At 40.4% G+C, this 139,775-nt stretch overlaps 1 protein-coding gene across 7 annotated transcripts; it reads right to left on the minus strand.

The window, feature by feature from the left end:
* Positions 1-1,479: 1,479 nt before the first annotated feature.
* ARHGAP12 (Rho GTPase activating protein 12) lies at positions 1,480-112,499 on the minus strand. 7 transcript variants are annotated; one of them, XM_032621852.1, is made up of 19 exons: positions 112,346-112,499; positions 95,494-95,532; positions 93,115-93,866; positions 50,813-51,076; positions 43,486-43,566; positions 36,717-36,842; positions 33,156-33,230; positions 32,812-32,826; positions 25,836-25,897; positions 21,718-21,799; positions 15,857-15,958; positions 13,528-13,626; positions 10,663-10,765; positions 8,783-8,899; positions 6,670-6,768; positions 5,275-5,352; positions 5,041-5,175; positions 4,709-4,811; positions 1,480-3,876 (listed from the first exon to the last, which is right to left on the minus strand). In XM_032621852.1, the coding sequence occupies exons 3-19, from the start codon at positions 93,793-93,795 to the stop codon at positions 3,702-3,704; spliced, it is 2,397 nt and encodes a 798-aa protein (XP_032477743.1). In that variant the 5' UTR covers positions 93,796-93,866; positions 95,494-95,532; positions 112,346-112,499; the 3' UTR covers positions 1,480-3,701. The 7 variants fall into 7 exon arrangements, with proteins under 7 accessions (XP_032477743.1, XP_032477748.1, XP_032477746.1 ...); XM_032621857.1 differs by lacking the exon at positions 50,813-51,076; XM_032621855.1 differs by lacking the exon at positions 36,717-36,842.
* Between the last annotated feature and the right edge of the window lie 27,276 nt (positions 112,500-139,775).

Raw genomic sequence — 139,775 nt, forward strand, 5'->3', positions numbered from 1 at the left:
TTACCAAAGACTGCTCTTCTGAGAACGTGGCGAGAGTAAGTGAAACAGAGGGAGGGGCAGGGTGATGAGAAAAAGTAAGAAACCAAACTCCTTTAAATTCGTATTGTAGTGATTTGTTAAACAGTTACCTTGTCCTGGAAGTGCTCTGTTTATGAGGACCATGGAAGTGCTTTTTTCTTTTTTTTTTTCCTGTGGGAGAAGGGAAGCAATGGGGGAAATGAAAGAGTTCATTTAAGTGCCATATTCACATAAGGCTAATTTGTAAAAGCTCAAAGCAGCTGAATACATTTACAGCCAGCACTGCTCCACAAAACTTCACTTGAGAAGGCTAATTGAGATTCTTCAGGAGAACTCCCGGCCTTCAGTAGTTAGGGAACGTTTCATTAGCATTCTGAGCCTCCCCGCTTTTCTAGAAGGCTACGTCTGACTCTGCCTGGCCTGGGTTCACGGCTTGTGAATTTCCAGCAGAGTCTAATCACTATCAATTGTAAGGCTGCTGATGCGGTTTTGCAGCCCCTTTGCCTTTTTTTTTTCTTCTTTTGCTTTCAAACTAAAGTTGCATTTAACACGACTGTATTAGTTATACAGGAATACCGTTTTAAAAAAAAAACAAAAACAGAAATGATGCCCCACCTCCAGGACTGTAACATACAGGCTGAACTCGCTAATTAAGACACCTCTGTCTCAAACTAGAGGCGTGCTTTCTATAAAAGAGAATCGCTAGAGCTGACGGCTGGAGTTCAGAGACCAGTAAACTCAATAAAATCTTATATTCTACCATTTTCAACTCTATATAGATGCAGTATTTGAACAGTTGACTTTTTAAGATCAGTGAGAGGATGACACCCATTTGACTATTCTTATTTTTCACTAAAATGACATGTTGTAGGTTCCTCTGTATATTTTTTTAAATGCTTAAAGATGCTGGAGAAATCAGTGTCATGGGAAACTGCATGTTTACTTTAAACATTTAATTAGAAGCCTCTCCCATGAACTAGGAAAAATTTCCTCTCACTGCTATCTTAATATCTATTATTACAGGCTTACGAAGAATCATAGGGTAATACTAAAATAGTACAAAGGTCTCCAGGTATCTGCCATGATTATTATTGACGAGTTTTCATTTGTATGTAAGCAATGACACATACACATTTACATACACATATATGTGCATACGTGTATATAACACAACTGCCTAGGCCCAAAGTTTGGCTGAATTATTCCATCTGTACTTTTCACATAAGAAAAACAAAAATCTATACATTTGCCTCTATCTAAAAGGTAACATCGTCTTCCAAGAAATATTTCATAATTTTTCTAGAGTAAAAGGTAAAATTTCTTACTGCTGTAACATTTAAATAAGTATTTTCCTTCTATTGGATTATAACAACATACTTGAATATACTTTTTCCTTTCAATTTCCAACTACTTTTTTTAATGACATTCTGAAGGAACGCCTATTAGTAAATGAAATTCCACTGACAATTTATTTCAGCCTTTAATATATTTTCTACTAAAAATCAAGCTGTCAAGACAGAAAAATATTACTGGTTTTGTTATGACAAGAAAACAAGTGAGAATTTTTAATTCACAAAGGATGAAAACACAAGACATTGATCTCATTATACATACAATATTACAATAAGCTGATTAGCTGTGGACTATTAAAACATTCAAGACTTCACATACACACAGGTGTACTTGGAAACAAGAAACAGAGGACAATTTTAATCTTTGATATGTCATAACTACCAAGAGAAAGAACATCACTGATTTGAGTCTAATTGTTTTCCTGGCATTACAATCACTATATAGGCCAGGCCTAAAGCATACTGTATATTGTTAAGGACATCTTTAGGCAAATATAAACATTCTCATTTGGGAGCTTTTTCTCCCTACCCAAAAAACAATACTTTCCCATTGCTGTCAAGTAGCTTGGTTTGTTATCAATTTAACAAGATCACAACAACAAACAACATTTTCACCACAAAACTCAGGTGAGAGGTTTTTACGCAGGTCATACAAAAAATATTTGTCCCCAAGAAAAGTAATCTGTAAATTATAGATGCAACCCTAAGAAAAAGAATCTCGGTTACAAATCATTCACTTTCAAATATTGATGAAGAAATAAAGAGTGGAGGGATGGGAGGGATGGGAGGGGGTGGGAGGGGATGGAAGGGGGTGGGAGGGGTGGGTGGCAGAGGCACTGGCATGGCAGGGAGCACAAAAGGTGTGAAACGAGGAAAACATTTGCCACAGGAAGTACTGGATTCAGTTGATTTTTTAAAAATGAGGTATTATAAGAGTGTGCCAGTAAATGCAAAAACAAAACAAAATTATAAACCAAAATACACATTTCCAATGGAAAAATCTCTAACCCTCTTATAGTTCTCTTTATTCAGATTAGACATTTCATATACAGCAGTTAATCTAGAAAAATACATTTAAAAAAATCTTCAGCAGACCATGCTCTCTGTAACAAAACCTTCCAAACCCTGTTTTATTATACAAACCAATCTACAATAGTAATGCAAAAAGAAATTCTCAAATTTAGCAATGTCATTTTCGATCTGACTTCCCTCTAATTTACATATGGGTTTCCACTATTCGTACTGCAGTTAGAATTCTGTAATAAATTTTTTCTAATGTATTCTGTACATATTAAATAATCTAAAAGGTTCCTCTTGTAGTGCATTTACCATTCAGCAAGTCTCTTCAGCATTGTTCCAGTACCATTTGCATTACAGTGATTTGCCTGTAAATGTAATTAAAATCTAAAAGTGCACAGTTAACTTCCTCAAATAACGGCCTATTTCTGGAGGAACCCTAATATTCACGGAGAATTACCAATATCGTGATTAGAAACGAGAGGTTAGAATGTACTCTGAGACTATATAACACAATTATATACATAAGCTAAAGGACAGTGAGTCTTTAGCCTGTATTTACATCAAATATCGTTGGTTTCCACAGGATCACACCAAGAACTCAGTATGGCACTAGGTAGATTAGGATTGTTAGCTACAAGTCAGTGTAGCACAGACAGCCCCAAAATACCCTGAACGGGCTTATGCTAAATTAACCTCCAGTACATCACAGTGTTTTAAGTACTATTAGTATGCTGCTGTGCTACTCCGTAAAGACAGCAAGCCTTCATCGAGGGACTGCATCTGGGTTATAATGGGTCCTAGCAATCAGACTGCCACTGCATGCAGAAACCCTGAAAAAAAACAACACAGGTTTCAAAACAGATATACTTCATTTTGTTTAAAATGCCCAGGAGCGTTTTCAAAACAGGTGATCGTAAGTGTTGTTCTATCGAGTGATGAGCCTACTGAATCATGAGAAGAAATTCGACGCCATCCAGTTTGAGGAGAGAAAATGTAGTATTCTTACCAAATTATCCAGTGTATATGACTGGCTAGAATCGCAAGTTTTGATTTTTACTGGAATTCAGAGTATGAAATGCAAACATTCAGGATAAAATTAATTCAAACGTACACACAGTTCTATCAACTTGCAACAGAGCAGCAAATATGAGGGCCTATCACACATCTGGACTCTCCCATTCCCTTCCGGTCCCTCAGAAAAGTGCAAAATCAAAGAGTCACTGCTTGGTCCAAACATAAAATACATCAGGTGTAAGGACTTGGAATCTGATGAAATCCGGCTTCTATTCCACAGGTTCTCTTCAGTAAGAGTCAACGTCCGAAGATGGAATTTACCTCGAGAAGAATTAACTCTACAATCTGATTCTGGTAGACGGTATGAACTGCTATGTTGCCAGTCTCCTTCTCTGGCTTTAACAGAGTAGGACCGAACACAATTGCTATACTCTGATACGTCATTCTGTTTTTTTCTCCGTTTTCTATAACTCTAAGAGGAAAAACAAAAATTTTAGTTAAAAGAGAATATTTTTAAATAGGGGAAATTCTTCAAAAAATATTATAAACAGCTTGCATTTAGAAAAGAGAAATAATGCTCATTTTCCTAAGGTACATATAAACTATTTAACCAAATAGAATTCAGTCTGAATAGCACGTAAAGCTTTCTTTTGCATAAACACAGCTGAAAGGTATACATATTCTCACAAACTTTAAATGTGTGATATTTCAGCTTAGTTTTAAAAATAAGACATAGACTTGAATACCTATTACAATTCAGGTAACAATGATTCCTCCGCTAGGGTGACAGGGAAAATATCATCAGGGCACAGAGATTAAACTTTGAATTTTACTCATTTTATGCTATTTTTAAAAAAAATCTCTCATACTATGATCACTTATTTTAGTAATCTCGTGTTCTTTCTATCAGAAGTTTCAGAGTGACTATGTAGTAACTTAGACCTAATTACCTTGACTTCAAGGTAACTGAATATTCCTCACTTAACCAATCTCATCTTCATCATAATTAACTTTTAGCAACAATTTCTGAACACTTACTAAGTGCTAGGCATTATATAAATGCTTCACATATGAAATCTACTTCAGTGTATTCTTTACTCCAAACCGTTTTACCTACGAGGAACTGGGGCTCAGAGAAGTCATCTTTCTCATGTTACAAACACGCGAGCAGCACAGCGGGGCTCTGAACCTAGGTCTTCGTGGCCCTGGCCCCGGGGGTCCTACACCACATCTCATACCTGTGCACTTCTCCAACCTTCTTTATCCCCCTAATTATTCCTTCTCTTCTGTGGTGAGACTCTTACCTTTTGAGATGTCTAAACAGAGTCTGCATTGTGTCCTGATTTGGCTTTGGCAACTGTTTGATTAGATCCTTCACAGCAGAGACACGCTGTCTTGGTTCTTGTTCTGAAAAAAGACAATGACTGGAGATTTTGCATGAAACTGAAAGCAGTGACATTATTTTGGAACCTGGCATTTGGTAATACACAGTGACACCTGGTGGTTACATTTTAAATTTCTGGAGTAAAACAATCCTTTGAAAAAACCTGTTTAAAATATCAAGCAGTGTTGTAGCAGCTACAGCGGGTTTTCAACATCTAGGGAAAAAACTGAGTGGAATTAATTACATACTTACTAATTGCATTAACAAAATCATTAAAATGATTAAACGTAAAGAGAGGTTCTGGTAATTCTCGAAAAAACATTTTCAGTGCTCCAGTGATGACATGAATATCTTCCCATTTACTATCCTTCAAGTCCAATTTCTCATCTGGAAAACAGTAGGAACGGGAAAGTTTCTGAAATTATTTTAAACCAATTCTAACAGTCACGAGTTATTCATTCTGTATATAACAATATATGATCTTACCATGATTGACTGTAAACCTCAGCTTCTGGATCACTGCAAGGTTGCCACTAACTCTATAAATCCCATCAACGTCCAACCCTAAGGGACGAATAACAATAATTTTACGTTTAAAGTTCTTGTTGGCTTCTTCTAAAGATGCTTTCATGTTTTAGAATTCTTATTTATTAACATTAGCCTAAAATAAAATTACTCTTTTCCTCTAAATGGCTTTTTATAGATGCTTGGCAGTGAGAGAGGGGTGGAGATTCGCTCTGAATTGTCTGGTAAACAGCAACAAGTCTACTTTATCATGTTGACTGTGGATCACCATCTCAAGGAAATCATCTCAAACTTGAAATACTAGCAATTTAAGATAAACTTCGGCAAACACCTGAAGATAATTCAAAAAGTAAAGGAAGCCAGTAGATGAAATCAGCCCACCCGTTTCTTGGGACGTCATTTGAGAGTGTAAATGTACATATTAAGGTGCTCTCTGAATCAAAGTGCTTGTCATATTAAGTGCTTGTAATAAATAAACTTAATACAAGCCAGCAACTAAAATAATGGTTCTATAACAACTGATAATTTGATAGTTATTAATTTCTTTTATATATGACACAGAATCGTTTGAAATTCACACAATGAAGCCCCAAAATCCATATATTCATTAAATGATAATGATGCACACTTAACATTATCTAGTGTGCTACTCATTTAACTTCTAGTAAAGCCAAGTAGCATGGCATCTCTATTGTCAGGCTGAGGGTCAGAGACCTGTGACTAGCAGAAATTACATTTTATGCAAATATTTTAATTATACAAGATATTTTTGATGATATACTGATAGAAGTCAATGGGACTGCAGTCAAGATACTGTTATTTTAAAAGCTAGTATAAATATTATAAACATGTTAAAATTAACCAAAACAGAAATTAGTTTAAGTCTTCAGAAGTACAGGAAATGACATAAAGAGGATTTGTCTATTTGCACACTTTAGAGTTGATTTAGCAGTTTGGGAATGTCATCTCATTTTTATTATAAACAGAAGAGACTTCCCCTTAGTAAGTAAACACTATCTCCGCCTGTCTCTTACACTGCTGAATCATTTCTTAATAAACACAGTTTCACAATCAGCACGTCCATTTTAAGCAAATGCCAACAACTCCCGATGGCTTCAAGGAATGCCATACGCACAATCAACCCTAAGTACTGAACATGCAATAGATGACTGCAAAGGCCTTAATTTGAAACAATGCAAAAAAAAATGGTTTTTTGCAGAAAAGATGCTTTTCTTGACAACTTATGACTATAAAGAACTTTTGGTTGCAACACTCAAAATCATAAAAATCCTAGAGATTTTGATGGCAAAACAATGGGTGGTGTGCTTGACTGTAAAAAAAAATTCATTTTCTTACCACATTGCTCAACATGTTCAATGCACAATTTCACGAATTTTGGCACGGTGCCATTCTCTCTCTGACACAGATTAGCAAGATTGGCTCCAAATACCTGATCTGAAAGAGATTTCAAGAAATGAGTCACCTTGCTAAACTTTAGTTCACAAAATGGCTAAATGATTCACAGTGCAACAGAAGATACCCCTGCATGCAGACGCCTTCAACACAACGCACGCCTGTCTGATCTGCATTCGCCTATCTCTTACGACTCCAGGCTCCGAGAACACCCTCCTTCATTGCTGCCTGGCTCCCTTCTTACCTTCCCCTCCTGTGCGGAGATTAACCTTGCCCCAAATGGAGCTCCTTCTCACCAGTCCTGGTCTCAGCTAAAATGCCACCTCCTTTTAAGAACCCTCTGACCACCCTAAGGCAGCCCAATTCCAGTCACTCTCTGTTTTATCACTATGTCAGATTCTTCACGTAAGTCACCATTATACTAAATTACCTTGTCTGTCTCTCATCTTTATAGAAGTTTCATGCGGGCAGGGACCCTCTCATTCTTGAATGCCAATAGGTATTCCCAGCACTGAGGCTCAAGTCCACCACTTAGCAAATACTCAAATATTTTTTAAACTATTAAAACATGCCCATCTGGGCTTCCCTGGTGGCGCAGTGGTTGGGAGTCCGCCTGCCGATGCAGGGGACACGGGTTCGTGCCCCGGTCCGAGAGGATCCCACATGCCGCAGAGCGGTTGGGCCCGTGAGCCATGGCCGCTGAGCCTGCGCGTCCGGAGCCTGTGCTCCGCAACGTGAGAGGCCACAGCAGTGAGAGGCCCGCATAACGCAAAAACAAACAAACAAACAAAAAAACACATGCCCATCAGATTGGGATTGACATATATACACTAATATGTATAAAATGGATAACTAATAAAAACCTGCTGTATCAAAAAATAAAATTCAAAAAAACAAACAAAAAAAACACACGCCCATCGTGTGCCAACATTGAATTTCACAAAATATATCAAAGTCCGTTCTAGTAATCTTTCAACCCAACAGTTTTGAAATTCCACATTAGTGCTAAATATTCAGGAAAACAAATAAAATGCAGTATTTGAAGTGGCTGAACACCGCCAGAAAGTGGCAAGTTTGTATTTCTCACTGAAAAGGTCTGACGGAGAATGAGCAGCGGTTTCCATCCATTTATTTGTGAGGCTTTCTCGAAGGTTCTAAGCTCTACATGCTAAACTCACGTGCATTATCTGGGGCGCCTGCTTACCCTTAACTCTTTAAGGCTGCTAAGCTGAATCACTTCGTTAGCTGAGCTCTTCCTAGAAGTTTTAAATACTTTTTAATGAAACTCATTTGTGTATTTTAATCTAGATGCTTTGCATAACAGATGTTTCTGCAATGGTCTTTGTTAGAAACTTCATAACCAAAGACAGCTCTAATATATATGGTATAAATTATGTTACCTTTTCCTATAGTTTTATTATGAACAGATGTCTCTGTTTTGAGTCATGTGTTAGAAAATTTTATCTTTGGAATTAAACATGCTTGTAAAAACTAAAGGTATGTATATACAAGTATATGTGATTTTAAAGAATACTTTCCTATTGAGAAAAAATTCTGTTAGTACATTATGGTTCTTATACATGAAAATAAAATGTAAAAATTAGTTAGGAAAAAACACTTTATCCTAATTTTTAAATTACCTTAAATGAGAACTGAAGGCAAACAATCAAGAATAAAATTGTACATTATTTTTTCTTTTTACAGCTAGTGATTACTTGAAATTTCTTCTGATCTGTGCATCTGAAAACTAAAAATCTGTCATTCTGAAAATCTGCCACGCCATCCCATCACATCCATGTAGCTCCTCTGGTACAGGGTTTCTAAAAAGCTAATTTGGTATTTATGTCTGTTTGATGCTTTAGTTAAAATAAACTCTTCATGTGCATTAAAAAATCAATTTTAATTACTCAAATGTATTTTAATCACTGAACCTGATAACTTTATGAATAAAGAACGAGACATTTTTACTGTTTGGAAAATTTTCAGCTTTTAATGTAAAATGTCTTATTTCCGATTTGGGCCAAAGTTCATTATTATAAACATCACTTCTACCTACCTTTAATATAACCTTTTTCACGAACAGCTTGCAAAGTGGGGCGTCGTGTAAGAAATTTCTTTAAGTTTTTCTTGGTTTTTTTCTGTTCTGAAGAATCTATGCTAGATACTTTCGTGGCTTAAGACAGATAGATATTAAGCATTTTATAAAATAAAGGCTTTTTTGATGAAAATTTTTCCACCTAGTACTCAAAACATATTAATCTCATATATAAAAAATCACAGTATATAAATTCAGTTTCTCTAACTTTAATACGGTTTAAGAGTAACACATGAAGAATCAAAAACTAACACAATTTCAAAGTGACAAACCAAATGAAACATTTCATTTTTATCGCTAAACACTGACCGCAAACTGTGCCTTCTTTAGTATACGTGCCAAGACATTTGTAAGTCATTCTAATTTATATTCATTATTTCACAAATGATACAGTCTCGGACTCTCCATCAGGTTTAGATGGTAAAATGACCAGCAAAAAATAAAGTAACCAACCCATAAAACATAAACAAAATCCCTACCCTTCCCCATACTCACTGAACTAGGAGTCAGGGGATATATATGTATAAATATCCATCACAATTATTTGTACTTCAAGCTAAGACTCATCATAATTATCTCTACTCCGAGCTAAGGATGGGACCACCTGGATTTCACATTGCCTGCAGACCTGATTTATCTTTGGGTTACAATAATAAAAATTCAGAAAGTAAATTTCTTGAAAATAACCATATCTGAAGAAAGTTGAGAGCACAAACAATATATTAGTAAAGAATTAAAACAATAAAAGTTTCGTGGTTTACACTATTATACAGTGACAGTGTCAGTAATAGGCCTAAACTTCATAAGAATGTGGGAGAAAAAAAGGAGAACTGATTTTCTAATCATTCAGTTAATGTGAAGACCAAAAATTTCTCAGTTAAATGTGGATTTGTTAAAATAGATTTAAGCAGGTTCAAGTCACGGGTAATGGCCTATTTAAAGCACATAATTCACAAGAGGCCTGTGTTAGAAAATGCAATCCTTGGGACTTCCCTGGCGGTCCCGTGGTTAGGACTCCCGTGCTTCCACTGCAGGGGGCACGGGTTCCATCTAAGATGCCTCATGCAGCATGGAGTGGCCAAAAAAAAGGAAAGAAAAGAAAATGAAATCCTTACAACTGCTGGCATTTCTCTGGTCCTGTACACATAATATGTGGTCTGGAGATTAAATGCACAGACATATCCCAGTCTAGAGGCGGCTGCCTGGCATCCAATAGGGAACTATGGTACATATCCCGTGACTTCTGACTTCTTAATGTCTAAGGGTCTATCTAGAATCTTAATCAGTAATTATATATTTTCCAATCAATAAAGTTCAGCTTCCTAGAGGCCTCAACACAAGCGCATTCTGTCGTGCGCATTTTTTTCTCTTGAAAGGGTATCATAATATCTTAAAATTAATATGATTCCATCGGGGTGCATACGATTAGGCTGAAAAGTGATGATGAGTTGGGCTTCCCTGGTGGCGCAGTGGTTGAGAGTCCACCTGCCGATGCAGGGGACGCGGGTTCGTGCCCCGGTCCGGGAAGATCCCACATGCCGCGGAGCGGCTGGGCCCGTGAGCCGTGGCCACTGAGCCTGCGCGTCCGGAGCCTGTGCCCCGCAACGGGAGAGGCCACAACAGTGAGAGGCCCGAGTACCGCAAAAAAAAAAAAAAAAAAAAAAAAAAAGATTATGAGTTAACGAGGAGAGAGAACACTGAACCACTGAGACTGCAACTCCTGAATCTTAGAAGTCTTGCAACACTGGACAGTCCACTCAGCTTTCATATATTTACTCTAAACCTTTGCTAAGAGAATAAGCTCATTCAAACCACTAGCAACACCGGGAAAGAAAACTTACAACGTGATTTCTTCAGATCCTTATGGTCCTTTTCTTTATCGTGCTTTTCTATTCCTGGTGAATCCGGTATGTCCTCCTCAATCGCTTCATCAGGTTCTACTGTCTGTTGGTTAGAGATTTTCCAAACACATATTACTTTTGCTATTACTTTAGATGTAATTCTCAGAATGATCAGTAGTCGACTCTTCCAAATGATTTTAGGGAACCAATTAGTATATACGATATATGACTTAGATATTTGATAAATCTTTAAAAATACTCTTCCCCCTACCCCCACTGATGGCATTAACTGAATTTCGATAAAGAAAAAAGTACTGATAATTCACAAGGATAATGCGCTGGTACTGATGGTGATGTTATCTTGCCTCATTTTGATCCAGTGACAAGTAATACCAGTTAAACGGTTGGGCTATATATAATCTGTGGTGACAGAACAGGATGATGGTACACTGTTGATGATAGGACAGATGAAGCTAACTAGCAATGGTACCTTAACTGCTTCACACCAACAATCTTTTAAAATTGCACTTTGTGTCAACAGTTAATTGACATCACTCATTACTCACACACCTGCGGATATCAGGAATTGAAAGAAACCCTAGAACTCATTTACAGCCTAACTATGGTCACTTTTACAAGTTAAAAAGCAGACTGAATTCTCAAAGCTAAAAGCACTGCTCTGCCTTTTACTCTGAGGTCCGCTCTCCACCCAGAGTTTATTTTTGTACACAGTGTAAGGAAAGGCTCCAATTCTTCTCAGACATCCAGCTGACCCAGCACATGCTCTACCTGGCACAGAGTGTCCAAAGGCACGTGGGTCTGTCTCCAGGCTCTTTATTCTGTTCCACAGGTCTGTATATCGATCCCATTATGGATACACAGCTTTATAAGGTCCTGACATACGCTACAGCAAGTCGTCTTCAAAGGTGTCTTGCATATTCTTAGCCCTTTGCATTTCTATATGAATTTTAGAATAAGTTTGTCAAGTTCCACCAGAAAACCTACCGGGATTTTGAATGAGATTCAAAAGTCTCAAACCTACAAATTTATAAGCCATTTGGAAGAATATTATATCTTTCCATAATTGAATTTTTTAATCCATGGACATACTTCTCATTTAAGTTTCTGTCAATGTCTCTTAATAAAAGTTTTGTAATCTTGCCCATCTCTTTGCCCTCAGTATCTTTTGCCACTTTGTAAACAGTACACATTTAAAATTTTGAGAGTCAATTATACGTTCCTCCCTTTTCAGTTGGCTTATTGCCTGAACCCTTAGGACTTAATTTAAAAAGCCACTTTCTCTGCAAGGCCTCCCTTGATCCCTACACTGGATTAGCCCCTACTTAATCAGACTTTTTATATGTTCATTATATTAACTGTTCAGCTGTCTGTCCTCAGTCATCTTCTGTCTTTGATCGTAAGCTCCATGCATTAGGTGCGGCATCCGGCTGCACGCTGCTACTCCCCAGTGCGTAAGGCACTCACGTGTGCGTGAGATGGGCGCAGCCACCCTTGCTCTCAAGGGGTAGCGAGCACGTTACGGTGACTAGGCCTGCAAGCCCGTCCTGGGTAGAGGAGAAGGTACGTTTGAAAAGACTGGGCTCAGGTTGCTGAATTCTAATAGGAGTCACGTAAGGTTTCTGTGCAGGGGAGGATTATAAAAGTGACATCAGGAAGTTTCATACAGTAGTGGCATTAACAATGCATTGGTGGGGGATGAGATGAAGCAAGGAAAACTGTTTAGGAGGTTACTCTTAATATCAACATTTAAAGGCCTGCCCACGGTTTCAGGAATAAATGGAAAGAAAGGGACAAGGTTCAGAAATATCACACAGTATTACAAACTGCAAAGGAAGAATTCACAACTAGATTGGTAAATAATTTGCTAGAAGAGGTAAAAGGTGGAGGCGGAAGAGTTAAAGAATACTCAGATTCCAAATCTGGGCGATTTGAACTGGGTGAATCATAAAATTTTGGAGTTTAAAAGGATACTTGGACACAATCCAGTGCAATCTCTCTATTTTTTTAAGTAGAAAAACTGAGACTCACAGAAGGAGAACACCTTGATACAATCACAAACCTTATTAATAATGAAGCATCACCTATAAAGTCTCTGAAAGACATCTCCATCTCTACTAAAGCCAGTGATTCCCAAACTTTTTTTATCTCCATTTAGTTTAAAACCTGTATTACATACTCCCGTAAGTATTCACTTTCATTTCACTTCTGTCACTGATACATGATCCTTAATCAGGAACCATGTCCCCATATGGTGAGGGGGTGAGAGTACAGTCTAAGAAAGTACAGCTTCTAGTTGTTTATTACTGCTCTTACAAACACAGCTTCAGAATGTAAATGCGAGGTTCTTTTTGGTTGTAATACACATGGGAGGAAATTTTCCAGGAACGTGAGGGTACTCCGAGTAGAAAGGTCACTAGGAAAGAAAAAGTACAACTGACAAGACGGCAGCTTCATGCATCTCACCATTTTGCTCAGGATCTGTTTCCACCAAATAGGCTGATTTCCAAAGCATTCACTCCATGAATAAATACTACATACTAGGCACAGTTAGACCTTCCCTACCTCCTGAGCTATTTTCTTTTTGAACCAATGCCTCATGTGAAAGTTACGTGAAATCTACTGGTGGCAAAACCCTATAAATGACAATGTTAAATCGCTCATCAGCCCCTGGGAATTGCTAAACTAATCACTGTCTTTCCTACCTCTTTCAAAATATGTATTTTTAAAAAGTATTTTTTTAAATATAAATTGGAAACTAGATATATAATAACCAGTTAGAAAGCCAAGAAACAAGAGAAGCAGCTCTAAAGTTAAAAAAAACATTTACCTGAGTCACACACATACCTGATTACTGATAGTGCTGCTAAGAACTTTAAACCACTCATTGATGACAGCATCATTATCAGACTGAATCAGCAGCTCTGTTCCTTGACGGGTTTTCAGCTTTAGAGATAAGAAGGAAAAAAAAAAAAGCATGGTTAGTGCTTTCAATGAAGTAAATAAATACATTTAATTCAAAGTCTGCAAAACCACCAGAAGATTGGATGCCATATATCGTATTAATAGTGGAAAGGTTACAGTACTCCACAGCGATGGAATTATCTTTTATTTTAGTATAAAAGAATACCAGTTGGATAATTTTATAAAACATGACTTTTTCTCACAGTAAATTCTCAATGAACACCTAATAATTTAGGATCCCAAACTCCGTCACACAAACAACATAAAACTTGCTGGAATCTAGAATACTTTATCATTAAAAAATAAGTTCAAGTACCTACGCCGTGCATTTTAAATGAGAATTGAAACATAATTTGTTAAGAAATAAAATCTATAATATTTTAACATAAGTTTGAGAATTTCTCTCTCTGGTTAAAAAAATATATATAGAAAGAGAATATACAAGAGTTAGACTTTCAATATTGACTATTTAATAGGAAATTATACATCACAAGCCTTCTGGACAGAAACATCACTAAATTGTAAAATCATGAACTAACTAAAGTAAGGACACGATATATGATTCTACATGAACGCAATAACCCATTTATGTATGATCTCCTGGGTTCAAAGTTTCTCACACCTGACTGAGGAAGAATTTTGAGGTATTTATAGAAATCATTCCTTCTATTTTCTGTTTGGTAAGTGTCTGATTTTCTTTTTTCCTAGAGGAACATATGGCAATGTTTCCCAAACAACATTCTGAGATATATTCCTCAAACAGCTCCTGGAGTAATGTTTTAAAAGGCATTCCTCAAAAAATAAAGAACTCATTATGTGACGTTAATTTGGGAAGTGCTAGATTGAAAAGAGCTAAACAAGACTCTATCCTTCAAGACTTCTCAGAGTTTTGCTATTCCAGGGTGCACCATGACTTCCTAACAGAGGAATAAAAGATATACTTTTTCCCAAATTTATTTGACCATGGGACCTTCTTCATTCTGGAATGAAACAAGGCTACCTCAGGTAACAGTGACTTCCTTTCCTGCATTTCTTCTAGAAAGTGGGCCAAGATACTCCGTTAGAGGGTCTCACTTTGTAAAAGTAAGGAAAAGCATGCAGTCTCTTTGCTTGAAAATTTTTTTAATAATCTAGCGGGGGAATAATTTACAGATGAGGAAAGCTCCAGGTACATGAGAACAAGTGCTACATTAAAAGCATAAAGCAGCAGCATCTGTGCTGTGGTAATGTTTCTTGTGGGTCTTGGAAGAGAGGGAACATCTGACAAGGAGAGACTAGCAGCCGTTGGTATTAAAGGCAGATCCATCAGGAGTGAAAACCATCAAGACAGGAAAACCCGGGCTCCACTTGGGAAATATCAACTGTTCTAATCTGCCTAGATGACAAGTAGGAAAGCCCTGAGACAGGAGAGATTCTTTGCAAAGACAGTCCGAGCGCCCTCTGCCCTCTGCATACGCAGCCCTGTGCCGTGTTGCTGCCCCTCAACCAGCGGGCGGGCCGTGCTTTAAGCCACAGAACACACTGCTGTTTGGCTCTTACATCTGGTCCCCAAGAAGCCTTGCGGCTCCCACTCTGGCCCCCCCTGGAACCCTGACATGTAAAGAAGCCTGAGGTCACCTCCTTCAGGAGGAGAGACGGTGACCAGGAGCCCAGCCAACAGCTGGCACCAACCCGGAGCGGGGAAGTAGACCGTCCAGCCCCAGTCAGGCCACTGGATGACTGAAGCCGGGTGACTGGTCCCGGGTGGGACCAGAAGAACCATTCAGCTCCGCACAGGCCAAACCAAACAAGCAAAACGGTTCTTTCCTCAGGCTACTAAGTTTGGGGATGGTCTGTTAGGCAGCAATAAGTAACTGATACAGGATCGTGCATTACCGCGGAGGGCTTTTAATGACAAATAGGAAAGTTTTAATTTCTTTTTTAATATTAGATTTGGTAGGCAAAGGGAACCACACCCTTTTATTGTTGCTGGGCAAAGGCACGACTTGTGGAACAAAGGCTTGTAATACATCTTCGGAGATCCAGTGACTTATGCAAATGAAGCCAGATCTTTACACCAGCTTTTTTCCTTAAATTATGAATCAAAGTAACTTAATGACTAACTTTGCCTTAACTAGTCACACTGAAAGACCATTTCCCGAAATAACTCAAAACAGAACACGAAGTTCCTATGGTTAATAATGTGGATTATACTTAGAGAATAATTTATTACCTCAAATACATTCTTTTTGCTGGATTTATCCTTTGAAGCCATCTCAATCGTTGCCCCCTTAAGGTCCACCGTGAACTCTGGTTTGGACTGATTACTCCCAAACTTCGTTTTAGAAAAAAGGAAAAACCTTTATGTTATATTCATGTACATGTGTGTATCCAAAAAGAATACGGCCAATTTTATATTGTTAACAATAAATCAAAAAGGTGGTCACCTCAAATTCCTCTTCTCTTTTCGTATTATAAAATAACAATTCCTACTTTAAGTTGAAATTGAAAAATATAAGACATGATTATATATAGTTCATAGAAAAGGAAACAAAATGGCTCAACCTCCATCATTATGAGAAAAATACAAAATAAAGCCACAGTAAAATCTCTTTTCACCCATTGGTGCAAAAACAACAAAAGTTCGATGAAAAACTGCACTGGTGAGGCCACAGAGTGACAGGCCCTCATGTGCAAGTAGGATATAGATGAGAACTCCTAGAGAAGAAAAGTGCTCATACTATATTTACAAATTTATAAGACACGTATCCCTTGGCTTAACAATTCTATTTTTTGGAATTTATTCTAAACTATCTATGACTAGGTAAAATGATGTGTTCAAATGGCGATATTCTTATATACGTATAAATAATATCTGGCAGAAAAACAAGTTCTTTTCCACCTAATAAATATTCTCTAAACCTGATTTCGTGCTTTCAAGGGTTATTTTCTTATCAACTATTTATGCTGTCAGCAACTGACAAAAACTTGTAAAAACAACATCCTAAGTCCCATATTCTTCTATTCAGCCTTTGTTAGAAATAAAAACTAGAGCCAGGTGCTCTAAAGCCCCAGCAATTCAATGAGGAACCATGAACAGAAGAGGAAAACAGGTGACATGGGTGGTTCGGGAAGCAGCAGCACTCAGCTATTATATTTTGTTAACCAGACAAGGGAAAGGTTAGAAAAGATCAGAAAATTTATGCTAAATATAGACCTACTCTGTATCTTGCCCTCATACCTTAAATTTCTGCTTAGTCTGTTAACTGAGAATAGAAAATAGCATTCCTGTGTTAGTGCAGGGTTTGGGAGTCTTAAAATCTTTAAGGGCTGATGAATTGTAATCTTTAAGGTCATAAAGATTTGTTACAGGAAATTTCATTTGCTAAAATATTTTCAAATTACGTTTGTCATTGGAAATGGATCTTACCCCCCAATCCTGTGGTAACTTACCACTATTCGTAACATTAATGACTACTTCGTAGTTTCACATTTAAAAATTTGTTTGACTTCATCTGTTCCCGTTTACTTCATCTTTTCAGTGTGGACTTAAATAATATACTTGTTATAACTAAACAAAACTTAGGATGTTATATTGAATTTATTAGTGGAATCAAAACAAAATTTAGGGTATTTCATGGAATTTTATTAGTGGCATCATAATAAAATTCACAACAAAAATTTCAACAATTCTACAAAGCCTTTGCCTTCCTTAGTACCATCTGTCATTCAAAAGACATGTAATTAACCATAAAGCTATGATGGGCACAGATAACTTTCTGAGCAAATTTGATATATCTCAAAAGTCACAAAACTTAAATGGACACATTTAACAAAATGATAGAAATCAACTTAATTTAACTTGTCATCATGACATGCTCTGTAGATAGTTAGCTATAAGGTAAGATATAAGTAGCCAACCAAGTAAGTTATAGCAACCAAATACAAATATCAATACAATCACATAACATGGAATGCTATAGAAATGCTTCAATGCGGTTGGCAAAATTTTGGGTTTGTTATCCATTATTTCTCAAAATCTAGTCCTGCTTTTCTCTACTGTAATCATCGCTCCAATGCATTCATGGCAAAGAAAACAGAACTACCGTGGCAAAGGACATGCAACAAGAAAACATACAGTGACAGCGGACACAGGAGCAGATTTTACATATGCGACAGCAGGCCGGCGGCTGACAGAGTTTGTCCAAGAAGAAAGCAGCGAGAGCAGGAGCTCAGAGACTGAGCCCCGCCGGCAGAATGACTTGATGGGAAAAGGGAAGAAAATGACGATGTCACTACAGTGCACAATGGCAAAATGACGCACGTACAAGAGAAAACCATAACGGAACCAGAGAGGACGAAAACAGGACTCCGTAAGCAGGTAACACAGGCCAAGCTGCATCTCCAAAATATTTTTCAAAGGCCCTAGAATTTATCTCAGAGTATCTTCTGACTTCTGAATTTATTCTATAAATTCATGTTTTATTTTTAAGATGAATGCTCTATACAACTTACTTTAAGCTAACTTGTTTTCCCGTATACTCACAATGGAAGCCTTGGGGGAATGGAGAGGACTCCCCGAGCCCCTCCTATGGCCTGCGGGCCTTGTCCTCTGGTCCCTGTCTGCGTCCTCTCTCGGGAGAGGCCCTGCCACCCAGCTTGCCCTCCCCTTCCTCTAGGACAGTGGATCTCAACCAGAGGCGATTCTGCCACTTGGGAACATCTGGCAATGTCTGGAGACGCTTTCAGTTGGGGGTGGGGTGCTGCTGTTACCTGCTGAACCCCCCAATGCATAAGACAGTCCCCACAACAAAATATTATCTGGTCCAAAGAAGCTGCTATTTTTAGAAATTTGAAAGCATCGTATAAATGAATTTGAACAACTACCAATATCTGTGGGGTGACTTTTGAAATACTCAAGGAACATGAGTATTTAAATCTGCAGTGAACACAGTGTATGTCGTGTCGTCTTGTGACTGTACACGTGCTGGGCCCCCTGTTACAGTGTAAGCTCTGAAGACGGGGCTCACGTTACTCACTTCTGAACCCCCAAGCCTAACACCAGGCCCAGAACAGGGCAGGCTTTTATGTCTGCTGAACAAATGAGGTGAAGGAAGTAAGAAAAGAGAAAGTATAATTTAAGTTACTGATACAACAACCCGGGAGATAACTAATATTTTCCGGAAAACAAGTGACGTCTACCTGTCCCGAGGAGAAGGAAAGGCTCGGTGGCTTCTGGATGATACAGCGTTGGTATAAAATTATCTTACAGTGGAGCTGCGCGTGGCATATGCACATTTCATTTACTCAGTTTTTACTACCCATGAAACCAAAAATAAACACAAAGCATGAATGGTTTTCTAAAAACAGAGCTTCAAACAGTATGGATGGTTTTACTCAGCATCCCATCGATGAGTATATGCCCTGGAGTAGACTGTAAGATTTGAACTGCCTATTTCTTCCAGGGGATCTCGGTATAGGTTTTTGCACCAAGTGTGAAACTAATCTGTAAAGAACCATACTTCTCCAGCATGGCCCCGGAACAAACCACCTGAACCCAACTGAAGGAAAAGCAATCTCTTCTAACATCAAAGGAAAAAACTGGCTCTGCGAGAGACTGACTTCTCACAGCATCTTCCTGAGAGACACTCAAGGAAATTTTCACTACAGGTGATTTTTGTCCTTTGGGCTTATGTGTTAGCCTCAGGTTAGGCGGGATTTCACTGCATAAACAGGATAACATTTTACCTACGAAAGATCTAGCTGGTGACCGAGCAGGGAAACAAAGCTAGGATTCTTTCAAACCCTTTTTGAACAATCCTAATTACTGAGTTAATTAAGAAGCATCTTGCATATTTCATCAATTTTTAATATTCATAAGTGTTGTATATGCCAAAATATATTACACATACTTACACACTTTTTATTTGAATAATCTTACTAGCTTTTACTTAGGCCACTTAAATTAGTTTTCGTTCCCTTAATATGTGTTACATGTAGGAAGAAAAAGCAAGGCAGTTTGAGATTTTTTAATTAGCCATAAAATAAAAATTAAGAATTGACTGTATAGCCAAGCATTTTATCATATCTGTTTAGTTTTTAAGACTATAAAACACCGTGTGACTATATTTTATTTAATTATACCAACCTGAAATGATTACCATAATGTACTGTATTATTAACAACATATTAATAAAACTTCATTTAAAGGCAAAAATTCAAAGAGTGAATCTCTAAAGTTAAAACTCCATTAAGAATTCTCCAATTTCAAAATTGGCTAGCTCAGTGAATTTTAAGCTACGCTTCTGCTATTACCACATGATAATGCTATAACACAACTTTAGCTGATAAACAGAAATACCCCACACCCTCGGTCGGCATTAGTTTTAATCATGAGTTCTGAATTATGTAAGGTCCTCAAGAGACCTTCATAAAATGCAACCAGACTGTACTAATGGTTCTGTGCCAGGGTATTCACTTAACATCTTCAAATTTTTTTTAAAAATTTCATTTTCTTTAAATCACATACATATCTGCCTACCTCAATGATGCCTCACTTACCACAATGATCTATGTACTTGCTTTATCTGTATATACCACAACCTTCAATCTTTAGGGGTCAGTAATTATCAAATAAATGACCATTATCCAGCTTTCTTCAGGAACTTTTTTGTTATTTTAATCTCTAATTGCTTCTCCATTCCTTTTCTTTCATTCACTTCACTCAGTTTCAAATGAAAGTTGAGCCACAAGTAGGAAGAAGAGATAAGTGCATCTTCTTCTAGAAATGCATTAATATAAACAAGAAAGTATCATATGCTTCACCTCAGGGGAAAAAGGAGAAATAGCTATCAATTTACTGTAAAACAAGTCAAACAAAAATTTCAGTCTTTTAATCTGGAAAGCATATCACAGGTCAGTTCCACTGTACTGGCTGACCAGAGAGGAAATCAAAGCATCAGTGAAGCAGAAGAGAAGAAACATTCCAGAAAGTTCATATTCATGCTCAATCCAGCAGATTTTGGGGGCTGCCATATAGGAGTGTTTGAGGACTAATGTGCTCTGTGGCACTCCTGGCTCAGAACAATGTTACGTGGCTGCACTATAAATGTGGAGGACTAAAATTTGCTCGAATTTTACAAATGGATTTCTCTTCTATCAAACGTAAAGTCAGTAGGTCCTGTTAATTTTAAATCAACTCCATAAGTGTAAGAAATACTGGTTAAGGCAGGATATAAAGCAGACTAAAAACATTAGATTAATTTCATTTTAAAACCTTTTTGGAAATACCCAGAGCATGGACTCTGGAGCCAAAAAGGTACCCAGATCTGTCACTTAGTAGCTGTAAGACCTTGAGCGAGGCACCGAACTGTTTTATCCTTCATTTTCTCATCTCCAACAGGGGGAGAGGGAATGATAAACAGTACTCTCCCAGAGTTAAGAGGATAATATATATACTATCCTCTACACTTAGAACAGTACCTAATATATTTTCAGCATTCAAAAAATGTTAGCTATTATGATATGTCACAGACTATAATTTTTGGTATTTGTATTACAAATAACCAAGGAGTAACGATAGTAAACACTCAAATATACAAAAAGCTTCAAAGTCCCACAGGTAATGGTGACATTTCTTTTTCTTCTCAAAGCTGGCTGATGTCATATATAGACATGGAAACCTGACTAGTATCCAAGGGTCAGATCACAATTCAAGGTGGGGCTTGTCACATGACTGCTTATTTTCTGACTAAATATCTGAAAGAGCCAAGTCACAGACACAGGAAAGCTTTGGCATCCTGAAAACAGACCAAGAAACAGATCTGTGCTCTAATGCCCAAGTAGTAAGGTCACCTTTCAGTTCAATGCATAAAATATAATTGGTTGGTTTTAACAATATGAGTCAGACTTTTCTAAGTAGCCCTTTTCTTTCTCTTGGGAGTCAAAATGCATCTTTAACTAAGAAAACCTCATTTACTCTTATTTGCAAGCCAGCGGTAGCTGGGAGGACTCTGGAATACTTCGTGAAGTTCAGGTGCAACACCACCCACGTAATTTAAATGTAGAAAGCCTCCGAAGAAAAGAAATACTTGCCCAACTTGTGCTACTTCCTTGAGTTTTGGTAAACAGTAAAGATGAACCCTGCAACACGGCCCAAGAAGACAACCAGTTCTTTCTGTAATGATAAAGACGGCCAATTAAAGCTCCATATCCAGTTTTTCCCACCAAATTTAAAAACTTAAAACCTACTTAGCTGTTATCAATGTTGTCCACAATTTACAGTCATACTGACATTCTAATTGTTTTTGTTGGGGATATAATTCTAATGGAAATTACAATCATTTTATGGTCCCAAAACTAATGAAGTCAATGAGAGACGTAAGTTATCAGAATAACTACACACCTAACTGTGTGCACATGGGGGTAATCCAGCACATTTGTGATCAAGGGCACTAATTTAGAGTCACATGAACTGAACACTGCATTTGGCAAGAATTCTTATTCACAATTAAAAATTCGACAAACATGCTCATCTTACCTAATTCTCTGTAGATACAGATTGTTTTATATCTTAGTTATCTTCCTTCCCTCAATAAGGCTACACCAGGTAAGCGGTAGATCGTATAAATTACATGCTGGTTGATAACTAAGGTTACTATTACTAAAATGAGGCTTTTAAAAAATCTTTCCTAAATTACAAAACCAACACACATACTATATCAAAACTCTGAACGTAGAAATGTATACAGAAAAAGGCCCCATTTCTTCTTCAACCGCCTCTCCAGAGGTAACCAGTGTTTACGTTGTAAGGCAATTTAATTGCTGGCAGGCTAAAACGAACGTCAAACGTATCTTCCACAGGAATTGATTAAGGCTCGCCTTATAGCCAAACATGTGGCCAGTTTTGTGAAAACTTTATAGGCACTCAAAAGGTTTATTCTCCATATTCAGAATGTAGAATTTAATACCTACCAATTAGACCTACTCGATTATTTTACGACTTTTTATGTCCACTTGAACTTGAAAAGTGAAATAAAGTTTACTCCTACCGAATCTCTATTTTTCCTTTTATTTCCTGTTGTTTTGCTTACGGTCATTAACACTACTTACTCAGTGAACGGCTGTTTCTAACGATGAGATCTTCACTGTGGATTGATCCACAGTGCTTTATCATTTTAAAGATGCTTAGTGCCTCCCCCCGAGTTGAACCTGTCTGCTGTTGAGATCCCTATTCCTGCTTTACTTTTTACGCCCTTGATATGCGTCATTTGTTTTAGCTTTTCGGAGTCGTTTCTCAGGTGTCTCTTTTGTATGCAATGTTGACCTGGGCTTTGCTTTGGGCTCCAGTCTGAGCACCTTTTGCCTTCAGCGGATGGATGTAGTGCATTTACACTTACTTACACTCATACGACACATATGTTTGGTACCTGTTCTGTCATCATTTTATAATGTTTTCATTTTATTTTATTATTTTGTTTTGTGTGGACCTCAAGATATTTTGGAAGGATTTGTTTTCATTGGTAAATTTATTTTATATTTCTTTAGATAATATCTAACTTCTCTATGCTGAAAAATGCTAAAATATATTCCCACTTTAAAATATATATATATATGTATTTCCACTTTAAATTAACTTTTTGAGTTCAATTTTCAAAATAAAAAAACCTGTAGAATGTATATCTCAGAACAAATATTGAATATTTGGATGATGAATGAATGACAGTATCCAAATGTTGAGTTGCAGGTAGAATTAGTCACACCTTTTTCATGGAACCAATTTTTTCCTGAACAGACAACTGATGGATACACTGATTATTTAGACTTGACTACTCGGCAGGTAGACATTATCTCAAAAATAAATGAAATGAGCCTTTTATTTCAAGGAAAATAAATGATAGTATATGTTCACAATAACAAAGCTTTCAAACAGAAAGCAGACTTTCGGAAAACTTGGCACATCTGCCACTGTGAGGCTGACAATATTCCAGAACTTACTGACTCTGATGATGATATTACTGATTTATGATTCTTTGGTATTATAAAATAAAATGTGCCAACATTTGAAAATCGGCAAACTTAGTAAACCAGTATTTTCCAAATGACCTACAAGATGCTACAAAACCAAGCATAGGCAAAGATTCATTCACAATGCAACACAGGCCCACGGATTTTAATGTAACTGAGTACTGAAAGTTCAAGGATAGTTTTTCAGAATCTTCATTGCAACTAACACTTTTGGCGTTTTGGTGTAGCAGAAAAATACAATTATCTGAGAAGGCTATTAAAATATTCCTCCCTTTTCCAACTTTATCTATGTAAAGGAGCATTTTCTTTATATACTTCAACCAAAATAATATGTTGCAACAGACTGACTGCAAGCAGAGATGAGAATCCAGGTGTCTTCCATTAAGCCAAATAGTAAAGATTTCTGAAAACATAAAACAATGCCATGCTTCTCATGGAAGTTTTCTGCATGAGAAAATACAGGGGGTTTTCTTCATAAAAGATGTTATTCATGTTAACATGTAACAGGTTATTAGTTTTAAAAGCGTTAATAGAGATTCTTAAAATTTCTCAGTTTTAATTTTTTACAGTAAATAATTCTAGATAAACTACATAGACAAAAGTTCTTTGCGCTAACCAATAATTTTTAAGAGTTTAGAGAGGTCCTCAGAACAAAATGTTTGATAAACACTAAAATACAGGAAATTAAAATACCACTGTGCTCAGCTCTATATAAATAAATTTGAATATAATGAAACGGATGATATTCTTAGGAGAAGTAGTCCAAAAAGCATTCCAAAGTAAGTAGAAAATCTAAAAAACTAATTATCGCAGGAAAAATGACAGCAATGAAAACAGGGAAAGTGGCCAAATACCTACCTGCACTACATATGCCCAAAAGGGAGAAAAGAAAAAAAAGATCCAATTCACATGACTTCTACCAAGGAACAGCTTCAGGAACAGGTAATTGCAGTATTTGTAAAGCTATTTCAAAGCACTTAAAAGAAAAACGTCCAAGTACCAAAATCTGACAAAGTTCAATTAAAGCAAATCTAAAAAACTCAACTACATGTAAATTTTAAACTCTTTCTTAAACAACAGACTGATCTCACTTTGGCTATAAAACCCTAGCATTTCAGCGGTTTTTTAAAACTGGGGAAAATGGAACTTACCTTACAAAGAGTTAATTTCCTTAATTTATTAACCAAAAAAAACCAACAACCCAACAGAAAAAGAGACAAAGGGTATAAACTGATAATTCGAGGACAACAACGAAAAAGAAATATAAATGGCTTGTGGTACTCTACCCCACTAAAAAGAAACGTAAGTAAAAACACCATTTTCTCTCAAATCTCTATTAGCAAAGATCAAAGAGTTTGACAACTTACTGAATGGGCAAAGGCATGGAGAAATCCAAGGCTCCTGAGGTTGGAACTGACTGAGGGCCTTAGGGCACAATTTGGAATTGTATGAAAATGTCCAACTGCATATGGCCTAGCAACTCCACTTTCATAAAATATGTTCTACAGGCATATCTACATACTTGCAAAATGAACCGAGCAAGACTCGGAGGGTAATACTGTTTGTAATAGCAAAAAATGGAAACATCCTAAATGTCTACCAATAGACACACTTGCAAATAAATAACAGTTAAATAAACGATGAGGCAGCCATACAACATACAACTATGCAGCAGTTAGAAACTATGTGTCAGCTGTACATGCAATGAAATGCACCGTCTCCAAGATAAACCGTTAGAAGACTGTGCTAAAAATATTCATCTATGCACATGTAAATGTATCTACTTTCTATCTCTGGAGGAAGACAGTACACCTCACTAGACGTAACTGGTTACCTCTGGGGAGGGAAACTGATGGCTGGTGACCGACTTTTGACTACATGTTTTGTGTATGTTTGTATTTTGCCATGTGCATTTATCACTTATTGAAAAAAAATTTTAATAAAGCTAATGCCTGCTCAGAATCCTCTGCCTTATCACCTCTGAATTTAATCTTACCTTTAGAAATAGGTCAAGACAAAGAAAAATTTTCCTCTACTTCCTGACAATCTTATATCCATCATATTAGAAAACACATTTGAAATTCTTTGAACCTGTTAATCACTTCTACTAGAATATAATTATATTCAGTTTTTACTTATATCAATCAGATGAAACACGTGAGAACATTAATGATCTGTGTACTTACCGAACCTTTTTCCCATTTTCAGTAATTTTTGTTACATTTAATAATCCATATTTCTCTTGACCCTATGATATGGAACAGAGGTATTACTGTTTATAGATCATTCATACAGACAGTGAAGTCCAAATTCTTACATAGGACTGAATCAAAATGATCTGGTACTCTACATATTAGCTTAAAAGAGAAGATCAGTCAGTGTGTAATATGGTTAGTTCTAGACTACATTAAGAATATAATTTCCTAATACTTCTGTAAAGATTTTTTCAGTTATTTTTGTAATTAAACACTTGGTCTGGGCTTCCCTGGTGGCGCAGTGGTTGGGAGTCTGCAAAAACAAACAAACAAAAAAAACACTTGGTCTTCTCAAGGAAGAGCAGCCATAAGGTAAAATCAAATTAAATTTCCACATGAATGCTACAAATCAGCACTGGATTCCTGTTCAAACCAAGTGATACGATGCTATAAACACCACAAAAGAGGAACTGTTTACTTTGCTGTCATTTTACAACAGTGTAGTCTGAAAATTATTTAAGATACTAGCCCACTTTGTCAGAATGTGAAAATAAGTAGGTAGAACAAATGCAGTGACTGTATTTAATAAATTACTTAAAAGTAAGTGGCACTATGCATAGAACTGGCCTTAATGTGGCATAAAGAATTCAATATGTTGCTTCATTAAACATATTATCAGATGGCAAATTGGGCTCTGGACAAACTAGATCTATTAGTCAGCTGATGTAAAAAACAGCAACACAGCTTTATCATCAAACCCTAGGAAGGCAAAAGTCACTGTGCTCAAGTTGAATGTTATCTTAAAATTCTTCCAGGTGGAACTGAAGAAGCACTTTCTCATTGCTCTAGCCTTCTATAGTCAAATGAATTTCATCAAAATGCGTTTGTGCCCACAGCAATCATCCATTGGTGAGCACTGCATGAAAACGACCAAGCAGTCGATTTTACTTCAGTTAAAACACACACACACAGGAAAAAATCGTCTCAATTCAGAATTTATTTCTAACTATTTACCTCAGCTATTTTCTCAAGGTACTTTAATTAGAAAAAAAAATTCTTTCTTGTATGAGAGATAAACATAGCATTATTTTCTCACTAATGTCTAAAAGATAATATCTGAAAGTTCTGCCTGGTCTGATAATAACTCACATCTATAGACAAAGCTGACAAACTATTATGTTATTCACTTTTGTTATACTGGGAACTTGGGAAATATCCATATTACTGTAATTTTTTCACAAAGCATAGGTTGGATCTCCTTAGATATGCAAGTCTGATACATTTCATAAGCGCTCTCTGTTGCCTCTCAATAAAAATATCAATTACACGGTGGTAAGTATGCACAGGATGTTAAGTAAGAACTTTCCCAATTTACCATCAGAAGCAGGGAGGGAAAGAAAACTTTCAACGATCCAGGAACTAAGTAACATTAATCTGAGAGGATGGGCGCTGGGGATGTGAGCACAGGAACTGGAAGGGCGGAGGTGGGAATAAGCCTATTAAAAAACACCGAAGCTGGAACTATGCAGGGTGAAAAAGCAGAGACAGGAAGGAAATGCCAGCATCAAAACAGGAAGAAAAATGGAAGGGACAGCAGCAGTGGCAGACGGCCAAAGCCTATGGGGGAAAGAGAGGCTCTGGATCAGGGATTCTTACCTGAGTCAGGGCTGGACCAACACCGCACATAATCGTGCGTGTACATGCATCACTCAAGGGAAAGGCCCAGAGCTCTCACGAAATTCTCACAGGGACCAAGACCCAAGCACTAATGCTCTAAGCAGTAAGCACTCTAACGTGAACATAAAATAAGAACAAAATGTGCCACGTCCAAAACGTACCAATACAATGACCATTACCACGCGGTGTGCAAAGTGCTCTGAGGAAGGCATAGCTAACTCCACCTGAGAGGGGAGTAGGGAGGAAGAGAAGCTTCCCGGAGACCCTGACCCAGGAGCGGGCAACGGGAGTCGGCCACACAGAAACGACGGGCAGGCGAAGGCACAGAAGCTGGAAGCGCATCATCTCTACGAGGCTTAGGTTCCCTCAGCGTACGGGGTGAAGCAGAGCAGCAGCAAGAGAGAGGGGGCGGCAGAACGAGCGCGGCGGGAGCAGGTGATGCGGTGCCCCCGGAACGGTGTTCTGATAACGCCCATCAATGCAAGAGGTGCTGACGGCCTGGCCCAGGGAGAGGCCTGAGAGGGTGAAGAGGGGCCACACGTGAGAGCAACTCGGAAGGCAGGACCGACAGGGACAGGACGGGAGGTAAGAGGCAAGATCGGGGAGACTCCCAAGCTTGAGCAGCTGGGTAGCTGGGGGCCCTCAGCTGCAACGACAAGCTTTAGAGGAGCCGTCCCTGACCCCTGCAGTAGGAGCTCCTCTGCCCTCCAATGACTGACGACAGCCCCCAGGTTGTTTCCTTCATCGCACCTAATGCAAAGCACAATTACATATTATTTATTCGCCACCTACTGTCAGGCCGTGCGTCAGGACCACATCTGCTGTGCTCACCACGTATGACAGCGCCCAACACAGCAGCTAGCATGGTGCCGGGGCTCAACACATGTTTGTTGAAGTAATTAACCAACAAAGCAGCCATGCTATCACACTACCAAGAAATGTAAGAGAAGGTCAGTGATGGAGAAAATAAAGCTTTAACTCTTAAACACTGAAGTTCTGAATTTGACATAAAAGTGACAAGCAGGCAGATACAGGTTTGGCTATACAGGTGTCGATTTCAGGGGGAATTTAGGCAGATTATTATTCATACTGTTTGGTGTACTCTTCTCTACTTAATACGATTCAAAGTCAACCAATGTTTTTGTGTAGCTTACTAAAATAACTTCATAAAAATACCTTGTTAAGTCCTTTAAAAACTGCCCATACTCACACGTGAATATTTCTTAGTCTAAGTATGTCGATGCTCCAAGGGAAACTTCGTGTTGAAAATAAGCAGGAATGTTTTAATATGAACTGGCAAAATATGGTTAAATTTTAACCAAAAATATTGTAGTAAGATTGTCCTATCCTAATTAAGGCAAGAAAACAATAAAATGTCGGTTCTGTTGAGTCATCTGGGAAAACTTCCACACGTTCATAATCACTTTGCAGGCTCCAGAATTTCTAATTGATTTTACATTCATTTAGTAAGATAAGCATTTCCCAATTTTGGCTAATAATTATTATATATCAAAATCAATACCTCCCATTAAAATCTTTATCTTTGGTTAATCATGTTATAATCATGTAATAAAAAGATTCCTTCTCTACAGAGTAAGTAACCTTGCCCTGTGATATGCTGAAAAAGAACCAGTGTGATAGAACTTCCAGAGCAGGTAAATCCATACAGACCTTCAAACTAGAGGTTGCCATGCAGAGGGGAGAAGAGGTGGGGAAAGGTGCAGTGACTGCTTAATGGTAGGGGTCTCCCTCTGAGGTGATGAAAGTGTCCTGAAACTGGGCAGGAGTGACAGCTACACACATTTTAAATACACTAAAGCCACTGAACTATATACTTTAAAGTGGTTAATGGCTAATTTTATGTTATGTGAATTTCACCTCGATTAAAAAAAATGTTTAAAGAACCAGTGTTATAAAAAATTGTTAAAATCATGTTTTTAAAAAAGGCTTTAGAATAGTAATATTCAATGAAAAAAAATTAGCCAATTTGTCCACTAAACCCTTTTGGTAACAAACGTGTTGAAATACCCTTTTCTCCAAAGTGGGTAAAGCATTTTAATACCATAATTGGAAACACAAGGTCAAAAGTTCAAGTTTCCAAATTATATACTTAAAATTGTATTCAGTATTCAGTAAATGAGAACTTTAAAATGCATATCCTCATAGGCACACTGGGACAAATAGAGATGAGGTTCTTAGATCAGCCTACAAAATCCTATTTAATCCATGTGTGGCAGTCATATTTTAGAGAAATATCAATTTTTTAAAAATGTATACACTACCTATTTCAAAAAAGGACTTGATGGCCTCCCAGGTGGAACAGTGGTTGAGAGTCCGCCTGCCGATGCAGGGGACACGGGTTCGTGCCCCAGTCCGGGAGGATCCCACATGCCACAGAACAGCTGGGCCCATGAGCCATGGCCACTGAGCCTGCGCGTCTGGAGCCTGTGCTCCGCAACGGGAGAGGCCACAACAGTGAGAGGCCCGCCGCAAAAAAAAAAAAAAAACAGGACTTGAAGTGACTATGAAAAATAACAATGCATTTGAAAATTGGAAATAAGACAAGAAAAAATGAACATGTTTAAAATTTATATTAAGGGATGAAATTTTAATCTGGTTTGATTAGAGAAGACTGAATGAAAGCATCATATGCTACGTGAACAAAGCCTGTCAAACAAGACCATGTGTTCTATGACTCCACGCATGTGAAGTGTCCAGAAGAGGCAGACCTAGTGAGATAGAAAGCACATTACTGGTTGCTTAGGGCTTGATGGGATGTGGTGACAGCAACGAGTACTGCTTTTTGAAGTGATGAGATGTTCTAAAATGACTGTCCTGATGGTTGCACTTATCTGAACATACTAGAAACCAATGAACTGTACACTTTAAACGGGTGAACGGCGTAGTATGTTAGTCATATTTCAATACGGTTTTAACAAAAAAAAATAAAAAAAGAGAGATTCAATAGGTAATCTGCAGAGATTTAAAGATGCCATGAGGTAACTAACACTGATTACGATGTCAGTTTCTTTTTCTTACCACTAAGGCTTTACACCAACCAGATTTTAACTCACAAAGAACCAAAAAACAGAAATCTGCTTGTATTAACTGGGTAAGAGTGGGAAAGACAGGCAAAAGACTCCATTCAAACAGGGCAAGAAGAGAAGAGGGAGCAGAGGCTGCAGGAGGAAAGAAGAGACTCTGGGGAGCAGAAGCCCGGGGGGGCCAGACTGGGGCCTGGGGGGAAGGACGCTGCACACTTACAGGGAAACAGAACAGCCTCAGCAGGATTAACAGAGCTGTTCCTGTTTTCCACCCGAAGGTAAATGAAGAACGAAACAGAACCCTGCTGAGGCAGTTCCCTGCCATGGCCACCAGAGGGGACCCTGAGTCTGGGGCAGTCAGGTGACTGGCAAACTCTTGTGAAAGGGGTAACTGCCTGGGGGAATAATTTGCAAACCGTCCTTTTAAGTCCCATGCGAACACTTATAAACTCATGTTTCCAGGATTCCCAAGAAATTCCCTTCTACCAAAATGTAAATAATTTATAAAAGGTCTTCTCAGAAGTTACATATTACCCATATTTAAAATAAGTTAAAAAGCGTTTCTGCCTCTTTTCTAGATGGATGGATAGATTAAGAATACTGCAGTAATAGCACCTTACATTCATACAGGAAATCCTGACAATACCACTAAAATCATGTTCACTTTGATCTTAATTTAATGTTCATGCACCCGGGACTGTGTTAAATAATGCAAAAGATAAAAAGTATTATTAGAAAGCAGCCCCTCTCTATCTCTCTGAGTCCCTTCAAAGTTTAAACCCTTAGCAGAGAGCTGAGGGGCACATGAAGTAACTTTCACACGATTAATGCCATCAGTGACTTGAGCGCTCAAAGAAAAAGAAGAGATGCTATTATGCTGAGGTTAGTGTGGGCAGGCCCTAAGGGGTCATCCCACTGGTCAGCACAAGATTAACTGTAGGTGCAGAGAGGCTGAGGACCACGGTAGGCAGGGAAACCACCTGTGCAATATCAGCAGGACGGGTGGACAACACGTGATAGGAACCAAAAGACCCGATTTGCTCAGGGGATGGAGAAAAGAGCCAGACAAGGAAAACAGCATCTGTGAGAAACCTGTGCCTCTAGAAAATCAGAAGTATCCTAATAAACAAGAGTCTATTATAGTTTCTTAAAATTAAGGAAGTAACAATAAAAGTTTGTCTTCTGGAAAGCTTTAAAAGTTTCATTTCTTCCTTTTGGCAAAACCCCATGGAACAGCGGCTCTATGGCACTGGGGTTACGCGGGCCCTGCTCTAAGGAGTCTTTTCCTTGTCTAGTGGGGAAGACATTAACTGAGGGTTGGAAGTTCCTACAAGAAATAGGAAATGAGAAGAGTTACTCGATTTTACAGAATCAAATAACATATAATTCAATGTTATTAAGAGTATCACAGAGAAACCTGACCAAATCTAGAGGATCTGAAGAAAATTCCGAGCCTGAACCAAGCTCTAAGGAATGACCAGAAGTTGACCAGGCAAAGACGTCGGGGAAGATGGGTTTCAGTGCGTGAAGGGGCTGGAGCTGAAGAGCAGGCTCCTTTGCAGAGAGGAGAGTAGCAGGGCTGCAGGAAAACACGCAAGTGGGGGCAAGGAGGGGAGATGAGGACCCGGGACAGGCGCAGTGTTGCAGAGCTCGTCACAAAGTTGCATCCTCCTTCTAAAAGGAAAGGAGAGCCGCTGGAGGGCAAGAGCAGGAGGGGCAAATCACAGGCTAGACTTGGGGACGGGGGCGCTGCAAACACCAAGATCAAGTAGGATTCCTCCAAAGTTACGACTGAAGAGAAGGGCTTCCCTGGTGGCGCAGTGGCTAAGAAGCTACCTGCCAATGCAGGGGTCACGGGTTCGAGCCCTGCTCCGGGAAGATCCCACATGCTGCAGAGCAACTAAGCCCGTGAGCCACAACTACTAAGCCCACGTGCCATGACTACTGAAGCCCACGCACCTAGAGCCCGTGCTCCACAACAAGAGAAGCCACCGCAGTGAGAAGCCCGCGCACCGCAACCAAGAGTAGCCCCCGCTCACCGCAACTAGAGAAAGCCCGCACGCAGCAACGAAGACCCAAGGCAGCAAATAAATAAATGAATGAATGAATAACTGAAGAGAAGTCACTGTATCGCCAATATTACCTGGCCTAGGCTGGGCAATGCATTTGACAGCTTGGGCGGGGGGGGGCGGTGTGGTAAAAAAAGGCATCTAAAGCTTGTTAAGAAGGAGGGAAATGATTCTTACCTTTGGACTGCTGGCCTGAGGAAGGAAGGGTAAAGTGTAATTTGACAGTATTCTCCAGGGATTTTTATATTTATGTTTAACAGCCAAACATAAATTCACTGCTTACAAATATGGTATACAAGTGGATCACGAAGATACCATATTTTGCATAAAAGGGGGAATTTTTAAATCAATAAAATCTGATTTTTAATTTAAACCTATTATCTGATTATTTTTTGAAAGACCAATGAAATTTAATAGAAGCCCAAGAGGTATTTTTAAACATTACACTTAGAGAAAATTAATTTACTGAAATTGATTGAAATAATTGGACTATATTATCTATATGCTGCTATCATACTAACTGTATCTTGGTTCTTTGGTGAAGAGGGAGAAGACTCATTTTCAGGATAGCAGGGTTTTGAGGCAGTTGGAGATTCCTACAAGAAATAAGTAATGAAAAATGTTACTCTATTTCATATAATTATATTTCTCCCTCTACTGACAGTGGGAAAGCTTAATAAGGGACGCTAAGAAAAATTTTTTCCTAGTTATTTCCCTTCTATATTCAGCTACGAAACTAATATGGTACAGATGTGAAAACTACAGATATCATAAAGTTTATGAAATATGGCATATTTTATACCAATTACAGTAAATTTAAATACCGCATACGGAATTACTCAACAGAAATGATGCATGTTGCCTTAAAATCATGATGTTGCATCAGCTTAAATTAACCATATTTAAAATAAGTAAAATCCGAACACTTATGGATAAAAATGTAACAGTCCCCATACTAACTTGCTCTTGGTATGAATCCTGGTCTAGGATTTAGGATTAGGCAAGGAATAGTCACAGGAACTACTTGGCAACTGCCAGAATGAGAACTTGTATTAAGAAATTAAATTGCTATTAATATTTATTATAATTTACAGCTAACTTTCCAATTATTAGAAATAAGCAAGATTATTTAAAATGCAAAGAAGAAACCTCAGATTTACAGATTAATAACTCACCAGGAAAAATAAATATTTTAATGTCTAAGCCTACAAGAATATATAATAGGAGCAAACCAATAATGTGCATTTTTAAAGCAATTCTGCTTTGTTAATATTAAAACATGGTATGTGATTTCTACCTCAGATATCTGTAAAACTATTCGTGGAGGATAAGACTGAAAAAACATTTTTTGGTACCAAGAGCCACTGGTAGCCAATGGTATCTACCAAGCTCCATTTTTCTCTGTTCTCCTAGAAGCTCTGAATAATTTCAGGAAAAGAGAATTAGGAAAATCATATGCCAATGTCTATTATTATTTTTCCTATAAAACCAAATAATTTACTTGGACATTCATCTTCACATCTGTATCATCTACTTTACTATACTTATGAAACTGGATAACGTACTGCTGATAAGCCTGGGAATGTGTATTAAATCACAATACAAAAAACCATTAATAAAATCCATTCACTTAGAAAAAAGTCGTCAGGTTTATATCCTGTACAATTCGTAAATACAGAAACCAGGTAGCAGTGAAACTGTACAGAGAAAATCCTTGAAGGTAACAACCTTAAAATCTAAGACCTACACTATAAATGGAGAAAACATTAAAATCATCATCAAATATATCTTTATAAAAATTAATAAAAAACAATTAATTACATTTAATGTCCAAATATCAGTTTAGCTTCATTTAAGTATTTTTTCTAACAGCTTCAGATGTTTTACTTTTCAATTTCTTGACTTCTAAAAGCGTCTAATATTAAAACACTCTGAGAAAAAGAGGAAAGATTTGAGGACCTATAAAATAAGTAATTGAATAAAATGAATGATAATTACAACTTATTTTTCATGGCATTATCAGTCCTACAGAAATGAAAACCATAGCAAATGGAGTAATAATGTAAACACAACAATTATAATTATTATAAACAATTTTACATTTACCCATTTGTTTATGTATACTTATAAAAGTATATGCACATATAAATACATCTTAATGTCTACAAGCAGCAGGTTTTGGTAAAAATCATACATAGGCAGAAACAAACAGATGTATCCATACACACACACACACGCACACACACCTAGCTCCACCAAGGTTGTCTGGCAACTGAATTGGGACCCATATCATCGTAACAACATTCACTACATAGTATTAGGTTTCTCTGATTACCTTTCAAGCTATACGCATTTCACCCCTTATCATACATTAGTCAGCTAGTTTGTTCTGGTATAGTCCCTCTTTTATAATCTCAAATCTTAAAATCGTGTATACTATGTAATGATAAATAGAAGAGTTTACTTGGTGAAGTAGCTATCTATGACTCCATTTATAAAGGTGGGGGGAAGACATGTCTACCAAAAATAAGTAGAGCTCTGGTCTCAAGAAAATCACGTTATCACGTGCTGAAACAATTAGATGAAAAAGGATATATAATAAGAACTTCATGCAGGTTATTCTAATAATAGAGTGAAAATGAATCTCAAGAAAGATTATAAGGGAGTAACAAATTTGAAGTCTACATCACTAAAATCACCACCCCTTTTGTTCTAGTACGAAGAGGCAGTAGAGTTGGCTCAACAACGGCTTTCGCACTAGAGCTTTCATTACATACAGTAGAAGCTTTCTGTATACACTGAACTGTAATCTGGTTCTTGGAGTTAAATGAATTTTTCTATGAAAATCTCTAGGACTCTTACCTACACAGGTTGACCGCAATGCTAGTATATTGGGTTGGCCAAAAAGTTCGTTCGGGTTTTCCCACAAGCGCTTATGAAAAACCCAAAGGAACTTTTTCGGCCAACCCGATATTTTCAAGCATTCTTCAATAGACAGACTCCAAAATTCCATTCCTTTAATATGCCCCCACATTCAACCACATCACATCCTTACAAACAGAAATCAGAAGTACTTGTCTGACTGACTGACTGACTGAGAGAATTTAGAAAGGAATTTAGGACTGAAAGCATACAAACACAGAGAAATACGCCTCAGGAGAGTTCATCCCGTTTTCACTACCTACCTAAAAATGCAGGAAACGTTAATTATGTCAAAGAGGCAGCCTGGTGGTAAAATAACAGAGTCCCCAGCGACCAATATTTTAGCTTTAGGGTGTTGCCACCACCCTCAGGTTTTAACATTAGTATGTCTGCTGTTCTACAAATTCGTACTAATTTCCTATTCTATCCCCAAAATGAAGTCACAATGTAAAGATGTAACTCACAAGGAAATTCAAAACTTCATGGCTTTTCCAATCTCACGTTTGCATCAAAATCCATTCCCTGGGGCTTCCCTGGTGGCACAGTGGTTGAGAGTCCGCCTGCCGATGCAGGGGACACGGGTTCGTGCCCCGGTCCGGGAAGATCCCACGTGCCGCGGAGCGGCTGGGCCCATGAGCCATGGCCGCTGAGCCTGCACGTCCGGAGCCTGTGCTCCGCAACGGGAGAGGCCACAGCAGTGAGAGGCCCGTGTACCGCAAAAAAAAAAAAAAAAATCCATTCCCTATGTGAAACAGAGAACATGACTTCTCAGAAGCACTTGTGCAAATAGCACTTAGGGAAACAGGAGGAGCAGGGTTCCAATCTTCCCTGGGATGGGAAAGTTAGTTAAACGTCTTTACCGTTAAACCTCCTAGAGACTGAAGACAGACAATAACGGATATGTGACTTTAAAAAGAGATTATGAAAAAAAACCTGTCACCTACTAGGCCCAAATGTATCATGGAACACATCGTTATGCCACATGTAAGTCAGTCCATTGTGCAAAAATCAAAAAACTTCAAAACCAAACCCCACTCCGGGACAAACTGATATGACGTACAATAAACCAGTCATCACCAAGGTACGACATTCAGCTGAGGAGAAAATACAGAATAAAGAACTTGGCAAAGTTCGCAGCAGATTTTCTCAGAAGGTCCTACCTTGTCATTGGTGTCCAGCACAATGGTGCTATGTCTCCACTTTGTTAGCACTATTGGTTCTTGCAGCCGCCTGTCCAGACTCCTACTTTTAATAATTTCTCTTTGCTGCTGAGATGAGGCATTATACTAAAGAAAACAAATTATACCTCATAAATAATAGAAACAAAAGTGGAATCTAAACATGCTGGCTCCAAGTGACACATGGTGTTAGGCAAAATTCACCATGTGACACTAACCTGAGTTTTCTCATCTTTGACCAGCACTGTGACACAATCAAGATCACAGGTTTGGGTACTGGAGAGACCAAGTTAATGTTATCTTTGGCAAAACACTTAATCTCCACAAGGCTAAGTTTCATCAACTATAAAACAGATATAATGGAAATAGAGTTCTAAGGATTAAACAGTATAAAAAGTGCCAGACGTAGCCCTGATAGGTTCTCAATAAATATTAGTAGTTATAATTTATAAAATGAGGTCACTGGACAAATTAATTTTTTAAGGTTCCTTCTACTTCGAAAATCCACATGAATTCAATGTGTGGTTTAGGTTTTTTTAAAGATGTTTTCATATACAACAGTATTCTCACATTTAAAGGAGTTTTTGTTTTTACTTTTACTTTCCATATATAGGCCAAACACACTATTATTTGTTTCTCTGAAGTGGTAAAACATAACCGAGTCAAAAGGCAGAGATGGTACTCCTTCCAAACACCAATCCTGAACATATCAGTTGTGTACAAAGGATAAGTGAGAACTACCAACTGAAAATGAAATATAAAATTAAGAACACATTATCAATAAGGTATTAGGTCTTGTGAGTGTCTGAATTGTCAAGTAGACCACCAGGCATAAACATTTGAGAAATGTGAGGTTTAAGAGTTATGCTGTTTTATACAGGCAGTTTTAATAAATTATAAATAATAAATTATAATAAAATTACAAAAGAAAATTCATCTGCTTTTTAAGGGATACATCCTTCTCCTGAAACCAAAGGATACCTAATATCTACTTCTCTAAAAAGCCCAGTAAATCTTAAATTTTAATGACTCGGAATTTCAGTGAAATGTTTTATTATATGTTATACTACTAAATCTCAGTAATATATTATTTATATTGTTTTTAAAATTTAAAAACCTTCCAACATCTTTCTCCATAATATGCCATTTCTTCACTTTCCAAAATGAGTCCAGACAGGTCCCCCAAACTGTTTCCAAAGCTGTTACTTCGTTTTTTACATTAAAAACTTGCCAAAGCCAGGCAAGCACATACAGGTGTATGTTTTTCATTCACTGCTGCTTAACAAACCGCCATCTTAAAATCTGTCACAGAAGTTAACAAAGGGATCACTTCTAGAATGAACGAAGACGAAGCTTAAAGGCTTCCCCCCCAAAAATTCTGCGCCGTAAATCACTAAGTGAAGAGAGACCGAGTTATTAAGCAGAGCTCCTTCCAGACAATCATCATTAGCAATAATTAAAATGTGTAGTTGCGTGTAAGCTTGTGTATGAACTTTAATGGATACCTACCCTAGCTGTTGAGCTTTATAACTACAGTTGTTTAGAAATCCTTTCCAAGGGGCAAGAAAAATAATGTAAAATTAAACTGGGTAATATTCACAATTTAAAAGGTGCTGGTAATTTTATTAGGCAACAGTATGTTGATAAAAGCAAATAAAGCACCAATAAAATGTCATATAAAATCTAGTGTAGACAGAAGACAAAAATAAAGTGTCACATAATCAGAGAAAAGAAAAGATGACACCACAGCTAAAATACACACACACACACACACACACACACACACACACACACACACACACGTCTAGTTAAACAAGATGGCTAAAACAACATTTTAGAAATCTTTTTAGAACACCTTTTTTCTTTTAAGAATTTTAATTGCAATTTTATTTGAATTATTTCAAACATACAAAAGAACAGTGACTATAATAAAAACCCACCACAAGCTTCAGCATATCTAACATAAAACAGGTACCTATTTTTTTTAAAGAAAAAAAATACTAGAGTCCTCTGAAGACATCTTCCAGATTCCATTCCTCTCCCTCCCTCCCTGACAGTACCATATAGTTCGCTGCTCACCATTCTCATGCACTTTACACTTTAGTACATATGTATGTATCTGTAAATACACCTGTAAGCTTTTAGATTTTATAAAAGTGGAATATCACATGCATCAATCTTCGACTTGCTTTTTCACTCAACATTTTTTTATTAAAACAAAAAAACCTGCATCCATATTGGTGAGTATGCAGCTCTAACTCATTTGTGTTTCACTTCTATGTAACACTACATTATATGCAGATACCACGATTTAACCATTCTCTTGTAAATGGACATGTCCGAGGTGGTAGTACTAATTACACTTCTACCAGCAGAACATAATACTTTGGACTGCCCTACTTGGTACTGTTGAACTTATATGCATTTGTGTATAAAAAATAAATGTGTGCACAAATTTTTAAAATTCTATTAGAAGCGTGAAATGTTATCTTTTGCATTCTCTGATTACTTATAAATTTGAACATCTTTTCATGAACCTCCTCTTCTCTGTATTGCTTAGTCATATACTTTGCCTATTTTTTTTTTTTTTTTTTTTTTTGCGGTACGCGGGCCTCTCACTGTTGTGGCCTCTCCCGTTGCGGAGCACAGGCTCCGGACACGCAGGCTCAGCGGCCATGGCTCACGGGCCCAGCCGCTCCGCGGCATGTGGGATCTTCCTGGACCGGGGCACGAACCCGTGTCCCCTGCATCGGCAGGCGGACTCCCAACCACTGCGCCACCAGGGAAGCCCTACTTTGCCTATTTTTGACTGGGTTCTCTCTCTCACTAGTGTGTACAGAAAGAACCAAGAGGCTCTTTATATATTTAGGCTTCTAAGCTTCGTAAGCTATGTGAGTTGAATGTAGCTTTTTCAGACTTTTCCGAGTCTGAAGCTCATCTCTTGCCTTTTGTGTATGGTATCTTTTGTATCAAAAGGTGTTCTGTTGAATTTTATGTAGTTGTATCTGTCCATCTTTCCCTTTATAATTTTTCCTTATATAGTCTTGTTTAAGAAATCCTTCCCATTCTGAAGTCAAAGATGTTCTTTGACATATTCTTTAGCTATTAAAGTTTTGCTTATTATGTTGACAACTGTCATCTACCTGGAATTAATTACTAGGTGTGAAGTCAAGATCTATGTTTGTTTCATTTCCTCATGTGAATAACCAATAATCTTCCCAACATTTATTGCACAGCCCACGCTTTATCTGTTCATTTGTGATGCCGCATGTGAGATTCCTGTTCTGTTCTGCTGGTCTATTTCTCTACAGATGTGCCCACAACTTAATCACTACAGCAGGAACCCCATCCCTACCCCCAGATTCTCCCTACTCAGGAACATTTTGGTTCTTCATAGACCTTTGTTTGCAAATAAAATTTACCATCAGTTCAAGACAAAAAAAAGGTAGGGACGGCGACAGGAAACGGAAATACAGTGAACTTACTGATCAGTGGGGACATTTATAAAATTAAGTGTCCCAACCCAAGGTCATAATGGTGTATTGCACCATTTCAGGCCAACTTTTATGTCCCTCAATTCTGCTCTGAAATTTTCTTCATTAAGATCTTACAAACCAAACCTTCTGCAGGAGTATTCTTAGTTATGACTCTTCTTAGTGTTGCTGCTGCTTCTAATGTAAAAAAGATCTTTATTCCTATCACATTTTCAAATTGACTTTTTATTAGAGACATGGGTGCTTTTTAGGTTGATTTTAATATCATCACTCTTCAGTTTGCCGAATCTCCTGATTTTCTAATAATCAAAAGAACAACTGAATCTTTCAATTCATTTTTTTAAATTTTATTGTTGAATAGAAACACTGATGGGAAAGTTACAGTCTAGGTCCTAACTCTATTGGCAAAGCTTCTGTAATCGCACCATGAAGTATGAGATTTACTGTTGATTATATGATAAATAACCTTTAGCATGATGTAATATATCATTACATGTGAAGTGATCTTTTTGTAGAAACATATAGTTGGGTCATGGTTGTTTGTCATTTCTGAGAATCTTTTAACAGCTGTGTTTAAACCATTTACACTTAATGTGATTATTTATATGTTAGGATTTAAGTCTATTTTATTTGTTTTCTGTTCTGTTTATCATTCCTGTTTCTCCTTCCTGGCCTTCCTGTGGACTACCCTGAGGAGTTTTTACTATTATAGTTTAATTTACCTGTAGTTTCTTGAGTCTATCTCTTGTTACAGTTTTTTAGTGCTTGCTCTAGGGATTACAATGTACATACTTCATTTCTCTCAGTCTACCAATACCAGCATTTTACTATTTCAAGTGAAATGTGGAAACCTTACCAACAATTACATCATAGTACTCTCCCCTCTCTATGATATAGTTGTTTTAAATATCATCTCCGCCTACAATGAGTACTTCTTCAGAAATGTTATACTTTTTGCTTTAAAGGTCAAACATAAGTTTTAAAACTCAGGACAAAACTCTCCTCAGATATTCACGCTTCCCATTGTACTTTCTTCATTCATAATGTTCCAAGTTATCTTCATTTATCATTTCTCTTCTGTTTTAAGGACTTCCTATAGCAATTCTTTGAGAACAAGACTGCTAGTAATATATCTCTTAGTTTACTTTCATCTGAAAATGTCTTCATTTCACCTTCATTCCTGAAGGATATTTTTGCTGGATGTACAATTATGGGTTGACAGGTTTGTTTTTCAGCATTTGTAAAATGGCACACCACTTCCTTCTGGCTTCATGGTTTCTGATAAGACATCCATGCCATTCAAATCATTATTACCCTACAGGTACTATGTTGTTTCATTGAGCTGCTTTCAAGATTTTTTTTTGGAGGAGGAAAAAGGGAATTCTTTAATTTTCAGAAATTTGATACAATGCATCTGGATGTGGATTTCTTTGAGTTTAGCCTGTTTAGTACTCATTCAGCTTCTTGAACCTGTTGATTTGTCTTTTGCACATTTGGGTGTTTTCAAACATTGTTTCTGCATATATTTTTCAGCCTCACACTCTTTCTCCACTTCTTCTGGAATTCTGATGAAATGAATGTTAGATCTTCTGTATTTTCCCACAGATCTCTGAGGCTCTGTTCATTTTCTAAAACTGTATTTACTCCTTCTGGGTCCAGGAGGCTAGCCTGGTGCATGCCTCTCATGGCAGTGGCAGAAGTGGAAGAGCAAGCCCTGGCACACAAGCCCATTTCAATACCATGTTTGTGACACATTTGCTCATGTCCCACCAATGGAAGTAAGTCAAATGACTAGACTGGATTCAGTCATGATGGTAACAGCAGGACAATACGCCCCATCCACAGCGGGAGGCCACTACAACAGTACACAGCAGACAGCACTGATACAGGAGTGGGTAAGGAATGGGTCCAATGCTGCAGTCTGACACCACAGGTAATCTGGTTGTCTACCCTTTGATGGCTTTTAAGATCGTCTCCTCTACTGAACTTCCATAGATCCAGTAAAATCTGTCAACACGTGTATTTATTTTTCTCTCTTCTGGTCTGTGTCGAGGGCATATTTTCCCGTTAAAAATGCATGCCTGGGGCTTCCCTGGTGGCCCAGTGGTTGAGAGTCCGCCTGCCAATGCAGGGGACACGGGTTTGTGCCCCAGTCTGGGAGGATCCCACATGCTGCAGAGCGGCTGGGCCCGTGAGCCATGGCCACTGGGTCTGCACGTCCGGAGCCCGTGCTCCGCAACGAGAGAGGCCACAACGGTGAGAGGCCCACGTACCGCAAAAAAAAAAAAATGATAGAAAATAAAAAGTGCATGCCTTCCTTTAGTTTTAGAAAATTCCCAGAAATTATATTTTCCAATACTATTTCTCTACCATTTCCTCCATTTTCTTCTTCTAGGATTCCTGATATATGAATGTAGGAAACTTCCCACCCATCTTCCATTTCTCCTAACTATGCTTTAATATTCATTACCTTCCTGTCCCTCTGTCTATAGTTTACACTCTCCACTGCACTTTATATTTCAATGACTTTTTTTCTATATCCATGTATCTTTATACTAATAATATTTTTCTTTAAACTGACTTACTCTGGGACAAAGAAAACTAAAGTCTATCTGGTAATTGACACTACAGATATGTCTGCTACTTACACTTGCCTTCTAAAACATTAAAATAATGTACCAATTAAAGTTTAAATGTTTGCTCAGATTTCACTTCAAATTATCTGAATACTAGTAGTGATACGTATATGACCACTATGAAACCTACTGCTTTAGATAAACTCAGCCCTGGTGCACTCTAAAGACAGAGAGCGAATGAGACCCTAGCTCTCACTGCCACAAGCTGACTGACTCAATTACAACACACATCTACACACAAGAATAAACCTGAATACTGAGTTGCTTTTCTTTCTTTAAAAAAAAACATAAGACCAACTTCATGTAGAAGACGCAACATATTCAAGGAAACTACCGGCATTACTGGCACTGAAGGCGACACTGTATCCAGGAACAATGAAAAACTGATTTCAAGTTAAACCAAAAGAATTTTTAAATAGGGATTATCAGTATTATATAGCTATAAGATAATGCACATCTTAGAAAAATGTAGCCAAAGGATTCTCGATGAATTCTGAGAAAACCAGTCTTGCTGCTTTTTAGAAGCTGAATAAAAATTTAAAAGTGAATCTGCGGTAACCGTTTTCAGATATTATCTTATCTACTATTTCTAAACAGAAATCCAGGGTTAATGTTTATTACCTTTGGCAACTCCCATTCTGACCGAGATCCAGCTGCACTGCAGTAATACTGTCTACCTTGATCGTCAACGTGCTTGAGCCACTATAAAGACAAGACGGGGTTATATTTTAAACGCACATAAAATGGGGTTTAAGCCTATACAACCGAGATATGAGATGACATTCTCATGAATTTTATTCTACTTGCTCAAGATCATTGCAAAAGAAATATAACAAAACCTATACTAATAGACTTGCATTTTAAGTTTGGTAAAAATAAGTAAACTAGGGACTTCACTGGAGGTGCAGTGGTTAGGAGTCCGCCTGCCAATGCAGGGGACACGGGTTCAAGCCCTGGTCCAGGAAGATCCCACATGCTGTGGAGCAACTAAGCCTGCACACCACAACTTACTGAGTCTGAGCTCTAGAGCCCACGTGCCACAACTACTGAGCCCGTGTGTCACAACTACTGAAGCCCGCACGCCTAGAGCCCAGGCTCCGCAACGAGAGAAGCCACCGCAATGAGAAGCCTGCGCACTGCAACACAGAGGAGTCCCCGCTCGCCACTACTAGAGAAAGCCCGCACACAGCAACGAAGACCCAATGTAGCCAAAGATAATTAATTAATGAATGAATTTTTTTAAAAAAGCATATCTCCATTTATTCCCAAGCGTCTTATTCTTTAAACTAGCACAACAACCCATTACCTTCTCTGATGATAAACACATAAAATTTCAAGATGCATTCTCAAACTGGTTGATGAATCATAAAATACTAGACTCATGGTTTTTGTTTTATGTAACTTGGTTATAAAAGAAAAAGGAGTGTAGGAAGTGAGGTGGTATGTCATAACAGCATGTTGAGAAAACTATTCCCAAAAAACTATTCCCCAAGAAAAACACAAAGCAATATGTTTACTGAAGAAGTGTAAGCAGACTGACACTCAACGGGTCTTCTCTTCAAAGGGTCTGTCTTAAACAGGTTGACACCACAAACGTTCCTGTAACTGGAAGCAGTTTACAACCATGAACAAGTAGTTACACTGAGTCTTCATATTGCCAGTTGACATGGTTACAGAATTACAAGAAAATATTTTCATGCGTTTTAAAAATACTAAAAAAGCTTCAGTACATAATGATTTTATGAGAGGAATCTGCCAAGAAAACTAGATGAGAGAAAAAGAAAGTACCTTTTCCTTAGTACAGTCACTGGTATACAAGGTATGCCCACGTTCATCCAACTCTTCTGACCAACCCCTTGGAGGAGAACCACACTGACTATCTGACTGGCTGTAACAAACGCTGTGGTAGTTTTCTTCTGATGAAAGAAGCTATAAATAGTCAGAAACATAAGGATTTTTCTTCTTTGAACATATATATATGTGTGTGTGTGTGTGTGTGTGTGTGTGTGTGTGTAGCAGTTGAAAATCTAAGCAACCCACTTTATTTGGCTATACATACTAATATATCTTGAATATATTTAAATATTTAGTTTTCAAAACAAATTGTTTAGTCTTTTTAATGGTATACTGTAAGTGGTAAGGTGAAATTAGTAAGTTATTTTATCGCATTAATGCAAGCCTAGAAAAATTTACTATAATGAAATTGAGAACAATGTTTTCAGACTGAGAGATAAAATGCTACCTTCTATTTAATGCTGCTTTTGAACTGAAATCAGGTTAAAAAAATGACAGGGGTGCGTGTGTGTGTGTGTGTACACACATCTATGTGTAAGCAAAGCAGGAAGTGAGGGCACTTCATTAGACTGAGATTCTTGAAACTTCTCACCGATTTATTGCAAGTTCCTAGCCAAATGCCCCGCAAAAAGTGCTCAGTATATGTTGAACTATTTTCTTAAAGCGTGTGGGATGGAGATGGGGGGAGAAAAGACACTAGCTTTGTAACACTATATTTTATGTTCTAATTTATTGTCAAGTTTTCCTAACTCACTCAACCAAATGCTTCTTAGGACTATTCAAAACTACACTTTGAAAGAAGAAAAACTAATATTGAGAAAATACAAACACAATACAGAAAGATTAAGAAATTCAGTATGTAATATTTACTAGGCTAACTCTAATGTGTAAATGACCCTTCCAGGGTCACGTTCAGGTAAAATATCTTCTACAATTAAATCTACTCAATCAGACTGGATTTTCTACCATAATTTGGTCTGAAACACTAAGATGTGTAGATTCTCAATGCTGTAGAAGTAACATACGTAAACATCCTAATGTTAGCAATATGTTCACAAAAACTGACGTAGACAACTTAACAGAAGTCTTGCGTAGAGTGAGCTATATATGTTTTGTAACAGTAACGTTTTTAAAAAAAGAAAAACCTAACTCAAACATCAGGATTTATTTTAATTTAACTGAGACCGCTTAAAATGTAAGCTCATATAGGAGAGGTACAATAAAATCTTTTAGAAACAGAGTAAAAGAAGGCAATCTGTACAGGAAAATATTATTCAACCATCAAAAAAAAAAAAAGGAGGGCTTCCCTGGTGGCGCAGTGGTTAAGAATCCGCCTGCCAATGCTGGGGACACGGGTTCGATCCCTGGTCCAGGAAGGTCCCACATGCCATGGAACAACTGAGCCCATGTGCCACAACTACTGAGCCTGCGCTCTAGAGCCCGCGAGCCACAACTACTGAAGCCCGCGTGCCTAAAACCCGTGCTCCGCAACAAGAGAAGCCACCGCAGTGAGAAGCCCGTGCACCGCAACGAAGAGTAAGCCCCGCTCGCCGCAACTAGAGAAAAGCTTGCGTGCAGCAACGAAGACCCAACATAGCCAAATAAATAAATATATACATTTATTTATTTTAAAAAAAGAAGAAGAAGGAGAATCCAGAAAAGTAAGTACAATAAAAAGGCAGCTTTCTCCTTGATGGCATTTGTCAAATCCTGAACTAGAACATTAGTTTTCAAGGCCATGCAGAAGTGCTGGGGAATAGGATGCGGAACAACCTAAGGCAGTGAGTCCCACAAGAAAGAAAGGGGACCCCAAAGAATTATACCTGCAGTTTATGGGGTGAATCAGAAACAAATCTTGGCCCTTTATTCCATGCTAGGAAAATCACAGGACTAATCAGGGGAAACTGGGGGAGAACGCAACAAGCCACTCTTCATGCAATCCAAAATTACTACTACCTAGGTGGCCTGTGAAAACGCAAACTGAAATTTTAGTTTCAAATGTTCACAGCATACTAGTTTCCCCAGGCACCTGGCAGAAACAAAAGCAAATCCTCTCTGAAGGAGCAAACTTTCAACCCTAGCATTAAACTTGCTATATATGAATTTCCAACAACTATAATCTCACATTAAAACACACACACAGGGCTTCCCTGGTGGCGTAGTGGTTGAGAGTCCACCTGCCGAAGCAGGGGACACAGGGTTTGTGCCCCGGTCCGGCAAGATCCCACATGCCGTGGAGCGGCTGGGCCCGTGAGCCATGGCCGCTGAGCCTGCGCGTCCGGAGCCTGTGCTCCGCAACGGGAGAGGCCACAACAGTGAGAGGCCCACGTACCGCAAAAAAAAAAAAAAAAATACACACACACACACACACACACACACACACACACGATGTAAAACAAACACCATGAGTGAGAGTCAGCAGAAGAACAGCATATTCAGACTCTTAAAGACTATACACTGAAATTAGCAAAAATAAAGTAGAAAATAAGACTTAAGAAAGATATGACAAATAAATGCAATATATGATCCTTCACTGCAGGAAAAAAAACTATAAAGGATATGAGTTGACAAGTGAGAAACACGAACATTACCTTTGTATTAAATAATATACTGATATTAAATTTCTTGGGTATGATAAAGTATTTTTCACACACACAAAAAAAAAGATTTTGCTGGAAACAGTCCTTATACTTAAAGAATAAAACATTATGTTGTCTGGTCCAAATGATTCAGAAAAAAAAAATTACTGCAGAATTAGAAGGGTAAAAGGAGGGAGAAAGTAACAAGGCAAATGTGGTAAAGTGTTAACAACTTGTAAATCCAGATGAAGGGTACCTGGCAGCTCACTATACTATTCTTTCTACTTTTTTTGTATGTTTCAAACTTCTCAAAGTAATTAAGATAGGGAAGCTCCCCAAACAAATTTAAAAGAACACATTTTTTAAATTCAAGGGTTGGTTTAATATCAAACAAACACACATGATGAAGAGAAAAACAGCAAACAGGAGCTTGACTTGGAAATGACTGGGAACAAGCAGAGAGAGACACAGCAATAAAATGTTAAAGTATAAGGGAAATCAAGAGACATGATAAACGGAGCGAGCAGATTAACTGTTCATCTAATCAAAGTCCCAAAACAAGAGGAAAGAGAAAATGGGACAGGAGCTGTATAAAGACAATGCCTAAGAGTTTTTCCAGAACTAATCAAAGACGGAACGCCTCAAATTTGGGATTCCCAACAAAGCCCCGGAAGGAAATAAAAAAGATAACTTCACCGAATCACATCATAGTGAAACTACAGACACGAGATCCTCAAAGCCACCCACAGGAAGGGATCTACAAGTTGATTCTTCCACATCAACAATGGGAGCCAGAAAACATGAGAATAAAGTCTTCAACGAACAAGGGAAAAATAAAAAGCCATCAGCTTAGAACTGTGCACCAGGTAAAGATACTCTTCAAAAGTAAGGATGAAAAACAAATTTCCAGGCAAATGAAAACTAAGATTCTATCACTAACAGAGGCTCACTAAGGAAATTTAAAAGTAGGTACTTAAGACAGTATAAAGTTATCCAAGGTAATCTAATTTGCCTAAGAAATGTGAAAAAAGAAAGTGGTACATATGAGGATAAATTTTGAGCCACCATGTAGAACAAGTAGTAAGGGAGCTAAAAAATAGAAATAAAACAAACAACAATAGCACCGCTGCACGTATAGTTCCTGTACGGTTTCAAAAGCAGCAAGAAGAGCTGATTAACCGCAGACTGTGATAAGTGCGCCAGTTACAACTCCTGCGGAGGCGTTTCTCATCAGCAGCACCGCGGACCGTTAGGGCCAGACTGTGCCTCGCGGTGGGAGCTGTCTTGTGAATCACAGGATGCTCAACAGCTTCTCTGGCCTCTACCCACGAGGAACCAGTAGCCCTCGCTGAGTTGTGACAACCCAAAATACCCCCAGACATTGCCTAGGTTCCCCCGGAGACAACACTGCCCCACGTGAGAACCACTGTGCTAGGGCAACCACTGAAATAACAAACTTCTGGGTTAGGATGAGAGGGCGAGCATCTGCTCCCTCTCTAACCCTACTGAAATAAAAGTATCGAAACAAGCCTAAAAAGACCCGAACCGCCAAGAACAGGGAGAACACAAGGAGACACAACAGCCACAAAACTCTGGAGGCTGAGAAGCAGATGAACAAACACCTAAATTATCCGCAAAGAAAGCAGAATCTAAACTGGTGGGGGGGATGGGTGCCGGGGAGGGAAGATGAAATGCAACAGGTCTGCAGAGCGAAATCTTCAAACGGCCCAGGAAGTGACAGTATTAGGTCCTCCTGGAACCGAGGGTACTGAACTGAGGACTGAAATCGCCAGACTCCCCTTCCTCATGCCTGGCCACTAGGTGTGCACCCCTCCCTTATTCCAGCGCAAGTGTAGGGTTCTACTCCCTATCAAGAGGGATTCTGAGTTGGAAGACAACAGGCACGACTGGGACGCAGGTACCAAACAGAAAGAGGGGAGACTAAGGAACTATGTGCAAACTAAACGCCGGGTACCAAGACCCAGGCGGCCCTTACTGTCCAGGTGTTAAGACTTCTGCAGAGACGGGTCAGTCTGAAAGGGAAGACCGAATGGTTCCAACACTGGAGACATCCCACACGCAGCTGACCGAGATCGCCATAAAGTCAAGTTCAAAATGCCTTGCAACTGTGAGAAGAAATGATTTCCAACCTAGAATTCTTCACTCAGGCCAACTATCGATTAAATAGGAGGGCAGAATACAGACTTTTTCACACACAAAGTCTCAATGTTACCTCCCATGCACAACCTTTCTCAAGAAGTTACTGGAAGATATGCTCCAGCCACTCTGGAAATACCTATTTTACACAATACCTGCAGAGAGGGAGTGGTGTGAACTCAGACTCCGAAACACTAATCACTGATCTAGTCACTGAAATAGAAAGCTAAGAAGGGTTGTTAAAGTTCCCATGTATACTCCAAATTTCTTAAAATTATTCTACAGTTTAGCCCTTACCCCAATTCTTCCAAATTATATGATTTTACTTTATTATTGATACACAGGACAACTTATTTTCAAATCTTTCTGGACACACAAATTCAAATCACTTTCCTAACATTTTCCTATTATAGTAACACATGAACAATTTCTCACTATCCTCCCACCTCATTCCTGAATACTAAAAGTACAAGTTCCCACCAAAGCAAAGCTATAAATAACCAACTGAAAAACAGGATAAGACGAGGGGTCATTAACTATAAAAAGCTTTCAGGTTCTGCTAGATACAGGATGTGTTACCTGATTTCTCCAGCTCCTACCTATAACTGGAGTTCTGTTCTTACTGTACAAGCCAGCTGCTCTCTCTAAGAGCAGGTGTCCTGTGCAGGTGCGGGGACCGCCGTCTACCAAACAGCAGGATTTAACTCCATTCTATCCACGCTACCCAAGCTTCTCCTGCACACCTGAACGGTCCCAAGGACTCTCTCCAGGCCTCGGAGATGAGTGTTTCTCAAAACACCGCTGGCCAATTCACGGCACCACCCTCTGAGAGGTGGGAGGGAAGTGAAACCAAAAAAGGTGGGGAGACAGTATGGACACGTGTTAGAGAACATAATGATATAGAGTGAATTGTCAGACTTAGAGGGTGGTCCTTTGTTCGCAGCAAAGGAATTATACTTATGTCCCCTACATAGAAATAAAAAGTGATCTTGTATCTCTAACAAAAACTGACAAGTATCTTGCTAGCCCCACCAAACCATAAACAAAAATGTCAATTAAATAACTGTTTTTATTTGTTTGGCTAAATCATATCACATATTTTCTCTCCTTTTTCTAAAAGATGTCACTCCTTGGGCAACAACAATGATTGAATTAGTATCTTCTAGCACATGAGGGAAACTACCGCCACTAGGCAACATTAACCCAGTTAATTCTGGAACTAGTAAGCATGCTACAAGGCTAGACGCTGTCCACTAGTTAGAGATTAGGAAGCGACAAGCAGTAATATAATACAACGTGGAAAAAAGATTTAGTATCTTAGAGATTTCAAGGGTTAGAAGCAAACCTATTCACTTCTTTGATGAACAAAAAGAGAAAAAGCTCGGTAACTCACTGGTTGACCCCCTAACTCCTCATACCTCTTGATCTCCTGGACTCTGGGAATCTCCTTTGCTTATGTTTGTATCTCGAGTCCAACGAGGGGGTTTCCAAGTTCTTTCCTGTGTTCCTCTGTTATAGTAATAACAACGCCCTGAACTATCTTTATGAGTTTCCCATTCTCCATTAATCTGAATTGCTGGGCTTCCAGGGATCGGGGGGAGAGCCGACTGGGATATTTTCAGTTCTTGCAGGTTAGCGTAGACAGGAGAATCTGGCCGCCCTTGATTTGGAGGTGTTGTCGCCTGTGAAAAATGTGAAATATCCATGTTTAAACTGGCATAATGCTTATAAATTAAACATGAGATTTATAAATATAAATACTAATTCATTTTAAAACATATATACAGGTGTATATATTCTTTATAAGGAAATAAGAATTTAACGGTTTTAATATTCATAGTTTGAAAAAAAAAAACATAAGCTTTAAAGAGAATCCAAAGTGTGCCTGGGCTTCCCTGGTGGGGCAGTGGTTGAGAATCTGCCTGTCAATGCAGGGGACACGGGTTCGATCCCTGGTCCAGGAAGATCCCACATGCCACAGAGCAACTAAGCCCGTGCGCCACAACTACTGAGCCTGCACTCCAGAGTCCGCGAGCCACAACTACTGAGCCTGCGAGCCACAGCTACTGAACCCGCAAGCCACAACTACTGAGCCCGTGAGCCACAACTACTGAGCCTGCACTCTAGAGCCCGCGAGACACAACTACTGAGCCTGCATGCCACAACTACTGAAGACCGTGCACCTAGAGCCTGTACTCTGCAACAAGAGAAGCTACCGCAATGAGAAGCCCGTGCACCGCAACAAAGAGTAGCCCCTGCTCGCCGCAACTAGAGAAAGCCTGTGCGCAGCAACGAAGACCCAACTCAGCCAAAAATAAATAATTTTTTTTTTTAAAGCGTGCTTAATTACTTCCCCTCACCCTGAAAGAATACTCGACTAGAAGTCAGGAGCTATGGGTTCCAGTTCAAGACCTGGCCTAACAAGTTGTAAGACAACAAAAAAGATCACTTCATATCTCTGAAACTGAACTTTTTAATCTCTGTAAGTGAAGAAACTGGATTAAACCACCTAGGTTCCCATTGGCTCTAAAATTCTATGATTTAAAGCAATTTTCAAAATATAAAAAGTCTTACATATAGGTAACTCAGCATTTATTCAGAAAACTATTAAAAGAAAGATTTCATATCCTAAGCTCTAATATTAAATCAAGAATATAAGTAAAAGACAAAGGAGATACATTACTTCAGGTAAGAATTTACCACATACTACTTCTCAGCTATAATTTCTCAGCAGCCATAAACAAATCTTTCCTCTCTTCCTAGTCTACTTATTTGTGAATTTCCTAAGACTGGAAAAACAATTAGTAGTAACTGATTTACATGCTTATTCAGTCTCAACCTTCAGTTTTACTTTTTATTTTTAAATGTCTCACTAGATGTCAGTCAAGAGCAGAATACTCTTCATACACTTTGCATAAGGACATTGTAAACTGTATTAAGTTAGAATTATAATTGCTGAAAGAAAAAGTGCACGTCTGAGAACGCCTTTTTAATACTGTGTGTTTGTATTTGTGCATACATCTTTCCTTTTACAAGAGGGTTTCTCAACCTCAGCACCACTAACATTTGGGAAGAGATCATTCTTTTTGTGGGAGGCTATCCTGGGCATTGTACAATGTTCACTAGCGTCTCCAGCTGCCACCCACCAGATGACAGTGGCTTCCCCTCACTGTGACAATTAGAGTCTCCAGACACTGCCAAATGTCTCATGGGGACAAACTGCCCCTGGTTGAGAACCTTTGCCATATTAGTCCTAGAATTATTCAGATGTTCAATTACTTCTATAATATACCCATAGTTTTATGAACACTTGAAAACACTGAATTAAAAAAGGGAAATGTGGGCCATCATCAAAAAATCTACAAACAATAAATGCTGGAGAGGGTGTGGAGAAAAGGGAACCCTCCTACACTGTTGGTGGGAATGTAAACTGGTTCAGCCACTATAGAGAACAGTATGTAGGTTCCTTAAAAAACTAAAAATAGAGCTGCCATGTGATCCAGCAATCCCACTCCTGTGCATATACCCAGACAAAACTATAATTCAAAAAGATACATGCACCTCTATGTTCATAGCAGCACTATTCACAATAGCCAAGACATGGAAACAACCTAAATTCAGCAGAGGAATGGATAAAGAAGATGTGGTACATATACACAATGGAATATCACTCAGCCATGAAAAAGAATGAAATAATGCCACCTGCAATGTCATGGATGGACCTAGAGATTATCATACTGAGTGAAGTAAGTCAGAGAAAGACAAATATCATATGATATTGCTTATAGGTGGAATCTAAAAAAAATGGTACAAATAAACTTATTTACAAAACAGAAATGGAGTCAAAGATGTAGAAAGCAAACTTTTGGTTACCAAGGGGGAAGGGGGAGGGAGGGATAAATTGAGAGACTAGGATTGACATATACACACTACTAGATATAAAATAGCTAACTAATAAGAACCTACTGCATAGCATAGGGAACTCTACTTAATACTCTGTAATGACCTATATGGGAAAAGAATCTAAAATTAAAGAGTGGATATATGTATATGTATAACTGATTCACTTTGCTGTACAGCAGAAATTAACACAACACTGTAAATCAACTATATGCTAATAAAAATTTTATAAAAGGGAAATGGGGATGGATACACTGAATCAGTTTTATTGAAATTAAAGTACTTTAACTGCTAAAATATTATTTGCCTATAAATTAATTATAATGAATCTAAATTACAGAATAAGCTTTACAAAAGAAAACAGTAGGGACTTCCCTGGTGGCGCAGTGGTTAAGAATCTGCCTGCCAATGCAGGGGACACAGGTTCGAGCCCTGGTCCGGGAAGATCCCACATGCTGCGGAGCAACTAAGCCCGTGCACCACAACTACTGAGCCTGCGCTCTAGAGCCCGCGAGCCACAACTACTAAGCCCACGAGCCACAACTACTGAAGCCCGTAGACCTAGAGCCCGTGCTCCGCAACAAGAGAAGCCACCATAATGAGAAGCCCGTGCACCGCAACGAAGAGTAGCCCCCGCTCGCCGCAACTAGAGAAAGCCTGCGTGCAGCAACAAAGACCCAACACAGCCAAAAATAGAAAAATAAAAATGAAAGAAAATAGTAAAACTAACCCGAGACCTGAATACATTTATAAAATGGTTACCTTTGGTCTTTTTAAACATGGTAATTATGCAAATATTGTACTCAGTGATACAAATTAGACCATCTTCCTATAAATGTTAGCTTTGAATTTAGACTATCACCAAACAGCATTTTTCTATGAAGAAAATCTATCCATGAAGACAGATTTCCATGTGTTTCTCTTCCAGACTAATTCCATATCCTGATGACTTAGTTGGATAACAGTGCTTCTGTGACTAAAACCAACCCTGTTGGTATAACAAGTAATTCTATATAGTAAATCATTACCCAGGACCTTATCTAGAAAATTCAACAAGTGTTAAAGGTCTTTGCTCCTGATACTTCACTAGACTTGGCGAAATAAAGACACCAAGAAACAGCAACTTTCTGAACAATGTTAGAGACGCATTGTACTACAGCTTTAAGAAATAACTAATTCCTGTTGTTTAAACAATTCAAATTTAAACAGTTTTCCCAATTAAAAAAAACTGAAATGCCTTAACAAAGTTTATAAGGCTAGCATAATTCTGAAACAAAAGCAGAGAATTAAATGAAAGTACAAACCAATGTCACTTATAAATATAAATGAAAATATACTAAATAAAACATTAGCACTCAAATCTAGCAATGCATTAAATAAATCAGGAAAAAGTGGAAATATTAAGGGAGTCTGTCTTCTGGAAATCTCTTACTGTAATTCTTTACATTAACAGATTAACTTGATCATCTCCACAGACACCAACAGAGCTACTGATAAAACTCAACATGGATTCAGGATAAATCTCTTAGCAAGTGAGGAACAGGTGATGCCTCCTTAATTTGATTTTTTAAATTATTATTCAAAATAAACATCATACTCAGCAAGACACCGATAGAAGCATTTTCATTAAAGTCAAGAATAATTCCAGGGGGAGTTCCCTGGCAGTCCAGTGGTTAGGACTTGGCGCTTTCACTGCCAGGGCCTGGGTTCAATCCCTGGTCAGGGAAGTAAGATCCCGCAAGCGACACTGCCCAGTCAAAAAAAGAAAAATCCCAGCATGCCAAGTATCACGGCTTTTATTCAACAAACGTGCAATACTAAGATATGAAATGTACTGAGACACGAAAAATGAGTTAACTCATAAATACCCAGTAAGTAAACAACCCTGATATTTGTCACTGACATAATGAATATTTGAAAATCTAAGTCCATGAAAACTACTTAGAAGTTTAATAAGGCGGCCAGATAAAAAGATCATTTAATCAGTTTCTGATACATGAGCAATGACAAGTTAGAAACTGTAACAGAATTTTTAAAATCTCATTCGTACTAAGAACTGTTAAAACACAGTTAATAAGTTTAACAAAAAGCTTTAAAAAATAAGCTTAGAAAAATGAGGAATACTTCTAGATAAACTGTTATTCCTTAATTTTGTAAATGTGTTCCTTCTCATAAAATTAATCTATACACTCTACAAATTCAATGCAATGTCTGGCACACAGTATAGTTAGTTCACAGCCTTGCACACAGTAGCACTGAAGGAAATGTGTTGAAGGAACAAACAAGTGAACAAAAGAATGCAAACATATATACCCGAGTAAAAGCAAAACTGAAGGACCTGGAAACGGTTACATGTGATAAAGAGGAAACTAGGAAGTCATTCACATTTCTAGTTTGGGAACAAGGATGTTGTTTTCTAAGCTTATTTTTTAAAGCTTTTTGTTAAACTTATTAACTGTGTTTTAACAGTTCTTAGTACGAATGAGATTTTAAAAATTCTGTTACAGTTTCTAACTTGTCATTGCTCATGTATCAGAAACTGATTAAATGATCTTTTTATCTGGCCACCTTATTAAACTTCTAAGTAGTTTTCATGGACTTAGATTTTCAAACTAACAACTGTGTCACCATTTAAGACAGGACTAAAAGTGGACTAAGCGTCAAACCCTCAGCAGTGCTAAGGTTACGAATATGATTAAAAAATTAGTCTTCGTCTTCTAGGACCTCATAATGTAGTAAAAGAACGTGAAACAAAGGTCATTTAAATGCATAACAGACGTCATGCTAGAGCTACACATGGGACAGTGTAGGAGCAAAATCGAAGAGACTTGGAACCACGGGAATAAGCCTCAGAAATGAATACATCAGAATTAGCCAGGTCAAAGCAGGGGACACAGGAGGCAGAAGAACAAACGTCTGAAAAGCACGGTGCATTCAGGGAAGGATGCCGACTCAGAGGGCAGGTGAGAGGAGAGGCACGAGAAAGATGTAAAGAGAAGCAAATGCCAAAACAAGGAGAGTTTGTGTGTCATGTTCAAAAGCAGACGTTACCCAGCAGCATTTAGGGAATAACTGGAGAAGTTAAGCCAGGAAGTATATTCTGAGTCAGAATTTTGAAATACTGCAGATTTTAGATGAACACAATTAGAGGCAGCGATCAGTTAGGAGGTCGGTACAGACAGAAGATGAGAGAGGCAACAGGCCAAGAAGAGCAGGAATAGAGAAGCACGGCCAGATGCAGGAAACAATTAGAAGTTACATTAACATGCAGATTGTATGTCTGTTTATGTGAAGCATGTTTTTTGGTGTGTGTGTCTTTAACCATGGGTTAAATAATGTCAAGATGAAGAACACGATAAAGAGAGGAACACAGAGGAGTTCCATTTAGATTGTAGGAGGCTGGAACTCCTTTTCAAGTCCAGGTGGAAATGCTCAGACTGTCAGGTACCCAGATTGGGAGCTCAGTACAGAATCAGTGCTAAAAACATAAAAGTCATCAGCATACTGGTGGGGCCAGACCTTAAGAGAGCGCACAGAGGGCGGGGCGGAGACAGGCCCCTGGGGAGCACCACGCAGCTGCGTTACGAGGTAAAGTGAGGAAACAGGCATGAAGTTCGCCTGAGGTCTGGCACGATGACCTCTGGTGGTGTTATTACAACTACTGATGCAATTAATATAATCAAGGTACTAAGCAAAGTAAGAGGATCCAGTAAAGGAAACAGAAAGTCAGAAGTAGACAGCGTGACAGGAAAAGATGGTATTTAAAAGTCAAGGATGGGCTTTCCTGGTGGCGCAGTGGTTAAGAATCCGCCTGCCAATGCCGGGGACACAGGTTCGAGCCCTGGTCCAGGAAGATCCCACGTGCCGCGGAGCGGCTGGGCCCGTGAGCCATGGCCGCTGAGCCTGCGCTCCGCAACGGGAGAGGCCACAGCAGTGAGAGGCCCACGTACCGCCAAAAAAAAAAAAAATTATGAGGTTAATGAGAAAAGCAAAATATAAAAGTGCATCTAACTTCCAACTTAAAATTTTAAAGTATGAAGAAGAACAAGCTAAAACATTTTGAGTACCTGGCAAGGTTTTCACTCAGATCTAATGGAGAGATCAAAAGTTTCATAGACAAGCAAAAGCTAAGAGTTCAGCACCACCAAACCAGCTTTACAAGAAATGTTAAAGGGACTTCTCTAAGTGAAAATGGCCATAACTAGAAACACGAAGATTATGAAAGGTAAAGGCAAATACACAGTAAAGGTAGTAAATCAACCATATATAAAGCTAGTAGGAAAGTTAAAAGACAAAAGTAGTAAAATCATCTTATCCACAGTAAGTAATTGATACAAAAAACGAAAAGGTATAAAATACGATGTCAAAAACAGTAAACCTGGGAGGGAGGGGAGTAAAAATGCAGGGTTGTTAAAATGTGTTGGAACTTAAGAGATCAGCAACTTAAAATAATCATAGATAGAAACCTTGTGGTAACCACAAACTGAAAATCTATAATAGATACACACAAAAAAGAGAAAGAAATCCAAACACAGCAATAAAGATAGTTATGAAGTCACACAAGGGAAGAGCAGATAGAAATATTGAGTCACTATGTTGTGTAACAGGACCTATTATTGTGTTGTAGGTCAATTATACTTCAAAAACAAACAAATAAACAAACTCATTGAAAAAGAAATCAGATTTGTGGTTGCCATGGGGGAAACTGGATGAAGGTGATCAAAAGGTATATAAGATAAGTACTAGGAGTACAATGTACAGCATGTTAAATATAATTAACGCTGCTGTCTGTTACATATGAAAGTTGTTAAGAAAGTCAATCCTAAGAGTTCTCATCCCAAAAAGAAAAGTTTTTCTATTTTTAAATTTTGTATCTGTATGAGAAGATGGATGCTCACTAAACTTACTGAGATAATCACCTCATGACGTATGTAAACCAAATCATTATAATGTACTCCTTAAACTTACACAGTGCTGTATGGCAATTATATCTCATTAAAACTGGAAGAAAAAAATTTTAATTAAAATTAAAACATTTTTAAATCAGTTTTCTCGGGAATTCCCTGGTGGTCCAGGGGTTAGGACTTGGCGTTTTCACTACTGAGAGCTCAGGTTCAATCCCTGGTCGGGGAAATAAGATCCCCAAAGCCACTAGGCATGGCCAAAAAAAAAAAAAATCAGTTTTCTCTACATAATGTAATTATATTTTTTTCTATGTGCTTTATTACCTAATTTCATCACAATGAGAATTACTACCCATAGAGTTTGATTAGGACAAGAATCTCGGGCATCTGTCTAGTCTACTGGACTCATAAAGTGACAGCAATAGTATTAACACTACACAAACTAGTGTTTCTTAAGGGATGGTCAATGGATCATCTATAACAGACTCATCTAGGGGTGCTGATTAAAAGTCTTGTTACTGGGGGTGGAGAGTAATGGGGGTGGGGGTCAAGAACCTGTATTTCTAAGTACCCTATGTGATTTTCATGTATACTATTATTCAGAAGATACTCAATCTTTCTGAATGAACTTAGGGCAAACCGGGCCCCTGGTCCAATACACCTGTTTTACAAAAAACATAAAAAACTTAAAGACAATTCTTAAGTCCACACCACCAGCTTCTCACTCTGCAGATAATTCAAGGGAAGAAGTCTGAAAAGAATAAGCAACAAGAAGTACTTCCAATATATGAATCAAATAAAAATTAGTTCTCAAATATTTATAAGACTTTATTACACACTTAAACTGAACAAACAGCCTTGTTCGTGAACTGTCACCCACAAAAATGAGTGGATTTTTCATACCAAAAAAAAAATCTTTAAAAGGAGAACACAGAAACAAAGTTAATTTTATGGGTCATATCTGTCATTAATTAACAACTGAACTGGGACCAGTACCTCTGCACATGACCCAATTTAATATTTAAAAAAAGACCTGGCCTGTTCCACTTCTATCTATATGCAGACAAAAATAGTCTTCCCACTATCCACAGAAAGGAAAAACTGGGGAGCCATATATAAAGAAGGTAACTTTAAACTTCGATTGTACCTGAATTCTTACTGTAATACCAGAAATACTGAGATTTGGCCCTCTTTACTTTTGACATTCAGTCACTGTTTCTAAAATAAACTTCAGAGAACAGGAGAATACATATTAGCTACACTTCTTGTTTCTTAATTAGCATATGCTACTCTGTACTAATACTTAAGTATTATATCTACCTTACCATAAATGCCAAATTATATCTATATTACTGAATAATCAGTAATTTATATTATGGAATAATCAGTCCCTGCAGCCTATAATCATACCTTTAGATTTAGGTTTATGGGGAAAAAAACATATATCAAAGTATATACCAAAGTATATACTTTGATACCAAAGTATCAAACTCCAAAATGGAATTCTAATTACTTTTTAAACTCTATTTTAATTCATGTGGAAAAATGACATTTATGTGCCTTTGGTAATTTACCTGCTTAAACTCCGCTTTACCATAATTGCTAATTATAATAACATTGGGTCAGTTAACAGAAGGAGGACAAAAAGAAAAAATATGATCAACAAGCCAATATTCAGTTAAAATAGGACTGAAATTTGTTTCAGTTTCACAAGTGAAAATTGCACACCAACTTTATTTATTTATTTATTAAATTTATTTATTTTAGGCTGCGTTGGGTCTTCGTTGCTGCATGCAGGCTTCTCTCTAGTTGTGGCGAGTGGGGGCTACTCTTCATTGTGGTGCATGGGCTTCTCACTGCGGTGGCTTCTCTTGTTGCAGAGCACGGGCTCTAGGTGCGCGGGGCTCAGTAGTTGTGGCACACGGACTCAGTACTTGTGGCTCGCGGGCTTTAGAGCACAGGCTCAGTAGTTGTGGCGCACGGGCTTAGTTGCTCCGCGGCATGTGGGATCTTCCCGGGCCAGGGCTCAAACCCGTGTCCCCTGCATTGGCAGGCGGATTCTTAACCACTGCGCCACCAGGGAAGCCCTGGACATCAACTTTAAACTGGAAAATGCAACTTTCCAAAAGACAATATTCTCACTTAAAGTCAAATTTTAGGGGGAGGAGGGAAATATATTACCCTCTGTTTAATAATTTTTAAATACAAACACTTGTAAGTTGAAGTGTTCATATCTTAAAGCATGGCTGCACTGAGATTTCACGCTCTGTACAGTATTCTGATATTTTCTGCAACTCACCTATGTAACTATCGTTTAAGAACTAATTATGAGCCAGGTGGGAGATGAACATAAGACAGTCCCTGTCCTTCAGGGCCAGCAGCCTAGCAAAGAGGAAGAGACAGGCAGAACACGACTGCAGGGGCAGGAGCTGAGAGTTATATAGAGGAGCAGCAATGAACAGAGAGAAGAGGGTGAGATGGGGTGCTCGGTAAAAGGCTCCCGGCAGGTTTAACTGCATCTTTAAGGAAAGCAGGAGGGAGCCAGGGACGCCGAGAAGTGGTGAGGACCCTCCAAGAACACTCACGGTCTTAGGTGTTTAAGCTGACATAACACAAGGAAATGAAGCACAGTCTTTCAATAATGAAACATAACTGGTAGCTAAGTGAATCCAGTGCTGTGAAAAGCTTTCACAGATATCATTTTCATGGTAAATAAATTCTTTTTCTTACTGGTTTTCTAGTTATTGCAACCCAAGGCTGCCCAACTCCTCCGGGGCTTGCTGTCTCACATTCAGCTACTAAAGGTTCCCATTCCACCTGGCTTCTGTCCTCCCCCTGCTCCGCGGACCGTGGCCAACGACCTGAAGGAGCCCTTCACATCATCACAGGCCCGTCACTTACGCCTCCTCCCCAACAGACATAAATAAGGCAGGTCCCAGGCGGGAAGGCGCGGAGGCCTGACGGATGCTCGTTTCTGGGAACCACACAAACACACTGGAGTCATTCCTGTGCCACCAAACCTGCCATAACCGCTGCCAACAGAGCAACCGGGCCACGCCATCAACAGAAATCGCTGTGGTTCAAGACTCTGGACCTACAGGGTGGGTAGATAGCAGCTGACAGTCACCAAGTGAAGAGCCCAGGGGCCTGGAGCCCAACACATACATAGTCGTGAGGGGGTGTGTGTACAGTTGGGAGGTTTATCATAAGTAAAAGATCTGCCAAAAAGGGACAAGTGACAAACTTCCCCTTGGAGATCAAGCCCACAGCTCTCCAGTGTCAGCTTCTGTTGTCCTCACATGGGCCCTTCCTGGGCCCAACTACCCTGTAGCTTGTCGTGGACCTTACGACACCGCAGTGTCATCCCACATGGGCTGCCGGCCTTTCCCTCTGGAGCCTGATCACCTTTCAGCAGAAACATCTGCCTGGTTTCTCGCTTCGTCTTTGGCGCCAAGCACAGCACTCGCACACGGTAAACGCTCAGGATGTTCTTAAAGGAAAATTACCTTTATAGAACTAAAGAAGCTATCAGGAAATCCATGCACTAAAGTTAATTTCCTACTCCTGTGTTTAGTCTCCCTGGGAAATCTTAACTGACTCCACTGCTTCAAAAACATCAAACTCTCTCTCAAACACCCACCTCCCTCCCCTGCACAGCAGATGTGTTGTGAAAGACCTCCTGGCATGGACCCTTCAGACGCCCAGACTCATCACCTCCTCGGCTCAACCTCTGTCCGTCACACACTATCCTAGTATCCTCACCAGTTCAAACAACGGCGTCACGAGCTCCTCAGGGGAGATCTCAAAGTCACCCTGTGTCTCTTCTCTTCACCCCAATGGGCTTCTACTAACTCTTCCCCTTACTCTGTCTTGAATTCCTGCCTCTCCTATCCCAAGACAACCACCTTAATCGAGGTGGTGAATAAGTGAGGACAAGTCCCACTTCTTCACCTTGTCGAGCTGACCCTCCAGTCCCAAGAGTTATTCTCCAAAACCAAATCTGATCTCCTTACTCACCCACTTCAAAAACATCAATGAATATTTCACTGACTGTAGAAGTTCAAATATCACAGCAGAGAATTGAAGGCTCCTAAAAACTTCAGTACCAAACAATCTTTTCTGCCTTTTATTGCGACTGTTTTTACATTCTCTGTCCAAAACCCCCATGTTACTCACAATTCTACTAATGTCATGCTATTTTCCCTTTTTACACCTTCAAATCATTATCCCTCTATCTACAACATACTGTTCCCAACCACCAACCCGTGAACCACATATAAACCATAACAAGTTGGTTCAAAGGTCACTTTCTCTTTGAGATGCCCCTCTATTCCTCAAGGGCAGAATTCGTAGATTTCCTGTGCCTCTAGAGCAACACTAACACGAATATCACATGAGCCAGGTGATTTAAAATTTGCCCATGACCACATTAAAAAGGTAAAAATAAAGAGGTGAAATGAATTCTAATAGTACATTCACTCATTCAACCTAATATTCAAAATATTAGCATTTAACTGTATAATGAATATCAAAATTATTGAGATATTTTATTTTTTCTGGACTAAGTCCTCAAAATCCAGCATGTATTTCATAGCATATCTCAATTCAGATCCTAAACTTTCATCAAAAATACTTGATCTGTATACAGATTTCATAAAATTTACAGTTGAAAAATAGGTTCACAGACTCAAATGATTCCAAACAGTCTTAAAAGTTTTCCCATAAATGAATCAAGTGTGAGTTTTAAAATTTTAACTTGGAGTAACTGAAATACAATAAAATAAAATAAATTCATTGCCTCAGCCTCACTAGCCGCATTCGAAGTGTTCGGTTACCACACCTGGCCAGTGGCCGCTAGACCAAATAGGGCCGGCTGGCAGCACCTCGTATTCCCCTGTACTAACCGTCCCCAGCACACCCCACAGTAATTGATTGCTGTTCTTCTGCCTCCCAGTAAACTGTAGGCCCCTGAAGAGTTCAGAGCAAGACCACGTCTTAATCATCATATGCTTTCAAAGTCTAGAACTGAAGATCCCTTCTCAAGCCCTGACTCAGACGCTAATGATTTTGTTTTCCCAGTAACTGCTTTCCCAGTCCATAGTATGTTTTAAGTAGAAAGGTAAAGGGGATAGCTGCTAGATACTAATATTTATTGATGAAACCTCATTATTAATCTGTGTTAAAAGTATTCAACCAGAGATGCTTGTCCTTGGTCAGTTAAGCAAACAAAATTCCTCAGCAGGACATAATGCTGAGATAACAGGACTTAGTTCCTATTTTACGCTGATGAAGCAACAGTGCGATGGCCTGGTACACTGCCATTCATTATTACAAATCTCCCTCCCTGCGAACTTGAATGGTAATTCTAGGATCAGCACCCAGGGGATGACTAAAGAATACTCTGTTGCTGAAACTTCTAGAAGGTAAAAGTTTATGGTACAATTACAAAGGAAAAACAAATTCATCTGTGTTTATTTACTGAAAGCACGTACTACATGTACAAATCTAAGCTGAGAAGCTGAGGTATCTGGCAACAACAAAAAATATAATAATTTCAAAAAGATACAAAATTAATCCATAGTAATATGGGATACATTTAAAGGGCTGACATACTATCTTTCCTCTAATTTTCTGACAAATGACTATTCCTTTTTGCTTTTCAAAACTAAGATTCTGGAAATAAAATATTTTGAAAACCTTTCATTATCTAAGTAAAATAATTTATAAATGGTTATTTCGAATAAATACAACTAAATAAATGGGTTTCTAACTTACCACATGTCCTAATTCATTAACAAGTCTGCATGAGAACACTGTAATACAACTCCTTGGGTAATCTATTATTATATTAATTCCAAACTGAGTGTTAGTTATAAGTTTTAAAGCATTACTTCCTTAAAGCTATATTGAAAGAAGGTCTAAGTATACAAAGTGAATAAAAAGTTGATGATTTACCATCATTTTGATTGCCCAGCAAGAAATACTTAAGCCCTGAATTCCTTAAAAAAATATTCAAAATAGGTATTAAAATACATATAATATGAACCTATACATATAAAAATAAGTGTATACTTTCACACACATACATACATGCATGAAAGAAGATCAAAACACTACGTAAGGGGCTTCCCTGGTGGCACAATGGTTAAGAATCCGCCTGCCAATGCAGGGGACACGGGTTCGAGCCCTGGTCTGGGAAGAGCCCACATGCCGTGGAGCAACTAAGCCCATACACCACAACTACTGAGCCCATGCTCTAGAGCCCGTGAACCACAACTACTGAGCCCACGTGCCTAGAGCCTGTGCTCTGCAACAAGAGAAGCCACTGCAATGAGAAGCCCACACACCACAAAGAAGAGTAGCCCCCGCTCACCACAACTAAAAGAAAGCCCACGCAGCAATGAGGACCCGACACAGCCAAAAATAAAATAAATAAATAAATTTATTTATTTTTTTAAAAAACCAGGGGCTTCCCTGGTGGCACAGTGGTTGAGAGTCCGCCTGCCAGTGCAGGGGACACAGGTTCATGCCCCGGTCCGGGAAGATCCTACATGCCGTGGAGCGGCTGGGCCCGTGAGTCATGGCCACTGAGCCTGCGCGTCCGGAGCCTGTGCTCTGCAACGGGAGAGGCCATAACAGTGAGAGGCCCGCGTATCACAAAATTAAAACACACACACACACACACACACACACACACACACACAACGTAAGATTTTGCAATTTATTTCATGGAATTATGGCTGGTTTTGTTTTGGTTTTGTTTATCTGTATTTTCTTTCTTTTTTTAATTAATTAATGTATTTATTTTTGGCAGTGTTGGGCCTTCGTTGCTGCACGCGGGCTTTCTCTAGTTGCTGCGAGCGGGGGCTACTCTTCATTGCGGTACGCAGACTTCTCATTGCGGTGGCTTCTCTTGTTGCGGAGCATGGGCTCTAAGCACGTGGGCTCAGTAGTTTTGGCTCGTGGGCTCAGTAGTTGTAGCTCACGGGCTCTAGAGCGCAGGCTCAGTAGTTGTGGCGCGCGGGCTTAGTTGCTCCGTGGATGTGGGATCTTCCCAGACCCGGGCTCGAACCCGTGTCCCCTGCATTGGCAGGCGGATTCTTAACCACTGCGCCACCAGGGAAGTCCTGTATTTTCTAATTTATTCTTCAAGGAGCACATTTATTTTGAAGATTAAAAATTTGTGGGAAAAAAAAGGCCATTAGTTTTAAACCCACAGAACAATTCTGGAATGACCTTTAGGAAGTTCTATAGCCTAAGCTACAAAGGCAAGAACATTTATGATATCCATGGAAGTCAATACTCAAAACTTCAAGTTTACCCAGAAAGTCTAGAGCAGGCAAGGAGGAAGGGCTTGTTCATGGTCATGGATATTTTGAGTTCATTCTAAGCCAAAAATGTAGTCACTGAACTTAGAATTATGATCCTCATAATAAGCCACAATGAGAATACAGTTCCCTTTAGCAAGTTCTCCAAGTAGCTAACAGATAAAGCAGGGTAGGCAGAATGGGATTGTTCTGTAATGACAATGATCAAAAGTCTAGCACCTCTTTGAGCCATTCATCTTAAAGTTTCACAAGCTGAGACCTGTCTAGACATTGGGTAATCATTCCCAGCCCTTCTTTCTTTAGAACCATCAACACCATCCATCTCCAGAACTTTTTTCATCTAGCAAAACTGAAACTCTGTACCCATTACACAATACTCTCCATCCCCCTATACCTCAGCCAGTGGCAACCAACATTCCACTTTCTGTTTCTATGAATCTGACTACTCTAGGTGCCTCATATAAGTGGACTCACACAATACTTGTCCTTTTGTAACTGGCTTGTTTCAGTTATCATAACATCCTCAAGATTCACCCATGCTGTAGCATATGTCAGAATTTACTTCTTCTTTTTTTTTTTTTTTTTTTTTTTGCGGTACGCGGGCCTCTCACTGCTGTGGCCTCTCCCATCGCGAAGCACAGGTTCCGGATGCGCAGGCTCAGCAGCCATGGCCCACGGGCCCAGCCACTCCACGGCACGCGGGATCCTCCCAGACCGGGACACGAACCCGTATCCCCTGCATCGGCAGGCGGACTCTCAACCACTGTACCACCAGGGAAGCCCAGAATTTACTTCTTTTTAAGTCTGAATAACATCTTATTGTATGTATGTACACCCAAAATTTTTTCTATGCATCTGTTGATGGAACTTGGGTTGCTTCCACCTCTTGGCTATCATGAATAACGCTATGAATATGGACATACAAATATCTGTTGTAGTCCCTGATTTCAATTCCTTTGGGTATTGTGATGATTGACTGGATGTGTCAATTTGACTGGGCTAAGGGGATGCCCAGATAGACAGTAAAACATTACTTCTGGATGTGTCTGTAAGGGTGTCTCCAGAAGAGATTAGCATTTGCATCAGCAGACTGCGTCAAGAAGACTGTCCTCGGGCTTCCCTGGTGGTGCAGTGGCTGGGAGTCCGCCTGCCGATGCAGGGGACACGGGTTCGTGCCCCGGTCCGGGAAGATCCCACATGCCACAGAGCGGCTGGGCCCATGAGCCATGGTCACTGAGCCTGCGCGTCCGGAGCCTGTGCTCCGCAACGGGAGAGGCCACAGCTGTGAGAAGCCCGCGAAGACTGTCCTCACCAGTGGCGGTGGGCATCATCCAGTAGTTCAGGGCGTCAACAAAAAAGAGGAAGTGCAAATTCACTCTCAACTTGAGATGAGACATCCACGGCTCCTGTCCTAGGACGATGGCTCTCCAGGTTCTTAGGCCTTGGCCCATGGGATGTACCCCTCCCCCCACCCCCGCCCCAGGTCTCAGGGTGTCTGACTTGGACTGAATTCCGCTACTGGCTCTCCTGTTCCCCAGCCTGCACACGGTGCACTGTGGGCCTTCTCAGCCTCCAGAACAGCATGGGCTGATGCCTATAACAAATATGCTCTGATATGTATCTACATACACCCTGTGGGTTCTGTTTCTGGAGAACCCTGACTGATAGATTTATACCCAGAGCCCTTTTCTCTTGAAACTGCTTAAGGAAGGCTTACCATTACCTTTAGAGGTCATTATCTAAAAATAGCACTGATGCTTTACACATTTCCTGCTTCCCAACATCTTACACACACTGAAGACCATTAATCCAATAGAGGGGGGAAAATCAATCCGCAGCTAAGTTTAAAAGCAATTTGTTTTTGCTCCTCTTGACCTCCTCATATAGCCCCATTCCCAGGGAGAAAAATATAAAACATTCTACTTATATTTCAACGTGCAGGAAACAAAATCCACCTCACAAATGTACTCCAGGTCAACGGAGACCTAGTCAAAAGCTGCAGTTTGTTTTCCAAGATCCTTGGTCTCCTTTTAGAGCCCCTTCCAACCTCTCTTCTTCATCACAGCTAGCTCTCAGTTCAGAATTTTCAGAAAAGATTCCTAAATACAAAAGACATGTTTCCCATAAGTCAAATTAACCCCAATCCTCATCTAAAGACTCACAATTACTCTACCCTGTTCCAAGGCTCATTTGAGACATGGTGGCTCCCTCTGTTCCCAAGCAGCTTTTTTTTTTTTTAAGATTTTTTTGATGTGGACCATTTTTAAAATCTTTATTGAATTTGTTACAATATTGCTTCTGTTTTATGCTTTGGTTTTTTGGGCATAAGGCATGTGGGATCTTAGCTCCGTGACCAGGGATCAAACCCGCACCCCCTGCACTGGAAAGTGAAGTCTTTTTTTTTTTCCTGGCCGCGCTGTCTGGTATGCGGGATCTTAGTTCCCCGACCAGGGATCAAACCTGTGCGCCCCCTGCAGCAGAAGCGCAGAGTCTTACCCACTGGGCTACCAGGGAAGTCCCCCAGATCAGTTATTTATATGTTTGTTCCTTTTTATCAGGTATCTGAACATTCACAGGAGACATAAAAAGGTTTTCATTCAGGGTTCCTTAGTCTCTAGAGAACACCTGCGGCAGAGACCTAATTCTTTATTACCTTCTTGCCCAGTCTGCCCTTTTGGGATACTGCTGCTCTTCAGAATGAGACATACTGAAAGTGGCATAAAGATGCCTGGTTCCTTTTAAGAGAAGAAAAGGCTGGCCACAGGAAGGAACAAGTCTGGTTATCACAGTTTTCAGGCTCCGCGTTCCATTTCGGTGAATGCACTAACATAAAATCTATGATACGTATGTGTCAGAGCAAGTAACTGTTTTAAGAGTATCCATACCATTTTTCTAATTACAGCATATTTAGCTTTTATAGGAACACTGAGATTTATTAATTCCTATTTAAATCTTTAGAGCTGTAGCTAAGGAGATAAAAAGGTCACATTCCTCCCCACTTGATTACGTCACCCGTTCTTTAACAGCTGGCGATCAAGTTATCGTAACTGAAGAATAAACTGATTGTTTTTCTCCATAAACTCATTTAAATTATAGTAACAAAACTGTCGATGAGAAAAATTAAACTAAAACATAAAACAGATGGTTTTTCTATAAAAACAAGAAGCTTTAATCTCTATGTATATGTCACGTTACTTGAATACTTAGCAGTAACATCCACATGACACGGGTCTTTCTCAATGCTTTTCTACAGTAAGCATAAAGAATCAAGTAAAGGAGAACCTGACAAACTCAAGGGAAATACTTTGCAGATAACTGATAAAATTCTGAAACCACACTTTGCTGGCTAGAAAACTGATGTGTTAATAACCTGCACAAAATCTGTCATCCTTTTATAAAAAAACGGAAAATAGAGACTAGAATTAAAAAGGAAAACAAAAAAAACCTCCAGAAAACTACTCAAGCATAACCTATGGATGTCTCCAATGAAGCTGTAATCATAACAGGTGCAGGCTGTGACCTTTTGCTTAGAATTTTTAACTTTTAAACATCTTGCACTTCCATTGTTTCAAAATCAAACTCCTAAGCTTCCTTTCATACATAAAATTTGAACTGTCTTATACCAGCTGATGAACTTTCTGAGCAAATAATGGCAACAATTCTGTTTCAGAAGCCTTAGATTTCTCTGTATAGCAATGCTTCTGCAGTCTTGTATTTGAGTATTTTATTGAATCTTACACTTTTTAAAATAAGCTAAAACTATGAAAATGGAAAAAAACATACTGCAGCATCTCCCTATTTATAGTAAAGGGACAGGCAAGATATGGTCCAAATGCAGCCTGTTGCCTGTTTGTGTAAATGAAGTTTGACTGAAGCACAGCCATGCGCCCTTGTTCCCACTGTCTCTGGCTGCTTAATGCCACAATGGCAGAACTGAATACTTGTGACTGAGACCATATAGCTCACAAAACCTGAAATATTTGCTTTCTGGTTCTTTACAGAGAAAGTTTGCCAACTCCTGTGAAAATGCCCTCCTTGGGCTTCCCTGGTGGCACAGTGGTTGAGAGTCCACCTGCCGATGCAGGGGACACGGGTTCGGGCCCCGGTCCGGGAAGATCCCACATGCCGTGGAGCGGCTGGGCCCGTGAGCCATGGCCACTGGGCCTGTGCGTCCGGAGCCTGTGCTCCTCAACGGGAGAGGCCACAACAGTGAGAGCCCCGCGTACCGCAAAAAAAAAAAAAGAAAAAAGAAAATGCCCTCTTCAAGTTAAGCTAGATTTTATTAAAACCAAGCACCCAAAAATTAGATAGATATACATTGTGCTGCATTCTTCCAAAGCAATTACTTCAAATAATTACAAACTTTAGATTCCTTCAACCTTGACATTCTCCTTCTCTAGAAACCTCAGAAAGGATGGACAGAAAGTGCAATCTTCAGCTACGTACAAGTGTCACTTCCATGTTAACAGTGAGTTTCAACTGATTTTCTTAATTCACGTTAGTTTTAATACCTATTTCAAAGATAAGAAATTTTCTCTTCCTTAACTATGGAAATAAACACTTATCACAGAGAACTTCAGTGGTTTCCTTTAAAAAAGGAAAATTTTATTTAAAAAATATAACTTTATTAGAACCTAGCCTAAGTCAAATAGTCACAAAAATTAAGTGCAGAATCTCTAGCTTTCTTGTTTATTGTTTAACTTATCCTTCCCCATGAATCTTTCCTCTGACCTCTGACCTTGTATTACCTAGTTCATCGCCTTATCCTACTAATTACCTGCATCCCCACAAAGTACCCAACACGCTCACGTTTGGCTCCACTTTCTTGGGGTTTTTTTTTGCAGTACGCGGGCCTCTCACTGTTGTGGCCTCTCCCGTTGCGGAGCACAGGCTCCGGACGCGCAGGCTCAGCGGCCATGGCTCATGGGCCCAGCCGCTCCGCGGCATGTGGGATCCTCCCGGACCGGGGCACGAACCCGTGCCCCCTGCATCGGCAGGCGGACTCTCAACCACTGCGCCACCAGGGAAGCCCTGGCTCCAGTTCTAAAAGAAGCCAATATAGACTAAGAGACTGACACTAGGCTGGCAGTTTTTATATCAAATAAATTCCTTAACTAAAATCACCACCACCTACACTACCAGAGCCGTATTAGAATCTCCTACACAGCTCCTCCACGGTTACGGTAACGGCGCCTACACACTTCTACAAGGTTTCCGGCAATTCTCTGCAGGCACTTTTAACAACCCCCGGAGGTCAGGGAATGTCCAATTAAAATTTTCTTATGGGAGATAATAGGGAAGCAACAGAAATGATCCATTGTTCTACATAGGTATCCTGCATGCATTCATAAAGTAGGGCTCTATTAAAAGATATGCTCTGTGCTGACCATCAAATCCCCAGAACCTTGCACGATACAAGGTACACAGCTGGTGCTCAACAAATATTTACTGAATGCATGAATTATTTAATTATTCCATTAAATCTACAGTTATGGTTTTTGTTTTATTTTATTCTTTTCCATCAGTGTTTTCCTTTCTAAATAAAAAATGATTAAAATATTTAACAAATATGTATGAAAAATATCTAACAGTTCTATTAAAGCCGATAGTTCACAGTGGGTATTAAAAAACTATTGTTTAGTGGTGATTGTCTTTTTTAATTAATTAATTTATTTATTTTTTGGCTGCGTTGGGTCTTCGTTGCTGTGTGCAGGCTTTCTCTAGTTGCGGCGAGCGGGCTTCTCACGGCGGTGGCTTCTCTTGTTGCAGAGCACGGGCTTCAGTAGTTGTGTCACATGGGCTCAGTAGTTGTAACTCACAGGCTCTAGAGCGCAGGCTCAGTAGTTGTGGCTCACAGGCTCTAGAGCGCAGGCTCAGTAGTTGTGGCTCTCGGGCTCTAGAACGCAGGCTCAGTAGTTGTGGCTCTCGGGCTCTAGAACGCAGGCTCAGTAGTTGTGGCGCACGGGCTTCGTTGCTCTGCGGCATGTGGGATATTCCTGGACCAGGGCTCGAACCCGTGTCCCCTGCATTGGTAGGCGGGTTCTTAACCACTGCACCAGCAGGGAAGCCCCTAGTGGTGACCATTTTGTAATGTATAGAAATACCAAGTCGCTATGTTGTGCACCAGGAACTAACATAGTGCTGTAGGTCAATTATACTCCAAAAAACAAACTCATAGAAAAAGAGATCAGATTTGTGGTCACCAGAGGCGGGAAGAGGGTGCTGTGAGGGGAGGGCGAACCGGATGGAGGGTCAAAAGGCACAAACTTCCCGCTATAAGATAAACAAGTAGTAGGGATGAAATGAACAGCATGGTTAATATAATTAATGCTGCTGTATGTTACCTATGAAAGTTAAGAGAGTAAGTCCTAAGAGTTCTCATCAAACTCTTTTTTTTTCTTTTTTTTAAATTTTGTATCTACATGAGGTGATGGATGTTCACTAAACTTACTGTGGTCATCATTTCATTATGTATGTAAGTCAAACCATTATGCTATACAGAAACGTACACAGTGCTGTATGTCAATTACATCTCAATACAACTGTAAGAGAAGAAAAAAAACTACTGTTTAATTTGATGTGTCCAAACCTCTCTGAAATACAGAGAAGACACTGCAGATTCTATCTTCAAATATCCTGACTTATGGTCTCAGAAAAATGCTTATCCAGAAAACCTAGCCTTACATCACTTCATGGAAAAGAACCAAATGTAGATACACATGTAAGTATCTACATCAAATAACCACAGTAATTAAGTTCTACCTTTAATATTTTGATCAATAGATAATTATATTCCTATGACTTATACATTCAGTCATTCACTTACTAAGTAAACTTTATTTCCTACATAATTAAACTAGGCTTTTGCTATTTATCTTCTATTTTTAATTAAAATGTCAAAAATATATAGCTCTATGGGTATGTTTGAGATCAAAGTAATAAGAGTACACCTACACATAAACATAGAAAACACTTAGCAGTATATTTGTGGACCAGACACTATTCTAAGAACTTATATAAATCCAACTAATCTTCATAAAAACCTATGACATAGGTACTATTATTATTCCCATTTTACAGATGGGGAAATAGTTCCAGAAAAGTTTGGGTACTCGACCAGGTTTGGAAAACTAGAAAGTGATCGATCTGAACTTTGAACCCAGGCAACCTGGCTCTTCTCCTCTCTTATACTATGCTGCCTCTATACTTGATTAATGGGGAAACTTTTATGAAAGTTATAATATTGAATTCTTAGAAAGAGTTATTAGTTATGAACTATAAAAAGTAAACCACACAAAAACTCATGTCTTCTTTGGAAGTACATTATAGACTAAATTGGAAAAACAAGAAAAGGGCTTGTGCCAGTGAATAAAGTAAGATTTCTGTTTGACAACATAATGTTAATTAAGAAACAGAACTGAGAAGTCATACTCGTTAATGTCTTTTGATTTAACTAGAGCCTTTTATGCTCTCCTTCATTCACTTACTCATTCAAGAAATGTTCAATACATCCTGATTGACAGGATAGAAAACAGTAACAGACAAATCCCTGTCCTTGAGAGGCTTTGCAACTCAGGAATGAGAAGCAAGGCTCAAAGCAGTGAAGTGTATTTCCCAGACTTTACATCATAGGCTCTCCCCCCAAAACTATATCACGTCAGCTTTCCATAAGAACATTAAAACTGACAGAGGATTATCAAATATAATATATAAATGTAGTGAATAATGTCATGTTAAAATAAAAAAACCTGCCTAACATTATCCCTACAGGCTGAGAAACGGGAATAAATGCCCTGGGCCCACAGATACGTTACAAGAGGCCCAATATAGTATACAAAATACATAAAACACATACCCAAATAAATTGATTCTAACCCAATGTGCCAACTATGCATTTCTTAAAATTTTTTGCTTGCGTCCTTAGAAGTTAGAAAATTTCTTTTGAACGGTCTCAAATAGAAACCCACAGAGTTTAGAACTGTCTTTTTTTAAATAAAATTTTACTTTAGCAATAAAAAAAATACTACATAGCAATGAATATTTACTAAGCATATACTCTGTTTGAGGCACTTGACTCTCTCATGTCATTAGTGTCCTCAGCACCCAGGAGTTTCATGATTCCTCCCTCCTCACAAGGGAGTTGCTGAACCAAGATTTAAAACTAGGTCTGTTTGATTTCAAAGTCCAGGCTATTACTCACTACCTATACCGTCCCTACCAAGTACAAGTAACAGTAATCGTATCTCACAGCTGCGTTTAATAAATACTCTTATTACCACAGTGTAAAATATCTTCAAAGAACTGGCACACTCTCCCTAAAGTTACAAACTGAAAAACACTAACAAGAAATATTAAGTGCTACGTTATTCCACTTTAATTTCATTTTGCCTATCTTCCAGTGAAAGATTTGAGAATACTGTTCTGTAATTTCTAAATCATGCCTGTCACAGCAAAAGTAAGCAATAAATACTTACCTAAATAAATAATGCTCTCCTCTCCATGAGCACAGCAACCATTTGACGCAGTTCAGATTTCAAATATTACCTCCCACTTACACTCATCAGAACAAATGTTGTGACTTTTGGTTTGGTAAGTACGGCTGCCTCACCATGACACTACCAAAATTCCAAGCTCAAAATGCTGCCGGCTCTCCAGCTAAGTTTGCAATGCAAAATAAAACAGGATGATCAACAGTGTGGAAGTGTGTTCCACTAGGAAACAGATTCCTTGATTCAATACCCCAACTCACCGAGCACCTGTAAATATGGGAAACTAGGTAATTTTAAGTGAAAAAAGAATTCTCAAGGTTCATTTCATGGTTCTTCAGTATGCTGAAGTAACAAAAAAAATCACAATCACTTGGGAACTATAAAATAACTGCCAAGACACACCCACCATTTTTTCTTTTAAATGACCTTCACATACATTTCTGCCTACAAGTGCCACACCTGTCTGCTCTCCCAGAGCCAGGGATGGGACACCCACCCCAGCTCAACTGGTTTCCCAAAGAGACAGGGAGGCTGAACTCCCCCCACTGACAACCTTCCACTAGATTACGTGCTTGGGTACTTATGAGATTCTCACTAACACAACTCTGGACTTCATCTGTGGAGAAGCATTAGACAAAAAGATAAAAAAGGCCACAGGACTTCCCTGGTGGCACAGTGGTTAAGAATCCGCCTGTCAATACAGGGGACACGGGTTCGAGCTCTGGTCCAGGAAGATTCCCACATGCTGCGGAGCAACTAAGCCCGTGCACCACTGAGCCTGCACTCTAGAGCCCATGAGCCCCAACTACTGAGCCCGTGCTCTAGAGCCTGTGAGCCACAACTACTGAAGCCCACGTGCCTAGAGCCCATGCTCTGCAACAAGAGAAGCCACTGCAATGAGAAGCCCGCACACCACAACGAAGAGTAGCCCCTGCTCGTTGCAACTAGAGAAGCCTGCGTGCAGCAACAAAGACCCAACGCAGCCAAAAGAATAAATAAATTTATATATATATAAAAAAAGGAGATAAAGAAGGCCAGACATATGCTCTGGGCTCTCATTAAGAGGCCAAGAAGAATAAGTAAAATTCAGAGGGTAGAGTCACCAAAATAAGTCCACATCCATAGGATTTTAAGTGAATGTCAGAATAATGAACACAGAGATAAAGAGATCACAGAGTAGGAGAAACAAGTGTTTTGGTTTAGATGTATTTTTTTAATCAGACAAAAAGAAAAGTAAACATACACATTAAAAAAAAATTACAGTAATTAGAGCCTACCTAACCAAAACTGTTACCTGGAATTTTTCAACATTTTTCACTTTAGCAGAATTAGACAAATGACACCTGACAGTACAATTATTTTTTTTCCTCCAAAAGTAACAGTGAGTATGTCCTGGAGACACTATGAACTAACAAATATACTATGTACTATACAGACAACTAATAGTAATAATAATGATGACGACAAACGTGTGATTCTTTGAAGGAAGGTTCAATCATCTTTCATACGCTAGCTTTACTATTGCTGGAGAGCAGAGTGAAATACACTAAACTATGAGCTCCTTAAAGGCAGAAACCAGACTAGACGTGGCATCTCTTCTAGCACATAGAAAACCTTTAACAGGTGGTGAATGAAACATAGATACTGGATATTCAATTAGGCAAAAATTTCTATCCCCCAGAAAAACTGACTGAGGTTTCAGTGCATTAAAAACTACATATTTATTTACTCCCTAAGGCTCACATTAACTATCCTTGCCTGAACTTGCTTCAAATTTCAGTTCAACAAGCTAAACAGATGAAAGAAGAGAAATGGTGTTAATTCATCTTATATGAAAGTACTGAAAAACAGTCCCAGCACTGATTGAGGCGTCTCTCACTCTGCCTAAGGAAAAACAGATTCAGAAGGCAGACTTCCCCCCGGCCCAGTCCCTTTGATAAGCTTTCCATTTTCTAACTTCAGCACAAAAAAAATATTTAAAACAGTCTGGCTACGGGAAATCTTCCTCTTTTCCATCCTTACTAGAGACACACATCTTTCACTTCTTGTCATTTCTATTTTTGCACAGTCAAGGTTTTCAGATCTTGAAACTGAGTGTGTTCATGTGTGCCCTTCTCATGGGGATGGGACTTTATGTATACTATATATAATATTTTATATTAAGTATGAAGAATTTCTAGTGCAAGAAATTTCCAACATTTTAATATTACTATAGTTCATAACACTGCATATATGCTTACAACAAAAAAATTAAATTTAATTCGATGTACTGTTAAAACACCACTGACTATATGCCTACCAAATTAGCTGATAATAGATGTTAACAAAGAATTCATCTCTCTAACTGAAATACAGTTTAGCCAAAATGTCTCTGGCCAAATTTTATAACATTTTACCAAAAAATGTTATCATCATCAAACGCTAAGCCACTAGCATACACCCTGAACCTATAAATAAAGGCATTCGATTCTAAGGAGAAGAATCTTGTGAGGCCTCAGTCAGATACTACTTTCCCTTAGCTAAATGCAGACCCTTTCACCAAAACAGCATTCTCAAACTTTTTGATCCCAGAGCCCCTTTACCCTCTTAAAAATTACCTGGGATACAAAAGAGCTTTTGTTCCTGTTCAATATCATATCTATTGATATTTAGTATTAGAAGTTAAAACTAGGAAATTTTTTAATTATTTGTTAAATTTATTTCAAAATAATAAACATGTTGCATGTTAATATGAATATGTATTTAGAAAAATAATGACAGCCTCCCCCAAAAACAACAGTGAGGAAAACAGCACTGTCTCGCAGCTTCAAATCTCCTCATTATCTGGATTCTCATACCTGCTTCCACATTAAACCTCTTGCAATATGTTGTTCTGGCTGAAGCACATATAGAAAAAATGGTCTTATACCGAAATGCAGACAATAAAAGAGAATTATTTTAATAAGCTTTTCAGATAATTGTGGACATTCTTTAACATTCCTCCAAAACTCAATGAGTAGCGGTTTCTTAAAGATTAGTTGCAATGTGGAATCTAAAATCACATCAATTAATGAGTTGTACTTTGTCACATTAAAATCCACTGGTCTATCTTGCCTTTGAATGACTCTTGTATCCATCATGCATTGGTCACTTGAAAAATATTAATTCACTGAGTTAGGCTTATCTTACTTTCCAAATGTTGGAACATTTCACTACACAGTATCAAAAACAAATACAAAATCTTTAACATCACCACTGCTTTTATCAGGAAAGTCTTGAGATTGAAAAACTATAAGCTCACGGCGGCAGATACAAGTTTTCAAGATTCTAATTTTCATCTGAAAGCTTGATTTTTATCACTTGCAACAAAAATCAAATTTTTTTAAAGCAATGGCCTTACTTTGTTCATTTTTGAGAAAATGTCCATCAAATGCCCTGCTGTGAATAAGCAGTCTGTCAGTCATTCTTTCAAGTAAAATTGGTGTTCCATTAAAAAAGTAACTGGCTAAACTCACAGCTCAATCAAACAAGGTTAGGGGACTTCCCTGGTGGTCCAGTGGTTAAGACTCCACGCTCCCAATGCAGGGGGCCTGGGTTCAAACCATGGTTGGGGAACTAGATCCCACATGCATGCTGCAACTAAGAGTTCACATGCCACAACTAAAGAGCCTGTGAGCTGCAACTAAGGAGCCCACGTACAGCAACTAAGAAGCCCATGCCTGCCGCAACTAAGACTCAGCACAACCAAATAAATAAATATTTTTTTAAAAAATCAAACAAGGTCAGAATTTTGATCTAATTATTTTTAAGTGTTTTTTTTTTTTTTTTTTTTTTTTTTGCGGTACGCGGGCCTCTCACTGTTGTGGCCTCTCCCGTTGCGGAGCACAGGCTCCAGACTCGCAGGCTCAGCGGCCATGGCTCACAGGCCTAGCTGCTCCGTGGCATGTGGGATCTTCCCGGACCGGGGCACAAACCTGTGTCCCCTGCATCGGCAGGTGGACTCTCAACCACTGTGCCACCAGGGAAGCCCTTAAGTATTTCTAAAGGTATAAATACTCCCTTGACTTCATAAACTGAGAATATGCAATTGTTTCTTCAATGTAAAAAGAAAATTATCCCTACCTGCCTTACAAAGCAGCTGTGAAGCAACCACATATGGAAGCATCTATTCTAGTGCCTGACACAGTAAAGACGCTCAACTAACCATGGTTAGTTCCTTCCATCATCCTGTCTCTCACTATATTATTAATATTAATGAATCCCCTCTAGTTCTTCATTTTTCTATTTCTCCTCTATAACCAAGTTGTCACTCACCTACCTTCCAACCACTTTTAGGTTACTGAATTCCTCTCTATGAGACAGAAAAACAGACAGGTAATATTCAACCATAGGTTACGGAAAGAGGGCTTCAGAAGTCAAGCATCTTGTAGAAAGGCTCCGAGACACAAATTTCTCTGGTTTAGAAGCCTAGTCCTTTCCCTCTCCCTTTAATGTACCAAGTTACATTCACGATTCTCCAGAAATGTGAGCTCAAATGTTGTTATAACACGTTTCAAAATAATTGTTGTGATGAAATTGTTCAAGGAGCCATCCTGAGTTTAAACCATCTGTCTGGCATTTACTGAAGCAATTGCTGAAGATATTCTATGCATACAGATGAGATTTTTCTCAACAAAAATGCAAAAACGTTTTCACATCTGTTGTTTTTGTTGATATGTCACCTAGATTAGCAAATTCTTTCCTACGAAGGAAACAGGGTGAAAACACAGAACATTTTTAATGAACACATTTTTAAATGAGTCTTAAAATTATGTCATCTTTCCAACCATCTTTTTCTACTGCTACTCTATGACAATCATACTAAAATTATGTATGTGTGTATACACACATACACACGCATGCATACACACGTACGTACATACATGTGCGTGCGCATGCATACACATATGCATATGTACACACGTATGTACGGATGCATACACTTATACTTACACACATCCATACAAACGCACATACATACCTATATGCATACATACATCTAAAGAGACAGAGAAATTTCCAGTATTTCAAGTCAACTGACACTGTGACTTTAATCTTTAAACACGTCTAAGACTTCAAATCACAAACTGGAAAATTCACGCATTAAAGTCCATCAGAACTGGTCTACAGAAGTGAAGAAATTTATATGCAATTGATGTTACACAGTATCCACGAATTCTAAAACATAAAGAATACACTCATTCCATATTCCAAAAGACAGATATATTCCAATGTGTAGCAAATAATTGTGCCATATGAACATGTATTGTTTTGACTGCCCAGCAGGCCCTCGTTTTAGGTGCAAGCACCACCGCGGCCCTTCCTCTGGTTATCTGCCCTCCCCCGAAAGCTGGGACTCTGGTGGTACCGCCAATCGTACTACCCTGCACACCTCATGCCTTCTTCATGATGGGCTGGCAATAAGTACGGTGCTGATGCATGAGAGCGCTCAACCTGCCTACCAGAGGAATTGGTCCAGAGACGAGCACAAGACTTAATTAAGCTAAGGCGAGCCGTCCCTGCAAAGGATTTCACATACGAACTCCAGGTCTTTCTTCTGGATCTGTGATGATAGAAGCGTGGAGCAGTCAGCAGCTGTAACCTGTACATTACGGTTCTCCAGAGAAACAGATACAAGAAGAGGTGTATAGACAGGCAGACAGAGAGATAGACAGATAGACAGATATAGACAAATATTTATTTTAAGGAATTGGCTCATGCAATGGTGAAGGCTTGGCAAGTCCAAAATCTACAGAGCAGTCTGGCAGGCTGGAGACCAAGGGAAACACAGCAGTTCAAGTTCAAGAGCGGTCTGGTGGCAGAATTCCTTCTTACCAAGGGGAGGTTCTATTCTCTGTTCTGTTAAGGCCTCCAACCGATTGGATGAGGCCCACCCACATAATGGAGGACAACGTGCTTTACTCAAGGTCCGCCAATTTACATGTTGATCTCATCCAAAAAACACCTTCACAGAAACATGCAGAATAATGTTTGACCAAGTACCTGGACGCCATGGTCCAGCCAAGCTGACACCTAAAATTAACCATCACAAGTTCACCCCTTATCAACTGCAGACATATCGTGTAAAGCATATTAAGTTGCTTTTTCCTTCACTGTACAGATTCTTTATTATCTGTTGTCAGAAGTTTGCTGGCAGAAATGGATAGGATACAATCTTTGGCTTTAAAGACTACAATCTGAAGAGAGTAGGACGTGCACAAAGGGAATATTACGTTGCTCTTCCTACGCTGAACTGGAATCAGCCTGATAACTCCGTCCTGGCCAGCTCTTCCCCTGGCCTTCGTGGCACTTGATAACTGGCCTGGCACAGAATGGGTGTGAAGTGGGAAGACCTCAGAAGAAGAAGATACGGTCGACAACTATTCTTTGCCTGCCTGGCTCCTCTCCCTTATTCTGGGAACAGCACGTCTGCTACTTCTGTGGGGGCACTGCTTCTACTCAAATTCCAACTACGCAGTTTGGGTATGATCCAACCGTGCCCCTGGTCATAAGCATAAGCATAACCCAAGCCAAGCCAATTCTTTCTCCAAGATTTTCTGAATTAGAACTAAGGGAAGAAAAATAGATGCTCTAAATAGATGCTCTAATAGAAAAACTAAGGATGTGACCCTAGCACTTGCCAGCAACTTGTCTACAGCCATGTGGGAAAAGTCTGTTTGGAAGAATGACAGAGTCGTGGAAGGGGAATGAGAGATAAGAGAGAAAGGATAAAAGGAATCCTGACAGTGAGAAGGCCTTAGTTCCAATCACCCCTAACGCCTACATGAATAAACCCTTCCTCTAGTTTGGCTACATGAGCCAGTAAGTTCCCTTTTGCCTAAACTAGGCACAGTTGGGTTTCTACCACTAAGTCCTGACTAACAGACAGGAATTAAAGCAGAAAAGGGTAAAATAAAGCCAATTGCATCTAGGATCATGAGGCAGAAGGACAGGTGAAGTTTATAAGAAAGGTAAAGAGACCGACTTGTCTTAGAAAAGGAAAAGGCGAGAAAAGGGCAGGAAAAAGGTGAAAGAGAGGTGGATGTAAAGAGTTTTATGTGGATTGCGAGCCCAGTGGCACCATATGCATGAATACACATGCAGGCATTTTCTTGAAAAGATGGTCTACGGCTGTCACTAGATCCTCGGAAAGGAGCCTGATAAACAGATCGATGCTAAATTAAAGCAGGCTCTTGATTCCAGGAGGAAGCTAATGACAGATGATAAAGCATTTACCTTCTAATATCAAGAGTTTCTGAGAAAAGACCTGCAGCAGTTAGAACAAGGTGCTCTTCTCATGGAGAAGAGAAGGCATGCCAAAGACAGTGAGAGCAGTCACCCTAAGAGATCGCAAAGAATTCTGCCTTCAGGTTTGACCCAAATGTAATTTCAAGCAGATCTAGCTCCTCTCCCAAATTTCCATCTAATTAGACATTTATGCCTAAATTTCCTTAAAGATTTATCAATTTTCACTCCATAATTACCTTGCCCAGAACTTTCACTTTAAGAATCTGGGTTTCTGGATACCCTGAAATTAGAGCAAAATTTGATGTAAATGTGCATTTCTTGAGAGAGGAGTTTGCATTTTTCACCAAATTCTGATTGCATTTTTCATCAAATTGCATTTTTCATATGAATCCTGTGACTTTATAAATATGTACGTAGTCAATCAAATAAAATCAAAACAACTTTTATTCTTTCCTGTTTTGATTTAGTAGAAAGATTTGACAAGAAGATGATCCTAGAAAGCAGAAACAGAAGACAGTTTCCCAAATGCTATTCAGAGGCGGAAAATACAAAGAAAGGACAGCTAAAGGACACTGTAGTTGAAAAACTACGTAAGTTTGCCTAAATATGGCTGTCTTTATTTACAGCTGATTATAAAGGAAAAAGTCAAACTAACAAAACCACCCAAAAAAGCCCTGCTGATCTTGTCACTCCCAGGGATGTCACGAATTAAAATATTACTGAAATAAGATTCAATCTTAATACAAACAACTCTCCATATGTGGCGATGATGACCATTTCTGCAGATCATCAGAACCCTTTTCTTTACTTCCCACCACCCCTTTAGTACTTTATATGCTCAAGCAAAGGACAGTCCAAGAACTGGAACGGAACTAAAATGCCAATCAATTACTACTTGCTAAAGTAAGTTTAAAGAATAAAAAAAAAAATTAACGAGGGGAGAGAGAAAAACTACTTTATTATTCCACCTACAGATTTCACATTAATACATTTCCTGTTCAACACAGGCAGGGATTATTAAGGGCTTACTACAAATATGTTCGATTTCATGTACATCTATTCTTATATTGAGTCTTTTATTTATTATTTATTTTAGTTATTTAAATGAAATGTCAGTTCCAGTTTACCAGCTTTTTCGCTTTTATCATCTAATGATTAAGTCACCAGATACACCCATCTTGGTTGTCTCAAAACAGTCAACTGTTTTAACTAATTTTTCAAGAGTCAAGTACTGTTAATACTAGATTATGCGTTCTGGGCAGGGGGATATAGAAAATCCAGAATCTGACAGTAATTTGGCTGGCCAGCCTTCGAAAGCAAAGCCACTAAATATACTTGCCAGTTGATTTGATTAAGTAGATCTGCCACCCATGAGATCGTCCGTCTGAAATTTGGTAGAGATATTAATCACTCCAGTTTCTGTGCCAAAAAATATACCACCAATTCTACTAATAATTATTATCAAAAGGAATACAAAGTTCACCTTCACACTCAAATAAGTAAAGGTACAGCTTTCTACTTTATAAAAACATTTAAAAATAATTTTGAAAATTGTTTAAAAATCCAGGAACCACTTAAAATGTTCATCTCCTATGATTCAAGGTCTAAGAAAGATTTTAGTGATCTTTAATATATATATAAACTTAAAACATCAGGGTTTAGAAAACTAAGGGTTCTGAAAGAGCAGTGAAACCCTTAAACATACCGTGCCTGGGCATTCTAATCTCTAAGACTGCCAGCAACTATAAGACTTGGAGAGAAGAGCACTAGTATCGTGCTTGGGGCTTCCCTCGTGCCACATACACAAGGAGTTCCACACACAGTACTTCATTAAATATAACAACAACTCTCAGTTCATTTTTAGAGGTAAGAAAACTGAGGCTCAGCGATTAGGGGACTTGCCCATGGACATACAGCTACACAGCAGCAGATCCCAAATCTTAAAAGCCACATCTGTCCTAACTCAAGTTCAGACACTACATTGCCCTAAATTTAAAAAGTAAAATAGGGCTTCCCTGGTGGCACAGTGGTTAAGAATCCGCCTGCTAATGCAGGGGACATGGGTTTGAGCCCTGGTCCGGGAAGATCCCACATGCCGTCGAGCAACTAAGCCTGTCTGCCACAACTACTGAGCCCTGTGCTATAACTACTGAAGCCTGTGCACCTAGAGCCCGTGTTCTGCAACAAGAGAAGCCACCGCAGTGAGAAGCCCGCGCACCACAAGGAAGAGTAACCCCCGCTCGACGCAACTAAAGAAAGCCTGGGCACAGCAACGAAGACCCAACACAGCCAAAAATAAATATAAACAAATAAATAAATTTATTTTTAAAAAGAGAGAGAGAGACATAATTTGAGAGCAAATCACAAAAGACAACAACAACAAAAAAGTAAAATAAACAATACCAGCACTCAAGAGACAATTCCAACTGCTTTGAAATAAGACACTGAACTTCATCCACACTTTACCAAAGAAAATCATGATATAAATGCTGAAGATTAGGTTTTCAGACAAATTCACTAAAACTTATTCAAGCCACTATATAGCATAAGCCATCAGCACCCAAATCTCCTAAAATTCCTAACCTGGGAGCTGCTCTAGGCAATAAAGAAATTAAACAGGAAGCTGTGGTGAGTCTGAGCAGGTAGCAAAGCAGCATTTCAGAGAATTTTCAGGAAGCTAAGCAATGACCCCACGTGTTCCAGCAGCAGGGCAGTGGGGGACTTCACAAAAGGGTCTACCAACAGCGAGCGAGGATCTGGACGAGAGGGGACATTATTAGCTGTCGCTATACAGAGCTAATTTATGTCTGTTTTTAGATTCAGCACCATCTTTGTGGAAACAGATTTAGGAAAATCTCTAACAAACACTGAAACCTTTTATACCTAATCCTGAATTAACCCGAAAATCTAATTAGCCTGAAAAATTACACCTCTCAGCATTCTTCTTTGTTTAGTAAATATTCTGTTTGCATAACAGATATTTTGAAAATACTCCGTATGGTGAAACTGCACATACAGTATGATTCTTTCTTTGTAAATACACAGATATTTATGATTGTATAATTAAAATTTGTATTTTTAAATACAATAAACATCTGTATTAACAGTCCACATAATATGGGAATAAAGACTAAAAAGTAATATTTAAATATTCTTCAATTAGAAACAAAGCTTCAATCTATAAAAAAATTACAGAATTGATTTTGTGAACCTAGTGTACTATGATAACACCTAGAAATGTTGATGAATTGTTCCATAGATAAAATTTTCCAGATGAATTTAATATTAGATTTCAAATACCAGAAATACATTAGTCTGGCACTGTCAATGAAGAAACTTTCTATAAATATATCTTCCAATATAAAAAAGCTAGTATAGAACATAAACATTTCCAGATTCCTAGCCATCATAAACATTCATATTATATTTTTAAAATAACATGATTCTCAGCTTTACAGTATTTTGGCCTTCTTCCTAAAGTCATCCCTTCTTCTGGCATCCTGTCAGCCTCACAGACGAAGGTCTACCATCTCGACTTTCCAGCTTTAGACCTCACTTTCTAACTACAGGGAACCGGGAAACTTGATACTCAAGGCTGGTAAGACACACATATTAAAGGAATATTAATGAGATCATGAGAGAAAAACAGGGCATCAGGAGCAAAGCGTATAATTTTTAAGGCTGTTCTAAGGTCTGGAGCTCAGAACTAACACTGACCTTTCAGTTTCATCTTCATATCAACCACTAGTATAAACTTTGAAATGACCTAAAAACTTGATCTGATGAAGACCCTGCATATGATGTACCCAATTTAAGGGGGGGGTGGGGGAGACTGAATATTATGATTTTTTTGTTTTTGTTGCGGAGCACAGGCTCCGGACACGCAGGCTCAGCGGCCATGGCTCAGCGGCCCAGCCGCTCCGCGGCATGTGGGATCTTCCCGGACCGGGGCACGAACCCGTGTCCCCTGCGTCGGCAGGCGGACTCTCAACCACTGCGCCACCAGGGAAGCCCTATGATTTTATTTTTACTCAAAGTTTGGAATCTCTCTATTGCATTACAGTTTTTACCCCCAACTTCACCTCTCTTATAACATTCTTCATAAAGCCTATGCTGTGTCAAAGGTCATAGCACTGCAGGATGGCTGTTTTTTCAAGCAGAAACATGCAACTTTGATGGGACATTAATCTAGGTCTCCCCCTTCCATGTATTTGTGGCTAAACACTGGTCATCATTACAGAAGCATTTAGCACATCTACTATGTACCAGGGTACTATGCTAGGCACCGGACAGACAGAGAGATCAAGACATGGTAGATAGCTTGGCCTTGGAGACCACAGACTGACTAATGAGAAGAAAGAAAACAATCGTACGTGTGATGAGTACAGCAAAGGAAAAAGACAGGGCATGATGGAAGCTTGTGATGAGAGGATCCCCCAGAGAACTTTCACCACTGCCAAGTGGCAAAGAGGCCATCCTCTAACCAAGACTGTTAAGAGGTCAAAGCAATGAGTACTTAAAAACTACCATTAAAAACTTACCAATCACTTCCAGTTCTGGGAAAAAGGAGGAAATGTACTTTACCCTATTCCTCACACTAGGTATAAATAAAAACATAATATATAAAACAAACAGAAGACAACTCTGAAAGGCAGAGAGAAGGTAAACCAACTGTGACCTCAGGACCCAATGAACAACAAACCGGTGAGTTCCCTAGGTTTAGTTGTGGCTTCATACACCACAGGTTTGAAGAGGGAAGTCAGGGACTTCCCTGGTGGTCCAGTGGGTAAGACTCTGCACTCCCAATGCAGGAGGCCCAGGTTCGATCCCTGGTCGGGGAACTAGATCCCACATGCATGCTGCAACTAAGAGTCCACATGCCACAACTAAGAGTCCGCATGCCGCAACTAAGAAGTCCGCACGCCACAACTAAGAAGTCCACACACCGCAACTAAAAACAGGTGCACCCAAAATATAATAAATATTAAAAAAAAAAGAGAGAAGTCAGCAACCCAGAAACACCAACAGGCACAGACCAAAAGAGCCCCAACAAATCCCTGCTCTACATCTAGCAGAAGATCCAGAAAAGGGGAAGACCAGCAAGACTGAAAGGTTTTGGGTATTACCGCACTAGTCCAGCCAAATGCCACAGAACAAACCACCGATTCCACCCACAGACCACCAGCGGTGGCAAGCAGGGCTGTAACAGGCACCCTAAAACCCCCACCAGGGTGGTGTCAGAGAAGGCAGAGGCAGCAACCAGGGAGGTCACTGCCAGAGAGTCACAAGACCCCCCGACCTATGTACATACACACAGAGGGCGCTTACTGGAGACTCAGAACCTGCACCACCGCTGAGCAGCAAGGAGGCCATCCTCTGACCAACACATCGGTGGAGGGCATGTGGGCCAAGGAATGAGGCACTGCCGCCGCCCCCCGCCCCGGCCAGGAAGGCAGCAGGGAGATGTACTGGGGAGCCAGGCACTATTGAGGAACTCTCGGAGAAGGCCAAAAACATGGGTACTTGAAGAAGTTAAAGCCTCTGTCTGGTACCTACAACTACATCAAACCTTAAACACAGTCCAATTTCTAGCCCGTTGAACATAACACTGCATGCTAGAGGCCTAGTTACTTCCATTCCCGTTACCCAATAAAACATGTCTGGCTCTCAACAAAAACTACGAAGCATAGCAAAAGGCAAGAAAAAAACCATCTAAAGAGATAAGGGTAGCATCAAACTCAGATATGGCACAGATGTTGGAATTATCAGGCGGAATTTAAAATAACTACTATTAACATTTTAAGGGCTGTAAAGGAAAAAGTAGGCAACATACAAGAACAAATGAATAATGCAAGCAGAGGGATGGAAAATCTAAGACAGAATCAAAAAGAAATGCCACAAATTAAAACACTGTAACAGAAAAGAAAAAATGCCTTTGATGTGATGATCAGTAGACTGCACACAGCTGGGAAAAGAATCAATGAGCTTGAAGATACGTCAACAGAAATTTCCCAAACTGAAAGCAGGATAAATACCAAAAACTTACACAAATACCAAAGTACAAAAAAACGCACACAAACTGCAGAAAACCAAAGATGAAGAGAAAATCTTGAAAGAAACCAGAAGCAAAAACACTGAACTAGTGAAGAACAAGAATAAGAGTTACAGCATACTTCTCACTGGAGAGCATGCAAACAAAAAAAGAGTGGGTATAATATTTCAAGTGTTGAAAGAAAAAAATCACCAACAAGCACTCTGTATCTAAAGAAATCATGCATCAAAGTGAAGCACTTTCCCGAACAAACAAAACTGAGAGAATGCAGCACTAGCAGACCTGCCTGCAAGAAACGTTAATACTGTTAAGGTGGCATAACTCCCCAAATGAACCTACAGACGATCCTGCTAGAATCCCAGCTGGCATCTCCAAACCTGCCTCTGCTCCATCTTCACACCTTCCCTCCGTGTGGTGCCCCTCTGCCTCCCTATGGACATCTGTGGTTGCATGTAGGGTCCAGGATAATGTCCTCATCTCAAAATCCTTACCTTAATCGCATCTGCAAAGACCTTCTTCCCCTCTTCAGCCTACAACAGCAAAAACATCTTGGAAAAAGAAGAAAGTAGGAGGAATCAGTCTCCTCAATTTCAAGACTATTATATAGCTAGAGTAATGAAACCCGTGTGGTATTAGAGGAGGAACATACATGTCTCTGAGTGAAACAGAAGAGATGGCCCAGAAACAGACCCATACAAGTGTGGCCAGCTGATTTTTGACAGAAGTGTAAAAGCAATTTATTGGAGGAAAGATAGCTTTTCAACAAACAGTACTGTAGTAATCAGATACCCATAGGCCAAAAAAAATGAACCCTGATTTAACCTCATACAAAAATTAAACTCAAAATGGATCACAGGGACTTCCCTGGTGGAGCAGTGGTTAAAAATCCGCCTGCCAACGCAGGGGACACGGGTTCATGCCCTGGTCCGGGAAGATCCCACATGCCGCGGAGCAACTAAGCCCGTGCACCACAACTACGGAGCCCACGTGCCACAACTACTGAAGCCTGTGCACCACAACTACCGAAGCCCGCGTGCCTAGAGCCCATGCGTCACAACAAGAGAAGCCATCGCTATGAGAAGCCTGTGTGCCGCAGCAAAGAGTAGCCCCCGCTCACCTCAACTAGAGAAAGCCCGTGCACAAAACCAAAGACCCAACACAGCTAAAAATAAATAAATTGATTTTTTTTTAAAAAATGGATCACAGATTCAAATGTAAAACTATAAACTTTTAGGGGAAAAAAAACTTGAGGCAAATATTTAGAATCTAAACCTACTGTGATGGTTAATTTTGTGTGTCAACTCAGCTGGGCCAGATATTTGGTGAAGCATTATTCTAGATGTTTCTGTGAGGGTGTTTTGGATGCAATTAACATTTAAATTGGTGGACTTTGAATAAATCAGGTTGCCCCCTGCCCCCAATAGAGTGGGTGGCCTCATCCAGTCAGTTGAAGGCCCTCAGACAACGGAGACTGACCTCCCATGCAAGAATAAATTCTGCCAGCAGACAAACTTCGGATCTGAACTTCAACACTGGCTCTCCCTGGGTCTCCGGCCTACCATCCCACCCTGCAGGTGTTGGACTTGCCAACTTGTATAATCACATAAGCCAATTCCTTAAAATAAATCTCTCTCCATACGCATACACAAACGCACACACACACACACACCTTATTGCTTGTTTCCCTGGAGAACCCTGACTAATAGAGCTATATGGCGAGTTCTTAAGATTTGACACAAAAGCCTGATCCATAAAAGGGAAAATTAATAAATTGGACTTTATCAAAATTAAAAACCTTTGCTCTGCAAAAGACACTGTTAAGAGTACAAAAAGACATTGGGAGAAAATATTTGCAAATTATATATCTGACAAATGACTAGTATCTAGACTATATTAAAAAAAGACTCTCTAATCAGCTTGATGCTTTGTGATGACCTAGAGGGGTGGGATAGGGAGGGTGGGAGGGAGGCTCAAGAGGGAGGGGGTATGGGGATATATGTATACATATAGCTGATTCGCTTTGTTGTACAGCAGAAACTAACACACCATTGTAAATTGCAATTACACTCCAATAAAGATTTAAAAAGTAAAATAAAAAAATTTTAAAACTCTCCAAACTCAACAGTACAAAAGTCTAATTAAAAATGGGCAAAAGCCTTGAAGAGACATTTCAATGAGAAGGATCTATTGATGGCAAATAAGCACATAAAAGGTGTTCAACATCATTAGCCATTCGGAAAATGGAAATTAAAATCAGGAGCAATCCCTACACACCTATCAGAATGGCTGAAATAAAAAAAGAGACAACAGCAAATGCGGGTGAGCATGCAGAGGATCTGGACCACAAGCACTGCTGACACAGATGTAAAATGTGCAGCCGCTCCAGGAAACAGCTTGGCAGTTTCCTGAAAAATTAAACGTGCAACTGCCATATAACTGCTGCTTAATTTTCTTGAAAAGTTAAACCGCAATTATACACACGGGCATTTATGCCAAAGAAATAAAAAAGGTGCGTTCACACAAAAACCTGTGCACAAACGTTTATACGTAGCAGCTTTGTTTGCAAAAGCCAAAAACTGGAAACTCAAGACATTCTTCAATGGGTGAATTATTTTTAAGTACGGTACATCCATACCATAGAATACTAGCTAGCAACAAAAAGAACAAACCCTGATACACACAACAACCTGGATCAATCTCCAGAGAATTATGTGGAATGATAAAAGCCAATCCCGGGGACTTCCCTAGTGGTCCAGTGGTTAAGAATCCACCTTCCAACGCAGGGAACACAGGTTCAATCCCTGGCTGGGGAACTAAGATCCCACATGCTGCAGGGCAACTAAGCCCACGCGCCACAACTAATAAGCCCACGCGCCACACCTAGAGAGCCCACGCATCTCAACTACTGAGCTTGTGAGCCACAACTAGAGAGAAGCCCACATGCCGCAAAGAAGAGCCCGCACACTGCAACAAAGATCCCGCGTGCCGTAACTGAGACCTGACGCAACCAAATAAATAAATAAATAATTTTTTTTAAAAAAGCCAATCCCAGAAAGCTACATAGGCTGTGAGTCCATTTATATAACATTCCTTAAATGACAATATTATAAAAATGGAGAACAGATTAGTGGTGGCGAGCGGTTAAGCCGCATTGGGGGTGGGAGGGGAGCGGGTGTGGCCATTAAGAGGGCAACGTAAGGGGTCGTCGTGTTGATGGAAACGCCCAGCATCTCGCCTGTACCAACATCAACACCCTGACTGTGATACTACAGTCCAGTCTGGCAAGACGTTACAACGGAGGTAAATGGACAGAGGGCACAGGGGACCCCTCACTATGGTTTCCTACCACTGCTTACGGAGCTACAATCATCTCAAAATGGAAGTTTAGTTAAAGAAGACTGATCAGTACTAACATGTCAGAAGAATGAAAATCTCCTAGCAGAGACACGGCGGGGAGGGTGTAGATACTGACTGGGAAGGGGCTCGTGGCTTTACATAAGCACAAATCCATCAGGCCGTACATTTAAGATTAGTACAATTTACACACGTGATTATATGCTATGCCTCAGTGAAAAATTATTTTAAGTTGCCCTTTGGTTATTAATCTTGTTCACTGTAACTATGATATGATTATATATAAAAATTTTTTTAACTGTCTGTACATTTATCAACAATGAAACCATGGGCAGCTTTTAGCAGAAGCTGTTTAGGTGGGGTGGTGAAGCATATGAGACCAGGTTAAGGAATGAGCAGGAAATGAGCGAACGCAAAGAAGCAAATACGTGCAACTCTTTCCAGAAGTTGCCAGTAAAGAGTGATAAGGTGATACTCGGAAGGGAAGGTATTGCTGAAGAGCTTTACTAAAATAGGAAAACATGAGCAAATGTACATCCTGAAGGAAAAAACTTGGTAAATCATGAGTCTAAAGCCATACGAGCACAATGCTACACAATGTTTAGCAAAAGGTTTGTGAAAAAGAGGGAAAAGCAAATATGAAGAGACCACTCATTGGCAGAAGATGCCACGCCTGCACTGCCTGTACTGGGGGGAGATCACTGATGACACTGGTGCACCTGTAGGTTTCATGGTGGGAATAACTGTAACAGAAACGACGACAACCGGAATGACAGCTCTGTGGTGCCGAATGCGTACTGCGATAGCCAGCCCCGAGGTGACCCTTAATGTCCCGTAGCCTGACATTCACACTCTGTGCTGTAACCTCCACACAGAGCAGGGCTGAGCTGTGTGATTGCTAAGACATGACAGGGCGCAACTTCCAACATCGGGGCATAAAAGACAATGCAGCTTCCACCCTCTTCCCTCTTGGATGGCTCTGTCTAGGGAAAAGCTAGTCACAACATTCAAGCATCTGCAAAGAGGCCCAAACAGTACCACGTGAGTGACCATCCTAGAGGCAGCTGCTCCGGCCCGGCCAAGACTTCGTAAGACGCCAACCCCGTGAGAGACCCTAAGCCTTTAAAACCACCAACTAAGCTGCTTCTGAATGACTGAGCCACAGAAACTGTGACATAATAAATGTTTACTGTTTTAAGCCAGGAGATCTGGGAGTAATTTATTAAGCAGCAGTAGATACCGACTCTACTTGCTTGAGTGGCAGGCATGCTAGGTATACAGGAACCCACTCGTGATCCCCATGTCAAAAGGAGGAAACTGAGACACACAGAAGTTAAGTAACTGGCCCCAATTATCACTCAGCCGGCAAGTGATATGGACCCGGATTCAAATCTAAGGACAGCTCGATTAACTGCTGTGCATACGTCCTCCCCAAGCAGAAGCAGTTCCCACCCCACAGTTTTCACTTCTGCCGTGAAACAGAAGGCAAGACTATCTGCTAAGACAGCAGGGAAAAGCAGGTGAATCAGAGAACTGAATAAAACGGAAAAGGTCTGAAACAGCTGCCACGAAGAGCCAGGACGAGGTCTGGCTAGAGAAATCGAACAGGATTTCCGAACAGTCCAGGAGAGGTCAGGAGCCATGACCTTCCACGCAGTGAACTTAAGATGAGCACGATGAAGGGAACACAGGGCTGCTAGTGGACCTACACAGAAAGCGTAATTTCAGGTGTGAAACAGTGGTGATGGCCAGATGGAAGAGAAAACACATGTCTTTCCCAAGTCCAACTAATACATAAGGAGCCACATGCAGAAAAATTCCAGGACACACGAAAGAAATATTCTACATCAAAGTATCACGTAAGGACTGAAGAAAAGACTAAGACGAATGATGATAAACTGACAGTAACTGCCTTGATCTCAAGCATCAGAAGTTTTTCTAGAGAACCTTCCCTTTTTCCTATCTCCATTCAAAATGTCACAAGAAAAATTAAAACCTATAAAAGAAAAAGAACATACTAGTTCCATTACAATCAGACACACCTTAAGAGCAGCCTCACTGACTTAATTTGATGAATAAAACTTACAACAGAGCTTTAGGCCCAAAATTTATCAAATTCACTAATAATTAAACTTTTCTAAACACATTTCAGTTTCACGCATGTGCTTTTAAAATTACTTCACTTTACTTGACAGACTGACACAAAGGGGCTTCCCTGGTGGCGCAGTGGTTCAGAGTCCACCTGCCGATGCAGGAGACACGGGTTCGTGCTCCGGTCCGGGAAGATCCCACATGCCGCAACGGGACAGGACACAACAGTGAGAGGCCCGCGTACCGCAAAAAAAGAAAAATTTTTAAATAGTAACACCTATAATTAAACGGCTATGAAGGTGGCACAAGTGTTCCATCATCCACGTTCAGTCTTACCCTTATCTGCTCAGTGGAGCTGCTGCTAAGCTCATCACCGGACTCTGAATCGTGATGAATCCGTTCCGAGCCTTCTGCTGAATCACAAGACTGTTCCTGGGAGAAGCCAGCTTTCTCTACGTCCAAGAACTCCGGACCAGGAAAGTGACCAAATAACCGTGTCCTATTCTGGCCAGAAACTTTGGGAGAATGTGAGTCACTGTTGAACTTTCCATTATTATGGGTCAGGTCCAGGCTGAGGTTGACAGTCTGACCTGGAATATAACTGGGTCCAAAATTCTGATTGGCATCACGAATAAGACCTGTTCCTTGAACAGACGGCGATGGCTTCCCAAAACTTGAAAGCTCGGGCAATTTGTTCACATTTTCTGTTGACCTCTGAAGGTGGAGACTCTGCATCGTTTTCACAGAATGATTCGGCAGCCCCGCTGCCTGTTTCACAGGTGGCATCAGGGCTCTGCGGCCGACCTCCCTCACATACTGGGCAGGCACATAAAACGCTTTGGAGTTCTCATCCAGCTTCACCTGCCACCAGTCATCGTTGGTCTTCTTCACCAGGATATATCGCTCCCCTTGTTTTATCACGACCTTTCTGTCCTTCGCTTCGTATTCGTAATCATATTCCACTTCAATATACACCTGCCCTGGAACAATCTTCCCACCTCTGTCAGCCATTTTCATGCCGTAATATTCACCTCTCAAAAAGGATGCTTTGCCACATTATGGCTCTGTGGCTTGTTGGATCGATACGGCTATTTTTATTTAAATGAAGGAAGAGAAAGAAGAAAAAAGTTAACTAGTCTGGATTTTTAACATTCATTCACAAGCATCATAGAATGAAGAACATTACCTTCAAATCTCAAACCCAGAAATTAAACATGGGTCTAATGTTGTATGTATGGTCCTGCATTACAAACGCTCTCATTCTAACTGTAATCTACATTTTCCAGTCGTTTACGACCAAAACTGAACCAATGACTGGAATGGTAAATACGCTAACCAACCAGACGTACGACTATCAAAAATAAGAGGTGAGAAGAACTTTCCTTCCTTTCATGACTACCTCAAACCTCCTTCACTTTCTTAGAAAGGCTCACTAACAATAACTAATACATATTAGGCACTTACCAAGGCCAGGCATTGCTCTAGGTTCACTGTATGCCTTATCAAAAACCCTCTTGGAAGCTGAGGCTGAATTTCAATGACCCTGAATTTCATTCACTGACCCTGTGTTCTTTATTTTCTAAAATGATCAAGTGCATTAGTGAGCTTAAAAAAAAGTTATCCAAATATATGTTTCATTTTCTAATATAAACTGATTAAAAAGCAGCATTGTTATTTTTAGGCAAAATACACACAAACAGAGAAAAGAGTCTGCTAGTTTACTTTTGTTTCCTCTTACATCCACCCCAGGATGACCACATCCTCGTTAAGCTGAATCCCACAAATCCCAGCAAATAACCAGTCTTTTTATTTGTAAATTTTACACACACACACCATGAAACGTCTACTAGAAATATCCCTAAAATGGCTTGAGAAACCTAGGATTCACTTTTACAATTCCAAGTATTTTAGTACCTCATAAAACACAGCATTCAAGCTTCAGAAGGATCACAGCATCTCGATTTTGCTACAATTCAAGTCGAGCCCCAACTACTGTGGGATGAATTGTGTTCCCCAAAAAGGTATGTCTAAGTCCTAACACAGGACCTGTGAATGTGACCGTACTTGGAACTAGGGTCTTGGCAGATGCAATCAATTTGAGATGAGTTCACATTGATTAGGGTGGGCCCCAAATCCTTGGAGACAAGGAGAGGAGACACGGAGGGAATAAGACCATGTGCAGACAGAGGCAGAAATGGGGAGTGAAGCAGCTATAAGTCAAGGAATGCCAGCAACCGCCAGAAACTGGAATGGGCAAAAGGAAGGATTCTCCCCTAGAGCCTTCAAAGGCAGCACAGAGGACCTCTGGCTCCAGAACAGTGAGAGAGTAAGTTTCTGTAGTTTTTAGGTCACCCAGTTGGTAGCACTCTGTTACAGCAGCCCTAGGAAAACACACTCAACCCAGCACTCCAGGATCCTCAGGCAAACCAGAGTAACTCTGACTAGTGAGATGCACCAGAAATGTGCCTACAAGGTCGCGTAGCCTCCCAATTTTCCTCAGCACCTAAGTACCGGGCACAAAACTATTTACACTATATGTGCAGTAACCACCACGCCCCTGGGGACAACATCCTCTGAAACAGACAAAGCCCAGGTGATAACTAGTTAGGCATACAATTTCAGCAACTAAAATTTACTTTCTAGACAAACTACTTGAATAATAAATTTAACATAGTAATGTTGTTTCAAAAAAAATAATAAAAATAAAAAACTTACCTTAGAAGTAGAACTAAACAGCCAGTCTTACATTTAAACCTATAGAAAAAAAAATAATAATAAAGTTCATTAACTTTAACCGGGATTACTTAAAGAAGGCTAAGAATGCAATGTTGCTCACGGTTTTAGAAGCATAACTTTTTTACAACAGCTATAAGGCACACAGTACAATTTTACATATCACGACTGCATCCAGCACCGCCCTCCAAATGAAGCACACTTTACCACTGCCCCTCCTACTTCATTTCCACTTCGTTTCAACTTCATTTTCGCCCTGTTTTTATCCTGACAGAAATATCTTTTCAAACTTCTAATAACATGAGTAACAACTTTTGTAAAATCGTTAGTAAAAAACAAACCCAGAATGTGAGACATTCTATGAGAAACACACCTGAACTCTTCAAAAACTGAATTTCATGAAAAATGAAAGAGAGAGAGAGAGATTCCTCTAGATTAAAGGCGACTGCTGACACACAACAACTGAATCCACTCAGTGTCCTAACAGGTACCTAAAACTTAACCATATCCAAAATCTCCCCCCCCTACCCCGACCCTGCCTAATCTGCCTGGTCTTTCCCCACACAGTAAACAGAAATTTTAAGCTTCAAAGCAATCAGCCTTTATTTTCACGCATTACCACAGCATTAGTCACTATGAACCTTAATCCTTTTACCTACATAAAAAGTTTTCACTACAACTTTTCAAAATTCCACATTGAAATACTTATCCTCAGGTGATGTTTTTTTCTTTTACTTTCCAGGAAGTAATAAAATAACTTACGAAACATCTCTGGAGATACTGAAACAAGTCAGGGAATACACAGAAGGCTACAGGAGCTCAGGTGTACCAGAACTGCTCAGACACTAATCCGCGGGCATGGAGCAAAGGGAAGTATGAAGAGTAAGGAGTAAACTGCATGGTTTCCTGGTAGCAGGGGAGGGGCCGTGGGGTGGAGTGCAGCACAGGTTAGCGGCATCCACGCCCGGGCCTCTCACTGCCAGGCTTCACGACCACACCTTCCCCACCGACCGCAGAGGTATGGAGGAAGAGGAACCAGGGAAAACGGGAAGCCAGTTTCACCACGCTCAACGTGGGACACCCAAACTAAAGTTCTCAGTACTGTAAAGGAAATGAGAAGTGGGAGGACAAGAAAGACGGAGAAGCAGTCAAAAGACATCCAGATAGAACAGGCAGTTGATACAAGGCAGATGACATGAGCAAGAGTGAGCACAGGGGTAACAGGACCTGAGAACAGGTTTCTAGTTAATACGGGGATACGGGTGGGAAACGAACTGGGAAACCCGAGACAACTGAAATAATAAACTTCTAGAAAGTCACGTAGCAGGAATTATGTATCACAATCCAAGGTCTAGGAAAAGTTAGATAAAATAAATAAGAAGAGAAAAGCCCTATTATAAACTACAGATTCAAATAAAATTAAAATAATTGTGGGGTAGCTCTAAAAACTTGGATCTAAGGGAAATTTATCTGCATATATGTGAATAACATCTGCTGCCTATTTTTATTTAAAAACATAAGCAGCATTAAAACAAATGTTTGCGGTTTTAATTTTGGTTTGTTTCTTCATCTATTCCCCAAACTGTGGATTCTTTTTTTTTTTAAGTTTTTTATTGAAGTATACTTGTTTTACAATATCATGTAAGTTTCAGGTATACAGCACAGCACAGCACTTCAGTTATAGATACATTCTTTTTCAGATTCTTTTCCCTTATAGGTTATTATATAATATTGAGTATAGTTCCCTGTACTATACAATAGGTCCTTGTTGACTATCTTTTTTTTATTAAGAGTGATCATCTTTTATTTTTAATTTTTATTTTATTTTGTTTATTTATTTTTTGGCTGTGTTGGGTCTTCCATTGCTGTGCACGGGCTTTCTCTAGTTGCAGTGAGTGGGTGCTACTCTTTGTTGCAGTGTGCAGGCTTCTCACTGTGGTGGCTTCTCTTGCTGCGGAGCACGGGCTCTAGGCGCACGGGCTCAGTAGTTGTGGCACGCGGGCTCAGCAATTGTGGCTCGCGGGCTCTAGAGTGCGGGCTCAGTAGTTGTGGCACACAAGCTTAGTTGCTCCACGGCATGTGGGATCTTTCCAGACCAGGGCTTGAACCCGTGTTCCCTGCATTGGCAGGCAGATTCCTAACCAGTGCGCCACCAAAGAAGTCCCTTGATTTTCTATTTTATACAGACTAGCCTGTGTATGTTAATCCCAAACTCCTAATTTATCCCTCCCCGCACTGTGTATTCTTCTCTTTAGATTAGGTTGAGCACTGTTTATCCTGCTACCTTAACCTCTCAAGTATTTCGATTAGAATCTTGTTCAACTACAACGCCCTCTGAGCAAAACACTCCTCCAATTGAAATATATTCTATACTTATCACCACACTCCTCCACCCTTTTTCATCACACACACACAACTACTAAGTACCCAACCACCAGGATAGAGTTTTTGCACATCTACTATTCGGTAACAACCACTGCTTTTCTTTGAGGCGTGAAAAGCCTCTTACCAGTGGTCCTCTTCCTCAAGTTTCAACAAGAACAGACACACAACTTTTTACAACTTTTACTTCTTCCCCACCCCCCACCAAAGTCAGATTCATTTCTACCAGGCTATTTTAAAATCGAATGGCCTCCTCCTTTCTGTCTACCAATTTTTCTCATTTTCTTTCCTAGCACAAATTACACAGCCAGCAAATGTTATCTTCCTCCCCTAAGACATCTGCTTTAATCAACTACATCTCACAGCATGAGATCCTTACCAGGTACATCAAAAAGTAAACAAGTAAACAAAGTCTTAAGAGGACTGGGATAACTGTATCCATAATTAATGACCTTACAATTTAAGTCTGATACATACATGTACAACATATTTAGCAATTCTAACACCATGAACAACAAAATGCTAATATAGCCTCACACACATATTAACCCACTTAAAAATACCACAGTTTAAGCACCGATTCTTGACACTAAGTCCTCCAGTAGCTTTAAAAGTACTTGTTTAAAATTAACACTCCCTAAACAACCCTCTACTAAAGAAATCAATTAAACTTAATGAGCACAACAAAAAAGTTAAAAACAACTCCAGCATAAGTTCCACAATAAGAAATTATTCCACCAAATAATTTTGTAGATTGTACACTTAACAAGAAATCACAGGCCATGATAGGGCACCTAAGGTTTTTTTCTTAATGCATGATCCCTGTTTTCTAAGAATAAAAACATATAGAATATAAGATATATATTTAGGCCTAAAGAACAGAAGCAAAGTATACTCATTGCTATTATAAACTATTCTGGTCATAAAGAAATAGCAAAAATAGGAACACCAGAAAGGAGACAGGAAATAATCAGGTAACTGGAAAGCAGTAGAAAACTCAGCCAAGCATAAACTGGTAAAGGAAATTCAAACCCAGATTGAAATATGAAACAAAAATGAGAAAACAACAAAAGAAGTACTTGGGAGAGCAAGCAGATTTTAATAAAAATGATATTTGCAGGCTTCCCTGGTGGCACAGTGGTTGGGAGTCTGCGTGCCGATGCAGGGGACACGGGTTTGTGCCCCGGTCCGGGAAGATCCCACATGCCGTGGAGCGGCTGGTTCCGTGAGCCATGGCCGCTGAGGCTGCGCGTCTGGAGCCTGTGCTCCACAACGGGAGAGGCCACAACAGTGAGAGGCCCACATACAGGAAAAAAATATATATATATATTTGCACTGAGTATTTCAGAAAGATTTGTGCCATCAAGTCTTTCTTAGAAATAAGGTAGGTACTTCCCTAGTGGCGCAGTGGTTAAGAATCTGCCTGCTAATGCAGGGGACATGGGTTTGTGCCCCGGTCCAGGAAGATGCCACATGCCACAGAGCAACTAAGCCCATGAGCCATGACTGCTGAGCCTGTGCTCTAGAGCCCGTGAGCCACAACTACAGAGCCCACGTGCCACAACTACTGAACCCACGTGCCACAACTACTGACCTGCGCTCTAGAGCCCATGCTTTGCAACAAGAGAAGCCACTGCAATGAGAAGCCCGCGCACCGCAACAAAGAGTAGCCCCTGCTCGCCCCAACTAGAGAAAGCCCACGCGTGGCAACGAAGACTCTACATAGCCAAAAATTAATTAATTAATTTTTTTAAAAAAGAAAGAAATGAGGTGGATGTAAGAAATTTTTCTTGGATTGTTACAATAGTGAAGAAAATATTCCAATTTAAAAAGGAAGAACTATAACCTTGGGTTTGACAATTAGTCTTTAGATATACCACTAAATGCATAATTCATGAAAGAAAAAATTAAATAGGACTTTATTAAAATTAAAAACTTCTGCTCTGTGAAAGATAATGCTGGGAGAATGAAACCACAGACAAGGAGAAAACATTTGTAAAATACATATCTGATGAAAGACTTTTATCCAAAATATACAAAGAACTCTTAAAACGCAAAAGAACCAAATTCTTTTTTTTTTTTTTTTTTTTTTTTTGGTTTTTTGCGGTACGCGGGCCTCTCACTGTTGTGGCCTCTCCCGTTGCGGAGTACAGGCTACGGACGCGCAGGCTCAGCGGCCGTGGCTCACGGGCCCAGCCGCTCCGCGACATGTGGGATCTTCCCGGACCGGGGCACAAACCCATGTCCCCTGCATCGGCAGGCGGACTCTCAACCACTGCGCCACGAGGGAAGCCCCAGAACCAAATTCTTTAATCGAAAATTATCTGAAAAGAGACATCATGAAAGAATATATGCAGGTGACAAATGAGCACATGAAAAAATGCTCAACATTGTCATTAGGGAATTGCAAATTAAAACAATGAGATACCACTGTACAACTCTTAGAATGTCTAAAATCCAAAAAAAACGACACCACCAAATGCTGATGAGGGTATACAGCAACAGGAACTTTCATTCACTGCTGATGGGGATGCAAAATGGTTCAGCCACTTTGGAAGACAGTTTAACAGTTTCTATTGATACAAAGCTAAATGTTGTCTTAACCATACAATCTAGCAATCACACCCCTAGGTATTTACCCAAGTGAGTTGAAATCGTATTTCCACAAAAAGTCCTGCATGCAAATGTTCAGAGAAGCTTTATAACTGCACAAAACTGGAAGCAACCAAGATGTCCTTCAGTAGGAGAAAGGATAAACTGCGAGACAGCCAGACTTACAATACTATTCAGTGATAAAAAGAAAAGAGCTATCGAGCTACGAAAAGACAGAAATAAATCTTAGATATATTTTGCTAAGTGAAAGAAAAAAACATAGCCTGAAAAAGCCACATACGGAATGATTATATTATATGACATTCTGGAAAAGTCACAACCATAGAGACAGTGATTGCTGGGGTTAGGACGAAGTGGGGGGGGGATTCCATAGATGAAGCACAGGGGATTCTTTTAGGTCAATGAACTATTCTGTATGATACTGTAATGGTGGACACATGACATTATGCCCTTGTCAAAACCCATTAATCTTTACAACACAAGCATGAAGTTCAATGTTTGCAAATTCTAAACAATCATTTAGGAGGTCGGGGGAATCCCAGGATGGAAAGCAGATGTGACAAGATAGTCTAACGGTATTACACATACATGGAACAACCTCACCGAATGGAGAGGGGATGGAGGGAGAGGCTAACCTCACTCATTCTGGAAATAAGTGAGGTTTATAAGAACACAGATAAAGGAACTGCACAAAAGTACCGTGTTCTAACACATAAAAAACATTCCCCATGGGGTATGAATTAAAAATTCTGATACTGCTATACATGTACACACACTGGACTTGAATAATTAAGTACACAGAATGCAGATGTGGGCACCAAGTTTCCCAATGTTGGGATACGAATTTATAGACATACAAGGGAGAAGGCTAGAATGGTCCTGGGGTAACACATTAGACTTGGAGACAGAAATATGAACTCACTTTTACCTTACCACAGATACAGATGATTACATAAAGAAGTATTACAGGTATATGTCTATACATTGCTTAGTATACCATACACAGACCCTTGCTGTCAGTAAAAATGACACCTTGGCAGCAACAAGCACACCTAGCACCCAGATTTGGTTTCTAATACCATTCTCCAAATGAAGGAACCGAGGCTCTTTGGAGAAATGACTGATTCAAGGGCTGGGGCAGGAAATATACAAGGTGAGCCTGGAGCCTGTAGTGACACATTCTACCCACCTGGTTTTTACCAACTTGATTTAAATGCTTCGTATCATTAGACAACTGTCTTCTTAAACAGTAACTCAAATTAAAAGTGGTATCATGCATATTTGATATTCCTATTAACATATCTTACATTATGCTGTCCCACCTTTAAATAAGTTAAACAAAATTACATTTCTTTTGTTCTTTACTTTTACACACTGCTTTTCTCATCAAAATACAAATTACAATTATTTAAGAGGTATTAGGAGTTCTCCACTATCACTGGTTGTTACAGCTTCAAAATCATTCTAAAATGATCTCTTCTTATACATGGAAATGTAACTACTGACCCAACTGACATAGGGTAGAAAGTGAGGAAAGTACTGTATTCCAAAAAATTTCACAAACTCAGTTCTTTAGGAAAACAGCCCTGATCAAGCCCTTCAGACCAAAAACTATTAAAATGGCTTTTAAACCCCTCGGATTCACTTGCACACACTAAGACTTTTTTTTTTTTTACATCTTTATTGGGGTATAATTGCCTTACAATGGTGTGTTAGTTTCTGCTTCATAACAAAGTGAATCAGTTATACATATACATATGTTCCCATATCTCTTCCCTCTTGCGTCTCCCTCCCTCCCACCCTCCCTATCCCACCCCTCCAGGCGGTCACAAAGCACCGAGCTGATCTCCCTGTGCTATGTGATGATGCAGGATACCAAGAAGATAGCCTAAAGGTAAAAAACACATAATCAGTAAAAAGTCTAAGGAACAAAAAGAACTTTTTCTTGAACCAATAGGTTAAACTGCCCTTTCCTTCATATGCTGCGTCATCAAAAGCCACCTATACCAACAACAGCTCCACATCAACCTCTAAAACCAGCCTTCTACGATCTTCACTTAGCCTCTACATTCTTCAGCTCTTTACTTCCTGCTACATGCACTCTAGTCAATGGATTCTTCCTCCTATATCCTCATCACCTGAGTCCCACATTTTAATTTCTCACTAAGAACTTCCTAAAATAATCAGCTAAGGGAGTTCCTTGGTGATCTAGTGGTTAGGATTGCCAGCTTTCACTGCCGTGGCCCGGGTTCAGTCCCTGGTCAGGGAACTGAGATCCCGCAAGCTGTGTGGCCTGGCCAAAAAAATAACTAAAATAAAATAATCAGTTAAAAAAAAAAACCAGAAGAAAGAAATTGAGATTTTTACAGTTCACACAATTTTCCTCTTGCCTCTGTGGCATCTCGCCCACCCTACCTGTTGTAACAACCCCATGCCCAGGGTCTCAGTCCACATCATTATACAAGTTGTTATGTATTAAGGAGAAAATCATAATCTTGGTCTTTAAGCGGTTTAATAGGATTTCCAATCCTCTAAAAATTCACTTTAGAAGAAAAACTCCATTTACTTCACAACTCCACTGGCTACCCAAGCATTAACCACCAGCCCAACCCATTCAGATATTCCTCTGAAACTACACATGCTACCGTCTTAATCTCGGAGATGACTATTTACATTCAACCACTTTCAAATGTTTACCTAATCCCATGCTTTAAAAAAAAGATACAGTCCACAAAACAAAGACAAATACAGCTACAAGTACAGTGATCATTATGGTCTGGTCACTGCAAAGTTCTAGTCAGACATCAGCAACTTACTTAAAAAAAGAAATAAGTACTCATTATAATGCTTAAATTATGCCAATCTACTTCAAATTAAATTGTGATAAGGACAGTCAGGTAGGCAAAGGACTTGAATAGATGTTTTTCCAAGGAAGATACACAAATGGCCAATAAGCAAATCAAAACCACAATGACAGGGCCTTCCTTGGTGGCCCAGGGGTTAAGAATCCGCCTGCCAATGCAGGGGACAGGGGTTCGAGCCCTAGTCCGGGGAAGATCCCACATGCTGCGGAGCAACTAAGCCCGTGTGCCACAACCACTGAGCCTGCGCTCTAGAGCCCACGAGCCACAACTACTGAGCCCGCGTGCCACAACTACTGAGCCCGCACGCCTAGAGCCTGTGCTCCGCAACAAGAGAAGCCACTGCAATGAGAAGCCCATGCACCACAACGAAGACCCAACACAGCCAAAAATAAATTTAAAAATAAATAAATAAATAAAGTATCCACCTGCCAATGCAGGGGACACAGGCTCGAGCCCTGGTCCAGGAAGACCCCACATGCCTCGGAGCAACTAAGTCCATGCACCACAACTACTGAGCCTGTGCTCTAGAGCCCACGAGCCACAACTACTGAGCCCACGTGCCACTACTGAAGCCTGCACACCTAGAGCCCGTGCTCCACAACAAGAGAAGCCACCGCAATGAGAAGCCCACTCACTGCAACGAAGAGTAGCCCCCACTCGCCGCAACTAGAGAAAGCCCACACACAGCAACGAAGACCCAAAGCAGCCAAAAATAAAATAAGTGTATAAAAACAAAACAAAAAAACACAATGATACACCACTCCATACCCATTAGGGTGGCTACTGTAAAAATAACAACAGAAATAACAAGTGTTGGTGAGAATGTGGAGAAACTGGAATTCTTATGCATTGCTGGTAGAAATGTAAAGTGGAGAATGCAGTTTAAATCACCTTATACCTGTCTATCCCAAAACCATAAAAATCACTAAAATCCTCATATAGCTTTTACAGATTCTCTTTCAAAGTAAATACTAAAAGGCAAATAAACATTCAACCTTTTAGAAGACTGAAAAGTAGCACTTCTGTAGCACACAGACAATGATGAACTACTACTGCTACCAATCCCCTAGAGCTTTCTGTCCTCTACTGGGGGAAAAAAAAAAAAACCCACAAAATTCCATGATTATTCATCTTTATTCCATTTAAATTATTTTACAAACCATTAAATATCCTATAATGCAAACTAAAATCAAAACAAGATATCACTATCCACCAACTATAATAAAGTTATTTTTAAAAAACAAAGACAATATCAAGTGCTGACCAGGATACCAACAACTGGACACACATTCAGTGCTAGTGGGAACACTAAATGGTATAGGCAGGCAGTTCAGTTTCTTATAAACATACATTTTCTCTCTTTCTCTCTCTTTTTTTTTTCTTTATTTTTGGCCACGCTGTGTGGCATGTGGGATCTTCAATTCCCGGACCAGGGATCGAACCCGTGCCCCCTGCATTGGGAGCATGGAGTCTTAACCACTGGACCACCAGGGAAGTCCCTAAGCATACATTTTTTGTTGATTATATTCTGGACCATGAAACAAATCTCAATAAATCTAAAAAGACTGAAATAATATGAAGAATGTTCTCTGACAATTGAATTACATTACAAATTAATAAAAAGATATATTAAAACCCACAAATTTGCTGTTAGAATTTAAACAACATACTTCTAAATACCTCAGAGGTCAAAGAAGAAATCAAACAGGAAGTTTGAACTGGATGAAAATGAAAAGGTCACAGCTCAAAATTTGTGGGATGCAGCTATAGTAGTGCTTAGAGAAAATTTATATACTAAATGCCCATAATTAGAAAAGAAAAAGGTCTCAAATCAGTGATGTAAACTTGCACTCTAAGAAACTAGATAAAGAGCAAATTAAACCCAAAGCAAGCAGAAGAAAGGACATGATAAAGGTCAGAGCAGAAAGCTGTAAAAGACAGAAAAATGTTAGAGGGAATCAATGAAACCAGAAGGTAGTTCTTCAAAAGGATCAGTAACACTGACAATCCTCTCGCCAAACTGATCAGGAACTGAAGAGAAGAAACACAAATTACCAGTATCGGGAATGAGACAGGAGATATAACCACATATCCTAAAGACACTGAAAGGAAGATAAGAGAATATTATGAACAGCTTTATGCTGATAACTTCAACAACTTAGTGAACCAGATAAATTCCTTTGGCAAATTACCAAAGCTTGCTTAAGAAGAAACAGATAACCTAAATAGTCCTATATTTATTAAATAAATTGAATCTGTCTTTAAAAATCTTCCCACGAAGAAAACTCCTGGCCAAGATGGCTCCACTGGTGAATTTTACAAAATGTAAGGAAGATAATACCAATTCTACACAAACCTCTTAAAGAAAATTGAAACAGAGGAAAAACATCCCAACTCATTCTATGAAGTCAGCATTCTCCTCATACCAAAACCAGACAAAGACGTTATAAAAAAGAAAAACTACAGACCAATATCCCTCATGAAAATAGACACAAATGTCTCAGACACAAACTTATCTCCAACAAAGAACTCATACCTAGAATATAAATAACTGTACAAGCCATTAAGAAGACAAATGACCCAATTAAAAAAGGGCAAAAGATAGGAACAGACAAGTGTTCATAGCCAATGAAGATCTATAGATGGTAAATAAGCCCATGAAAAGATGCTCAACGTCTTTAGTCGTTAGGGAAATGCAAATTAAAAACACAAAGAAATAACATCACATGTCTACTAGAATGACTAAAATTAAAAGACTGACGATACCAGTATTTCTGAGAATGTGGAGCAACCAGAACTCTCAAATACTGCTGGTGGGGATGTAAAATGGTACAACCACTTTGGGAAAAGTTGGAGAGATTCTTAAAAGCTTGAAATATACATTTACCATATGACCCAGGATTCTACTCCTAGGTAGTCACCAAAGAAAATGAAAACACATGTCCACACAAAGACCTGTATGTGAATGTTCACAGTGGCTTTATCTGTAATAGTCCCTAACTGGAAACAACCCAATGTCCACCAACAGGCGACCGGATAAACTAATTGTGTAATATCCACACAATAGGATATCACTCAGCAATAAAAGGAACAAACTACTGATAAACACAACAAACTGGATGAATCTCAAAATAATTTTGCTGAGTGGAAGTAAGTCATAAAGAGAAAAACAAATACCGTATGCTAACACATATATATGGAATTTAAAAAAAGAAAAAAATGGTTATGAAGAACCTAGGGGCAGGACAGGAATAGAGACGCAGATGTAGAAGATGGACTTGACATGCGGAGGGGGAAGGGTGAGCTGGGACGAAGTGAGAGAGTGGCATGGACATATATACACTACCAAATGTAAAACAGATAGCTAGCGGGAGGCAGCTGCATAGCACAGGGAGATCAGCTCGGTGCTCTGTGACCACCTAGAGGGGTGCGATAGGCAGGGTGGGAGGGAGATGCAAGAGGGAGGAGATATGCGGATACATGTATAGCTGATTCACTTTGTTATAAGCTAACACACCATTGTAAAGCAATTATACTCCAATAAGGATGTTAAAAAAAAAAAAATTTGCTGAGTAAAAAAAATCCAGACAAGAAAGAGTACATACTGTACGATTCCATCTACATAAAATCCTAGAAAATGCAAAGTAATACAGAGTGCCAGAAAGCAGATCAATAGTTACCAGGGAACGAGGGCAACAAATTACCTTTGGGCTCAAGGAAATGGGGAGCTGGGTGATGGATATGCTTGTTATCCTGATAGCGGTGATGATTTTAGAGGCACAGCTATTCATATGTCCAAACTCATCAAACTACACACTTAAAATATGTCCAGTTTATTTTACAGCAATTATACCTCAATAAAGCTGTTAAGACAAAACCTTACAATGCAATGGCTTTATGCAGGGGACACGAGTTCGAGCCCCGGTCGGGGAAGATCCCACATGCCACAGAGCAACTTTATATATATTTATAACGGCTTTACATACATATAAAGGATATTTTGTAGGGTAAGGATACCAGCAACAGGAATTCTCATTCACTGCTGGTGGTAATGCAGAGTGGCACAGCTACTTTGGAAAGGATTTGGGCAGTTTCTTTTAAAGTTAAACATACGTTTAACATACGATCTCGCAATTCCTCTTCTAAGTATTTACCCAAGAAAAATGAAACCATAAATCCCTGAAAAGGCCTTACATGAACATCCATAACAGCTTTATTCATAACAGCCAGAAATTGGAAATGACCCAGAGGCCTATCAACTGGTAAATGCCTAAACTAACTGTGATACACTCATCTGTAAAACAGGAAGCAATACAAACTTCAGAAGATCCCTGTGAAAATGGGTAGAGAAAACATGAAAAAGTACTTAGTAAATTATAAAGCGTGATAAAAAGCATCACACTAATCACAGTTTACTCAAGGAAGCCAAATGGAGACAAAAGCATATGTACATACAGCATGTAGCCTTTCACGTCTGGCTTGCTTCACCTAGAACAATGCTTCTGAGATTCATTCATGCCTTTGTATGTATCTGCAGCTCACCCCATTTTATCGTTGAGTGTTTTATTTTATTGTATGTAGATTTTAACTCAAAACTGATTTTTTTTAAACAAACCAGTAATATACAGCAAAATACAGGTAATTTTCAACTAACTTTAAAGATACCACTCTAACTTGTAAATGTATTCTGAATTCTCCTGCGGTAAAGGAACAGAGAACTCAGGGTGGGAGGACTGAAATTTAAATCAGGATTTGCCATGCATTAGCTAGCTCTCAGGCCCTCAGCACCTGAACGATCTGTAAAACAAAAGAAACAACACAAACCTCAAAAGATCCTTGTGAAAATGGAAAGACAAGAAAGTACTCTGTAAACTACAAGGCATGATACAGAACATCCACATTAATCAGTGCTTACTCAAAGAAGCAAAACTTGTAGAGAAGGAAAACACTCACAAATGAACTGATTGCTCTTAAATTAGTCCCTCCTCAAACGTCCCTGTTTCTGCCTCTTGCTACCTAAGACAAGTCACCTAACCTCTCTGAGCCTCGGTATTTTTTCCATTTGTGAAAAGGAGCTAACTAATGGTACATATCACATATTGGGAGAGTTAAATGAGTAAATATGTGTAAAGTACTTGGTATAATCCCTAGCACATGCTAAGTGTTTTATAAGTTTTAGCTCTTATTACAAAAATACTATTATCGGGAATTCCCTGGAGGTCTGGTGGTTAGGACTCTGAGCTTCCACTGCAGGGGGCCTAGGTTCGATCCCTGATCAGGGAACTAGGATCCCCGAAGCCATGAGGCGTGGCGCCCCCCCCAAAAAAAACCATTATTACCCTATGAGACCTAACAGTAGCCTCCATCCTGCCCACCCAAGCTGCAATAGTGCAGGTCATATTAGCGATCTAGATCACTGCTTCTCACTTTTAGTGAAAGACATCATCACCTGGAGAGCTTCTTTAAAAAAAAAAACAAACATTCTTTTAGATGAGCTTTAGATTTACAGAATTACTGCAAAGACAGTAGAGTTCCCATATACACTGTACACAGTTTCCCCTACTACAAACATCTTACATTAGTATGGTACATTCGTCATATTCAATGAACAAATACTGATACCTAATGATGTCCATATTCCTTAGTTTTTCGCCGATGAACTTCTTCTGTTCTGGGATCCCATCCAAAACATCACATATACATTTCGTAGTCATATGCTGCAAGTTACTGAGACTCCAGGTATTGTAAGGAGAGTCGGTTTGTGGGGGGCCCTAAAATGTCCATTTCTAACACGTTCCCAAGGGCTGCTGACAGGGCCAACGTGAACACACACTGAGAACAGCACTGATCTGGATTCTAGACTCCAGGACCACGCTGCTCAACACAGCAGGCAAACGTGGTTCCCGAGCATGTGAAGTACGGCTAATCTAAACTGAGACGTGTGGAAGTGTCAAATACATGTGGGGTTCTGGCAAAAATGATAATAAAATTTATTTCATGGTTTCTTTTTAACTTTACCTATCGTGTGAGTACTAAAAACCTGAGGATTACACAGGTGACTGGCATCACATTTCTACTGGACAGTAGCAGTCTGAAGTCCCGGCAGCATCGGTATCATGGGGGCTTGTTAGAAGCTCAGGTAATTCCCATGCACAAAGAAATCTGAGAAGGAACAGATTATCAACAGGGGAAGGGTGCTTAGAGACATCAGTGTCTGGCAGTTCAGTTCAAATGAAAAGCTGCTCAACTGCAAACTGGAACTGCAAAATACTAAGTCAATATAATAAGAAAATGGCTGAGTCACGCAGAGCCATCCACAGATGAGGGTGTGGCACAATCAGAACAGGTAACAACTGAGGAAAAGAAAACACAAAGACAGTGGCCCGGCGGGTTCCTCAAAAGAGAATGATTGGAAAAGCATGATTTGAAGCACAATGATGCTATGTGGTACCATCCTGCCTTTTCACATCTGATTCATTCTACAAAGCAGTGCGTATTTGCAATTACGACTAAAATTGTTAAATATAAGATAAAATAAACGTCTAATTTCACTCTTCTCTCCCACTAGTATAAAACTGTACTGCCCATTTTAGGCAGATTTACCTTTAGCTGCTTTTTCCTAGTACCAATTTTCTCAGATAAGCAAAAACCAGTACTACCACTTAGTAATTTTACACATCACCACATTCACTGTTTGAATTAATTTAAACTGTTTATTACCCTTTTGTGCTCAGAAATGTCAACTGCATTACTTAAAGAACTTACATTCGTAAAACCCATTTTCTGTCAACCTATTAAAAAAACCACTCAGCAGATACTTTCTAATTAATGAAAGAAAAGCCAAATGACTGACTACAAATAACACGCTGCTTTTCCACAGTATTTACATATTTTCACTTGTGCCTCACAACTAGTGCAGTAATTTGAAAAATCTAAAGGTATGTAAAATATTGACTATATATGGACAACTATTCTATAGAGGGCATCATATTAAGAATCAATGAAGGACTTCCCTGGTGGTGCAGGGGTTAAGAATACGCCTGCCAATGCAGGGGACACGGGTTCGAGCCCTGGTCCGGGAAGATCCCACATGCCGCAGAGCAACTAAGCCCGTGCGCCACAACTACTGAGCCTGCGCTCCAGAGTCCGCGAGCCACAACTACTGAGCCCGCGTGCTGCAACTACTGAAACCCACGCGCCTAGAGCCCGTGCTCCGCAACGAGAAGCCACTGCAACGAGAAGCCCACACACCGCAACGAGAAGCCCACACACCGCAACGAAGAGCAGCCCCCGCTCGCCGCAACTAGAGAAAGCCCGCGCGCAGCAATGAAGACCCAACCCAGCCAAAAATAAATTAATTAATTTTTAAAAAAGAATCAATGAGTTAGCAATCTTCTCCAACGTCTGTCGTTGATCAAGTATAAATAGAAACCTATCAGCCAGTACTGCGGCATGCGCACGTTATCTGGTACATTAGACTGTATTTAACTCATTTTTCCCCAGAGAGCCTCCCCAGAGCAGCAGAGCTACTACCTGCAACCACGGGTCACACCTACATGCCCAGCTTCTCTGGCTCTTCGGGGTGCCCCACTCAGGGTCAAGTCTTCAGAGCCCGGCTCACTACTCTGGGCTCCCAAATCCCTGCTGTGAAACATTTCCAAGGCATTTTTAAAAACAGAGATAAAAAGAAAGAGAAAATACTGGAGCCAGCAGCCAGACTGTCTACTGGGACCAAAAGATAGACAAAGATGCCCCATCCTGTAACGCACCCTCCTGCGGATCAGGAAAGAACACTGGATATGGACCAACATACACCTCCAGGCCTCCGTTTCCCAGCGTTTAAGTGGGAAAGAGGCGTGGCTAGGAACTGGACACTTGTTTTAACCACCTTTCACTGTAACATTCAAGAGTCTTTGAAGGTCTCGCCTTCAGACGCAGGGGGCAGAATCTGAACCCGAGCGACTCCTCATTCAAAGCTCGTTCCTCTCCACGTCACCTCCCCTTAGGAGCATCTGCGTAACTGCTCAATAAAGTCTACCTCATCGCGTCATGATTAACCATAGGGCAGCAGGAGTGTTAACTGGCTCTACCGACCACACACACTCTACTTGGAAAGACATCAGAACTTTCATAAAGCCACGCTCTGAACATTTTTGTTTTCGCCTTCTTAAGTGCATTGAAAACTGCGGCTGCAGTCAGAAGGAAAACACCACACGCCTCGAGAACGCCAGGAGGCCGTGCCCTTCTCAGGGCTGATGACCCTGTGGCCTTTTCGTCTCAAAGGGTCTTCGGGACCTTCAGCCGCAACACGTCAAAGACAGTCATGCTTATAAGACAACCCACCACCCCCGAGGACAGTGCACAGCATTCTTTAAACTCAAGGACCCGGAGGAGATTCCTCGCAGAAGGGCTGGAAAGGAGCAAGAGCCCACCGAGCAGGGGCGGGGCACCTCTGAGGGCTGCAAGGCCCCGCGTGCCCAGTGCTGAGGTCAACAGCCCTCGAGGGGAGGCCCTGGGGGAGGGAGGTTGCAGCCCCGGCAGCGCTGGCGGAGCGGGCACGGCGTCGGCGGGGGGCCAGGAAGGAGGGAGGCACCGCCGGCCTTTTACACACGCACAAGCACACACACACACACACACACACACACACACACCGCCCAACACCCTCTTTCCTGGGGGCGGGGCGGGGCGGCGGGCACTGCCCTCTCACAGGAAGTCAGGACACCCGGGGGGCAGAGGAGCCGCAACTTCCAGCCATTTAAACCCCGTCGCCCCAGTCGGCCGACCGACCAGGAGCGGCCCCCGGCCCCGCGCCGGCCCCGCGCCCCGACTCCGCCGGCCGCGCCCACGGCCGCACCTCTCGCACCCCAGCGCCGCCGCGCGCCCGCACACGCCTCCCCCAGCCCCGCAGCCCCGGCCCCGGGCGCCTTTGTGCAGCGCCGCCCCGACCTGCCCGCCCGCGGCCCGACCCCCCTCACCGAGGGCCCGGCGGCCCCGCGGGGGGCGGCTCCCTCCTGGCCCAGCTCGGCGGCGGCGGCGGCGGCGGGGCGCCCAGGCGAGCCCGAAGGGCGCTCACTCGGCGGCGGCCGCGGCCGGCGCGTCCCCGCAGGCTGCCCTCCAGGTGAGACAGAGTTCCAGGGCACGTCGGAGCGCGCCGGCGCGGGGGCGGGGCGGGGGGCGGCCACGTGACGGGGGCGGGGCGCGGCCACGTGACGGCCCGGCGGGCGCGGGGGGAACCGGCGGCACGGAGCCGGGAGGGGGAGGGGAGGCCGAGGGAGGGGCGCGGCCGGCGCGCGGAGCTGCGGGCGGAGGGGGGCGGTGGCGCCTTGTATATGCGTAGTGGGAGACGCTGAGGAAGCGCTCGTGGGGAAAACGTGGGACGGGCCCACGGGAGACGGCCCGAGCGCTGCGTGGCGGAAGTGGGACCCAGGGAAGGAGGGCCTGCCCCGTTCCTCGGCACACTGGGAGCGCTGCCGGCGTCGGTCAGCCGTTCCCGCGCCCGGAAATGCCGCGGGGAGGCTCGGGAAGAGTCCTCACGCGACCTCAGCGGGACGAAACGCAACTCTGGAGGCCCTGATCCCTGACCCGGTCCTTACGAAGCTGTCCTTCGCCGGGGCCACCCGGGCAGAGTGCGGGGCCGGCGCGCACACTCCGCGGGCGGGCGGGCGGTGCCAGGGCGGCCTGGCCAATCACCCCGCGCCCCGCCGTCCACCGGGCTGCAGTGTGCAGGCCCCGGGGGGCCACGGTGTCATTGCCCGAAGTCACCCCAGCTTTGCAGCGCTTGCAGGATGGCAGCACAGACTCCGGAAGTCAGAGGCGTGAAAAGGTTTCCCGTGGGGATCCGAGGGCGGGAGTTGTGCTGGCCTGAGAATCGAGAGGGACCTGGCTTCTGCCATTGTCACTTCACCCGTCTCGCTTCAGCTGTCAAAGGAGCATGTTGACAAGTCCGAAGCCTCCTTCTAAACTCTAAGATTCACCGACTGAGAAAACTAACTGATGTGTATTAGGACTGCAGAAACCATTCATTAGTAACCAGTTGTTGATCGTATCTATTATGGCCGGGATGAAATTTTAATAATACAAGAAAAAAGGCCAGGCTGTGATTCAAGAGCCACTCTCTGGAACTGGCTCTTTTCTATTCTTCACCTCATGCTTGAAGATGCCGTTGGATCTGGATCTAATGAGGGTCTAAAGCCGAACGATATTGTTTCTCCTTTTAGAAAGAAAAGATACATAAGCCTGAAACCATACTATCTCTGCCAATACACTCGATACCCCCTTTCCTTGGCATCAACGGTCTTTTCTGTCTCCCTCAGTTTCTAACAAGTAACCTTTTCCATGCCCTTGTTCAGCAGACACAGTATTGCTGCTGTATGATTCTGACACTGTTTTCCATAAAATCCCTTGTGATCTCTTTGTAGAACCAAAACAGGAACAGACAGCAATAAGGAAACTGTGCCCTGATGGGAATGTGCTGATAACCGTATCTTCCCTACGCCCCAAGCCTGAGTTGGGCACCCTTGGTTCCAGCTAGAGATAGAACTAAACAGTTCGCTCATCCTTGCTGATCTGCCTGTAACCCCGCTTCCTATTTCACAACCTAATCTCAGATGCTACCACAATGCCCACAGCATGCTGATTACTACCGACAGCAGATGGAGTCAGATAAAAAGAGCTCTCGCCCAAGTGTGTTGTTTAAAAGGACCTGATGGAAAGCTATGAAATCATATGCAGCATTGCCTCTAGTTAGTCTTTAAATCACACTGGTAGCGTATGTCTGGCGCCAGGGCTCAAGATCGCAACGGATCATTTTCAGGATATTGACATTTAACTCGCTTCTTAAGAAGTAGCCTAGAGTTCCAAGATGTAAGCTCCACAAAGGCAGAGATTTGAGTTTGATTTGTTTAGATACGTGTGTCCAAAAGCCTAAAAGCACTTGGCATGCGGTAGATGCACAATAAATTTCTGTTGAATGTATTTTTGAGTGAAAATGTACTCTGTAAATTGCCAAATAAACTTGCCTTGCTTTCTTCCTTATTCTTTAATAGGTGACCCACTTTTCACTGTGCATTTCTGAATGAAATGAAAAAAAGCATAAAATTATAGCTGGCATCACTGCTTTGGCTAAAATATAGAGAAACAGGAATTTGGCAGCATCTATCAAAATTACAAATGCACGCCTACTCTGAGCCTCCAGTTTCACTTCTAGGGATCTAGCCCACAGATGTAGTTCCACACATGAGAAATGATAAGGTATTTCTTATCCTTCACTGAGAGTAGCAAATGATTGGGAACAACCTAAATACATCCATCAACAAGACACTAGTTGAATTATGATATATCCATCCCTTTGAACACTATGTAGCTGTTAACATGTTTTAATATTAAGCTCGCCAAGATTTTTTGTTCAATGAAAAAAGCAGAAAAATGGAACAGAATAATGTATTGGCTTGTATATGCATTGAACTGAGACAAAGTAACAAGGTATGAGAAATCTGTGGTTGGAAGGCATAGGTAGGACTTTTCACTGTGTTCATATTTAAACTTTTTGATAATCAAACTGTGAGAAGGATTTATCTATTCAAACAAATTAAAATGTTTAATTTAAAAATTTTCCGGTATCTTTGTTATTAAAACATTCAGCCTTCATCTATTTTATCAAATTTACCTGGTTAGAATAAGAATATCAGGTAAATTATTACACATACCAGGTAAACTTTTTTAAAACTTGAGTTATTTTCGTTAAGTTCAAATATCTGTTCCTTACTATAATAATTTAAGATCCAGTCACTACATTCAGTTTGAGGCTTAGTATACATCGTATCAAATATAGGTACATTTTCAAGAGTGCTTTATTTTTCTTAAAGTGGGGCCTTAAGTTTTAAAGACTTAGACCCTCTGTCTTAAACAATAAAATTAGAATTGTATGGACCATTTGTTCATCTCCTAATTAAGGTCGAGAAAAAACACCGAAGGCACGTGTTTCTGTGTGTATCTGTTCACTCACCCACTTTGTAATGTCAACTGCCTCCTGTTCCCACAGGTCACAGAGATGAAAAAAGGAAGTTAAAAAAAGAAAGTTTAACTCCATGGAAACTTTAAAAAAAATTCATTATTTAAGCCACTTTAAATACATGAACAACCTTTAATATTTGCCACAGCTAGAAAGGAGTGCAATGTTTCAATGTGAAACATAGCTAAGGTAGAAATAATATTTCTTTTTTCTTTGGCTGCATCGGGTCTTCGCTGCTGTGCACGGGCTTTCTCTAGTTGCAGCGAGCGGGGGCTACTCTTCGTTGTGCTGCACAGGCTTCTCATTGCAGTGGTTTCTCTTGTTGCGGAGCACGGGCTCTAGGCGTGCAGGCTTCAGTAATTGTGGCACGCGGGCTCAGTAGTTGTGGCTCGTGGGCTTCAGTAGTTGTGGTGCACGGGCTTAGTTGTTCCGTGACATGTGGGATCTTCCCGGACCAGGGCTCAAACCCGTGTCCCCTGAATTGGCAGGCAGATTCTTAACCACTGCGCCACCAGGGAAGTCCCAATATTTCTTGATTTAAAAATAAAACTACTTCCCTAACTTTGGGAACGAGGGAAGGATATCTGCTTTCACCACTTCCAGTCAACATTGTACTGGTGGTTCTAGCCAGTATCTGGTGATAAGTAAATTTGCAGATAACACTTTATATAAATTTATGTAATTTGGTACAGTAGATAAAACATCTAAACAAATCACTTTACTAAAATCCATATGATTGGTATATCAGGGCAGCTGGAAGGATTGAATGAGGTAAAACACCTAGCCCTTTTGGTGCCACCTGACATTTGGTAGGTGGTCAGTAAAGGATAAAACTGAAGTTCTGTAGAGTTTTTTCAATTCTTAGTAAAAGAGTAATTTGTTATAAAGTCGTGAAAGACACACCTTTACAGATTTACGCAGGAGATGAAAGTATACCTCTTTCGAGAGTCATGGACATGTACACACTAACAAACGTAAGGTAGATAGCTAGTGGGAAGCAGCCGCATGGCACAGGGATATCAGTTCGTTGCTTTGTGACCGCCTGGAGGGGTGGGATAGGGAGGGTGGGAGGGAGGGAGACGCAAGAGGGAAGAGATATGGGAACATATGTATATGTATAACTGATTCACTTTGTTATAAAGCAGAGACTAACACACCATTGTAAAGCAATTATACCCCAATAAAGATGTTAAAAAAAAAAAAAGAAAGTATACCTCTTTCTTAATTTGGGTTCCTCCAGAAGCTGACCTTGAGGCAGAGATTAAAGGGCGAGATTATTTGGGAGGTGATGGAAGCACCAGTATTGGGAGTGAGGAAGTGAGATAGGGAAGAAGGCAATTAATCCAGGGTGCTGAATCCAGCCTGCAGGCAGTTGGAGGTAATCCCACTAGGGAAATTCTGGGAGCTGGAAAGAATAACCTCTCTTTCATTTTCAAATAAAACTGAGCAACCCTAAGCTCAAATACATACTTGATTTTGTGGGATTTTCAAAACATATGTGCACATGGAGCTGGCCATCATAATCGTATTTTCCTGAAGATCCTGGATGTGCCCTCCAGCCCCACAATAGCAGGAGCCTTGGCCACTTTTAGTTGAGCCTGTGACATTTACATTGCTTGCAGCCTTTGTACTTCCAATTCACCCTTATAATCTTGTATGGTATTTGTTTGAGGACCTACTGTATAGCACAGGGAACTCTACTCAGTACTCTGGAATAACCTATATGGGAAAAGAATCTGAAAAAGAATCGATATAGGTATATGTATAACTGAATCACTTTGCTGTACACTTGAAACTACACAACTACACAACATTCTTTTTTTTTTTTAATTTATTTTTGGCTGTGCTGGGTCTTCGTTGCTGCGAGCGGGCTTTCTCTAGTTGCAGCGAGCGGGGGCTACTCTTCGTTGCGGTGCGCGGGCTTCTCATTGCGGCGGCTTCTCTTGTTGCGGAGCACGGGCTCTAGGCACGCGGGTTTCAGTAGTTGCAGCACGCGGGCTCAGTAGTTGTGGCTCTCGGGCTCTAGAGGGCAGGCTCAGTAGTTGTGGCGCACGGGCTTAGTTGCTCCGCGGCATGTGGATCTTCCCAGACCAGGGCTCGAACCCGTAAAAATTAAAAAAAAGAAATATCAAGAAAAAAGAAATTAATGTTTTTGTGCAGTCAGAATTATATGAAAAATATTAAAATGCACATTGTCGTCTTTATTGCTACATAAAGTATAACTGTTTTGTTTCCCAGCATCAATCCAAATGCGATGATATGACTACAAGTCAGATCAACTACAAATCAGATATCTTGGCAACATAGACTATCCAAACAGCTGAGAACCAAAAACTAAGAAAAACAAAATGGTGAGTTGGCGCTAAGGTGGGACAGAGTTCATGCACAAAACTTTTACTTGATCCCAAATTCTGAGTTCAACAGGCTGGTGATTCTCCATCCCAACCACCATTCCCAGATGCATTCTCCACCCTTCTCTGTCCCGCTTTACGTCCTGGAGGCTAATCCCTTGGAATTGCATCACAACCAGGCTCCCCTGCCCCGTGGCTCTCGGCTGGAAGGCACTGACACAGGATAGAGGGTGGAAAGAGAGAAAGGTCAGGGTATTCATTCCTCTCTACTCCCTGCCTCGAAGGTTCTGGTGGAAAGGTAGCTGCTCACCTCCACAAATGCAGTTCCCTTAGGAAGCCTTTCTGTCATGGTTCCTGCTCTCTCCAGGCTCTGGGACACTGGTCTTTCCTCCTCCACCGAGCGACCCAGGCCCAGGAAGGGCTCCTGGCTGTACTGATGTCTGCGGGCCTCACCACCCGCTTATCAGTTCCCTTATCCCTGCCCCCATCTCTGGGAATAGTTCCATCGTTGAATCTGCTTCCATTGAATTCATTTAGCTGGACCTTTTCCTGAGAGGACTCTGGCTGATACACTTGGTTGTTTTCCTCACCAGCAACAGTTTAGAAATATAACAGGCCTGGGAGTTACCTGGTGGCCTAGTGGTTAGGATTCTGGGCTTTCACTCCTGGGTTCAGTTCCTGGTCGGGGAACTGGGATCCCTCAAGCCGTGTGGGACAGCCAAAAAAAAAAAGAAGACAGAAACAAATATAACCGGCCTTTGGTAATATGTTGTGCCATTGAAATGAGAAGGATTCCAAAGAATACTTAAGCGAAAATAATAATAACCAACATCCCGAGGGCGAGTGAAATGAAAGGAGAAAACACTATATAAAAAGCAGGGGAATAAAAAAAGCAACTAGTGCTCGAGCTGTTTGGAAAACATTTAGTAAAGGCTTTTCGAGAACGCTCGAGGTCACTGATCTTTTATGATATTTATTTGGAGGACTCTAAATGCTCCTGAGTAGTTGAAGCTTCACAGCAATCCTCCTAAAAGATACTGTAAACCTCCCCAAAGGGAGGTTTTTTTAAATAAAAATACAGGTTCGCTAGGAACCTCTACAGCTGCTTCTCTGCTCTCAGGAATGGCTCTAATTATCGGAATGGAGGAAGGAGATGGACAGAACTTCTTCCTACCGAAAACACAGTCTCAGGACTTACCTGGTGGTCCGGTGGTTAAGAATCCGCCTTCCGATGCAGGGGACACGGGTTCGAGCCCTGGTCGGGGAACTAAGATCCCACATGCTGCGGAGCAACTAAGCCTGCACACCACAACTAGAGAGAAGCCCACGGCCGCAACAAACACCCGATGCAGCCAAATAAATAAATAAATGTTAAAAACACAAGACAAAAAAAACCCACAAAAGCACATCTCCACCATCAGGTCCCTACATGTAACAATTTACATCATCAGCTCCGGCACAGGTAAAACCCATTACCACAGATGCTAGCTAATGCTCTAGGTATTCAGATTTGTTTTCTCAAATTTCAGTTTCTATAACTTTAAGAAAATTGATTACACTTTTCATTTTTATTTCTACTCAGATACTACTCATTTTAATTTCCAAAAATACAATAAGCACCATCACATGTCAATCACCATTCACTAGAAGGAATACATTTTAAGTAAAGAGATGAGTTGTATCCGAATACAGCTAGTTAAGAAAAAGGACATTACCAATTCTTTAGATCAACTCGGCCTAGTTATTGAAGCACTTGCAATGATTGAATTATTGAGGTTTTGAAAGGGGAAAAAAATTCAACTTCCTGGGAACACTACACTACATCTGTTGATGTTATCATGACAGCATTTAGGTAGCTGTCATGGTAACCAGAATTTAGTCTTCCATTAGTGTCTTGGAACACCCAGGCGCCCCAGGGAGCAAGGAGGATGATTCAGCGGGTGGCACACTCCTGTCCTTGTGAGTCAGGAAAATACCAAAGCCCTCACTCAGCGTTGTACAGTCACCCTTATATGAGACATAAAATGCAGCCACTGTGTTATCTGTGACACTTAACACAAGAGCAGGGTGTTGGCTTCATTACATATTCCTATAAAGTGTATTTTCATTGATTCTGAAGCAAATTCTCACATTGTGCCAATGGGCAGATTTTACTTTTCTTTTTGTCTTTTAGGCAAACATATATATTTTTTTAATGACATGCTGCAGTTGTGTTGTCTGTAGTTGTTTGTTTGTTTTTGGCTGCGCCTCCCATCTTGCAGGATCTTAGTTCCCCAACCAGGGATTGAACCCGGGCCTCAGCAGTGAAAGTGCCGAGTCCTAACTGCTGGACCTCCAGGGAATTCCTTTTTTTCTTTTTTTAAATATATTTACAACATATTCTTCATTTTCATCTTTTGGGTGCAAGGTCAATAAGAGAGTAAAACAGCTCTTTTTGCTGCCTTACCAGTTTTGTTTGAAAGCAAGGGACAAGATTGAAACTAATGGCTAAAATGAGGTATTTTTTGTCTTCATTTCCTGGAATAACATCACAGAATCTAAAATGGTCAGGACTACCAAATTCAAATCCAGAGTCGTGGTAAAGTCGCCATGCTTTGCATAGCATTCTGCAAAGTCTGTGGGATCAGAGTGAACCATCTAATGGATCCACACTGTGCAAAATTCAAAAGATTTATTTTAACAAAAGCAATAAAAATAGGCAAATAATATGGTTACTTCGAAAAATCACCAGAAAAGTTCTTGCCACGTAGGACTTTCTCACCATTGTTTTCAGTTTGATTGACATATTCATACTATTGCACGTGTGTGTATGCCTGCACAGACCAAGAGAGGAGAGAATTTTGTATATCTAAATATATATTGGACTTCCCCGGTGGTCCAGTGGTTAAGAATCCACCTTCCAATGCAGGGGATGCGGGTTCGAGCCCTGGTCGGGGAACTAACGTCCCACATGCCACGGGGTGACTAAGCCCACACACCACAACTACTGAACCCACGTGCCACAACTAGAGAGAAGCCCGCACGCCACAATGAAGAGCCTGTGCAGACAAATATATATATATATATAAAGTCTTACTTAGGATGGAGAAAACATATATGATAGAAAGCACAAGTTATTTAATAGTTGAATGGACCTAGAGATTATCATAGTAAGTGAAGTTAAGTGAGAAAGAGAAAGACAAATACCATATGACATCACTTATATGTGGAATCTAAAATACGGCACAAATGAACCTATCTACAAAACAGAAACAGACTCATAGACATAGAGAACAGACTTGTGGTTGCCAAGGGGGAGGGGGGAAGGAGAGGGATGGACTGGGAGTTTGGGGTTAGTAGGTGCAAACTATTACATTTAGAATGCATAAACAACAAGGTCCTACTGTAGAGCACAGGGAACTATATCCAATCTTCTGGGATAAACCATAATGGAAAAGAATATATATATATATAAAACTGAATCACTTGGCTGTACGGCAGAAATTAACACAACACTGTAAACCAACTACACTTCAATAAAAATTTTTTAAAGACCATAATGGATAAGAATATTAAAAACAATGTATATATATGTATAAATGAATCACTTTGCTGTACAGCAGAAATTAACCCAACATTGTAAATCACCTGTACTTCAATTTAAAAAAATAATAAAATAAAATTTTAAAGTTCTTTAATAGTTAAAGAAATTGGGAGAGAAAAAGAGAAAAACTCACTTGATTTGACAGATGGTCTCGGCTCTCCATCTGAGCATTGGCACCACGTGTCTGAACTCTTGACCATCTGAGTGGATCTACTAATACAATGTCCCATAGCATCACACAAATAAACCAGCTTGCTGCCTGTTCACCCAGTCTTTGATGAAGAAGATTCTCTGATGTACTGACACTCAGTTTCCTTATGGCAATCCGCATCATTCCTGTAGAGAGTCCACACACTTCTCCTTAAACAATGAGCTGAAAAGAAGGAGGTATTTTCTTAAATCACAAAGATTCCAGAGCCCTCTTCTGGAGTGGCTAACAAATTTATTTCTTCTTGTCCTTGTCAACCTGGTGGCATGAGATTGCATTACCCTCTGCCAAACTGGTTCTACTTCATTTCGGTGACCTTCGTTCTCCCGGGTGTTTGCAGTCCCGCACAGGCTGATAGGGAAGGCTAGTGCCTTGCCAGTGGGAGTCTCAAAAGAAGCTTCAGTTTGATTAAACTCTGCTCTTTGATGCTTGTTTCTTAAAGTTAGACATATAATGTTTTACATTTACATAAATTCACATTCTGTTATCAGAAATCTTTATATCCATAGTTTAGCCTGTGTGAAGTAATTATTTTTACTATGAACAAAAGTTTAGCTCTGGTAGAATAAAAAGGGAGCTGGAAACAGAGTCTATCAAAGATGATAAGGAAATGATATTGAATTCTTTACTTGACGCTTAGTAACTTTCTACACACTGGGGGAGGGGAAGGCAGTAGAAAGATTTCTTGAGGGAATTTAGGACTCCTAGATTAACATTCCAGCTCTGTTATTAATTAGCAGTGTCATTTTATACAAGTGTCATCTTGGATAATTCCTCTCACAGCCTCAGTTTCTTCCTCAGTCAACTGAGAGAGTTGGCTGGGATGATTCTAAGATCCGATTCATCCCCAATATTCCTTGATTCTCTTTATGACCTCAAGGTATTTGACAAAGAAAATCATTTTGGGGTCTTGACCTAAGTTTTAAAATAACATTACAATATAATAACATTTACTCTTCCTTTCAACCTCAAAATATTTTTCTTGTATAATGTAATCTTTAAAATACCCCTTGGATAAGAAGAGGAACTATTATTATCCCCATTTCCCAGATGGGGAAATTTGGGGAGTTCAGAGTCATTATCAACACTTGAGTCCCTTTTACTGGTCTTAAAGCGCTGTCATTGCCGATCGGAGGCTTTTCTTTTTTTTTTTTTAATAAATTTATTTATTTATGGCTGCTTTGGGTCTTCGTTGCTGCACACGGGCTTTCTCTAGCTGCGGCGAGCGGGGGCTACTCTTCATTGCGGTACGCGGACTTATTGCGGTGGCTTCTCTTGTTGTGGAGCACGGGTTCTAGGCGCACGGGCTTCAGTAGTTGTGGCATGTGGGCTCAGTAGTTGTGGCTCACAGGCTCTAGAGCGCGGGCTCAGTAGTTGTGGCACACAGGCTTAGTTGCTCCATGGCATGTGGGATCTTCCCGGACCAGGACTCAAACACATGACCCCTGCATTGGCAGGAGGATTCTTAACCACGGAGCCATCAGGGAAGCCCGGAGGCATATTTTTTGAGCATGGCTCTCAGTAGTCACCAGGTGAAGGTGAGAATAAATAGTTCAGCTCCTGGCCCACCACTGCAAAGCCAAGGAGTCGGTATTTAAATCCCTGTCTTGTACTTGCTCTAGTTGCATCCAGGGAAGAAAAATACAAGGAAATGCCAGGCTTTCAGGAAGTGGTTACAAAATAAAGGATGCTACTCCAAGTTAAATTAAATTAAATAACATCTAAGTCATTTAAAGATCTACTTGGAATGGTGACCCTGTGGAACCACCAGGGCTTCACAGTGACTCACGCTGAGACATGTTCCTGGTGTTATTATAATATATATAACATGATATTTGAAAATGTGTAGAATGCAGTATTAAAATGAGAACTGGGTTTAGCGAAGGAAAAGAGCCTTTGTATCATGGTAACATGAACTTTCATTTCCCTGGTATAGCAAAGAAAATGTATCATTTATCTTTCCTACTCTTCCCGGTTTCCCCTTCATTCACTGTTCAGATCCTGAGTCTGAAATGACTTAGAAGGGGAGGAATTCACAGTGTTGCAGACAGAAGGCCTTTCTCTGGGCAGTGCTTGTAAGTCTTCTTTGTAAGTAGGGATAACAAAGACCTCCAAGATATGAACAGACAAAGGACATAAGTAAACAATTCACAAAAGAGGAAATTCAGCTGTTTGACAAACAGTGGGAAAAGATTCCATCTCACTAGTAATCAAAGATATGCAAATTAAAACACTAATGAGAGAGCATTTAGCGAAGCATTTGGTTGTTTGTTGTTTATGATAATACTCACACTGGCATCAGTGTGAAAGATGCTTTCTGGCCCATGGCTAGTAGCAGTGGAAACAGATTTAACTCGGTTAAAAAGAAAATTGGCAGTGATGCAAATCAAAATTAAAGCATTAAAATATTTTATGATTTTTGAACTAGTAATTTCACTCTTGGGAATCCATTCTAAGAAAGTCCAAATATGGAAACCATTTTGTCTATAGCAATGCGTTCATTGTAAGGCTGTTTGTTAAACCAAGAAGGAGATACTAAATAAATGTCCAATGATAGGTTAATTAGGTATGACTTGTCCTGACTAAAATATTGTGAAGCAATTAAAATTGTTTCTAATCACATAGGAAAATACATATGTTATCATGTAATGTGAGAAATTAGGTCATAAAAACCATGAAAACAAATAGCTTTTTCTTAAAGATGAAAAAAAATTATTTCTAGAAAACAATAAAAGAAATCACTAATGTTAAAAGGAGTTGTCTTCAGATTAGTAACTCTTCTTTTTACTTTTCTGTATTTTCAATCATTTCATATGGATCACTTAGGACTTTTTATAATGATAAAAGCATTTTTTAAAAAAAGATGAAAGCTTGGGACTTCCCTGGCAGTCCAGTGGTTAAGACTCCGGGCTTCCAATGCAGTGGGCGTGGGTTTGATCCCTGGCTGGGGAACTAAGATCCCACACGCTGTGTGGCACGGCCAAAAAAGAAAAAAAAAAAAGATAAAAGCTTAACATTTTTCATCATATAGTCCCCTTTAAAATATATTGTCTGAAAGAAAAACTGAATTCCCTGGATCCATCTCCCATAACTATTACTTCTTTCTTTTTGATTTCTATACTATCCTAACCTATATTAAATAGATAGTTAATTGATCTACTAACCAAAACAAAAACAGTTTCCTTAGAAGTTTTGTATGAATGCGCCCTAAAACACAGCTTTGTTTTGGTTCTTTCCAGTTTACTTTGAACTCTAAAATTCTCATCTCCCTCAAAGCTAGAACTTCTTTTTAAATTTTAATTGTGACCAATTGTGTTATTTTTCAAAAAGAAAAAAAGGGAAATGGTAAAAACAATGATAAAAGATGGTACTATTTAGTCTTCAAAAAAGAACAGCATGGCCTTTATCAGAGGCCTATCCAGTACTTAGAAACAAAGAACCCGGAGGAGGAGAAAATGACAGATATTCAGTGGGACGGGGAAAGTCCCTCCATGTAAGGCCTGTCAAGGAATAGAATTGTACCATGATTTTTTTCTTAACATCTTTTTTGGAGTATAATTGCTTTGCAATGTTGTGTTAGTTTCTGCTGTATGACAAAGTGAATCAGCTCTACGTATACATATAGCCCCGTATCCCCTCCTTCTTGTGTCTCCCTCCCATCTTCCCTATCCCACCGTGTACCATGATTTTGGATGATAGCACATCACGGATATATTTGCGTGAGACTGTGTAGTGTTGGCTTGGATTTTTGTGATGCCACCTAAAATCGAAACCAAGTAGATATACTAGCTGCACAGATTTTGAAAGACCAACAAAGAAGTATCAGCCAGACAGAGAACTGGCTCACAGGTTGCATCAGCCGTTCCTGCAAGTTCCTTTCCTCCTCCCTTTTTTTTTTTTTTTTTCCTCCTCCTTTTTCTTAAAGTACCCTTTCTGAATTTGTAACTTCTGTTAGGAAAAATGCAACATCTTTTGGGCCCTGAATGTGATTAATTCTACTTAAATATCCACAACCTCTCCACTCTGTCAGCTTTCCTTTACTATGTGATTCTGGAAACAAAAAAAAGAAATGGTGCAGATTGTTTCCTTCTATAATTTGACACTAATAAGTTAAGGATGAATGACGGGCCCCCTTTTTTGATGGTTGTGTGAGCCCCCAGTGGGCCAGACGTCGCAACGCAATCCGTTATTTATCCTCTTCTCCTGGGGCTTATCATTTTTCTTACATTACACGTTGAGAGCTCGCAGCCCTTTTAATGCTCACGCCCTTGTGTACATTCCATTCATCGTGCTCAGCCATTATGGATTATTGCCATCTGGTGGAAAAACAGGGTTGGCTACCAGATGGTAGTTTTGAAATTTCCGGAAGTAAAGTAGTTTTCATCGGGAGAAAAATGCATTCATTTCTCTCATGCATATCCTGGGGTTCTAAAACAACAAGCGATTGACACGTATACACTGCTATATTTATTTACTTATTCATTTAAGAGATTTTTTGATGTGGACCATTTTTAAAGTCTTTATTGAATTTGTTACAATACTGCTTCTGTTCCATTTTGGTTTTTTGGCCCCGAGGCATGTGGGATCCCACCTCCCCGACCAAGTATCAAACCCACACCCCCTGCACTGGAAGGCAAAGTCTTAACCACTGGACCAGATGGATAACTGATAGGGACCTACTGTATAGCACAGAAAACTCTGCGTAATATTATGTAGCAACATAAATGGGAAAACAATTTGAAAAAGAATAGATACATGTATAGGTATAACTGAATCCCTTTGCTATACAACTGAAACTAACGCAATATTGGTAATCAACTCTACTCCAATATAAGGTAAAAAGTTAAAAAAAATAATAAAATGACAAGCACTTTTCTATTCCATTTCACTTGGTGAGGGGTGGTGGAGTAAGCCACAAGTTCAGCTACTCAAGAGATGAAAGTGTTGATTTTCCATAACGATCACAAGAACAGTGCTTGTGAAAAATCCGCACCACATTTTTAAGTAACCTTGTGACTGTAAGACAGAAAAATGACAAAACAAAACAGCTAAACTGTCTCAATTGCCTTTCCCTTCACCAGGGAGAAATACAGTATTAGATGGCTTCCACTTCCAAGTTCTGTAATAGCACACTTGAGTCACTGAGCAATCTTCAGATGCATTAGTTCTTAACGTGAGATTTATTCACAGGCAAAATTCAACATAGTCTTCAAAGTGACAGGATGAATATAATCCCAAAAGAATGAGGCGTTTCTTTTTCCCAAGTTGTCATAAAATTTACTAACACAATTATAATTTCTAAAAATCTAAATTCAACAAGATGTCAGGCCCGAGCACCTCAAAACCGTCAACAGTATAAAAGACAAAAGCGGCAGGGGGATGGTTTCAGAGAAAAAGAGCTTAGTGAGACAGACGTAATCGCCAAAGGCAGTGAATGCTTCTTGATTGGACTGTGATTCTGGAAAAAGGAAGCGTAATTAGAGAAATTTGAATACGAACTATATCGGAGCCAATATTATTGTATCAGTGTTAAATTTCTTAGGGAGGATAGTGCTACCGTTATGTAAGAGAATGTCCTTTTCTTGAATGGTGCAGGATAAATATTTAGGTGTAACACTTACTTTTAATTGGTTGAAAAATAGAGAGACATGGAGTATACACGGCAAAATACTGATCATTTGTGACCCTAGATGAAGGGCTCTGGACTCCGTTGTTCAAGGTTTTCAAATTTTCCATAGGTTCACATTTTTAAAAATAAAAAATTGGCACCAAAAAAACTGAAGAGACCAGTCTTTAAAAAAACTTTACAGGGAGCTTCTTTGTCAGCCCATGATACAGAATGTCCCCGATACGGTAGATAATTGAATGAGTGTATCAGTCTAATTACAGGCCTGTTTTTCTTGTTCTTTTGGTTTTGCTTTGTTTTTTTTCTTTTTCTTTTTTAGGTGGCTATGCCGCGTAGGATCTTAGTTCCCCGACCAGGGATCAAACCCGGGCCCTTAGCAGTGAAAGCACCGAGTCCTAGAGTCCTAACCACTGGACCACCAGGGAATTCCCTGGGCCTGTTTGTCTCGTTACTAGATATCACACCACGAGTAAGGTCACTTAGTGGGAACAAAAAACATCAAGTGGTTTATGCTTCCAGCCGTGATGGAATAGGAATTGGATTTACCCTCTTACCTTAACGAAGAAACTGGACAAAATATATGAAACACTGGTTCACAGATGTTGGCCCACAAGAATCTTAAGACAATGTTCCTGGGACTTCCCCGGCGGTCCCGTGGTTAGGATTTCACTGCCGGGGCCCGGGGTTCCATCCCCGGTCTGGGAACTAAGATCCTGCAAGCCAGGCAGTGTGGCCAAAAAAAAAAAAAAAGACAGTGTTTCCTCAGAGAAGGAAGCATGTGAGGGGAGCTCCACCATCGTCCCAGCTCACTGTCTGCACTTTCCAGGCTGTAGCTCAAGGAGGAGAAACACAAATGTTGCCCAAGGGATTCTTTGAGTCCAGGAAACAGAGTTGAAAATGATAGAACTGAGATGAAAGTGGTTAGAATTTGCAGGGAGGAGTACTGGAGAGCAAAGAAGACTACAAAAGAGAGCTTTTGGGAATTGCAGAGGCTCCCCCTCAGGTCTTCATGTGTGTGATCAGAACATTGGTGTGAGGAAACGGCCTGAGGCTAGAGAAAGTTGAGAACACTCAAAGGTGCGAACGTGCGTTCCATCAATGTCTGGCCTGAGTGAAGTGGCAGCTTGCCCTGTCTCCTGTTGCTGAGGGCCCTTCCCCTCTACCGTCGCCCACCTCCTCTCCCCCCTCCAGTCAGTAGCTCTTCTTGCCTGTTCACTCGATGCCAGCCCCTGGACGCCAGCTGCTGTAACGGACTACTGTGCTTTCCAAGGGACTGTACGGTAAGGTTAAAGATGTTGTCTTTATTTTTGTGTTTGTTTGTTTTTTATGTTCTATTTGTGTGAAAAGTATTACAAACCTATTACACTACAGCACTACAGAGCCGACTGTGTTAGGTGGGTACCGAGGCTAACTTTGTTGGACTTACGAACACGTTCTCGGATCAGAACTCGTTCAAATATAGGGGACTTACTGTAGCGTTCCCTGTGCTATACAGTGGGTCCTAGTTGATTATCCATTTTATATATAGTAGTGTGTACATGTTAATCCCAAACTCCTAATTTATCCCTGCCCCCCTTCCCCTTTGGTAACTAAGCATAAGTTTGTTTCTATAGTTTGTGAGACTATTTCTCCGTTGTAAATAAGTTCATTTGTATCCTTTTTTTAGATTCCACATATAAGTGATATCATATGATATTTGTCCTTGTCTGACTTCACTTAATATGATAATCTCTAAGTCCATCCATGTTGCTGCAAATGAAGAGTTTTTAATTAAAATGCAGATACTCCAGAGAGAGAGAGAGAGAGGGCGCATAACAAAAAGTAATGTTTGTAGAAGACTTTGTTTTAAATTTGACTGCTTTGGAGAATTAGAAAAGATATTAGTTGTCTTGGAAAGATACAGGGTGGGAGGAGATTACAATTTACAAAATAGCAGGTATGATGTAAGATACATATTATAGGGCTTCCCCGGTGGCGCAGTGGTTGAGAATCCGCCTGCCAATGCAGGGGACATGGGTTCGATCCCCGGCCCGGGAAGGTCCCACACGCCGCGGAGCAACTAAGCTCATGTGCCACAACTACTGAGCCTGTGCTATAGAGCCCGTGAGCCACAACTACTGAGCCCGCGTGCTGCAACTACTGAAGCCCGTGTGCCTAGAGCCTGTGCTCCACAATGAGGGAAGCCACTGCAATGAGAAGCCCGTGCACCGCAACGAAGAGTAGCCCCTGCTCGCCGCAACTAGAGAAAGCACGTGTGCGGCAATGAAGACGCAACACAGCCAAAAATAAATAAATAAATAAAAATTGAAAAAAACACATATTATACACTTTGTGATATATAATATGTGATATATAATACACTCTGAGTGGTGTGATGATAGGTGATTATTATTTACTTGCTCATACACATATTTTGTTTCTTTTACAGTTAACATGTCCTATTTATGTCAGTTATTTTTCAGGTAAATTTTGTTTTGTTTTGTTTTGTGGCCATGCTGTGCAGCATGTGGGATCTTAGTTCCCCCACCAGGGATTGAACCCTCGCCCCCTGCAGTGGAAGCACAAGGTCTTAACCACTGGACCGCCAGAGAAGTCCCAGTAATTTTTTTTAAAATTTATTTTTGGCTGCGTTGGGTCTTTCTTGCTGCGCACGGGCTTTCTCTAGTTGCGGCGAGCGGGGGCTACTCTTTGTTGCAGTGCGCAGGGTTCTCATTACGGTGGCTTTTCTTGTTGTGGAGCACGGGCTGTAGGCGCACGGGCTTCAGTAGTTGTGGCACGTGGGCTCAGTAGTTGTGGCCCACAGGCTTAGTTGCTCCGTGGCATGTGGGATCTTCCTGGACCAGGGATCGAACCTGTGTCCCCCTGCATTGGCAGGCGGATTCTTAACCACTGCGCTACCAGGGAAGTTCTCCCGGTAAATTTTTTATTCAGGGAAAAAAAGAAAGCACTGAGGCCTCAAGTAGGTTTAAGCTCAAACTACACAGTGTGCTAGAGGTCTGGGAAGGGAGATGTGGGGGGATTTTACCATATGAGAACATGTGTGGTCCAGGAAGGACACATGATGGAATCTCAGAGGTCTAACTCCCGACAAATCTAATGTCAAACTTTAGCATCTATTTCCACTGAGTGTCCATTGCACCTCCATAGGCTCTAAAGCACTGCTAGAGACGGTGGTGTGACTTTGATTTGAGTCAGGGAAGTGTTTCACCACATGAAGAAGCAAATGATGAGGCTGTTCGCTTGGAGTTTGCAGCTGCAGTCTGCTCAGCGTGAGCTGTAAATACACAAGCCGTTTTTCAAAATCTGTGACACACTGAAAATATCTCATGTTCAACAAAAGCAACAAACTAAATGCACAGACATATGCCAGCCGTCTGCCACCCTCCTCAGTAGGAGGGCTTGAGAGATCCGCTTCTAACTAAACTACTCTGTTTGAGAATCGCCTCAGTCTCGTGGCTGAGAATTTTGCTAATGACACACTTGACTCAAAGACATGTAATAAAAAAAAAAAAAAAAAAAGACATGTAATATCAGCACTTCAGAATAGAGGAATGTTTAAGTGATAGCCCATTTTTGCAGGTAACAGCTTATAAAATACTGTGAAATAAACAGCGAAGATTGTTCTCTGTTTGGGTGTAATTATATACAGTTTTCAATTCCTTTCACCAAGCATATGTTGAGCACCTGTTGTGTTAAATTCCAAGCTACAAAGATGAATTAGCACCGATCTGTGCACACAGGGCTTGGAGTTCATTGAGGGGACCAGCCTGCATGGTGTGTGAATGATGTCGTGGAGCACAGAGGAAGGAGGCTCGTGCAGGCGTCAGGGCACTCGGAAGGTTTGGGAGGAGCTAATGCCAGAACTGAGTCTTGCCAGGCAGACAGGGTGGAAAGGAAGGACATTTCAAGCGGACATAAAAGTGCACAGACATTCAAGAGCCCAGAGTGTTATCTTTTATTTTTTACTCGTTTGGGCTGCACTGCACAGCATGTGGGATCTCAGTTCCCCGACCAGGGATTGAACCTGTGCCCCCTGAAGTGGAAGTGTGGAGTCTTAACCACTGGACCACCAGGGAAGCCCCAAGAGCCCAGAGTTTTTAGAAGCTGCAAATAGTTCCAAAAGGTTCAACTGGATTTCTACTTCTGGCCAAGATGGAGTGACAGCGACTGGCTTTACCCTCCTCCCTCTGAAACAATTTCCAAAGGAGGAAAAATGCAGAAAACAAGTGTTTTCAGACGCTGCATACCAGACAGCAGAGGACAATGGTCCCTGAGCGGGGGAGACAAATGAGATGAGCGCCGTGATTGTCTCAGCTTCCTGCCCGGAGAGTCTCCAGGGGGCACCTTAGAGAACGGGAGCCAGCGTGGAGCCTGGGTGTCTGGGGAGGCCCTGGCATGGAGATCTCAGGCAGCATCACAGGGCGGGGAGCACGGCCCAGGGACAGAGCCCCAGAGACCTGCACAGGGTCCCCGGAAGTCTTCGGGTGAGTACTGATCTGCACCTGAGTGTGGGGAGGCTACTCAAGGGTAGGGTCAGAGGGAATAATCTTGGAAGGAAGAACCTTGAAATTCACAGGGCATCAGGTAGAGTATGCATAAGAGCATTGCCTCAGTGGAACGGCAGAATGAGCTCCAGAATAAAGGCTGTTCTCATCCTGCCTGACAAAGTTTAAGAGAAGCGTTGAAACGATTGAACTGTTTCCAAGTCATTTAACTGCTTCCCAGAATAAAGCTCAAGAAGACATTTACGGGAATAGAAAGATATCCGGCACCTAAGAAGGTAAAATTCACAACATCTGGCATCCAGTGGAAAATGACCAGGCATGGAAACAAGCGGGAAAGTACAATGAATAATGAGGAGAAAAAGCAATCCATAGAAGCAGACCCAGAGATGACAGAGACGTCAAATTAGACAAAGATAGAATTAGTGCACAAAGACATTAAAACAGTTGTTATATTAATAATTATATATGGTTATATATTCCATACACTTAAGAATCTAAACAAAAGATTAAGCTCATTAAGTAGAGAAATGGAATAAAGTAAAAAACCAAGCAACTTCCAGACACAAAAAATATTATATCTCCAGTGAAAAATATACTGGATGGGATTAGTAGCAGATTAAGACACAAGTGAAGAAAAGAGTAGAAATGCATAGTAATAGAAACTTTCCAGAATGAAACACAGAGAAAAAAGGTTGAACGCAAAATGAGCAGAGCATCAGTGAACTACAGCACAGCTTCAAATTATGTACATTGTAACCCTGTATGTGAGGCCAAAGTTGATTGATTGATGGGCGGATACCTTGGCCCTGGCCAGGCCAATGACTTTCTTCTTTGGGATTTTGAACTGAAGACCCAGAAAGAATCAGGTCAGTCTTGCTCTGTATGACTGAAGCAGGCAAAATGGAAATCTTCGCTGTTTCCCACCAGGTAGATGGAGAAGCAGAAGAATCTAGCCTGCATCAAGGGGAGCTATGAAACAGATAAATGGGGGAATGTAGAGGTATAATTTGGAGAGAGAAATCATCAGGATTTTAGGTCCTGGTTCCAGGTCTTTCTGATCCTAGCTGTACTGCTATCCTGTTCAGATTCTCCTGAGATTCCATGAAATATGGTAGGTTTCTTTTTGTTGTTGTTGTTTGTTTGTTTGTTTTTGGTCACCTATAATGAAAAAGGCCTCAGGAATTCCCTGGTGGTCCAGTGGTTAGGACTCCACACTTCTACTGCAGGGACATGGGTTCAATCCTTGGTCAGGGAACTAAGGTCCCACAAGCCGTGCAGTGCTGCCAAGGAGGAAAAAAGAGATCCCACAAGACGTGCAGTGTGGCCAAGGGGGGAAAAAAAAGGCCTTAAATTATATAGAGATAATGCATTTGATTTTGGACATATTAAGATGTTCTTTGGTTTCTGACACAGGTTTGGAGCATCTATGGGCTATCGACATGGAAATGTCCACTAGGCAGGTGAATAGACTTATCTGAAGCTCAGAGAAGAAGTGCGTGCCTGAAATTTACACATTTATGTATTGCTGTTGTGACTTACATTTCTATCAGTCTATAGAATAAATAGACAACCTAACTCCAAGGGAGGACGTGAAATTGACGATGGAGAACATTAGAGGGAGGCACAATAAAACCAAGGACAGAACCTGGAGAACAACCACATTAAAGAGACAAAAAGGGCCTCCGGGGAATGACTGAGAAGGAACATTTTCCAAGGCAGGATGGAAGCATGAAGAAAGGGGAAACCAACGACACTATCAAATTCCTAAAGGACCTGAGACATTCCTGACCCTCGACTGGCAACCACCAACTTCCTATATTTCTAACCTAACTTCCTTTTTTCTGCCCGTATTGACTGCACCTGAGTCCCTATATCCCTGTTTCTGACCTCAACATGCTAACTTAACCATAGTTATTCATCCCTTTTTAGGAGAGTTTGATTTTGACATTCTCCACCTTACAGTACTCTACAATACCTGACAAGGATCAAAGACCCATCAAAGCAGATCCACAGAGAAGATCTGAGCCCTTCTCCCCCAAAGACAATTGTACACCAATTCACCTGGGGGAGGCAAGGAAGGAGCTGGAGGGGCACGTACGGTTTTCCAAGAGGAAATCAGGCCTCATCGATCTAATAAAGCTCTTGTAGGAGGTGCATGTGCGTATGGACAAAAGCTCATGAATGGCATCCATTAAGATTTTCAAAAAGCCTTTCACAAAGTTCCACACAAAAGGCTATTTTAAAAATTGAGTCATCGTGGTATAATGGAGACTGGGGTGACGCAGAGGGAAGTTGCCTAGAGATGAGAAACAATGGTTTAGGATTTAGGGCACTTCTTGGGGGAAGAAGCGTAAACATTGGCATTCTCCTATGATTAGTCTCGCTTAATGCTTTTGTGAATTATTTGGAGCCGTGATTACGAGAAGCCTAAGTATATAGGAATAACCTGAAGTTAACGTGGAAATGTTGAACTGGTCTTCATATGGGCAAAAATAAAGTCTTGAACTTGGGGAACAGCAACCTCAAGGATACTTAAAAGATTCGTTTACTCATTCATTCATTCAACACTTACTGAGGATCTGCTATGTGGCCAGCTATTGCGCTACAAGTTGGACAGGAAATAATAATTAAGAAGGCATTTCTCCCCGCTCTTAGGGAACTTAAATGGAACAAGAAGACATTTCCTGTATCCTGAGAAAAGTAAATTTAAGGTGAATAAAGGAAACGGTTCACACAATAGGAAAAACATGGAGCTTGATTTTCTAAGCATTATGCTGATAAGGTTGAACATTTTCAATATACTCTAAGTATTTAGATAATTCCACAAAAGGTACTGCTATGATGGTTTTATTAAGGGAAGATAGAGTATTTGGGACCCCCTCCATGTTATTGATGGGGTCCCAAATGGTTCTAACATATGTTAGAACCATTTTTCTATTGCTGTTGTAAGCGATGAAAACCCAATTCAAAACTAACTTCAAAAGTTAAGCCTGACTCCAGGCAAAGCTGGGTCCGGAGGGGCGGAGATGTTAGAGGATTTGGCGTGTTTCACGCACCCTGCTCCTCTCAGCTCTGGAGCAAAGGAGTCTTATATAGAGACACAGAAGACAGAAGAATTCCAGTTTTCCATGTTTCACAGCACCTGTGATCTTAGGAGACCCTGTTTCTCCCAGCACCCCTGTCAGTTCCTGGAAAAGGCTCTGAAAGGCTCATCCTTGAATCACTCCCTCCGGCCACAAAGTTGCCCACCCCCCAAAGAGCCGGGGTGAGGGGAGCTTTCGGTCTCCAGAGCCACACAGACTGAGGAAGAGGAAGAGGTCTTTTCCTAAATAGACAGTAAGCAGACAAAAATAACAGCGCAACTCGTTACTTCCTCTCCACAAGGTCATCATAGGCTGATTCTGGTCGCGGTAGGAGCCTCTGAAATAATCCCCCTCTGATCCCCGCCTCCCTTCCACGTGGGCTAGACTTAGTGACTCACTTCTAGAGAAGACAGCATGGCAGAGGCGATGGCCTCGATGCAGAGATTAGGTGACAAAGGACCGCAGGTTCCATCTTGGACGCTGTCTTTCCAGCTCTCTCTTGCCCGGTTCACTTGGGGAAGCCGGCGACCATGTTGTGAGTCAGCCCCACGGAGAGGCCCAGGTGAGAGAGCTTGGAAGCCGATTTCCTGAGACTGATAATAGCCAGGTGTGTGAGCTTGGAAGTGGCTCCTCCCCCCCACCCCCCACCCCTGCCCAGGTCCAGTCTTTAGATGAGACCCCAGACCTGGCCGTCAGCTCACCTGCAACTTCATGCAACCCAGCTCAGCTGTGCCCAGATTCCTGACCCACAAAAACGGAAAGATCGACGTTTTAATCTACAAGCCACTGAATCTGGGGGCAATTTGTTAAACAGCAATAGATAACTAATACACTGGGGTTGGTGCAATGAGATAATATTTATGTTCTTATGACCAAAAGTAGGTAAATACATACAGGATCAGACAAAAGAATCTGTTAAGATGTCATATGTGATTTCTGCCGTATGTGAAGAAGAATGGATATATGTACAACTGAATCACTATGCTGTACACCTGAAACAAACACAACATTGTAAATAAAATATGCTCCAATATAGAATAAAAATTAAATTAAAAATAAAACATTTTAGCTAACCGAAGGGGAAAAGAAAGCTCTTTGGGGTTCTTATTAATTCTTAAGAGCCTAAATGGGTCCCAGGATAGAGTAATGCCATTCCCTTTGGCCTGGGAATGTTCACGTAGCCCAGGTCTGTCCAGTGGATGGAAGAGAAAGTCTGCTGGGAAGCTTCTGGGAAAAGTTTTTCCACTCTTAAAAGAGAGTCACAGGAAGACACTGTCTTCTTCCTCTGGATATTAATGTGTCTGAAGATGATGCTGAGATCTTCCTCTCAGTCTGTCGAGCAGAAGAAACACACCGCTGAAGATGGGGTGTTGTTTCCAAATTTCATCACTGCAGTGATTCAGTGAACATCTTTCTACATAAGATATCTTTGCACACTGGTGTATTTTGGTAGAATAAATTCTTAGAACTGGAAGTTCTGGAGACTAGGACATAGACATATAGATTTTTAATAGGTGTCGATTTTTGATAAGTTGTCTTGAAAAAGTTTGTATCAATAAAAACTTCCAGCAATATTTATTTAACATTTATATAAAGCTTGCTGTATGTTTACTAGGCAAGTGTCCTAAGGTTTTCCCAAATATCAACTCACTAATATATGTGAGTGCCTATTTCTCTATACTTTTGCTAACTTATTTTTCATCCATGCTCATCTGATAAGCAGAAAACATCTTCCTATTGCAAAAAGCTGCATTTCTTTGCAACTTGCAATTAGTATGGTTGAACATTTAAAAATGTTATCTTTGAATGGTCTATTCATGTCCTTGGTCCATTTTCTTTTCTTTTTTTTTAAAATATTTAATTATCTATTTACTTATTTGGTTGCACCGGGTCTTAGTTATGGCATGTTAACTCATTTTTTTAAATTATTATTTATTTATTTTTGGGCTGCATTGGATCTTCGTTGTTGCATGCGGGCTTTCTCTAGTTGCGGCGAGCAGGGGCTACTCTTCGTTGCGGTGCGCGGGGTTCTCATTGCGGTGGCTTCTCTTGTTGCAGAGCACGGGCTTTAGGTGCGCGGGCTTCAGTAGTTGTGGCTCACGGGTTCTAGAGCGCAGGCTCAGTAGTTGTGGTGCACGGGCTTAGTTGCTCTGCAGCATGTGGGATCTCCCTGGACCAGGGCTCGAACCCATGTCCCCTGCATTGGCAGGTGGATTCTTAACCACTGCGCCACCAGGGAAGTCTGTGGCATGTGGACTCTTAGTTGCAGCATGCATGTGGGATCTACTTCCCTGACCAGGGATAGAACCAGGGCCCCCTGCATTGGGAGTGTAGTCTTAACCACTGCACCACCGGGGAAGTCCCCTCCTTGGTCCATTTTCTTCCTGGGTTTTCATCATTCTTTTTCTTGTTAATTTCTAAGAGCTCTGTGTATATTAGGGATATTAGCCCTTTAATGTGACAAAGTTCAGTAATCACTTATTCACAACTCCAATAGCTAAGAGGCTCTGAAAATTAAGTTTTTTGTGAGTTTGGTGCAACTCTTTTGATAATAAAACACGACTTCAACTGACACGACACTTTTCAGCCTTTGCATATTCCGCTAATGTGAATAGTGGTACATTTTGCTGAAGAGAAAAATCACGTTTGATTCCACGGTACTGGCCTAGACCTCACTGGAGCTGTTATATATATACTATGTATTATCTTTTCTAAATTCTGAGGAACTCAAAATTCCGTAAAACATTTGTCCCCAAGGATTTCAAGTAAGCAATTGCGGACTTTACGCACATGACGCCTGGGGTTTTTTCAGTTCACTTTGGACGTGTTGAATTGCACGTGCCTGTGGGGTCTTTAAGTGCAAATGGCCTGTAAGCATTTGGATACATGAGTTAGGAATTTATGGGAGCAATTAGGCTTGGAAAAGCAGATTTTGGATTTATCAGCATATAGATAATATTTAAAGTCATGAGGGTACGTGTCAGAAGGCATGTTCTGCCAGAAGAGTGATGGGAACATCTAAATCCGAGGGATGGATGGAGTTCTTGGGGGAAAGGGACAGAGGGAAGAGTGGCAAAGAAAGTGTGAACTGGACAGGGCAGAGGTGCCCTCGTTCTGGGCTGGGCCCAAGGCTGCAGCCGTGAAGACACGGCAGTGGAGCTGCCAGCCGCAGAGTTCTCAATGGAGCGATTGTTAGACGGCAGAGTGAAAACAGACCCTGGAGTGTGTGTGGCGGGCAGAGTAGCAAGGCTCTCTGATGGTTGCCTCTGTGTCCAGGCTCAGGAAGCAGGACCTCAACATTCCTGAATAACCAAGCATCCTTCCATCAGGCTTCCGAAGCAGGGGTCTCCAGCCCTCCTTCCTCTCCTGTGAAAGTCCTCTTAAAGGGTCTGCAGCAGAAACGCGGATGGACCTAGAGATGATCATACTGAGTGAAGTAAGTCAGACAGAGACAGACGTCATATGACGTCACCTATATGTGGAATCTAAAATATGACACAAACGAACCTATCTATGAAATGGAAACAGACGCACAGACATAGAGCACAGACTGGTGGTTGCCAAGGGGGAGGGGGGGTGGGGGAGGGATGGAGTGGGAGTTTGGGATGAGCAGATGCAAACTATTATAGAGAGAGAATGGATAAGCAACAAGGTCCTACTGTAGAGCACAGGGAACTGTATTCAATACCCTGTGATAAACCACAATGGCAAAGAATATATATATGTATAATGGGGTCACTTTGCTGTACAGCAGAAATTAACACAACACTGTAAATCAGCTATACTTCAATTACATAAATTAAAAAAAGAAGGGGTCTGAATCAGTGTCCCAGCCCCGTCAGACCTCTGTGGGCCCCGCTGTCCAGCAGGCGGTTTGGACCTTGGGGTGAGCAGGTAGTTCCAGCGGTGGGTGCGGGGAGGAGCTGGCCCTCATCACCCCCCCACGGGGCCGGGGGGACCAGTGAGAGGGCCCCGCCTCTTCCTGTTTATTCCTGCAGAGGGGTCACCTCGGGACCCCTGACAGGGGCGTTTAGAAAGTCGTTGCCAGTGGGCAGCCGCCTTGCAAAGAGGGGACTGCTGAGAGGCCTCAGGTCTGCCCCCAACCGGCCTGCTGCAAAATTTTTCCAGCTGGTTTTCTATCAGAAGAAAAATCCGTTTTTCATTTTCAGTTGAATGTTCTCGGGCTTAAAATGTGTGCCTTTTGTTCATTCTAGTTCGCCTACATTTGCATAAAACAAAAGTTCATTTTCAGAGCAGTATGCAGGGCGGCTGTGCACAATGCCAGTTATTGTATAGAAAAGCTGTGTACCTAACTTTTGATTCGGCAAGAAAAGAAAATATCTAAGATGGTAACGTGGGTGTTTCCTGGAGCTCATACTAGTGATGTCTGTCTCTCAGGAAACAATGGGCACTTATTTGGGATTTCTCAGATTTAGTTACAGTATTCTGATTTTTCATTTCCAGTGGCTCTTGACTGTTAAGTGGGTGAAAAAAATGGTTAATTTCTTGAATATTTTAAATAGTTGTCCTCAGTTCTGATTTTTACCTACAGTGGAAACATCTGAAAGTTTATAATGTTAATAACATCGTTCCATCAAGCTAATATGGACTGAAGAACATTAAATATTTTGGTGTAGATCATGACACAAATACTTCCAGTCCTGAGCTAATTTCTGTGTACACACACACACACAAACCCCCAAAGCAAACACTTTTCTTCCAACACACTTAAAAAAGCTTAAGATGGTAAATTTTATGTGTATTTTAGCACAATTAAAAAAAATCCACTTCTCTTCTAAATCTTCAAAATTTGGAAGCATTCATTTAATGAAGAAAGAAGTACTTTCTGGGAATTCCCTGGCGGTCCAGTGGTTAGGACTCGGTGCTTTCACTGCTGAGGCCCGGGTTCAATCCCTGGTTGGGGAACTGAGATCCCGCAAGAAGCACTGTGCAGCCAAAAAAAAAAAAAAAGAAAGTACTTTCGAGAACTGCTTACTTCAGCTTGAGAGACCTGTGGATTTATTTCCACATAAAGTCAG

Source organism: Phocoena sinus, chromosome 2 (assembly GCF_008692025.1).
Source record: "Phocoena sinus isolate mPhoSin1 chromosome 2, mPhoSin1.pri, whole genome shotgun sequence".
Classification (NCBI taxonomy): Eukaryota; Metazoa; Chordata; class Mammalia; order Artiodactyla; family Phocoenidae; genus Phocoena; species Phocoena sinus.

Bases quoted from the DNA above. Each gene is read 5' to 3' on its own strand.
- ARHGAP12 (XM_032621852.1), bottom strand. From the start codon at position 93,795: ATGAAAATGGCTGACAGAGGTGGGAAGATTGTTCCAGGGCAGGTGTAT. The intron at 33,231-36,716 runs GTAGGACCTTCT...TATTTCTTGTAG, and splicing joins TGCTGGACACCAATGACAAG to GAATCTCCAACTGCCTCAAA. The intron at 8,900-10,662 runs GTAAGTTTTCTT...ATCTGTCTTAAG, and splicing joins GGATCTGAAGAAATCACGTT to CCACGAAAGTATCTAGCATA.